The sequence below is a fragment of the Lutra lutra genome, chromosome 13, assembly GCF_902655055.1.
Source record: "Lutra lutra chromosome 13, mLutLut1.2, whole genome shotgun sequence".
In the NCBI taxonomy this organism is placed as follows: Eukaryota; Metazoa; Chordata; class Mammalia; order Carnivora; family Mustelidae; genus Lutra; species Lutra lutra.
In genome coordinates, this window is record NC_062290.1 from 14,488,074 (window position 1) to 14,632,252 (window position 144,179).

The following is a 144,179-nucleotide window of genomic DNA, read 5'->3' on the forward strand; positions in this document are numbered from 1 at the left end:
GCAGAGTATATATAAACAAGAGTTCCAAGTTAAATTAGCAGATGAAATTCTAATCGGGAACTTGTGCTTCATGTGAAAACATAACCTGGTGGTATATGTGTACTTCTAAAGGTCCAAGTGAAATGAGACAAAAAAAAAAAATCATGCATTACCCAGGCAAAGGGGAGGTTCCTCACTCTCTCCAAGTATGTAAAGAAATGGTCAAAATCCTCTACATTGAGTTAGCTCTATTTTGAATTGGCCACAAAAAATTTTAAGAAAAATATTTTCCTCCAATTTCTCCTTGGCTATTACAATATAATGCAGAAAGAATCATGCATTCTAAAAAAAAAAAAAATGGGTAGGCGGAAAAGAGGGGGGAAGCCATGAGGACATTTGAAAATCTGTGTTGTCTGATCCCTGACATTGCCTCTGCCTGAACAGTTAGTTCTAGCTTTGTTTGGTATTCCCGAGCAGAAAGTACTTTCTATCATGTGGACAATGAGGACAGTGATATCACATTAATGATTGCAGAACCGAATTCTTCATGATAAAATTCCTTATTATATTTTCTATAGCATATGGGCTAATAAAATACCCTCTAACTTTTCAAGGTTGGAAGAATTACCGCCAGCATAGCTTTACAAATTGGAGGATAAGAAAGAAAAATAATGTCTAGAGGCTCAGGACAAGCCAATATGAAACAGGTATTTTGTTTAATCCTGTAATCTCTTATTTATACAATGAAGATTTAATTTTCAAATATTTAAAGTTGCTTCTGGCTTTTGTCTTTCACCTCTTTGTTTTACATTGTAGAATGTTCTGGTGGATTGCCATTACAATATTAACTTGTCTACCTATTAATTTATTTATGCATGGTTTTAAACACATCTCTTAAAAAAAGGTAGACACTGTCTGGCTGTGGGAAAACACAGCCCTCCTCTGTATTTGGGTACTTTTTCTTCTCAACGTCCAAAGATTTTTCAGTTCTTCCCAGGTCTTCGATTCCTCCAGTTTTCACAGTGATAATTGTGTCCCACATCTTACAAGATAGTCTGGATTGCCAGTCTTCTAGGCCCACACAGTTCTGAAAAAGTTTTGCAGTTGGAGTTGAAATTATTTCGGGTCTAAGAAGCCAAAGAATTCCATTTGTTCACACATTGTGGAGCTGTACTGTGACAGCTGTTACGTTTCCTAACAATAGTGGTACTGAGGGATCTATTAAAGTAAAATGATAAGCAATTATGTTTATAAAATCTGAATCTGGAAAAAATGTTATCCTAAACATGATTAAGCTTAAATTTGGGTTGCTGAATTAAGAACATTTTGGAATATGTATACACACAAAATATTCACCTATTTTTACGTTCTACGTGGGAGCCCAGACAAAGTTCTTTGTATGAGGGCATAAATATGTAACTTCTTGTGTCCACAGAGGACAACTGTTCCAGTCGCTCCTCCTTGATCCCCAGCACTCTCGTCAGAACACTCAGTGCTAGTTTGATGCTCAGAACAGCATCCTCCAATGTGGATTAACCCTTAGTGTTAATAGGTATTAAATGAGGGTGGGAGAAATGGAAAGTGTATTGTTAAATAAATCTAGAAGAAAAACCATATGAAACAAAACTGAATGAGTTCTAGGACTTTTCAGAATCTAGAATACACCACTGTGCAATCTGAAACTCCAAGAGAGGAAAATATGATAGAGAATTTTTCCAGGTTTTTTTTCCAGAGGAACATGTCCCGAGAGAATGTTACAGAAACTTTTCCCTCTTCATTCACTGCTCATTATTAAGTCTCAGATCCAGTGAAATTTCCTTCATGAGGCTCTTTTCAGTTCCCTCAGTAAAAGGTCATCCCTTCCCCTTTGGTACGTTATTACCATGCTCTTCAGATTCCTTGAATTCTCATTCCCTTTCAATGCCCCATCATTAATTTTTTTTTTTTTTTTTTGTATAGTGTCTTTGTTCTCCACTAAAGCAAAGCATCTTAAGGTAATGGAACACCCATTATTCACTTGTGTGTCTGTGTGTGTTTAATAACACCTAATGTAGCACCCAGAATCTTCTAGAAACTCAGTAAATGTTTGCTTAAAGACTGAAGCCACCCACCTACCTCAGATGTTTGCTGTTGATTTCAAGAATTCCTCTGGAAAGGAAAATACATTTCTTTACCTATTAGAGAATGAGTGGATTTGACTTCTATTCTTTTTTTTTTTTTAAAGATTTTATTTATTTATTTGACAGAGATTACAAGTAGGCAGACAGGCAGGCAGAGAGAGGAGGAAGCAGGCTCCCTGCCGAGCAGAGAGCCCCATGTGGGACTCCCGAAGGCAGAGACTTAACCCACTGAGACACCCAAGTGCCCAGACTTTTATTTTTTTTTTTTAATTTTATTCATTTATTTGACAGAAATGACAAGTAGGCAGAGAAGCAGGCAGAGAGAGAGCAGGGGGAGGCAGGCTTCCTGCTGAGCAGAGAGCCCAATGTGGGACTCGATCCCAGGACCCTGAGATCATGACCTGAGCCGAAGGCAGAAGCTTAACCCACTGAGCCACCCAGGCGCCCCCAGACTTTTATTCTTAAATACATCTTGATGTCTAATTTAACACTGATTTCCAGTGACAGGAAGAGTAAATAACCATAAACAAAACTTCTACTTAAAAAATTCAGGGGCACCTGGGTGGCTTAGTGGTTAAGCCTTTGCCTTCGGCTCAGGTCATGATCTCAGGGTCCTGGGATCGAGTCCCGTGTTGGGCTCTCTGCTCTTCGGGGAGCCTGCTTCCTTCTCTCTCTCTCTCTCTCTGCCTGCCTCTCTGCCCACTTGTGATCTCTCTCTGTCAAATAAATAAAATCTTAAAAAAAAAAAAAATTCAAACCAGGGTGGCCTGGGTGGCTCAGTCAGTTGAGTGTTTGACTCGATTTCAGCTCAGGTCATGATCTCACTGAGGGTTGTGGAATTGAGCCCCCCCCCCACCCGCTGCCAAGTCCAGCTCCATACTCCGTATAGAGTCTGCTTCTCCCTCTCCCTCTGCTCCTCCCAAGTCATGCTCTCCTTTCTCTCTCTCATATAACTAAATAGTCTTAAAAAAATTCAGACTTACAAAAATCATGCAAGGTTGTTTTTATTAAGCTTTATGTTTTAGGTTACAGCGAAGTACTTCAGGCATTACTTCTTTGACAAGCAGACATGACATTCTAGGAGACATCTCAACAAACTCCAGTGACTTCACAACTACTGGGAACAGAACAGATCTATTCTGCAGTTCAAAGGTGTGTTAAGGACTTTATGGGGTCATTAGAGAAAGAAGCCACATGATAACTGGTCCTCTTCTAGAACATGAATATCCTGGACAAGTAGCTACAAAGAGAAGCACATCGCTGTTACAGAGTTTGGAGAGATCTTACATCAGATTCGTCCTTTTTTTTATAGATAGGACTTGGGGTGGAGGGGGTCACATAGCAGAAGATACAAGATTCTTTCAGAATAAGCTACATGTCAAGTTTTCTATGTGTAGTTTTAATGCTAATATGATTAGCTGATGTTTAAGAAAAATCAAGAAAAGAACAGTTTTGTATTTAAAACCCACTATAATATATTAGTGACTGTAGGAGATGCTTAGTCATTGAGGATGCTTCGCTCTGTTCTTGTGCTTTCTTTATGAGTTCTTCTGAGAAATTTTCATTGTGACCGTCTTGACCTCTGTGTATTCGTGGAGACCATATTCTCCCCTGGAGAGAGGGGGAGAAACCCACAGAAGTTAACACAGCAGTGCAAACGGACCATGGTCCACGGTTTAGTACAAATTTGTTCTTGCCTATCTGGCTAGGGACAATAGAACATATTTTCTGAGTACGGAAGCATTTCAAATAGTAGCCAGCCAACCAGAAGATATCTGGTCTTACATAAATCCCCTTGTGGGGAACCTTTTGAAGCTCTTTTTATTATTTTGCATTTTAAATGACTATGTGCGTTCTGTTGATTTTCACATAAATTGTCTAGTTTGACATTGTTCTGTTTGACTATAAACAAGCTCACCACAAAAAACCCCAGACAGTTCAGTCCAACAAGCATTGTAACATTTCTAGTTTAGGTTCAAATAAATAGAAATATAGTACAAGAGGAGAAGTCGTAATATATAATCGCTTGAGTGGTGCAGTAAAACTATAAATTCAAGTGGAGCTTAGCTCAGCATTTTTATTGTGTGTGATTGGCCCAGAAGTGATGACGGGGCATTTTCATGCTAACATGCCCTGATATAGTTTGAAACAAAATATTTTCTAGCTGTATGTAGTTTTAGTAGTATCTCTTGATTTGGGGGAAAACAAAACAAAACAAAAATACTGACCTTTATTGTTAGAGTTTGTTTCTTTTTTGTTTGTTTCAAGAGAGAGAAGAGAGGGTTCATTGGCCCAAATTCAGACCTTTGGGCTTTTTGTGGTTTCAGGGTTTTTCTATTTATTCAGCCCCTGCCATTTGCTTATATAACTCTTAAATCCAACCCAAATGATCAAGAACTAACCTGAGTCAACCAGTTAGCATCCTGGTACCCGTTATTGGGTTTATTGAGAGCTCCTACCAGTTTTGGAAACTAATTTACTCTCTTTTGAAGAAATGACTAAAAGCCTTGGGTTCATTATTCTCTATATTGTTTTGGTGAGAGGATTAAATTGCATGTACGTAGCGGGCACTCTTAAAATTATAACTCGGGCACATGCAGGCTGACAGAGGAAAATGATCTCGATCCCTTCTCACCCCTCCCTTCTGGTGATGGAGACAGGTAGGTAGAAGACAACTTTTTCTCCCACGTAACCTAATCCTCTTAACGCTGATTATTTTCTTGGGCAATTAAGCTTCTGAAAATACCTTCTGAAAGCTTCAATGAACATGTTCTTCAAAGTAATTAAAGGACTTAGCCTCAGTTGTCTGAAACCCATTAAAGGATAATATCTTAGTAAGTATTTTATCTCACAAAGTTAGATAAATTAACGCATGATTTTTGCCAATGGGCTTTCCATTGTATTTCGGGTGACATGGACACTTGAAACTCTCAGGAGAGTACTACGTGTGATTATTGTCCTACTCCAGCTGAACTAAGTCCTGCTCCTAAGTATCCCGACACATAGACATTCCTGTGTCTGCGATACAACACAAACACATTTGTTTGCATTTCTATCTTGCGGCTCTGTGGGCTACTGGTTCTGTGCTTCTAAAATCCTCAAGGTACCAGTCACCGGGGCCTTGTTTGAATGCTGATTCTGTTTCAGTAGGTCTGGAGAGAGGCCCGAGATTTCTCTTTCCAGCAAACCTCTGCGGGACACTCTTGCTTCTCACCCGGGTCCACGCTGTAGTGATAAGATCCCGGCAAGCAATTACAACTTTCTTTCTCTGTACCAGAACATAGCCTGGTGCCACTTCAGTGGGCACGGGGATAATGTTCGCTACACTGACTTGGAGCATATAACTGAACAAATATATTCATGTGCTTTCTCTGTAAGTCCAGTAGTTTATAGCACTTTCATGCTCCCCTTTCCTGCAAGGGACAGGAGGAAAGAAATCTCCTGTGAGGTGCTAAGAACTGATTAAGTTTGCGACAGTATACTAGTAAAGTCTTCAGTGACTTAGTTCACTCAAGTGAGAATGAGCACAATTACACAAAGGAAGGAGTTTCTACCGTTTGACTCATTCCAGTGCCAGCACCATGAATGGAGACCAATCCCAAGTTCAGGGACTTAGTATTACCACCACACTGAGGTCTGTGCACCGTTTGTCTTGGCTCTTTGAGGACTCTGTTCCCAACTGATCAATTACACCCTTCTATCTTTAAGGATAAATTGTAATTGAACTCTTGGGAGTCATATAAGGTTGCTGCTTCAGTAATTCTCTTTAAACATCTTGCTGTAAATGACTTGTTAATTAAGTTAGCCAAATTTGGGTTCAGGTAGACATTAACAGCATCCTCAGCCAGAATTTTTGCAGTAAAAAAATTACAGCATAACGCTTCTTTGTATTTACATAGATGTAGAAGGAAATTATACGCACGTAACAGAATTTTAAGAAATTGTTTGATCCTCATTTTTCCATTTCCCTCTCTTACTTGATTTCCTTATGCCTCAACCTTAAAGTTGGACCAAACTGTATTCAACAAAATTGATATATTTGGTCTGCTTTAGTCATTTTGTCCCTTATGATTGTTTTATCTTCAGCATTCTTAGAGAAATGTGTTAGGTAGCTGGGCCAAAAACGAGTTAACTCTCCTTTAGAATACAGCTTGTATTTGTACAGAATACAAATTACAGCTTTTTGTACAGTAATTAGTTCTGTTAAGGGACTCTCTAATAATGGATATTATAAAGAAAAGGAACCAGGGAAGGAACCATTTGCCGAGTCCCCACCTGGTGACAGAGTGCTGTGGGATGGACACACAGTGTGTCGCTGGACTCTCAAACAGCCATCTTAAGAGGCTTGTTAGCATCTCCATCTTAAATAGGAGGGAACAGAGGCTCAAAAGTGGGACAACTTGAAACAGACTGTATCGCTAGCAAGAGGTGCAGCTGGGATTCACGTGCAGGTCGGCTAGGATCCCATTATGCTTCCTCTACGACGCCATGTTCTTTTTACGAGTTGAGCTTTTGCCATTCTCTCCCCACCAACATTCTACAGATACCCACGGTTTTTCACTGCTTCTTCAACAAAAGGTAAGCCACTTTTTTTGAATGCAAGACTTCATAATCTGTATCCTATTTAACTCTGAAATCATACTCTCCAACCCCATAAATCCCCACCAGCTATCAACGTTCACTAACCACCCCCACCTGTAGTGAGCCACATTTAACCTGCTGTTCAGGAACGCTCCCTTCTCTGCTTCCTGACATCCGACGTTTGTTTCATGGCCTAGATCAAGTCCTGTGTTTTCTGTGAGGTCTTTTCTGACTCTGTCAACTGCCAGTAAGTTCTTATTCACTGAGTTCCCACAAGGGTTAAAACTATGGAATCTGAAGTATGGAAAGGAGCTCACTGAGTCTCTACACTTTGTTCTCCCCATCCTATTCCCACCCACGACTGCTGATCATATCGGACAGACGAAATCATGAGAGGTAAAGCAATGCCACGAATGTTATATTCCGGTGGTGCCCAGATTTTCTGTCCCTCAGTGCTGTGCATTTTATCTGTTTTCCTCCATGACTTATGACCTCCTTGTCTACAACTGTTTACTTCACAGTGTGAGATTATTTTGCACAACTTATCCTTTTACAAATTCTTGCTGCCACCACAATTACATGGAGGATGGGATGTGGTATCGTGTGTCTCTAACTCCTGGGCCCTGATATACAGAGCAAATGCTTAGTGAACATATTGAGAAGGAGGGTGAATCGTTTTATGATTCTTCCTTTCTCCTGGCTCCCTGAAGAAGATTGCTTCATTGTAATTTTGCTGATTTATTTAAACAACAAAGTAGATGCCTATTTAATGCATTCATGACCTTTAGAAACTGAGGCTCATTCTTACTTGCTATTTACAGAATGAACAGCTTTCCTACGCTTGATTCCATGAGGTTTGTATAGGATGTGTCTTTATTCTTCATGACTTTTAAAACATATCGATAAATACAAGAAAATTTTAAGAGATGAAATGGTTAAAACTGTTTGAACAACATAAACCAAATATATTGCTACTACTCTCTGTGTATACATATGTATATGTACGTTTTTAAAGAGTCTATACACCCAGGTTTCAAAAGCAACTTGAAGGCTTGTAAATGAATTTATATATATATTCTCAATCTAGTCGTGACTATAAAACATCTTTTCCTTCGTTAAATTTCCTTTTCAGTTTATATTTTAGTGCAAAAAGAACTAATTTGGGTAATTTAAAATTTTAGATTCCATATCAAAATATTCCCACAAATGAGAAACTTCTTACACTGAGAAGCTTTTTGAGATAAAGACACTAATTTACTTTTTAAAGAGGTATATTCAAATGACTAGAGTGTCATTATATTTTCATATTTCTTAGTCATCAATGTGTAGTTTTGCTTCCTTTTTGGAAATATTTCCCAGATAGATTCCATTCTTATACATAGCAAGAAACTCTAAAAGTAGGCAATATTTCAGTAACCAACGTAAAGTGCTTAGTGTGGTCCCTCATGAATAGTAGGAGCATAATATGTTACAGTTCCCTTCTGCCAACACTTTTTTGCACTTACGGGCTAAATCCAGCATTTAAAAGCTATTTGACAGTACGAATCTCTAGGAAAGAACGGAGGCAGGTTTTAATTCAAGTAGCAAGTACGGATCGATTTGCTGGAGTGACAGTTGTTTGGATCAAGGGAAGCATTTATCTGAATAGAAAGTTATTCTTACAGTTCTCTTCCGTTTCCGGACATCTTGAATCCACCGAAGGGACACTGGGCAGATACCACACTATAGCAATTCACCCTGGGAAAAGAAGAAGTATACTGTAGATCATAACCGACGAAATAACTCCTGAATCTGGAATGTTAACCTTAACAACCCTGCTGATTTCAATACAACATACTCATTGTTATTTTTTTTTAAGCAGTACTATAAATTAGAATGCAGTAACGCGTATGTACTGCCTAGAAAGAAAGAGAATGGTGCAGCTGTGTGTGTGGACAGTCCTTCTGGTGTAGCGAATTATGTCCCTGAGAGATTGTAGTTTGATTTGTAGAAGACAGAACCGCCGACATGCCATAGGAGAAAGGATACGGTTTGCCAGAGAACTGGTGTTTGTTGGGTGGGTGTTTTTCACTGCCTATATTCACAAGCTTTATAAATCCCTTGAGGATTTTGTACGTAAAAGGCTAGAATCAATTATCTTTTGCAATTGTAATATGTATCACATTACTCAGTTCACTTTTTCCATTAATTGTTTTAATAAATTAACAGACCTTAGTAGGAGTTGGATTTCACTGTTGATTTGTTGATCCCTTGCCAGATTTCATAAAATGTTTAAAAGATAGTCTCTGAACAAACATAATTACAAGAACATGAATAATTAGAAGGAAAAATTATGATGAAAGGTCAAGACAAGAAAAAGAATACAGTTTTGCAGGGCATGAGCAATTTGTTTAACTTTCAATCTCCTGATGGCCAAGGTGAACAGCAAAATTTAATTACCTATATGATTCTCATTATACATAAGGAGAAGAAACACAATTTAAAGGAGAAACAAGATTCTTTTAAAATATTTCCTCTCCCTTGATGTTACCATAATAGGAGAACAACGATGTGACCCCTAGATACATTGTATGATGCATGGACGTCTGACTGTGAACGTGATCCGGAGACAATACTCAGACGTCTCCTCAGTTAAAGCATTTACTGTCCAAATTCCCAGAGCTCCATGTATCTCACTGGACCACAGTTTCTTCCAAGTCTCTCCTTCTGGAGCAGCGTTCCTTAAATAAATGTATGCTTTCAAAACAACTTGTTTCAGTTTTAATTGTTCCCTACTCTGAAATGAGGAGTAAAATCAACCCTGGGATTCAATGATTATCATGAAACACCAAGTGGAAACTATGTCTGGGACAATGCCAGAACTAGAATTATGTTCTAGAATAAATAGCAATAAGAATATGCCTCTGTTTTAATAATAGAGGAATTCCTGACTGGGGATTTCCACACCACTGGGCAGAATGATGTCATATGCTCAGTCTAATCGAGCAGGCATATAACATTCCAAAGTTAAAACCTGAAACTTGTCCTTGTTAAAAGGTGCAGAAAATGAGTTTGTTCTTTTGACCCTATACTGGAAATGAAACTATTTTTAGTTTAAGTAATTGGAGAACTAAGAAATACTCAGTTAGAGAAAACTGTTAATTTCAAAATAATCAACTTTGCCAGTTGATTCTCCTTCCACAGCCTTTTCTTGTTATAAAGGAGGGAGGTTCCAAGCCCAAGACCCCTGGCTTTGCCCCCTTAGTACCTGGGTGATACTGAGAAAGGTGTCTGGCTTCTCGGAACATATTATTTTCTCCTCTGTACAATGGAAGTGGTAATGTCTCACCAGGTTATTATTTTTTTAAAATAGAATGTCCTTCTGATAGTGGTTAGTACGTAGTAAGTTTTTAGTAGCTGGAGATAATATACATACATCTAATAGCAATGCTGAATCTTATTAATAATTTTATCATAGGAGAATTACACTTCAATCACTAGCCCTCCTGGTTAAGAATTTGCTTGATTTTAAGTCTCTGACAGAAAATATTACAACAGAAAGAATCAGGCTTTTTAGCATTTTCTGTGTTCTAGTTGCACAAAGAATCACATGGGAGCTTTGAAAAATACTCCTTACATAAAAGTCCACATTCAGTCCCAGAGATTGGTACAACTGATGGATTTGAGGGTCACTGCCTCTGTCCAGTTTATTTAATTTTTAAAACTCCCCAGATGACTCCAAGGCACAGCCAGGGTTGAGAATCACTACTTTCGAGTCAAATAGGTCTGCATCTCAGCTTTGATCAATGACATCAATGACTTAATGTCACTAATTAACAAGTGGGGACCACATCAAACTAAAAAAACAACTTCATGGCAAAGGAAACCATTACCAGAATGAAAAGACAATCCATATTGAATGGGAGAAGATATTTTCAAATCATATCTAATGAGAGACTGACCTCTAGACTACATAAAGAACTCATACAACAAACAATCAAAAAATAGTCCAACAAACAAAATGGGGAGACGGATCTACATAGACATTTTCCCAAAGAAGATATGCAAATGGCCAACAGGCACATGAAAAGATGCTCAACATCAGTCATTATCAGGGAAATGCAAATTGAAACCACTTGAGAGATTACTTCACTCCTGTCAGAATGACTAGTTTCAAAAGGATAAGAAATCACAGTGTTGGAGAGGACACAGAGGAAAGGGAACTCTCTTGTGCAGTTGGTGGATATGGAAATTGTTGCAGCCACTATGGAAAACAGCATGGAAGTAACTCGAAAGATTAAAAATAGAACTGTCCTATGATCCAGCAATTCTACTGCTGAATATTTACCCAAAGGAAATAAAAACACCTCTTTAAAGAGATAAATGCACCCTATGTTAATTGCAACATTATTTGCGATAGCCAAGATATGGAAACAACCAAAGTGTCCATTAAACAGATGAATGGATAAAGAAGATGTGAGATATGTGTACCATGGAATACTACTCAGCCATAAAAAAGAAGGAAATCCTTGCCATTGGTGACAACAAGGATGGACCTTGAAGGTATTATACTAAATAAGTCAGAGGGGCGCCTGGGTGGCTCAGTGGGTTAAGCCGCTGCCTTCGGCTCAGGTCATGATCTCAGGGTCCTGGGATCGAGTCCCACATCGGGCTCTCTGCTCAGCAGGAAGCCTACTTCCCTCCCTCTCTCTCTCTGCCTGCCTCTCCGTCTACTTGTGATCTCTCTCTCAAAAAAATAAAATCTTAAAAAAAAAAAAAGAAGTCAGAGAAAAAGAGATACTGTGGCTTCACTTACATGTGGAATCTAAAACACAAAACGTATAGAGGTACACACTTCCTGGTATAAAATAAGTAAGTCATGGGGACATAATGTACAGCGTGGCAACTGTAGTACATAATTTTGTGTTGCATATTCGATAGTTGCCAAGACAGTAAATCTTAAAATTTCTCATCACAAGAAAAAAAAATTAGTTTTGGAGAAGAACTGATGATAATCAGACTTATTGTAGTGATCACTTTGCAGTGTATACAAATACCAAATTATTGTGTCATACCCCTGAAAATACTACAATGTCAATACCTCAAAAATGGATAGGTAAATAAGGAAAGAACAAAGTTCAAAGTAACATGTTAATGTGACTAACATTGAAGAGATGATTTTATGTGGATTGGACTTACCACACTGTCCCAGCCTGCAGAGCAGAGGAGACTGTGATGGCTTTATCAATATCTTTGGTAAAGATTCCTGCTGATAAGCCATAAAGAGTGTTATTTGCTCTCTTGATTACTTCATCTAAAGATTTGAACTTCATGATCTGCTGCACTGGTCCAAATATCTATACCATAAAAAATGAAAGAAATCAAAGTAACAGGTTAAAACTAAATGTTTTTCAATGGTATTATAGTTTTATTCCCCTACAAGCTATCGTAAATTAAATTTAAAAAAAGCAAACCCTTTGTCCACGAGGTAGATTATTTATAATTCCTAAATGCAAACTAGACTTCCCTAGTTATATAGTTATATATCATATCTCTGGATTACATCTTCTTAACATTAACTACCCTGTGCTCACCAAATATTTAATTTGCAATATATTTGTCTAGGAAAATTAGGAAGTACAAGAGCTGAAAACAGGGCCAAGAGCATATAGAGCGTGAGGAGTCATATGGGGGATGAGTGTGATTTTCAAATATATGGGTGGCTCTTATGTGGAAAAGGGCACAGTGAAGCTGGGTGGGCAACAAACAGAACATACCAGGAGGGATTCATGTGTTGCCAGAGGCAGAACTTTCTAGTGCTTAGCATTGTCCAAACATGGAAAAGCCTAAGAAATAATGAATTACCTAGTGATGATGCTGTTTAAAGAGACACTGGCTGGCCACTGGCCAGGAGCAAACCAATGGACATAGTGAGTTTGGAGAAATGGGCTTGAGAGATCCTTCTAGTTTGAAGATCCTATCTATATCTAACAGTAACCAGCCACCTAAGCTCTACAGATCTCAATTGCCTCATCTATAAATTTGACTTTTGGCCTAAATTATTCATAATCCTCCTCCTAACATTAACACCCTATCACTTTTTAACAGAATGGTTCCCACATGCTCCATGGGATTCTGTGCTGTTAGGTTAGGTGGGATTGGGTGGTAATGAGGTTGGTATGAACAACAGTCGGTCACATAGAAAGAGTGGGGAATGGTGGTCATGAGAAGTAGACTACACTCTCAAGCTGCCTTGAACTAGGCATGTGAGCTACCTCCTTTCTACTTTGGGCCTTGGGTTTTTATCTACTACTTAGGATGATAACAAGAATCATATATCATAGTTGACTATGTGGCTCAAAGGAGAGCTCAAGATACAAAAGGCATAAAGATATAAAAAGGTTCAAAAAAGTTTGACATGTTATATTCACAGGGGTCATAAAAGACAACATGTAGAAATGGAAAACTACTACCATGCCATTATTTAAGAAAATTATTGGATCAGAATTTTCAATTCAAAATGTTTAATTTTATTTAGTTGCCAATGATTAAAACATTATGTAGGAATTATACACCGGATAAATATTCTGAGATTTTTTTATTAGAAAAATAATACCAGTCTTGGGGCACCTGGATGGCTCAGTGGGTTAAAGCCTCTGCCTTCGGCTCAGGTCATGATTCCAGGGTCCTGGGATCGAGCCCTGTGTCGGGCTCTCTGCTCAGCAGGGAGCCTGCTTCCCCGTCTCTCTCTGCCTGCCTCTCCGCCTACTTGTGATCTCTGTCTGTCAAATATATAAAATCTTGTGCTTGCTTCGGCAGCACATATACAAATAAAATCTTTAAAAAAAAAGAAAAGAAAAATAAAAATCAGTCTAAATAGGTAAAAATAATAAAAGAGAGTATTTGTCTCTGGGAAGAAAAGACCACATACAGGCTCTCTTCTTATATTGGAGAGATTCCATGAAAAGAAAACAATATATTGACACTTCTCTCAAGAGGTTGTGAGAATTAAATGAGAATATTTTGTGTTTATATTAAATCTATTTATATAAACATTTATATAAACATATACACTAAACTTTACAAAAATGAATAGGAATGTCAGAAATATAAATCTATATATCACATAAATAAAACATTTGTATTTCTGTTATTTCATAGGCATATACTTATGTTTTACATTGACTATAAGGCACTTAGCACTATACCTGGCACATAGTTAGCAATCACTAAGTGGTTCTCATTATTAATAAAAGCAATCAAACAAAACAAACAAACAAAAGCAATCAGACCAATATCCCTCAAACTATAGACGAATATCAAACAATAGACCAATATCAACTACCGCAAATATTCCTTAAAAGTGTTAGCAAATAGTGTTCAGCAATACCTACAAAGAGCTATACACCATCACCACGTGGGAATCATTCCGGAAATACAAGGCTGGTTCCATACGCAAAAACCAGTCAATACAAGACACCACATTGGTAGAATGGGAAAAAACAAAAAAAAAAACAAAACCCACAGAATCACCTCAGTTGATGCAGAAAAAGCATTTGGCAAAATCCATCCTCCTTTTCCTCTCAACAAATTGGGAATTGGAAGGCACTTCCAAAACCTGATTAAGGGCATTTATGAAAAATCTCACAGCTAATATCGTACTCAGTGGCAAAGAGTGAACGTTTTTCCACTCTGATAGGGAACAAAGCAAAGATACTCACGCTGGCTACTCTTATTCAACATAATGCTAGAATTCTAGCAAACGAAAAAGACAAGCAAAAGAAAAAGCATACAGATGAGAAGGAATATCCTTTTCCCTATTTGTAGATGACACAATTGTCTACATACAAATTCCCAAGAAATCTCTAAAAACCTCCTAGAATTTCTGAGTCCAGCAACATCAAGAAAATATCCAAAATCAGTTACATCTGTTTATACTAGCAATAAGCATATGCGCACCAGAATTAAAGATTCCACTTACAATAGCTCAAAAAAATACTTAGGCATAAATTCAGTAAAACATCTTTAGGACTCATATACCGAAAACTATAAAATCCTTATGAGAGAAATCATGGAAGGTATAAATAAAGACACAGGCCATGTTCAGTGACTGGTAGAGTCTATGCATTCAAGATGTTAATTCTCACCAAACTGATAGACATGTTTAACACAATTCCTCTGAAAATTCCAGTAAGATTTTTTAAAATATATGTGGGCAAGTTTATTCTAAAGTTTATGTGGAAAAGCAAAGGAACGAGGCTAGCTAAAACAATTTTGAAGAAGAATGAAGTGAGAGGATTCAGATTTCCCAATTTCAAGAGAATTGCTCTGCAATAGAAATAAACTCTCCTGAGATGCAACAATTTAGATGAATCTGTAGAAAATTAAGCTGAGTGAAAAAAAAAAAATCAATTCCGAAGGGTTGCACGGACTATGAGTCCACTTATGCAAAATTCTTGAAATGACAAAATTATAGAAATGGAAAACAGATCAGTGGTTAAGGGAAAGCTGGGGGTTAAGGAGGGGGGCGGGTAGAGGAGGGACAGGGGTTTGGCCCTTAAAGAAACATGAAGGATTCAGGTGCAGATGAAACGTTCCGTTTTGTCTGTTTCAATGTCAACATACTTGCTGTGATATTATGCTAGAGTTTGCGAGATGTGACCATTTTTGAAGAAAACTGGGTAAACATGGAGGGGATCTGTGTGCATTATTTCTCATACCCACAGCTGAATCTACAATTATCACAAAGTAAGAGGTTTAATTTTTAAAAAATCTTGCATATCATGTAATCGTTTTCCAGTTACCTTTGAATATATTATTTCTTTGCAGAGGAGAGAAAGCAACAACGAAATGAAGCTTTCTTTTCCATTACTTTAGAGCTGTGGAGAAGCCCCTAGGACATTGTTAAACATCCCGATTGGTCTTCGGCTAGAAATTCTTGCCTGGCCTCATGACTTCCTTACTGTTTTTAGTCTTGATTACAATTAAACATTTATCGGTAAAAGAAAAGTAACATTTACTAAAGAAAGAGGTTAAGAGAACTGAGAATTTTATTTTATAAAGGTTTATTTATTTTAGTGGTAAGAGAGTGTGTGTGAGAGTGTGTGGGAAGGGGGGCGGAAGGGGCAGGAGAGGGACAAGCAGACTCCAGGGTGAGCGTGGAGCCCATTGCAGGGTTCGATCTCGTGACCCTGAGGTCATGACCTGAGCTGAAACCAAGAGTGATGTGCTCAACCAGCTGAGCTGCCCAGGGTCCCCAAGGGCTGAGACTTTCAAAGGGACACTTTGTACACACACGTAGAGAAAATATGGCACAGAAGGGAAGGAGCAGAAGAAACTATTTACCTCCTCTTTGGCAATGCGCATCTCATCTGTAACGTTAGAGAAGACCGTGGGCTGGATGAAGTAGCCTTTGTTCCCCCACGGGCCCCCACCACACTCCAGTTTGGCCCCTTCCTTCTTCCCACTCTCAATGAGGTCAAGTATTTTTTCATACTGTTCCTTATCGATCTGTAGGAAAAACACCACCCAGAAAGGAAAATAAATGAATAGATTAAATAAGCTTTATAAGGATACTATATTGCCCAGCCTGTTAATGAGGGTTTCAAAATGCTGGAATATTGTTATTAAGTGAAATCTTCCATCAAAACAGCGACAGTGGATAGGACTCATTCTGTGCTTATTCTCCTGACTTTTCCAGAAAGAGCACTTACAGATAAATATTTGTGTTCAGCATTTGTTTTGCAGTTACATAAGCAAAGCATATCAGCCCTGCAAACAAATGTAAACTTTTTCACACAACTGTCATCTGTTTACAGCAGAACAAAAATGCCTGTTAATAGTCAAACGTACATACTTGGAAACTATAGTCCTGACTGAAATATTGAGAGGAAAAGGAGAAGAGAACTTTGATACTAGGTTTAATTAAATATGGCAGCTGGAAAGAAAATGCTTTCAGGCTTTGAAGACTCCAAGACCTCTGTTTGCTTCTCCTCATTCCTGACAACCTCATCTGGCCAGACCCACGCTGACCACAGCCCAGGCGTCCTCCCAGCCGGATCCCCGTGGGGCGGTCTCAGTGGGTCTGATCCCAATTTCCAGCGGGTCCTGATTATTAACATCCTGCTTCCTTCCATAGAACACATCTAAATACACGACAAGAATTACGGAGCCTTAATGTTAAATAGTATTTTTTTTTATAAGGAAAACAAACCCAAAACTGTTAAGTCCAGAGTTCTGGCTGGGATGCCCAGAGCACCCATGTTCTCTCCATGCACTGGAATTGGGCCTGTGTACTGTCTCAGTTCCTATTTTGAGAGGGACTGGGTGACTCTTGGACCCTGAATCACTGGAGAAGACTGCCCTGTGTCAGGGGTGGCCAGAATTAAGCTTTAAAGGAAAAAGATCGAAGATCTAGGAGTTAGGGTGAAGGGCCTTTTGACAATTCAACTTGTCTTTTCCTACTACTTAAAAAGTGTTGCTCTTCATCTTCCTATTTGACCCTGAAATCTCCCCGCCATCCAAATCCCAGAAAAAGGTCTCTGACTAACAGCACACAGCCCTGCTCCCATATCCAAGGAGATTAAGCGCTATTTGAAACCAGAAACCGTTTCCTAAAATTTGGCAGAATAGTTGCTCAGTCCTCCTTAGTGTACGATACTTAATTGAATATTTCAAAAAGAAAACATCTCTTCATTTCCAGCAGATTAAGGAAGTCGTAATGTTGGTTTAATAACTGTTGGTTTGATATTTAAATTGCTGTCTAGTATTTACCACAGCCAGACTAAGCGGTGGTGTAAGTTCTGCCTGGTCAAAATGTTCAGGTTTGCCAGCAACTAGCCAAGGGTCCAAGTATCTCCGTGCAAAGCTTCTCTGGCCTATGCCAAAATATTAATCTCACTATGGCATCAAAAATCATGATTTTGGAGGGGAGGGCAGTTTCATCTTAAGATGTATTTCCTAAGTTCTAACTTTTCCCTGCCTGTGGCCAGAGTGGATATTTGGGGACAGTCCTAGTCTTGCTTATTAACTGGAAGGTAAAGGCTGAAAGGATTTGTTGGAAAACTTAGATGGTCAGTAACTTCTAAGAATACAGGAATTCATAGTGTAGTGTCAGGCTACCAACAATAGGGTCCTCTAACCAGCAACCCTCGCATTTCTTGGTGGCAAAATGCATTTCTTAGGCCTCACCCAAGACCTGCTGCATCAGAATTTGCATTTTTAATGAGATTTGCAGGTGATTCAAATGCACAGGAAAGATCGAGAACATTGCACAAGAGTTTAGTCCTAGTGATGGAAGTTTTCAGTTATATCTAGGGACATACTCCGTGTAGTCTGGCTAATTTTGCTTCACTGTAAATACAAATCTTCCTCAGAAGGTTTCAGACTGGCCATATCTGGATTTGGCTTTCCTTTTGGCCCTCAGGAACTTCTCAGTAAGGCTTGGATGTAGAAAGGGCTCTTTACTGTGCGATGGGCCATTAGCTCATGGGCTAGTCTATGAAATGTAATAGGGCATGGTATTGTAATAGTCTCAAAGTATACGCTTTGATGTGTTTGAATGTGCAAATTCTTTAATTCCTTAGGGCTGATGGGTTGAGAAAAAAGACAGTTTGAGAAATGACACTGAGACATCCTTCATATTATTTGGAAACCATAGATCAACAAAACCAATGAGAGCGGATATATGAAGTTATTGATCTGTGATAGTAATTGTCACCGTAGGTATAAAGGGAAGCGTGCAATTTTCATTTACTCAACAGACATTTGGGCACGTACGGTGAACCAGGCACTCAGATGCTTTGTAGAGATTACTACATTTCACAGCTCGATGACCCTGCAAGATTGGTGTTACTATTTCCATTTTACAGAGGAGAAAACAGAGCCTCAGGGAGGTTAGATTTAAAATCCAACCTCTATTTTGAAAGTCCATCTCTCTGCATTAGGACAAGATGCCACTTCTACTGATATTGTTATTACCTTTGATGTGGGTATTATTACTTCTTTTGCAAGTGAAAATACCGATTTTTCCAGGTTTTTAAAAAATTTTAAAAAGAATGCATATTTTGGTCTATGAAATCAAATTGGAAAATCACTTCACCAATGAAGAAATATAAATATAATGTGATTAAAATAAAACAACATATTACTTCATTTACCAGACAAGTTATTTTAGGGTTCTTAGGTTTTAATATTTGGCATTGCCTAAACCCTAAGGTTTTCCTACTTGGCTGTCTTGACATGAGCAGAAAAACCCCAAGACAGCCTTTTTAACTCTTCCAGAATGTAAACTCCATGAGGTCAGGTAGCACATTCTTGTTCCTTTGGGCATTGCCAGGTCCTTATACCAGGGTTTAGCTGATAGTAGCATTCAATAAATTTTGGCTAATAAAATTTATTTTTGGCTTAGTGAGTGTGTTAAGAACAGTATTCATTTCAAATCAATAGCATGGAACAGTGTATAATTTTTAGTGTGAAAGAATAAAGCCTCTACACTTAATGTCTACACTCCAGAAAAGGATTTCTCAACAGTGGCCTTATTGGCATTTTGTGGCAGAGAACTCTTAATTGTGGGGCTCTCCTGTACATTATAAAATGTTTTATAGCATCTCTGGCCTCCACCCTCCTTTAAATGCCAGTAGGACCACTCCCTCTCAATCACCCCAGTTGAGACAACTAAAAATGTTGTCCAATATTTCCTTGGTGAGGGGCAACACTGTTTGCAGTTGAGAACGCTGCTCTAGATCAAGATCCCGGAAGGCTGGAGTAAATTCAGAATGAAAGATCCAGGAGTTCGCATAACAGACAATGAACAGGTCACTGTGCAAGGAAGAGGCAAAGGTAGCCTTTGGACAAGAGAAAGACCCTCTTGTTGATAATGGTTCTAAGAAGACAGAAGAAAATGGGAACCTGAGGGAACAAACTGGCCTTTTCCACCGGAAATGAGAAGTTTGCCCAAAACCAAGACCTGGGACCTTCTAGAACACTCAGGCCACCATTGGAAGGCCCTTCAGAGTGCGTGAAGGCCGGCATGAACTGAGAGGCATGCTAGCGGCCCGCGTCTGTGGGATGGTGGTAGCTGAGACAAAGGGTTGATCCTGAGGGAGAAAGAAATGCCAGGATTCCACACGAACTTCCAAGTGGCCAGAGACGGCACGCAGGAATCAGGAGGTGTGCAGACTGAGGGGACAAGACAGTGACAGCCTTTGCTGTTTGTCCTCACCTCTTCAATTGCCAACAGGCTTCTTAAACTGTTTCAAGACATGAAGCCGGGGCCGCACAACTTTGGGGAGCTTTAACACTGGGAATGAGTGACTGCTTTTTTTTTTTTGAAACACCAAACTGATACAGTGTGATCCCCTAGGAAGATCTGCGGTCAGGAAATGATCTTACTCAATAAAAAGTAAACCTAAAGAGGACACTTTATTCTTGTCCCCTGTGAATGCTATTTCTTCTTTTGTACACTCACCTGAGGGCCTTGGCTGACTCCTGGGGTCAGAGGATTTCCAAGGACGTACTTTTTAGCCCGTTCAACGCTCCGTCGAACAAACTCATCGTAAATCGATTCTTCCACAAAAAGCCTGGATGCGGCTATACAGCATTGCCCTTGGTGGTAGAACAACCCGTGGTGTGCAAATTCAACGGCATTGTCCACTGCAGAGGAGAAGTCACACGGAAGAAGGGATACTTTTTAAAGATGACGCATTTGTATGCATCTCTCTCAGGGGCAGTAGGACACTGTGAGATGCACGGTCAGATACAGATCCAAACGCCCCCCGCCCCGCACCTCGGCCAGGTGACAAATGAACCTTTCTAATCCTTCATTTGATATGGAAATGTTAGCCACAAATATAGAATCTGAAAAAATTAATATAGAGACTACCGAGAATACACAAAGTGTCACAAGATCCTATCCCACTATAAATGATTTCTTTTAGATTTGTTTAGAGAGAGAGAGAGTGAGAGCAGGGGGAGGGGCAAAGGGAGAGAATCTCAAGCAGGTTCTCTGTGGATTGTGGAGCCCGACCTGGGGCTCGATACCAGGACCCCGAGATCACGCCCAGATGTGAAACCAAGAGTGGGTGGTTAACTGATTACACCACCGAGATGACCGACCCTGTACATGCTTTTTATAAACATCTCTGCTTATCATTAGTTAGATGACTGAATAGCTCAGGCCTCAGATTTTAATTAAATGACAAAGAGAACATGAACTATCTATTGCGTTAAATAATTTAAAAATATTTTTAGACACCCTGTTCAATAGAAAAAGTTGTATTTCTGAAAAAGAAAATAATAGCCAAAATCACTCCACCACCTTAACAGTGCTGTTCTAGAAAAAACATTTTCCACCTTTATTTAAAATACACCATGTTATTTCATATATGCCCATAAACTCTTCTTATCTACGTATTTGAGATGGTAGGATGGGCCTTAAAAGGGAGAAGTAAGTTGTTATCACTAAACTCTAAACAACCTGAAGAAAGTTTTCTCCACATTTTAATTTTTTAACTGTTGAAGATTTAATTCAAAGGAAAGCAATTGAGTACTGCTCTATTGGCTTCGTGAATTAAGCACACCCACTTAAGTTGGAGTGGAAACAGTTTCTAGAAAGGTTTGGTAAAAACCAGGACCCTTATCACATTTGTAGAATATACAGCGAGGCAGTGTGTTCTGAAGAGCTTCGGCTAAGATCACACTGGGCCATTTCTGTTCATTGCCTCATCCTGCAGCTGTCAAAGACAGAACGAGATGAATGCCTGACAGTCTGTCACTACTGACTGACTCCCATCTAGGAAATAATTGTGGGAGGTTACTCGATAATATAATCAGAATGAACCAGGGATACTGGAGAGTGGAGTCACATCCTAATTATAGATGGAATATATGTAAATTTGACCACACTTGCTAGGGAAAAAAAAGGAGAGAGAGACATTCCTTAAACGCTAAGTACCACTGTCTTTTGGCCAGTTCATTTCATGTGTGTATGACCCCGAGTGAAGGGAAATGAAAATTGGGACATTTGCCATCTCTCCAGTTGGTCCCAGTCCAGAACAAATGGGTGTACGTCACCATGCCTAACCCAATGCTAATATTTACAGGCATGGAATTAAAAAAAAAAAACAAAAAAACACCATGGCTCCTAAGTACAAGACAGTCACCTAGAGTTCAGCTGCGAAAATGGCCATCTATTCCACACCAGGAAGAAAGAGTGTCTGTGTTAGACTCATCTACTTGTGACATTTTAGGACAGTTTGAGAGATTTTCAAGAGTTATCCTGGGTTCTGGTTAACGCCTTACATTTGGATGTTAGAAGCAAACCCTTTTATAAACTTCAAGGTCATGGTCTGGCATTGCCAGACACCAAGATGAGGGGTGAAAAGTTAAGAATGGCTCCCACTCACGGTCAGCGTCAGCAAACACAATGCAGGGGCTCTTCCCCCCCAGCTCCAGGGTCACCCTCTTCAGATTGCTTTTCCCAGCGGCTTCCTTGATCATCTTGCCAACCTGGAATAGAGCATTACAGAGCAGGAGGCTGAACCCGCTCTCCCGAAGGCGGTTTTATTTCGCCTTTAAATGTATATGCGGTTTGTGCCACCGTTGAGTTCCATTGGGGAGAAGCATTAAGTGGCTTTTCTCAAGATTTGGCACCTTCCGATATCAAAGGTCCCTCCATCCAGACACAAACATGAGGCATCAGAAAAACACTCATGAGAACAGATACGGAGAAGAGGACGGCTGATCTTGATGGACAGAAAGGACAGGAGGTGTTTTTCATTTTAATCAGAACTTCACATTTCTACTGCTGGACTGGACGTGTCATGATCCAACCATCACTCACCTACTTGGCTTTTCATCCTGCTACTGAAATCCAGAGAGTTCTGTCCGAACTGGCATACTTACTGCCCCCTAAGCCTCATCTCTGTTTCTCCTTCTATGTCTACCCTGACCTGGGCCTCCCTCAGTCCCACCCTGCCTTGGGGTCCGGCTGATACCGGAACTCTTCTGCGAAGCCCGCTCTGCTGAGTCTTTGCAGACACGACTTTTTCTTCCTCTTATACCCCCTCCCCCAAGGAACCCTCATGAGGACGGATTCACAGTCTCCCTCGGATTGTATTATTTGCAAACACATCAATTTCCCAAACAGAACTGCCCCGTTGGTGGCAGTGATAAAGTCCTGTCACTGCATACTTCTCAGCACACTCTGTCACAGGGGGGCTGTTTAACTATGGTGCTTGCCAGGTCTCTCTCTCCCCACCCCGCCCCCACCTCTCTCCCTGCCTTCCTCTCTCCTTCCACACCTTTGAACCGTGGAGCTAGAAAAAAGAAATTGGATCTGGGCTCTGTGCTGCTGCTTCAGTTAGCTGGAATCCTACTGTTCTGGTTTCTTCTTTAATGCTAGTTGCCCCTCTTCAGAGAAAGGCATTGTTTTCATTTTTTTTTTTTCTTCCTCTGTGGATCATGTCCCATCAAGATTATTTGCTGTAGTTGTTTTATTTTTCCATCCCTAAGACCTGGCCTGCTTTGTAACTCTTTCCTCTTTACTATTTTTATTGAAGTCCTAACGTCCTAAATGATCTTTGCTTTTCTTTTTGAAAGATGATTCATTTTATCTTGCTTCTGGTTTTTTTTTTCTTTCCCTATTTGACACATCAGATTTTAATAAAAGTTTCTCTCCCAACTGAACAAAAGATAAGCAGGTGCTTGCTGAGCGTATGTTTGAATTTTATGTGGTTATTGAACGGACTGCTACTGTGCCTTACAGAGCACAGCAATAATGAATCTGCCAATGTTTTTATCTTATTTAAAGATGTCATGCACTAAATCAAATCCTTTAATATAGTTAATAAAAAGAACCTAAGATTAGACTTGTGGTTGGGAAATCCTGTCTGAAAATTTCTTTTGTATACCATTTTCCTTCCATGATATACTTCTTATTAAATTTTCATTTAAGATGATGATTTAGAATCTTTTATTTTCTACATAATATTTTCTTTTCTTCCTTTGAAGTCTCCAAATTCTTTCTGCATCTTTTTTTTTTAAGATTTTATTTATTTATTTAACAGAGAGAGATCACAAGTAGGCAGAGAGGCAGGCAGAGAGAGAGGGGGAAGGAGGCTCCCTGCTGAGCAGAGAGCCCGATGTGAGGCTTGATCCCAGGACCCTGAGATCATGACCTGAGCCGAAGGCAGAGGCTTAACCCACTGAGCCACCCAGGTGCCCCTGAATCTTTTTTGTTTTTTTTTTTAACTTAGAAATATTTACTTGAGAAACTTTATTAAAGTATATCATTTTTGTCTCAGGGAAGGGAATCTAACTAATCCTTTCCTAAAAGCTACAGATGTCAAGAGAACTAGAATGAAGAGTGGCCAGAAGTATGAGTAGGGGAGGAAGGTTACACTTTTGCTTAGTACGAGTTGCGAAGGCAAATAAAAGGTTTGAGTTTTCCCAAAGGTCTTGTGAAAGCCGAAACAAGGAGACATCAGTTTCTGTCCCATGATTTTGTTCTCTTACTTGGGAAAAAATGAAGACTCATCATTTTTCTTAAAGCGGTCTGCAACGAAGAAAGATAAGAACCTTCGAGACTACAGTAAGCAATATGTTCCATGATGCTGTCGCATTGCCATGTGGGGCAGAAGTAGCAAGTGCTCATGAAAATGGTCTAATTTACCACATCCTGCACAATGTGCATTGGACTCTGTTGTTTGCTTTGTTTTCTTTTATTCTGTTTTTTTTTTAAGATTTTATTTATTTATTTGACAGACAGAGATCACAAGTAGGTAGAGAGGCAGGCAGAGAGAGAGGAAGGGAAGCAGGCTCCCTGCTGAGCAGAGAGCCCGATGCGGGACTCGATCCCAGGACCCCGAGATCATGACCTGAGCCGAAGGCAGCGGCTCAACCCACTGAGCCACCCAGGCGCCCCTCTTTTATTCTGTTTTAAATGAGTCTAATAGGACATTAAAATTCTTACCTTGCCAGAAACACTTTTAGAAAGAGGGTCATTGCTACCATGACCACAAAAGATATAGGTGGTAGAAGCCATATTAGAAGCAGTAGAAGCAGTGGGTGTGGCCATGAGTGAGCAAAAGGCTGAAGGAGTGAAAAGATACATTTGAATACCCTGTACAGTGCCTGATATTTTACTACTCACTAGCTCCTTCAAATGTATTTTGTACAATAAGATAGATATTATTATTCTCATTTATAAATGAGAACTGCAAATGTAGCAATGATACTTAACGTTTGGAAGACATACTGTTTAAAGGGGTAGAGTCAAAATTTGAACCCAGATGTTTCCTAGTTTTTAATCTCAGAGTTCTACCATTTTTAGCAGGTAAAGTGCCCCAAAGCATGTAGGGGCCCAATGCTGGGTCAAGACAAATAGGCAGTGGTTGTAGAGATGGGATCCGATGAAGTGGAGAATGAGTTGCCATGGGGTCTAGAGCAGGAAATGTGTGTGGAGGTCTAGAAGGCTAGGCTGGGGAATGTCTACCCGTCTGCCTTAACCTCCTCTGCTCTGATTTTGATCTGTGACTTCACTATTTTTTAACTTATTGCCACGTCTTATTCCCAGTTGTTTTGTCCACAGAATCCTAAATGCAGGATTCATTTTCCCCAACTCATTGAGGGGTCTGTTGAATTCTGTGTCTATGAAACATAAAAAGTATTTTTTGTATTTATCTAGTTTTAAAAGGATCAAGGAAAATAAAATTTGATTTTCCACCATTTTCATTCTCTATGTAAATGTTTCTTTAGGGGCACCTGGGTGGCTCAGTGGGTTAAAGCCTCTGCCTTTGGCTCAGGTCATGATCCCAGGGTCCTGGGATCAAGCCCCACATCGGGCTCTCTGCTCGGCGGGGAGCCTGCTTCCTCTTCTCTCTGCCTGCCTCTCTGCCTACTTGTGATCTCTGTCTGTCAAATAAATAAATAAAATCTTTTAAAAAATGTTTCTTTATATTGGAGTGTTCTAATTAGGAATATAAAATAATCAAATTAGCCTCTCCTCGTAATCTAGGATATTCTTCTTGCTTCTCAATCTCTGGGGACTTAAAAAAAGGAACCACTCTTCAAAACTCAGAGCAGGTTCTCACACCTGTGTAGGCATCGTCATTCCTTCCTGTGAATGCCCTTACAGCAAGCACTTTGTACAGCCCTTAGTATCTTACAACATCTTGTCTTGTATCTTGTGTGTAACAGCATCTTTTTAAGAAGGGGCTCTTCTCATTCTTTATCTTTCATACTGTGTACCAGTAAGAGGTTTGCACTGAACATTCCACAGTGTCACATAATCCAACAGGAGGACTCCAGTGGTTTTCTGCTTGATACTGTATGATTTTACCACTTTCTACTTGCAATAGAAAATCATCTCAAAAGGTGGGAATCCATGCTCCTGAACTCCACTTTCCAGGCGGTTCCCTCTTCCTTTCCCTCCTGCCTCTTCTTGAAGTGCCCACAACTGACACTCTGTTCTTTCACCTTCTGGAAAGTCAAGCTGGAGCCAGAGAGGCATACAAGTTAGGCTCAGCCAGCAGTAACACTCAGGGAGCTGAGTCGCTGGCTCCCTTTCAGAATGATCAGCAAAGAGAGAGCCCCAAATAAGGAGCTAAAGGGGATGTTCTGCTGTTTAATTTCCATAATCTACAGGGTACGATTACATTCATTCATACAAATCACTGTGGCCTAATTTAGATTTTCTATCATAAACCATACTAATCATACGACAGGGTCTCATCGGCTCTATTTCTTGTCATGGAAAGTAACGCACACACTAAACACAGTTTCGTGCAGGCCGGGTGTGTGACAGGAGCCCCGCTTCATCTCGCCCACATCTGCTTATGTTCTATAAACACGCACGAAGCCTGGAATAAGGAACAAATCATTAAAAGGAACTTTTGTTTTAGAGAAATGTCGGCCTAAAAACAGTGATACAAAACATGCTTCTGACACCTGGAGATGCAGACCTTCTGCACGACTGGCCTGAGTAGCTAATGTTACCTCCGTGGATCCTGTGAAGGCCACTTTGTCTATATCCATGTGGGAGGAAATGGCCGCCCCAGCAGTAGGCCCGTAGCCAGGGACAATGTTCACCACTCCAGGAGGGAAACCTGCCTGCGGATAAAGAGTAAAACGGTTACGACAGAACTGAGAATTTAAATCCATGATAAAAAGAGGAGAGTCTGGGATCAAAACCACCTCTCGATGCCAAGCTTATGAGTTTCTCTACCAAGAAAGACTCATTTAAGTGCTATTTTTATTATTATTATTTCATTTTGTAGCCTACTTAACCTCCCAAGTTATGTTACTGGGGAAGTGTTTCTCCTTGGTCAGGGGAAGTCCCTGTTTGACTTTTCTGGATCATTGCCCCAGTGATGGCTGCCTCAAATTTCATAAGAGTAACTCAGAAAGAGAGTGTGTATAAAAGGGCTTGGTAAATTATTCTCAGAGAAGGAAAACACTGCAATTATTATCCTATCGGCGAAACTAAGAAGCTAAAATGATCTCACATTTTCAGTTTCTAGCTATTGATTGTTCAGGGCATTCCAGCTGGGCCCCAAATTTGTACTGGCAATACGTAATCAGTAAAACATTAGATAAGAACTGTCCTCACGAGCATGACTAAGCTTCACAGATTGATTTCATTCCCGTTAAAGAACGAACAGGTAGAAAATGGTGTGTACCTGAGATGGGCACCTAAAAATTTCATGTTATTAGCATCAAAATGCCCCATTTTGATCTCTCTTTTGCCCTTTTCTCTTTCTTTTAAATTTGAAGTGAAGAATAGTTTTAAGATTTAGGTTCAGATTTTTAAAAATTTTCTAGTAACAAAAGCCTGGTTTTTAAGTTCTGGAGAGATCTGAAGGACAAAGAGCAATAAATTGCAAGAAGAAAGTAAAACCCAATCTGGATAGTTGATGAAACTACACTTCATGCGTTTTGTTTTGTTTTGTTTTGGCCAGTGTTTGAGCAAGAAGGTAAATAAATGCAGAGAAAACCACAACAGAAAACGGAACATAAATATGTCCTCTCGTGGATAGATATGTTTAAAAATTATGTGGCCCAATATTAAAAGTAAGCATATTGGCGCAGAGTTCTCCAACCTTTGGAGGGACTAGTTTAAAAAAAAAAATTCTGCGGCACCTCCAATCCATTAGTGTCAATTAGAAACCAATGTTCATCTCAATATTTGAAAGAAAGATACATCAATTTCAACGTGACTTTGCATCCATGAATTAAGCTAAGGAAACAAAAATAAAAGTGGTTGTAAGGTGACTGTTTGACAGGAAGCCTTCGAATCTGGCTTCTTGTCCCCATTTGGGCGGAAGTTCATGGCGGCTGACTGCCGGCAATGTCAGCTGGAGGCCATGTTTGATGTGTTCTCATCTGGATTGGAGCCACTGGCAGGTGGTTTACAGCAGCACCAAGTGAGGCCTTCATAGGGTAAAGGAGGGCTCCTGAGTTCTCGTGCGTATTTTGATTTGGGAAACTCACCTCTTGGATTAAAGATGCCACGTGAAGAGCAGTGAGAGGAGTTTGTTCTGCAGGTTTTACAACCACTGTATTTCCACAGCTAAGGGCAGGACCTATCTTCCAAATGAGCATGACCAGCGGGAAATTCCACTAGAAAGCAACAGGGAACAATTGATTCTTTGTATTGCTGAAAGCCACATTTGCCAATCTAACTTCTACATTATTCACTACCTATAGATGTGAAATAATACTTGTAGTTTTGTGTAATCAACTGGTGTTTTCAAATTAGGTTCATTGCTAAAAGCAACTCATAAATGCTGGAAAGCTCCAAATAAACTCGATATGGGACAGGAGTGGAAGGGAGCCATAAAATTTTATTAAGTGCTCTTATTTTGATTTCTTCATCTACTGGAGGAAAAAAAATACTGCACGGTTTAAAAATCAGGCCTGTTAAACATGTCTGCACATCTTTGAAAATTGTAATTATTCCTCCCTCCTTATAGATCATTTGTTGTAACCATGTACCCAATAATAATAGTTAGCAGTGACCTGAAGCTAATATAACAGTGTGCATCAACTGTATTTCAATAATAAAAATTGTGTGTGTGTGTGCTTGTGTGTATGCATAGTAGTGGTAGTAGCAATGTTTATTTCCAGGACAAATATCTTGCTAAAGACAAAAAGACAAAAAGCCTGGGTGGCTCAGTGGGTTAAAGCCTCTGCCTTCGGCTCAGGTCATGATCCCGGGGTCCTGGGATCGAGCCCCGCATTGGGCTCTCTGCTCAGCGGGGAGCCTGTTTCCTCTTCTCTCTCTGCCTGCCTCTCTGCCTACCTGTGATCTCTGTCTAATAAATAAATAAAATCTTTAAAAAAAAAAAAAGGACAAAAAGTATAGGGTCTGGTGGCTAAGAACTTTGTTCAAATCTCAGCTCAATCATTGACCAGCTCAGTGAGCTCAGACAAGTTACATGCTCTCCATGCATGATTTCATCATCTGTAAATGCTGATAAAAACCCTCTCTACTTCAAAAGATCATCCTGAGGATTCTAATTTTTTTTAACATCTTAATTTAATTGTTTTCATGTTCCAAGATTCACTGTTTATGCACCACACCCGGTGCTCAATGCAATACATGCCCTTCTTAATACCCACCACCAGGCTCACCCATCCTCCCACCTCCCTCCCCTCCAAAACCCTCAGTTTGTTTCTCTGAATCCACCGTCTCTCATGCTTCATCTCCCCCTCCGATTTCCCCCAATTCACTCTTCCTTTCCTTCTCCTAATGTCCTTCATGTTATTCCTTATGCTCCACAAGTGAAACCATATTGATAACTGACTCTCTCTGCTTGACTTATTTCACTCAGCATAATCTCCTGCAGTCTCGTCCATGTTGATACAAAAGTGGGCTATTCATCCTTTCTGATGGAGCCATAATATTCCATAGTATATATGGATCACATCTTCTTTATCCATTCATCCGTTGAAGGGCATCTTGGCTCTTTCCAGAGTTTGGCGACTGTGGACATTGCTGCTATGAACATTGGGGTACATATGGCCTTTCGTTTTACTACATTGGTATCTTTGGGGTACATACCCAGTAGTGCTAATCATGTCAAAAAATGGGCAGAAGACATGAACAGACACTTCTCCAAGGAAGACATACAAATGGCTAACAGACACATGAAAAAATGTTCATCATCACTAGCCATCAGGGAAATTTAAATCAAAACCACATTGAGATACCACCTTACACCAGTTAGAATGGTCAAAATTAACAAGACAGTAAACAACTGTTGGTGGGAATGCAAGCTGGTGCAGTCACTTTGGAAAACAGTGTGGCGATTCCTCAAGAAATTAAACATAGAGCTACCTTATGATCCTGAGGATTTGTCAAGAAAGTGGGCCAAAGGCTTAACAGAGTGATGGGTTCATAATAGGCATGCAAAAAATATTAGCTATTACTAGTATTCAGGATGGTGTAATTTTTATTAGTTTTATTGAGTATTGAACTAATGAGCAATTTTATTCAAAATGTGGCTGTGGATGCATTTCCATCGCATTGAAGGAGAAGATAAGTCATTGACATGTCTCCATCTAAAAGCTTCAGAATACTTGACCATCTTTTTATTTGGCTTCTTGGAGTATGTCGGTGAAATCATTTAGATAGTCTCCTTTTTGTTGGGTTTAAAAGAAAGCCTTCATGATTCTGCTTAAAAATACAACTAAAGGTAGGATAAATTCCATACAGTGTTCCAACAGTTTCCTCCACTTTAATTTAAAAAATGCATTTTGGACTCAAACACTGGTTGCTACTCTTCTTCTGGATGAGAAGTCTCAATGAGGAGATAAAAAGTGTTGGAGACTGGTAGGCCATACTACTTCACTAAAATGGCATCCTGCAACAGAGAACGCAGCAATGGCTGCTTTGCCACATGCATGTGAAACATGGGTATTAAAAAGAGTACATAACACAGCTTTTTAAAAATGAACCACAGAATAAAAGGTTAAGATAGGTCAATGCTGTAATATCAAAACACACTCAAGTGATATTCCACACTATAGATATATTTCTGGACTACCTCATTCACCTCCAGAGTTCAGTCACAGAGAGAGGACCTAAGCTCATCAGTTACTATGTTTGCTCCACATTTAGCAAATATCTAAGAATCCCTATGTGCTGGAGAAAACTTCTTTACCAAATGAAATAGAAATAGAATTCTTTTTTTTTTTTTTTTCATTTTTAAGCCTGAAAATGATATAGGAGACCAACTTACAGGAATGATTTGGCCACATACACCAATAGGCTCATGTCTTGTGTAAGTGAAAAAGTTTCCATCTGGAAAATAAAACACACAACCATTTGTGGACAAATACGTTTGACATTCATGGAACGGTCTTTGGGGTTGATGTGAGAGGAAGGTGTAGACAATAGCTGAAAACAAAAACAACAAATAAAGAAATAAAAATAACCCCCCCTATCTCCAACCACTTACAAAAGGAAAAATCCACGTCCTGCAATAGTAATTTGCAATGAGAGGAACCATAAAACTGATGTAAGCCAAGGCAAAAATGCAAAAACGGAATGTATCTGAAAGACATTTAATTCTCTCATCTTGTAGAAGGACTATTTTCTAATTTATCCTCATTCTCAAACTTTATTTTCTTAAAAAAAAGGTACAAGGTGGGTGGCTAAGACAACTGTTAGAGTTCTGTTTCTGACAGTTCTATCAGTAATGGCAGAATTTTTTTAGAGTAAAAATAACAAAATTAGAAGAGAGTAGAATTAAAAAATATCTCCCTACAAGCCTATTGGCTTGTTCTAAAAGGTGCTTTTTTTTTTTTTTGGACCTACCAAACAATAAAAACAAATCTCTTCATAAAAAAAAAAAAAAAAAAAAAAAAAAGGAAGGAAGGAAGAAAATGCCAGAAGTAAAATACATTGTTTTGCAATCTGGATTTGAACTGATTCATATGCCTCAAAGTTTGATGAGGTTACATTGTGCTTTTTGTTCTGTTTGTTCTGTTCTAGTTCCCACAAAAGCTTCTTGGCTATCATAACAAGAAAGCTCCTTATCAAATCTATTTGTACTTAAAATAGTTCCTCCCATTTTGTCAGAGGGTAAAGAAAGAGTTTCTGGAGTAGCCTCATTTCTTTTTACCACCCATGTTCTCACTCTCCCCTTTTAGTTCCTGGCTCTTGCTTTTAACCTGCTTGAATTAGATTGAAAATGGCCATCAGGGCCAGGCCTGGAGGGTGTTGGAGTTCTAGAGCCAGTAAATGTATCTGAATTAAATTCTACCCATAATGTTTTCCCAGTTATTGCTTTTTTATATTCCTCTCCCATGAGCATTCTCTGCTAAAATACTAAAGCACATACATACGCATCTCATCACGCAAGTTCTTCAACTGAGCTGTAAACACCACCTCATCTCACTTTGAAGCCACTCAAAATAAATCAGCATGAACTGGTTTGTGGAATTAATGTACCGTAACTCTACTGAGTGAGACCAGGCGTAGATGACCATAACTGCCTCGCACTGGAACACGCAAAGACACTTAAATAATTACATTATAGGAAGGGTGTACACTTCACTATTGGAATACAAAGTAAATCATCCAAGGCCAACTTTGAAAAGCCTGGGCGGTTAGAGAGACAACTGCCCTAATTCAGTGATTGTGCACATAAGAATGTTCTTACTTGAATATTTTCTAAAATATCTGTAGTGGGATCTTCTGCACGATTATGCTGAAACAATTTGAAAGAACCACTTGATAAATCTTCTCAGAACTTCCAGGCTCAGAGCTGCCTTGTCTCAAAGTCAAGGAGAAAATCAGTCTGCCTTTTCGGCTGACATCTTTTAAAGGGAGAGTTTGGAGTAATTCAGCTCTACAGCGATCGTCTCTCGCCTACCCTCTCCCCTGGTGGTTTCTCGAAGCTACTCACCGATGGGTATTGTGCGGCCTTGGATCTTGTCAGCCCATCCTGCACAGTAGCGCAAGGTTGTGATGCAACCGCCCAAATCCATCAGATAGGAACTGGAGAAGAGTTTTCCACCATTCATTGATTCCATTGTCTGAAAAGGAAATCAAACCTCAAACGTAAACTCCCACAAACATTTTCGATTAAAAAAATCGAGAGTTGGGGCGCCTGGGTGGCTCAGTGGGTTAAGCCGCTGCCTTCGGCTCAGGTCATGATTCCAGGTCCTGGGTTCGAGCCCCACATCGGGCTCTCTGCTCAGCAGGGAGCCTGCTTCCTCCTCTCTCTCTGCCTGCCTCTCTGCTTACTTGTGATTTCTCTCTGTCAAATAAATAAATAAAATCTTTAAAAAAAAATCGAGAGTTAATATTTTGAAGAATCATGTGCTAGAGAATTTGGGAAATAGAAAAAAAATCCTATAAGCTATCTTGTATAACGTTTCCTTTCTACAAAGGAGGTAAAAACAGAACAAAACAAAAAGAGTAAAAATGACTTGCTTAGACTTGCTTAAGGCCACATAACAAGATCCAGATAAAAAAGGCGGTAAGATTGCGGCTTCGATACCCTAGCATTCCTTCTTCATTCTGAATGTCCTCCGGCTGGATAGCTTGCTAGGAATCAGTCCCAATTTGGGAGACACACAGTTGGTGAGAGTGAGTGGCATCTCAGTTCCTAAGTCAGATCAGAGGCCCAGCAAAATTTCACTTATTGTATAAACACAACTGTGGGACAATTTATTTTTTATTTTTTTTTTAAAGATTTTTTATTTATTTATTTGACAGAGAGAAAGATCACAAGTAGGCAGAGAGGCAGGCAGAGAAAGAGGGGGAAGCAGGCTCCCTGCTGAGCAGAGAGCCCGATGGGAGGCTTGATCCCAGGACCCTGGGATCATGACCTGAGTCGAAGGCAGCAGCTTAACCCACTGAGCCACCCAGGCGCCCCATGTGGGACAATTTAGTGACTATGAACGGTGCCTCAGTGATCATTTTTGGTATTTGCATTCCATCCAGATACGACCTCTGTACACAAACTTCAGTGATTCCTGAATCTTCCAACCATGAGTTTTCTTCAGCAGAACTTTGAATGGTGAAACTTCCAGTGTTGCCCCTATTGTCATAATTACTGTTGAAATGGTCAGGCTGGAAGGTGCAACATTTTCTGGTCCAGTTTGCTAACCATCCACTGAGTGACCTGCTTTCTTTTCTTCCTTTCCTTCAGCAGGAACTTTAAGAGCTCTTTGGGGATCTCATGTCCTGCCGGGGCAGGAATATACAGGTGAAAAACTGTTGAAACTGTTCCTCATTTGTTACACAGCCTTTTGTCTCTGTGTTACCCTGACTGCCATCCCCAAACTTCATCGGACCTTTCTGTGTGCCTGATCTTCTTTCCCCCTAAGGATCTTATGCTGACAGAGACAGCGAGCATTCTATAATCCACAGAACAGCCACCCAGGTGCCCCAATCGTGCATAACTTCTAACTCCGTATTTTTGCATGATTTAAGTCATGCTGAACCTTTGAATAATAAATAGTTCCTTGATTAACTATAATCGCTCAAGTTGATTTAAAAGTATGTACATGGGGGGCACCTGGGTGGCTCAGTGGGTTAAAGCCTCTGCCTTCAGCTCAGGTCATGATCCCAGGGTCCTGGGATCGAGCCCCGCATCGGGGCTCTGCTCTGCGGGGAGCCTGCTTCCCCCGCTCTCTCTGCCTGCCTCTCTGCCTACTTGTGACCTCTGTCAAATAAATTTTTAAAAAAATTATGTACATGGGCTTCTTTGTTACTGCCATTTTAAGATTCTAAAGGTAATGAGAATTTGCTGTGAAGCTTGATCTTGGTATTGGTTCATTTGCAATTGGCTTTACTCTAATGTCTAATTGAAAAGAAAACAAGGAAACACCCCACCCATTTTACTTGCTGACTCATCTAACTGCCAAAATGTTTTTTTTTTTAAAGCAGTATACATAAAAAATACAGTTTTTACAAATACACAAAGGATTGACTTTTTTTCTTTATTTGTCAACTTTTTCACCTATAAGAAGACCATCATTTAACCCAGACCATTGTGAAAACATACATTTCAGGAGGGGAAAAGCAGCCATTTAGTAAGTTTCTTGGTGGGCTAGATTAAAGAGAAATACATCTATTTTAGAGAAATATTCTGGGCACCTTTGACAAAATCTATGACATTTTTCCACAAAAAGAGTTCAGTGGTCAGGTAAGTTGGAGAAACCCAACATTCCAGGACATTCACTGCATGTGACTTTGTTAAAGGTCCTAAGGAATTCTAGAATAGAGGAACAAAAATTTGTTTAAGAAGCTATAAGTTGGGGTTTGCTAAGGTTTAGCCTGTAGAATCTAACCTAGGTGTAGAAATGAACATTATCCAGAACTAGCAGCAGCTTCCTCTTTGAGAATAAGCTCAACGGTGTCTACAATTTCTATACAGGAGCTGGTAGAAGTCTTTCCATTTTGTTTGTAGCGAGCACAGAGCGATCACTAAAACCAAAGCCTCTCGCCATTCCAAACAATGGATGCTTTCTAGAGGTCTCTCTACCTGCCCGATTTGGTTAATACTCACTGCCAGGAGAAGACGATCTCTTTCAATTAAGTCAGCCAACTTGTAGATGAGCCGTCCCCTCTCTGAAGCATTCATAGTACGCCATGGAGAGCCGATCTGAAAAGCCTTTCTTGCAGCCTTCACTGCTTTGTTAATATCCTCCTGCAAGTCAAAGGGAATTCACTTCAGTAGCCTAAACATGTTAGCAAATGCAGCGGCAGTAACCCTATAAAACAGACTGACGGTCCCCATAAGCAGATGCTGTGTGTTCATTAGCCCAAAGTCCAGCACACTGTACGAACTCAACTGTCAGCTATGGGAGTTACAGACCTGGTGCCTAATCTTTAGAATGATGAATTCCACACACACAGCTCAGTCTTGATTTCCCTGAATAGCAATATTGTAATATTATAATATTGCTACCATTGGAGTGCTTACCATACATCCATCAAGTCATGTTCAAATTACTTTGCACACATAAACTCACGGAATTCTTTATAATCTTGTGACACAAATATGTTTCCTGTTTTACAGAAGAAGAAACTGAAGCAAAGAGAGAGAGGAAATTGGCCCAAGGCCAATAGCTGAAAGCGGCAGAATGGTTTTACACGGAGCAGCTCTGATCGTAGAGCCTTTGCTCTTCACTGTGATCTATAGCTTTGGTAATGGACCGAGAGTTCCAGGGAAAGCTACTACTAAAGATCTACTAAAATGGTGACTGTCTTCTTGGACGGCTGGTGACTCCATAGCCTGTGCCTGCTTTTTGAGAACCTACTGCAGGATGAATGAAAACTGGGTCTTGCAGTTGAAAGGTAAATAGTAGAAGTGCACGTTCATTTCTCCTGTGCAGAGAGAAAGGGCACTGAGAAGTGGAACTGGTATACAGAGGATCCGTCTGGGTATTACAACCTCTCTTTTCCCAACTGCGTACAAAGAGATCGTTTCAGTTCCTAACTAGGTACAGAAGTCAGTTTCTTATTCCTAAGGTGCTACTTAAAATTACATTAATTCAAATAATCAAGCAGGGTCAAAAAATCCAGTAATTCCAAATTTAGTCTAGCCTCTGGCCTTCACTCCTGCTGCTTTTACTCACACTCTTTTCCTGGAACTAGGATGATGACTCCTGTTCTTTCCTAGTCATCCTTAGTTGCGTACTTTCCCCTGGCCTCTCCATTCCACAGATCCCTGTTGAGATCTCTTGGAGCTCCTATAGCATATACCTACTACAAAACTCACCACATCTTCCATTACTACTTTATACGTTTTTTGTGCCTCAAATCAGTTGTAAGCATTTTTTTTTTTTTTTTTTTGAAAGAGAGAGAGCATGAGCGAGAGTGAGGGGTTGGCAGGGCTGGATGAGGGAAAGGGAGAAAGAAAATCTTAAGCAGGGTCCGTGCCCAGCACAGAGCCCCATGAGAGGCTTGATCTCATAACCCTGACATTGTCAATGAACTGAGGTGACATCAAGAGTCAGACGCTTCATCGACTGAGCCACCCAGGCTCTCCAGTTGCAGACAACTTAAAGGCATAGATTGTTCCAATGTTCTTTGGTGTGTAGGACTGGCCATGACACAGAGCTACATAAATTCCACAAATCATGGCCACATCTTAGGCCAGTTGGTTGGAAATTTTTGCAGAAGAAATAACTTCTTTTGAGAATCGGGGAGAAAATTACATAAAAATTTTTTAAAGTTGCCCACAATTTAGCTGAACCCCATTCAAGAATGACCCCTGCCCCAGTGGGAATCGTGAACCTCAAGTTAATATCCCCCACCTTGGAGTATATTTCATTAAAAAGTCCAAAATTTAGAAGTCTGCAAATTAAAAGACAAATAAACTATTTTTATGGTATTTATCACCACACTAAGATGATTTGGGTCCAGCAAGATATTTTAGAAGTGTAATCTACTTTGATTAAGTGATGACATTCACTGAGCCCAAGCAAACATTCTTTCACTATAATACATCATATATTTGTTTATCTCACCGCCTAACTTCTGAGATATTGATGAGTATATATAATAAAATAATGCATTGTTACTCGCCCCTCCTGAGAAATGTGTATATAGTCATATTGGGGGTATTCAGTTAATCACACTGATTATTTATATTTGGATATGGTTTTATGCCATAAGTTCTAACTTTTCCCAAGGTATACACAGACAGTGCTATTTGGGAAAAAAATCCCACAAGATTCAGAAATTGCCAGATCTATGGATACCACAGCTTATAAAATATATGCTGCTGTGTGTTTAAACAGGTCTGTGTGACACAGCTTTCATCTGGATCCTTCTGCTCAGTGTTCTGCCGTCAGCCTTAGCCAGATACAGTTTATCAGAGCCATCCCGGCCTCTCAAAGGGAAGGGAGAAAAATGGCTTCAAGACTTCCAACTCTGCCGTACGGAAAACACATGGAGATAAGGACTTTCTTACAGTTGTGTCCTTTCCACCATAATCCTCCTTTGCTCATAGTCTATTTTATCTTGCAGGCACAGAAGTAGAGTAAGGATCATTAACACATAGATTTGGAACAAAACAACCCAGGTTTAAATTCTGGTTCCTCATCTATTAACTCTGTGAGTTTGGAGACATCCACCCACCCATCCATCCATCTGTCCATCTGTCCATCCGTTCATCCATCCCCCCAATCCAGCCATCTATTCCTCCATCCAAAAATGTGCTAAATACTCTACTGTAAATCTTGGGATCAGGCTACTAATGATTAAATCGGGAAGACAGGAGATTGTCCTTTTGAAAATTAAATAAGGTAACACTGGAAACACATTTTCTCTGTGACAGACATGACTCAGTGTTCATTAAGGGGTTGCCAGGGCTATCATAGTTGCAGCAAAACAGGCAAAAACACCCTAAAATAATTCTCAGTAGTTCTAGTATATTTTAATCTTTCTTTTCAGTTTTCTCTACCGTGTATTATTTTAGGCTGCTATTATCTAATCGTTGCTTGCCTTCTCAAGCCGTTCTCTTCTGTGTCCCCCAGCTGTCTTGCCGATGGCCATCAGGCTAATCTTCCTCATGCAATTTTATGTCACCACTTTCCCTATCAAATATTTGCAACTCCCCTTTGTCTATGGTCCTCAGGCCAGATTCTTTCTGATTTTCAAGACCCAACATTTTTGGGCCCTACCTCACCTTTCCAAACTTGTGTTCACATTTTTTTCCTACTCCGTCTGGCCCGACTGCTTTTCACCTTTGCTCCTGAAATTCTCCTTGCCAAGAATGTTCCACCAGCACAGCTCTCTATTTTCAAAATGTGACATACTCTTTAAGACCAAATATCACAACCTACTTAAACCCTTGCCAGTCTAATCCAGCCTGATGGTAGCTCCCAGGAAGAACTTACTAAGCTCCAGGCACTCAGTGAAGCCTTCCGTAACTCTGCAGTTACTATGACAGTTCAACACCACGGACTTTGTTTTATGGGACGTGAAATCCAGCATGAAATCTATCAACCAAAATTTGATCCCACATCTGGCTCCCAAATCCGGTTTTATAGCTCTGCAAGACATCCTGATGGTGATCTTTGCGATGAATATTTATTGGTCTCTGTATTAAAAGCTATAATATTCCTTATTATTCTGGGCCTACAATAGGCACTAAATAAATATTTAAAAATTTAATTACCAACCTTTTAAACTCATCATGTTACATTGATTTTATAGAAGAGTGCTCCTGATATAAATAATTTGCTTATATTGACATTCATATCATAAATCATATTTTAACTGATTCTATTACATAAGAAAGCTTTTACACTAACCATAGTAAGCATAAGGGTTTTTTTTATTGTTATTGTTTAAATTCTATGAGTAGTATTTCTTGGAATTTTACTTCAGGACTAACATCTCCAAGGACATAGTTTTTCAATTCACCGGAAAACAATTTGGCGTATTAACTCGGATTTGCCATCCCAATAACACTTTTGCCTTAGAGGGTTTTAAATGTTCCTTTTTTTTAAGTTTGGATGATGAAATATCAAAAGACCTCTTAAACACAGTTGAGGAAGGACAAACTTCTCTATCGCTCCCAGGCTGCCCGTTTCCATATTAGATCCATTCCAATTTGGAGAAAATAGTCATCAGACCAGTTTTACTTTTACACCTGTCATAAGCACTTACTTTAATGGACATTTATTTTTATCCCCACCAATTATTTGTTAGGTCATGCTCAGTATTAAAAGCAGTTTTCAGGATTAGTCAATATAGCCTAAAAGAGGCACTGAAGTGAAAAGAAAACAGTTCCCACCCACATCTGTGCTTTGCTTTGTAACCTCCATTCATTCTCGCTCCTCCTCCTTTCTTTATAACGCCATTGAAAGGCGGTATATAGCCCATTGTTCGTTCCATTCTACTCATAAATTAAATCCCTAAAACCTCTTGGCTCATTATCTCAAGAGTCAGTTCCAGAATATTAGGTTTACGGTGACTGTGTAATTTACTCGATTTGTACCTTTCACTAAGCAATGTTAGGAGTTCACGCGCATTTGTCGGTTAAAAATTGTGAGACGAGCAATCATTATTTAAAAGCAAATGTCAGTAGATTACTCCAGAAGAGAATGGGATGACAAGAATGTTGAATGTGAAGCAAACAGCTGAACAGTTTATACCATAAACAACTGAACTCAAGCAGCTCGGTTAGCGTTGTGACCCGATTTGAAGCTTTGCTGGGTGTTAGTGAGTGTTCCTGATCTACGTTTGCGCAGACAAGACAGCTCTGCTCTGAGCGGGAGTAATTACTGATAAGCCCACAGCAGATAGATGACAGGTATTTCTAAAGCTTCAGGTCTGCTCCTCAGCTCCCCCCTCACTGCACTTCAGGAAGAAGGCAAATCCCATCACCAACGACGCAAGAAAAGTCCTTGGAGATCTTGACAAGGTTGCAGCTGGAACTCCAGGCACAGATTTGTCTTCCTGATGAAACGAAAGCTGCAAGCCAGTGGCAAAGAGAGATGTCCAAAGCACTAGGGCCAAAGCATCAAGAATACTTATTCTTTTGGCCATTGCCAACGCAACCATGTCTGCAGTCTTACTCCTGAGCAGCATTTATATCTCTGGAGAGGAGGAGTGGGCAGCAGTCAGGGGCTCAGACGTAGCTCGCCCTGCCCTTTATTGCTTCCCCTCCCCACCCCAGGTTGCCAGAGCCACTCAGCCAACGAGAAGGACATTTGCTGTAACGTGGGGTTGTAACGTAGTGTTGGGTAGATCTCCGGAAGTCTCTGGCAAAGTCATTTCTCTGCTGCATGGAAGAATACATGTTTCTCTTCTTTCTAGGAATGGCCCAAAGCACATAGGCTTCTGGGTCTCCTAAGACAGGTTGCCAGGGATCATCGGTACTTCTCTGCTCAAGTCTGGTCTTGTAACATTTCACAGGGGTGCACAGAGATTGTTACGGTGCAGGTTCTCACTCCAACTTTCTTACTTATTAAAGTCCATGCCCCTTATGAAATGCAATCATAATTTAATGGTTTAATAACTTCATGCAGTAGTTCTCAAAGTATACTCCCCCATCTCCACCCCAATCAGCAACTGCAGCATCCCCTGAAAATTTGTCAGAAATGCAAATTTTCAGGCCCCACCATAGAATTACTGAAACAAACCCTACGGAGGGGTGGGATGGGGCCCAGAAACCCGTGTTCCAACAAGCCTTCCAGGGAATTTGGTTGCAGGCAAAACTGTGAGAAACACTGCCTTCGTCAGTAGTTAATTTAGTACTAGATTCCTAAGATGAGGGGTGTGAGAGTGTGTGTGTGTGGGGGGGGGGCTGGTGTATGGAAACTCAGAGCTTAATGGAGGAGTTTTACATATTACTTATGTAATTTCATTTATCCATTACCTGTAGGAGGTAAGACACTGAAAGTATAATGGTAAAAGGTAATGTGGACCTTTACAAGAAGCATGGTGTCTCAGACAAACCCACCGATACCCATGCAACACAGGGGTTATCATCCAGGTAAATATGATGTTCTGTACTGGCACAGTTGAGAGTAATTCCACCTGGGAAATTTGGGGGGGGAGGGGCTTTAAAGAAGTATAAAACCCTACCATGACTGGGCTTTGTTATATCCCTGGCACTGTTAAAACACTACATCCTTTTTATTTTTTTTATTTTTATTTCTTCATTTGAGAGAAAGAAAGAGAAAGAGCAGGGGGAGGGACACAGGGAGAGGAAGAAGGAGGCTCCCCACCGAGCAGGAAGCCTGACACAGGGTTGAATCCCAGGACTCTGGGATCATGACCTAAGCCAAAGGCAGATGCCTAACCAACTGAGCCACCCAGGTGCCCCAACATCTTTTCTTACTTAACTTTCCCCAAATTATTCCTATCTTCCTATTACACAACAAGGAACCAAAGCTCAAAAAGAGGGTCAGTAATATGTGAAACATTTGTGCTCTTTCTACAGCTAATGATCTGAACTAAGAACCGAGGTGTACCTTGACCCTGGCAGTCACGGAGGCTGTGAGCGGTGTGTACTATCACTATTTGGACCGTGATTCTGGGCACAGGGAAGGTGAAATTCCTATGTTGATGGGGTGGCCTGAGAAGGCCTCTCTGGCCTTTTCCCTAGAGGCTAGTGAGAAACCCATGAAGAATTTATGCACAGATGAACTCTGGTATGTACAGAAAGTGAAATCTGAAAGCAGTGACCTGTGTTCTCCATTCTATTCTGCATCTCCTTCTCAAGCTGTTGACCTCTCTGGTTAAATTCTGAACTCTGGCTCTTTGAGGCTCAGATCTTATGTCTTCTGATAATATTGCTGCCTGAATCTGGGGGCTACTCTAAACCTAAATGAGCTCCATAGGTCTATGGCTATCTTAGAATAAATCTACAAGGCTCAATGCCTTCAATTAGGGATCTCATCACGTGGGGAGAAGGTAGTGAAAAAATGGGAACTGGGCAGGAACATGGAACTGAACCTCGGGTCACAAATAGTATTATCCTTGGGTCAACATCCGGACTTCATCTTTCAATGGTCTTTTTACGTACCCAAACAACTTATTTTTTAATACCTTATAGGACAGAGATTTCAAGTTTGATAATATTTGGACAACTAAAGACTGAGAAACACATTCACATTTTAAGGTATGTGCTCAGATGAAAAACAGGAAGGCTTTTATCTCCTCACTTCCCAGGCTATTTAGTATTTCACTTTTATAATAATCACAAGGTAAGGCAACCCTGCCGGTCACAGACTCTGGGGTCAGAAGGACAGCATTTGACTACTGACTTCATTATTATTATTGTTTTTTGATTTTTAAAATATCATTATTTATTAGCAATGTTCCCTAAAGTAAATTAGTCAACCTGTCCATTCTGCTATTTCGTTATCATTTGTGAAAACAGTTACAAATAGAAGTTTTCCTACTGGGATGCTTGAGAGTTAAATTAATGTTTAGAATTAAAAAATAATGATGATATAAGTTGGTTTTTGTTGTAGTCGGTATGATGATTAGCTAGAAAACAACAATACCTTCAATTCATGGTTTAATTTCTGTGGTTTTAAGATTCAGTTTTTCAAGGTACCAATTTAATGTTCACTCAATGATATTTTTTGCATTTTATTTTATTTTTATTTTTTAAATTTAATTTTATTTTTTCAGTGTTCCAAGATTCATTGTTTACACACCACACCATTCAATGATTTTTAAGACTATAATGTGGCAATATATTGTTTCAAATGTTCTATCTTGTTTCCTTTCGTTTCATCTTGCAACTTAAAAAAAAAACAATTTTATATAAGGGATTTCTCTGCTTTATAAATCTATGACTAATCGTATGTAGTCTTTTTATACAATAAACCCAAATACTGAAGAACAAGTAAGGAGAAATAGCAAGAAAAAAAATCAGCACCCCGTCTGGAACCATGGGCTCATCGTTACCACATGGCTACTGGGCACCCTTGATGCACAAAGAACAATTTCCCAGACGGCTGCAGAAAGGGTATTTTCATGACCTGTTTACTTCAAGTTGTGGTGGGATCCGAAGCTCAGCATGGTGGGAAACAAAGAAAGCTAGCATAAGGGCTGGGAAACCCACCTTATCTCCTTCTTCTACTTCACAGAGTTTCTCCTCGGTTGCAGGATTAAAGACAGGAAATTTCTTGCCACTCACTGAATTATGCCACTCATTGTTTATGAAAATCTGTAGAGAGGGAGAGAAGGGAGGTAAAAAAACCTTTAAATAGGGAACAAATTTGTGAAATTCTTTTATAAACTTAGAGCATTATAAAATGCCTACATGAGGCCAATTTAAAACCTTCACACACCTCTCCCTGACCCTGCAAGGAATTTTTGGCTGTTTGAGACATTTTACACAGCACACACACGTGCGTGTGTGAGCGCACACACACATATTAAAATAAGGTAATACTTTGAAATTACACTGAGGTACGAGGTTATTTCAACCCTGGAAAATACAAACTGGAGAAAACCATCTAGAAAAAGTGCTTTTATCTGAGTTTGAGGAAAGACCAGAGGCCTTGGTGGCTTTAATCTTCATTAATCTTAATTTTTTCCTTTAGATTCTGAGCGTCCTCCTGTTGGGCTGCTGGTGATTTGGTTTCGTAAGTGACTGTTTCCTGATCCTTTATTTTACTATTTTAAAGGTAGCGTGGAGGACAGTTTTAAAAGAAATTTGCTTAGAAAAAGAAAATTGGCTAATGACATGTTTTTACTGGCTGTTTCCAGGCATAAGGGTTTTATTCTTTTAAAGAGTTATCTAATCATTTATTTGTCCTCAGATTAAATCAGGTACTGGATTTCTTAGTGATATCTAAGAGACATGCATCAAAGAGACAGAGGGATCTAGAAACATGGAATTTCGTTTTGTGTATAAACGAACGGAAATACTTAAACGTGTTAGTGTGTCGTTTAAAAAGTCCCGAATTTCAACTTTTGCTGCCTTTAACTGCTTCTTCACTATGCAGCCTACTAGGGCTTTGAGATGTCATTCACTCAACTTTTACTGCAGCAAAAATATTTTACAAAGTTTAATTAAGAAGTACTGCTTTTGTGGTAAAGAAAATTATGTTTTGTTTCTGGTAAAAGCTAGAATTTCTTCCCCCTCCTGTTATTTAATTATTTTTGGTTTACTCTCCTTTTTCTTACTTATTTTTGAACTATAACTATTATCGTAGGTATGCTATTGAACTTTATGTATTACCATTTTCTGTTGGATTTCTTGTTACACTGTGAATTAGTTGATGTAACTGTGAATCACAGGTAGTTGATAAGTGAAGGGGGGCATCTGCCCTGCATTTTTTTACATTTATTTTAATTCAGACACCTCCCCTTACTTGATACTTAAAGATAAATTATTAATAGGCCACTGAGGGACAAAGTATTGAAATATGGCCCCTCTCCCCGACCAAGGTTTAAATTTGCTGCTAAACTAAACAATAGTTGGCTATTAAAAGTTCCCCGGTGGCAGCTAGCAAGATTATACATTTTTAGTTTAATTACTTTTATTACGCATATTTGAAATAACAAGTCTTTAAATTAACCTGTGAGTTTATACTAACTCAGTTATTCTATTGAATAGTGTCCATAAATATCCAGAGCTAACTATCCAGAGCTAAATATCCAGTCACATTCATGAAATGTGTATTACCCTGTATCCCTAAATGCTTAAGTAGAATTAATTCTATATTCTGTCATTTACAACATTACTTAGACAGACAGCCTGTTCTCCAAATATTTCCCTGCTCTGCTGAACTTCCATCACCAAACTTGTCACTTTTTTAAAAAGTCATTTTTAAAATGTGTGCCCTCTCTCCTAGGCCGTAAGCTTGGTAAGATAAGGTCAAGGACGATGTTTGTTTGGCTTTCTGGTTTATCCTCAGTGTCCAGCACAGTCCCAGCCCTCGAGTGATTTTCAGCTCCATCATGAATTCTTGAATAAATAACTTAAAACCGATTCGAAGAACCTATAATCCAGTAGCTACCCATGGGTAAGATCTATAATGTTCTGCACATGGACACACTATGATATTTGTGATTTGCTGAAAAAAAAAAAAAAAAGAAAACAAAGGGAAGGATAAGCCTTCTTATTTGCCTATTCACACCGATACAGTTACTCTTGCGTCCAAACAGCATCAAGTCAGTATTCAGAGGAGCTCACAAAATTATAGTGCTAGCCAGGAATCGATAGGAAGAAGATGGGAGTGTGAGTAAATAAAGGGGAGGGGGTGCAGAGCCACTGAGATGAGGAGACTAGATGTCCAAGGACACATATGTGGGGGTGTGGGAAAGGATAATGGGATACAGGCGAAAACCGTACAATTCCCATTGTCCTTCAAGAAAAACGTGTTGGCATCTGAGTTCAACTTGAAGAAAGATAAATTCAGATTAAAATACTGACTTGCTCAACGTCTCTTAGGGTGAATCAGCATTCCAGCTCTTGCAAACACGTTTTGCAGAATCCTATAATTAGGCTTGAGGCAAGTGTTTTCCTTTATGCGTCTCTAGCCCTTCCTTTTTTATACTTTCTTCCCAAAGGCTGGCTGTGAAATATCTGAATCAACATGTTCCAAACACAGTTCACGGTCGTCTCAGCTTTATGCTGCTCTTGACTCCAGACTACAGTTCTATAGTTTGCACATTCTCTCCCTCCCATTCTCTCTCTCTCTCACACACACACACACACATATACACACAAACAAAACAAAAAACAAACACAAAAAACTCCCTGTTCTTCTTCTGCTGAATTGAAATTTAACACCCCCCCACTCCCCACTATCATAATCTTCCTAAGCCAACCCAATGCACATTTTGGACGCTCCTCAGAACACTTAGGTGGTTCTCCTAAGCATACGGGGCCCCATCGTGCTTTTCCAAATTTTATTTTATTTCCTCAGTTCAGCTTCTACTTTGGCCTTATTCGACTGTCTCCAACACCATGTCCTTCTGCTCCACACCTTTATTCATGCTGTTCCTCAGACTGGAGTTTCACTGTTTCCTTCTACTCATTCTTGAAGTCTTGCTTCAAATGTCACCTCCTTGTGAAGATTTCACTAGTCGGTCCAATTGGATTTAACCTTTTATTTCCCCCCCTCTTTCCTGACACAGCCTTTTGTATCTTGCTATTAAGTTACTTATTATGTTCTGCCAAATAGTAAATACTTGAGACATCCGGAAGATACTGTGGGGAAGTATGAGAGAGTGAGCCCTTGCCCTCAAGGGGCTCATAATCCAAGGAGAGAGTGTATTCACATCAAGATCGGCCCATAAAGAATTGAAGGTTGTATGTAGGGTAAAAACCAAAGCAGTGCTTTTCATCAGGACACTGCCGAGTGGAACCCACAGAAAGGCAGGCAATGGGCCAGAAGAAAGCATCCTTGAAGGATGGTATTGGATTGATGGAGAGAGAAAACGAGCAAAGGAAGGGAATGCTCTTGGGATACATAAAACACAGGGAAGAGATGAGCCCCACGGAGAGAGTTAATGGAAACAAGTCATAGATCAGTTTCGATGATGAAAGGAAGCCAGTTCGTGGTGAATCTCGATCCTGAGTGAGATGGCTGGACTCTATTTTGGATGTGGTAAGGGCATGACAGGATCAAATGGATGTTTGAGGGATGTTGACGTGAATGTACCCAAAATGGATTTGAAGTGGGGAGACCAGAATCCCGGGAGATTAGCCGGGAGACCATCTTCACATTCCAGGCATGCGTTCGTTCATAAGGCTTGAGAGTGGACGGAGTGAGAGGGCAGTAGAGGCTGCAGTTTACAAAATGTATGCATTCTCCCCTGAACAGAAGCCTTTCAGCATAAGAATAGAACATGGCGTAGTGACATGACCAAGGTAGTTGTGAGGGCCAAGCGTCGCACCTTCCTTTTCTTCCCTTAGCTGTGGAAAAGTGTTTTGGTAAGAACTACCTTAATGATCTTTTTTTGTTTGTTTTAATTTTGTGGGCTTTACATTTGACATTTGCCTTTCAGCTAACTGTGTGACCAAACATTTGTGAATAATCATCCTTCCTGTTATCTAAAATGGTTATGTGGAGAAGTGTAGACTAATGGATGTTTGGTATAATCATTATGAAACCTATTTGAGGCCTGTTGAAATGACCTATCATGGTACCAACCTCATTTTCCATTTTCTGTTTGTCTTTAGCAACTTTAGGGGGAAAGGGATCATCCCATAGAAGTAAAAAAAAAAAAAAAAAATCTTGGGTTCCATTTAACTACTATATGAACTACATTCTACTTATGAATTTCACAGTCAGGATACTTCTGAATAATATATGTCCACTGGACCTCAGCTTAAAGTTCATAATATTGATTGGGAATTATAGAATCCTATGCATGCTCTCAGATGTCACGTGCTTCTTATTGGGGGAAACAGCGTTGAGGAAACTTAAAAATTGATTTTTTACTCTTTAAATTTTAGATATGCCAGCTTTAAGGGACACATCACGACCTTTGATTTAAAAAGAAAAAAAGGCAGTTTCCTGACTGTAATTTAATGTCCAAGAATAAGTCATAATTTTGAGGGGGGGGGACCTTTCCAGAATAAAAATGATTATGTCTTTATGTGATTGGCATAAAGCCACAATTCTAAATAAATAAGCCCTTTCCTCAAAATATTTCTGGCTTGGATCAAGCTGAATTTAACTAATAGGCAAAATAAAACCTATTAGCTTTGCCTGTTGGTGTAAGATTTTGGAACCTGTTGGCTTAAAGGAGAGAGACCCCCTGACTCCCTCCAGTAGATATCCAGGGTGCCCTAAGTTCACATCATCTCTTTGGGGCTGCAACAGGGCCAGTGGCTCTAGCTCATATAAGGGAAACTAGTGCTTTCTTGGTGGCAGAGAGATTTTTTTGACAGATCACATTTTCAGTGCACAGAGGATTTGTTTTAAGATATGCCAAGGGGGAGGAAGGTGACAGAATTCCCCATATTATGTCTCCTGTGTGAATTTTGAGACCTGAGATCCTGGGGCACAGCATGTGGAGTGATGGGATGGACAAGAAGGGTTGTGTGCTGTAAACATGTAAAACTTTTCTCAGCATCAAGCACTTAAGAGTACCAAAGACTTTGGGGGAGGGGCTTAGAGAACAAGATGGGGGATGAATAATGAGAGGCTGAACTAAAGTCAGAGAGAGGTGTTAAACGTTTAAAAGAATCAAAGCTAGATCTCTGGCAACTCCGTTAGTCCCAAACCCTGAGGCAGTAAAGCAAAATGCTAAGACTGAAAGTAAAAAAAAAAAAAAAAATCTAAAAGGAAATTAAGGAGGAAATAACAGATGGGAGGAAAATATTTAACTTGACCCAAAGGAATGAAAACAAAATGAGAGTGACCAAAATGAAAGTAGGAGAAATAAAATTTTCCTTTCATTTCTGTTTTATATTATAGTCTGACTTCAGTAACATGAATGTATACTCTTTTTCTTATTCGGAAAACCCTCAGCTCTTTCAACTAGGGAAAATAAAGATGCTAAGGCATGTCTGTTTTGAGCCACATCTTCACTATATTCCACCGATGACAAAAATACTTGTCAAGGATCTCTTATGTCATGCATACCCTGTATCAAAGAGGTAAGATGTAGATGCCCCAGAAAGTTCTGCATATTTAGTGGCAAATAGCATAATTCAGTTATTTGTTATTTGTATTATTTCAATTTCTTATTAGGTATCAGGAAAACAGTAGAAATAGTCACATAATGGGCCCTGGGTGAGGAGTGGGTAGTTGTTCAGGCAAAGTTTTGCAATCTGTGATATTTGTCCAGATTCCTAGGAAGCAAATTTCTATGAACAATTTCAACATTACAACAAAGTCAGGAGGTACAGATATGATGATGTGTAATATAAACTCAAATATGAAAAACACTACATCCCTTGCAAACAACAGTTGTGGGAGGTTTGGATACACACACGCACTCAAAACATGTGTTCTGGAATCTGGGTTCACACAAATATCCACTTCTCTGATTAGTCGATGAGTAGTGGTTTTAATTACAAAGCAACTCTTGCTCCTGTTTTCTTGAACATGGCTCTATGCTGCTACTTAAATCTAGTAAATGTATAAGGTATTTGACCACAATTATACTAGTGTCATGAAAACCCAAACCACCACCACCACCACTGCCACCCCAAGCCAGGTAATTGCTACTCTGAGACCAGTATATCATCATTTATCAATGTCTGTACTCCCATGAGGTTTCCTCTATGCAGATGTGTACTACATCATTCTACAGATTATACATGCCATTTCAGAAGCATTACCTTAACTTTTGGTTCAGTTCCTCTTCAGAGGAGCTGTTTCCCATAAACCCTAAGAGTTTTCCCACCCAGCCCTCTCATTCTGGCAGGCAGTTAATGATGAATTCAGTAGGTGAAGTCCAGTGTAGAGAAATGATGTGAACGCTTGGAGTAGTGAGACTCCTGACGAAATTGAGGCAATAGGATCTCTAGAGCATGGGTTATTTACTTTAGGATCGCTATTGATTAGGTTCCTTGAGGCAGGCAGGTGCCAGAGAACAAAAGAATTTGCCAAGACACCGGTCCTTGGAGATGAGCTAAAACATTGCATTTGTAGTAAAGGGTTACCTCTCAGGAAAAAATTCAGTGGTTGGTCCCACCATCCATTTGTGGCCACCATCTGGTTCCTCTTGGACTCGGGCACTCTCCAAAGGGGAAGGTAAGTGAATCTGACCTGGCTGGGTGGGAATGGGTTTCTGAGAAAAGGAGGAAGTCTGGCCCCTAAGCAAGTAGATGGTGGTGATTGCCGGTGAAAATGTGAGGTTGGCCCTAAACTATTGGACCTTTGCTGCTGGTCAACAGACCACCCTTGGAGTGGCATCAGCAGAATCTGGAAGTCTGTTAGACATGCAGAATCTGGTACTTCACCTCAGGCCAAGAGAATCAGAATTTGCATTTCAACCAGAACCCTTCCTGATTCGTGTGCATATTCAAATTCGGAAAGTGCTTCTCTAGAGTATATTCTCTCTGTTGGACTATCTGTCTGGGGATCTAGTGCCCAGACCATACCTCTTTTCTCATCATCCAAATTTCGACTCTCTCAATCAGAGTAAGGGATGAATGATACAAAGGAAGCAATAGGTATGAAACCACTTGTTACAGACAATCCGGTAGGATTCGACTACTACCACCGTGTTTAGTGTGCACCTCCTAAGGCTGTGGGACCTGGAGCAAATCACCTAACATCTCTGAACTCAGGTTCCTCAGCTTTAAAATGGGACACTGCTAACATGTTCTAACTCTCTTCCAGTGGCTCATTATGAGCCTCAGATGAGATCAGTAGATGAAAGCAGTTTTAAACTACGGGAAGCATTGCAAGTATTTATTCCAGTACATTGGGAGTGGAATCATTTGAGAACTGTAGGAGTCATCTTGGGCAGTAGAGTGTTAAAAAGAGCCCATACCAAGGGCCTAATAAGCACTGGGCGTTTTCCACAAATTACTTCACTTAATTCGCAGGCCACTTTCCCAGGTAGTTATTATTATTCCCAATTTACAGACAGGGGAACTGAAACTCAAGGAGATTAGAAGCTTGGCCAAGGTCATAGCATTAAATAAGTAGAAGGGCTGGAACTCGAAGCCTGGTTTGTCTTGTTAAGCCACTGTACCTCCCAGCCATCCGGCTCTTTGTTCATCTGCTTCCAAACCAAAAGCAAACAAAATACTGCTTCAGTCAGAAGAGAGTTAAAATTGTTCCCCGAATGAAAGCAGTGCCTCTGCACCACCGGCTTGGTTTTGGGCGTAAGTCCTGCCTTGTTTGAAGCACCCCTTGGTGTGGTTTCCCTCCCACAAAATCCACCAGCAAGTCTGGCCACAGCTTCTGTCTCCAGCCTCCGCGGGTCTGTTCTTCACCTCTCTCACTTTACGACAGCCGGGACAACTTTACGACACTCGTCGTGGCAGTCCTTTGGATAATTCTGTGAACACAGCAGGCTCTTGCCTGCAAACATTTTTGCATGTGCCGTTACCCTGGATATTTGTCTCCCTGCCCCTTCTCAGCTCTCCAGGGTCACTTTGTGCTCTGCATCCTTCAGGCTCCCCTTCAATGTTCCTTTCTTAAAGAACCCTTCCCTAAAAGCTCATGGAAAGAAAGCTCTTCCCCCTCATTTCTCAGCTTTCAGTTGTCCTCTCTTTAGCATTTATCATAATTTATGATTCAAGTATGCACATATTTGCTTGTTTTCTTCACCTTCCGGGGACATAAGCTCCCTAAACCCTATTAGCCTTCTTCTACCATATGACCAAGCACAGCGTGGTTATTCAGTGACTTGTTAACTATATGGAAGGAAAAACAGGAGATGGGAGTGAAGAGAATGGGGTAGTGGGAAATGTACGTGGCCTGAATCTGTTTGCTGTAAGAATCTAAAACGGTGATAATGGGGCCTAGTGCATAGTATGCCATGATTCATCATTTTTCCCTATCAAAAAGATATCTTTAACAGCAATGTATTAAACAACCTTATCAGAAATCTAGGAAAGGAATCTCTTACTCCAACCAAAAGTTACTCTGCAGGAATTGAGAAAACATAGTTCCCATAGAAATGGCACACCTATTTCCAAATCCTCTACACCGCTGCCTCTCCCAGCCCAAACCCCACCTTTTCAGTAAAACCAGAATGTCTGTTTGCTTCCAGCCTTCCTTATTGTTCTCCTCTTTTTCTAAGTTGGCCACCAACTTCTTCCTGGTGGCCTGGGAACAGCTGAGTGGCAGCTGGAAAGCCTCATGGTCATGTCCCCTCCAGGAATCAGGAATGGACAAATGAGAGTCAAAATAAAGAAGGACAGAATAAGATTCCAGAAAGTCCACGTCCCCATGTAACAACACTGATCTTAGACAAGCCACTTGGTGTGAGAGTTCAGACCGCCCCCATTCGAAGTCTAGTTTTGTCACTTTCTAGCTGTATGATTTAAGGCAAGTTACTTAGCCACTCTGGTCCTCAGTCTCCTCATCTATAAAACAGGAGGAGGAAACTCGCCATAGGGTTATCATGAGAAGTAAATAGAGTCATTGCAAATAAGCAGTCACTGCTAAAGAGGAAACACAATAAATTTTAGCTATAATTATTTCCTGAGTGTATGGGCCTGAGTCTGTCAGTTTATGAAATGTCATTAGCATATGAAAATCTTTTCTAGAAGGAACATCTTATTGTTCAATGAGTTAAGTTTAGGAGTTAAGTTAAATATGTTGGGGGTTTTAATCCTGAGAAAGCTTGTCTTCTTGAATTTTCTGTTTTTCTTTTTTTTTATTAAGGTAAAAAACAAAACAAAACAAAACAAAACAAAACAAAACTGTTGTAAAGGGAGAATGGAAAACAAAGTTACCGAATCCTTTAAGATAAAATTTTTGATCCCTGAAATCCTGGATAAACTCTCAGAACTTCACACCAATGAAATCTTTGTCAGGTAGGGCATGACTGTGCAAGAAAGAATGGCAGGAAAACTAGAAGAAAAGAACGAGATGAGAGGAACACTCATGAGGAGATAGGTCTTGGAAAGAGGATTAAAAGAGGATTCTGGAAAATTGGAAAGAATTCAGAAAAATAAATAGGACCAGGGCAGCCAATGTTAATCAATCACTTCCCATGGGCTAGGCACGATTTCAAATGGTTTATATGCATTAAAACTCATTTAATGCTTTCATCCACCTTAAGAAATTAGGACCTTTATTATTCGCATTTTATACATAAGGAAACCAAGGCAGAGAAAGGTAATGTAGTTTGCCCAGTGATCACATAAGTTTTGAAGAAGCTCTTCATTTAAAGGCTCAGTAAAATGGATGAGCTGGCAGATGCAGGATTCATTTAGAGCTGGGAAGGGGGAAAAACAACCCTAGAAATGGGATCCAAGTTTATGTGGATTTATAATGATGTGATTGAGGTTTTAAATCCTAAAAACATTTGTATCATTTTAGAAACTATTTCTTAACCTTATCTCTGTTTTATCCACCCAACAACAATAAAAACATAATCAGACTGTACTAGAGAATAAGTCATAAAAGATATGTAACAATGACTTCTTTTGTTTGGGTGAAAAGCAGGCTCAAATTTGAGAGCATGTAGTTCTACCATAGCTATAGTAATTTTTTGTTATCAACCCTGCTTGGCTCTTCCCTCCTCCTTGCCCCAACGACCAATATATTTCTAGTGGTAATAACGAAGGACATTAGCATAGTAAGAGAAAAATAATACAGAGTTTAGGGGCCGGCCATAGAGGAGAATTCCACAGACACTATAAAATCCTTGCTTACTTGGTTTGCAACCAGGAAACTTAGTGAATAACTGTCATTTTTCCAACCCCTTTTGCAAGTGCAAATCCAATACAATTCTTCAGTGGGGCATAGTAAAAAGCAAATGCCAAGGCACTTGAAAAAGCTCCCCATTTAGATTTAATTACATACATAACTGGTGTCCTCCCAAGTGTGAAAACGCTGTAACCAATAAATCAGACAATAAAATGCTATCTGAGAAGAACAGATTTATAGAGATTCACTCACTTCCATTGGGTGCTTCTACCCTGAAAGTTCCTAAATGCAAAAGCAAATGGTTGCTTTTTGAATGGTGCCTTCTTTTCAACACTTAGGTCCATCATTCTCCTTAGAGGGTGTTCTCGTCTAATGGCTTTGAAGTGAACAGCAGATTCCAATCTTGAAACCATCTCTGTGTTAAAGGATCACTAGGTCTGTGTTCGTATGCTAGATTTTAAGGACCATCTCATTTGTTCATTACTGTTTCTTACACGCTCAATTTATAGCTACCCAATGAAGCATAATTTAGTAGAGAGAATACTTCACTTTAGAGCTTCCTCAAGATACACGTAGAAGACTGCAAACTTCTGCAAAGCCAAATTTTTTAAAATGTGACATTCAGACTACCACAATATCTTTCCAAGTAGTATCACAGTAAAAAAGAAAAGACTCTGTAGTAATAGTAATGAGATAATTTCCAGTCTTTGCCAATGATTTTGACGTTTATGAACTGCATTCTTAAATGTGCCTGCTTTAGATTGAAATTTCTTGTGAATGACCAATTTGGAGTAAGAAAGTTGGGAAGACTGGCGTCTTGACATCTTTTCAGGCAAACCTTTGCCAAGGGCAAATTGTTGGAGGGTATGGACTCATCACATTTTCCATGTTCTCATTTGGAATAAAATTAAATGAATAAAAAATGTTTTCCTTTTTAATAAAACCTCATAAAGATAATACCTTACTATACTTTATTGCTGCTGACCAACCATGTTAAAGGCACAATCAGATCTCTGCAGACACTTTCCTAAGGAAAAGAACCAGTCAGCTGAGCAACTTCCTCATTTGTTGTGCTTATGAAAATGAAAATATAACTGACCTTAGGATTTCAAAGCCATCCATGGTTACAAGTAAGGGAGTAAATAAATACTAGCAGGGCTTTCACTTTATCATGAAATTATATTGCTCCTGATTTTTCATTGGCTAATTCAGAAGGCAAAATGGCTCTTCCTGAGATGGAAGGGTTCCTTTCTTACCTTGCTTTCTGCTGCGTACCATAAAACCGATTTTAAGTGATTTTGTTCAGATTGGTTTGCTTGCTTGTTTTATGTCTTTTCCTGGGAGTTCTAGACTCTGACAGGAAAGCAGGCATATAACCATGTGAAACAAAAGTTCAGGGATACTTTCGAACGGCTCAAATAGGATCCGTTTCCTCGTTCTCCCTAGTGGGTGGATTTTTTAAGTCTGGATCTGGCTCCTGCTCTTGTTTCTCTAAATATTTATCAGTTAACACAATTATGCATCTGCTTCAATGGCAACAAACTTGGCTGAAGAGAGAAGGAAAAATGCTTTCCTTGCCCCAAATAGGCTAAACAATGCAGGTCCATTTGGAGTTTTTGAAACAGGAGCTTTCGTCAAATTATCAGAGGTAAGTCCTTCGATTTTGACACTCACTAAACATATAGAAAAGTCATGTTACTTCAGCATGGGGTTTCTCCTTTTCTTAAAAAAAAAATCATTTCCAATTTGTTTGGCTCTTTCCGGTAAGCTTCTGTAGTAAGTACTTGCCTCTCATCATATATGCTGAGCAATGCTGAAGTTAATAGAACTGCATGGAAAAGTCCACTGAACCCTGGGGCAAGAACCCTTCACACAGAAGAGAATTCCTTTCACTTAGACATATTTTAAGAAATAAACTTATGAAACATTGCCTGATACGATTTAGAAATCATTTTTTGATCAAGACACTAAACCCAAACCTACATTTTGCAAGCCTTTTATTTTTGTATTTGCAAAGGGCTCGTTGCCCGAGTTTACTCACATTGACCTTTTATGCTTTCAGCACATGTCGTTTTCATCAACCAGAGAGGCAAAGCAGCAAATATAAATTGTACTAACCTTCGTATATTTATATGTCAAATTGGTGAGTGGGACAGGTAAGTCTGGCATGCCTGAGGACGACATTTCTGGTTCAGCTCCTGGAACACAGGTGACAGGCTCAGCGATTTGGTTCTGATAGAGCACTTGGCTTTATTTGTTCCTTTTTATCTGCACGGGCTAAGGTCCATTTGCATACCGGACTATGATTGGATGAACCAACTCAGAGCGAAAAGAAAACGACACTACTTATTTGTAACACCTAGGGCAGGAAGCCCTTGACTTTAAACTTAAATCCTTAAGAAACCAGCTCTCCAGCGTTTAAACTGCAGCTGGAGACAGGGCACTATTTGCAGACGAATTAATTTACAAAGCCGAAACCTGCGATAAGGATATGCAGGGCAGCTGCTCTGGCCACTAAGGCCAGTTATGATTTTTTTGGCTTTTCAGGCTTTTTATGCCACTGTGAAACTTTCCTTGCTCTGACAGGCTTGGACTCGGAGAATATGAGGATTGAAAAAGAGTCTCGAAGGGCACTTGTTCTCAGCAGACGCTGGTGAGGAGAGGTCCCTGGCCAGGTGTCTTCAGGACAATGCTGTCGGCGAATCAGCCCAGGTCCCAGAAAAGCAGACTGGGAAGAGAGTCCTTCTGGACAGACCCAAGTCAGCTTTACAAGATCTGACCAGTCGAGTGTATTATCAGTGGGTAAGCAGACCCACTGTGATTTCACAGGCTCAACATGATCATTATGTTACATGGGGGAATAGAAAAGTCAGCAGGATTTTTACAGATCTTGGAGTTCACTTTCACACACAGTCACTACAACAGCAAGATGGCAATATCATCTGTTAAAACCATCTAAAACGAAACCAACCTAAGGTTTGGGAAGCTGGCTATATTTATCAATGACTGATAGAGGCAATGGTGCAAAAAGACTTAAACCAGACCCTAAGGAATTCAATTTCTTAAAAATGAGTGTTTCAAGCTGAGATTGCTAAAAAAAGAATGTTTAACTGTACTCCTCCCATGTTAAACACAAAACTTTATTGTATTGAAGCTGAACCAAAAGTTACAATAGGAACATGATAGAAAACTGTAGAAACTATCAATTCTGATTACTCAGAGTTAAGAACCACAATTATTTTTTCCCCCAGGGAAAATTGCCAGCTCCCCCCAAAATGGGATTTGGATAGGGAAATGAAGTTTCAGTGAATAGTTGTTCCAAATCAGACACAGTTTTTTTGGTCAGTTTTCCATTCTTACTTGGTTCCCCATTCTACAGATAAAGAGACGGCAAGTAGCTTGCTTAAGATCACAGGTCTAACAAGTGCAAAAACAGAATTTCATTTCCCAGGCGGGTTCCCTAAGTGACTAGTTGCCCTCACGGACACTTACAACCGGTTATTAGCCCTTTCATTCATCTAAGGGTAGGGTCGGCGAACTTTGTTAAAGAGAAAATATTTTCTAGGCCAGATGGTTTCTGTTGTAACTTATTCGACTCTACATGAACGAAACGATAGACAATGGATACATTAAAGGGTATAGGTGCTTTCCAATAATATTTAATTTACAAAAACAGGAGGCAGCCCAGATCTGGCTCATGGGCCAAGCCCCCAATTTCTAAGCCAACCATCTCCAAGGACCATGCCTCCCCTGCACCTCCTGCTTGAAGGCCAGGTAGAAACTTCTGTGTTCTTTCAACATTCTGTTCTCTTTCTCCATCCCTCCTTCTTTCTCTTGCTCTCCATTCCTTTCTTTTGGGAAAATCGAATTGTTTTGCCTTTTAGAAATGTGTTTTGAGTTAAATGCACAATTACACAATAGCTGTTATGTAACTTGCACAGCAGAGCTCTGGCTGTGCCCAGACAGCTGGGTTTTGTTGCTGTCTCCCTCTTCCAGCTTCGCAATTGTCCGTGGATCCAAACACTGGTCCATTTCATGTCCCAACAGTGAAAGCGCAAAGCCTCCTGACACTCTCGGTGTGTTGCCTCACTACCTGCATGCTCTCATCCTTGACTCTGTTGCACTGAATAATGAATTACATAAGAATATTTCCCTTTACATCAGACATGACCGAAGGTAGGTATAACAAACGGCTTGGGAAACAGGTTACCATCACTGTCCATTTAATTTCAACAAATATTTACCAAGTAGTTTTTAAGGGTAAAACACAGTGATTAGAATCAGGAATTCTCCCATCTTAATCTTCCTTGAAGGGCAGGTTTTGTTTTGGGTTTTTTTTTGTTTTTGTTTTTGTTTTTCTGCCCAGAAACCACAGGGCCTGAGGTCTCTATTTTTGAAGTCAGTGGTCATCCTGTCCCTAAAGCTTGTCTTGTGGAATAGTGTGTTCCCAGAAACAGTGGCATGGATGGAAGGCTTTACCTGACTACTCTGTCCCTTGCACACCCCACATGATTTTGGTGAAAGCACAGGGCCAAAAGAGATCCACATCAAGACTGAGCCCAGGGGGCGCCTGGGTGGCTCAGTGGGTTAAGCCACTGCCTTCGGCTCAGGTCATGATCTCAGGGTCCTGGGATCGAGTCCCGCATCGGGCTCACTGCTCAGCGGGGAGCCTGCTTCCCTCTCTCTCTGCCTGCCTCTCCGTCTACTTGTGATCTCTCTCTGTCAAATAAATAAATAAAATCTTTAAAAAAAAAAAAAAGACTGAGCCCAGGGCTGGGTATTTTTATTTTATTTTTGTATGTATGGACTTGAATTTGGGAGTGATAGACAAAAGATGTTTGATCTTCCAATCCTTCTTACGGGCAAGCTAAATTACACATACACACACATGGGGGCAGAGCAGTGGGAGAGAAAGAGAAGCATAATTGATCTTCTCTTGCATCTAACTTCTTCCAGCCCTTTCTGGAAAGCTGTCATGATGCCAAGGAACACACAAACCATGACTTCAACCATTGCTGAAACCACTATCTCCTTTTAAAAGGAATCTCTCTCCGGAGTTCCCACGCAAGGCTCAGTTGCTGAAAAGATAATGGAGCCGATCCCATCCATTTCTATTTCTATTGAAATAGAAGCCACTCAGATTTGTTAAAACAAGCGTAATTATATGGTGAAATAAAAAGAGCTTCTTTTTACATTTCCTGATCTCAAAATCCAGGATCACTTTGTTGGAGCTAAATTTCTTTTGCTCAGCGTTGTCCCTTCCCCATCTCTTCAGTGTTGCCCTAAGCATGGCTGGGTGAGTCTGCCGGTTGGTTAAGCCAGAGATGGAAAGATCCCTTTGCCTTTGATCACCGCAATTTCTGCAGACACCGCATTGTTCTTGGGCACAGTTGGGCTTTAACAATTTGGAAAAAGCTGGTCTTGCCTGGGGGACAGCATCTGTCCTTGGTTGGCATGCTGGCGTTAACAATGGAGGTGGGAGGCAGCCTGTGAGCACCTGGTGGTATGTGTTGTGGGCTGACTTCTGCTCATCTGCCATTCTTCTCCAGTTAGCATTATCTCCTCACTCCTGGTTTCTCCTGCTCTTCACGTATCCTATTGTTGTTTCCTCTTCATTTTGTGTTACTAACGGTAGGGCAGATGCCCCTCTTCTCTGATATCAGTTAGTAAAGCCACTAAAACAAACAGTAGACAAAGGCCTCCATAAGATCATGATTTTAATTGAAATAGGTCTTTAATAAACTTTCCGGGGCTGAAGACATTTCTTAGCACTGGGTCAGCTGCCAGAGTTTGGAATAACCTTACACAGCATTCACAGTGTGCTTGTTTCCTCAAACTGGAGAGAGAAATTCAGGACGCTAATGGCACTTTTGAGGCAATCTGAATGTAGGTGACTTTGAGAGTTTTAGGACATTTCCTGTATTGTTTTACAGTTGTCTTGTGCACAGATCATAGAGTAATTTAACCACTGGGAAGGTTGGGTGTTTGCCTAGCACTCAAATTTATGCATAGTTTTCATAGACACAACCCTTCTTTTCCTCCTGATAAATGTGCAATTTACATAACATTTAATCCAATCCTGTAGTTGAAAGACTAGATTCACGTGAGTGATCAGGTTTCGGGAGCAGAGATTCTGTGAACGGTAAGCAGGGGAGGCTGTGTCCTAAACGGAGTGAACACAGGAGTGGTCAGGGTCGTGTTCTTGCTTTTTACTTTTTAAACATTTTTGAAAAATATTTTCAAGTCAAATATGCCATACAGAAAAAAACTACAAAAATTGGAAGCGTACTTCTCAATAAATAATCATAAAAGGAACAAAAGAAAATCACCACCACTCGGGTCAGAAAAGGACAATATTGGCAACCCCCAAAGACCACGTTGTACCTCCTTCCCGCCTTTATCCTTTTTGTCCTCACCCTAAATTGGGATATCACCCATATCCTAACTTCTAATGCCATACATTCTTTTTTAACCCTGATTTTTGAACTTGATGCAAGCAAATCACACAGACACAATAATTTTAAAGGAAATCCAGAAGTGCAAATGAATCTGACCAGTGAGTTAAATTGTGATCGTAGGTGAAAAAGGTTTCTCAGAGAGTACTCTACCCAAATATAGCCCCAATAAACATAATTAAGAATTGTGAAATATACAGCAATAGGTTGGCATTTCTATGAGAAGAAGGGCATTTTTTCATGCTAGTCACAGTACTTGTTAAAAGTCCAGAGAAATGGCCCTTTTCCTACAGTTTTGGTCAGAGCTCAATAGCACTTATGCATTATATCAAAATTTTAAAAAAATGTTTGAACCCATGGGGCACCTGGGTGGCTCAGAGGGTTAAGCCTCTGCCTTCAGCTCAGGTCATGGTCTCAGGGTCCTGGGATCAAGCCCCGAATTGGGCTCTCTGCTCAGCAGGGAGCCTGTTTCCCCCCCTCTCTCTCTGCCTGCTGCTCTGCCTACTTGTGATCTCTCTCTCTCTGTCAAATAAATAAATAAAATCTTTTTTAAAAAAAGTGTTCAAACCCTTGTTTTAGTTGTTCTACTTCTAGAAATTCATTTTAAGGAAACAACCAAAAATATATGTAAGTTATGAACAAGTGTCTTTAATATATTATTTATAAAATAGAAAAATACCAAATGGTTAGGTAGTTTGTGCTTAGCAAAATACACAGATAATAAACAAATAATGGAGGAAGGACCTGGTAAGCTTTTGAAATATACTGTAATTTAATTTTTTTAAAAGAGTAGGTTGCTAAAGCTGCGTACTGTGTAGGGGTGCTAAGAAATTATACTTCACCCTTTGAATTTGGCCAAAATCTGCAATATACCTTTGACCTTGGCCTCAGCATTTGGAAAACTGGATAACTGAATTTCAATTCTAGTGTCATTCATGGCATCCTGAAATTATGCAGGATCACATGATTCCCTTGGTTGTGGTTTTATATAATTTTCCCTTTGAATAGAGGCTCTCAAAGTTATCCTTGGAATCTGTGAATTTGACCTTGTGTGATAAAGGAAAGTTTGCAGATGCGATTAAGGATCCTGAGATGAGAAATTATCCTGGATTATTGGGCCAGGCACTAAATGCCATCACAAATGTCCCTTAAAGTGGAGAACAAGGGAGACTTGACCACACAAGGAGAAGGCAATGTGATCACTGAAGCTGCCAGTTTTGATGATGGAGGAAGGGACCAGAAACCGAGGAACACAAGTAACACACCTCCAGAAGCTGGAAGATGCAAGAAGCCTCTTCGCATAGATATGCCTCTGGGAGGAACAGGCCCTTTGATATTGGCCAGTGAAACGGATTTCAGACCTCTGAACTTTGCAGTTGGGAAAAATAAATAGGTGTTGCTTTTAGACCACCAAGTTTGTGGACACTTGTTAATTTGTTAGAACAACCTCAGCAACCAAAAGACACAGATCAGTGAAAGCAGGACTGCCGAAAAGACAGCTGCTGTCACTGATCACGACTCCACACCTTATCCTGGTTTATTGCTTATATCGAAATATTCACGTTCAAATAAAGGAAAGCCTCCCATTTGTACAATGGAGTAGAGACTTCTCAGGTGCTCAACCTCCTAAAAATCTTTCACTTTCAGTTGCTGTATAAGTGGATATTTATTCAATTGCAAAAGTAAAATGCGACAGATGACGATGTGTGTGAAAACTGTTAATTTTTTTCAGTAATCCTTTCATTGGGGCAAGTGCATTTGCATGCTTGGATCTGTCCCCATATTTTAAAGTTGCGTGTATGTACCCAGATCTAGAACCACAATCCAAACTCATTTTCTAGGCCCTGGTTGTACATATCAGATGCCTGCTGGGTACCTGAGCTACGTGTCACATCGTCATTTAACTGGGTTTCCAAACTCAAGAGCCTGTGTATTTGCTTCACGTGGACTCATACAGTGTACAACAGCAACAATAACAAAAATCTGCCTTTTTTCTTGTATTTTTATTGGTTAACCTAAACTTCTTAACACACTGATAACACTCTTATAAGCATGAGTAACTTAGTCACAAGCTCACACAAAATTTCTCTATTCCTGTTCTACATGCTGTATGTCTGTTATAAATTTTTTTCCACCATCCCAAAGGAATCACAATTATATAGTTATTACCCTATTCAATGAATTTCTATTTAACTTTATCCATTTATTTGAAAAGTTCTTTGAACAAGGCTTCAGGGGTGCCTGGGTGGCACAGTGGGTTAAGTGTCAGACTCTTGGTTTTGGCTCAGGTCATGATCTCAGGGTTGTGAGATCCAGCCCAACATGGGGCTCCACGCTCAGCACGGAGTCTGCTTAAGACTTTCTCTCCATCTCCCTCTGTATCTCCGACCCCTTGCTCTCTCTCTCTCTAAAATAAATAATCAAACAATAAAATAAATCTTTAAAAAACATTAAAAAGTAAAATTATCTCTAGACATTCATTATTCTTTTACCTCGACCCTTTCTTCTGTGATAATTTCCTTTGAGAGTCTGTCAAATGCTCCCATTGTTATCAGGAGACTGTCAATGATATCAGTGTTTCAAAGAACTTTTGGCTCTGTTGATCTGTACTGTTTATTTGTTTGATTAATTTCTGCTCATAACCTCACTGTTTCTTCCATTCTCTTTTTTCAAGGTTCTAACTTCTGGATACTTAAATCATTTGGTTTTCAGCCTTCTTCCATTTAAAGCTCTAAATTTCCCTCTCCGCATGTCTTTAGCAACATCTAGAAGATCGGATATAGCATTTTCATTTTTGGTCAATTAAAGATACTTCCACATTTTCATTGTGATGTCTTCCCTGACTCATGATTTATTTTGAGGTACATTTCTTAGTTTCTCTACTGACTGGCAATAAGCAACCCCCCAATCACGGCAGCTTATGTTAGTACACCTATATTTTTATGTGCTTATAAATGTAGCATGACTTTGTCTTCCTAGGGAATCGAACTTTTTTTTTTTTTTAATCATGATAGGCTCTCCCTGTTCCTCTCTATGCTTTTTTTTTTAAATTTTGTTTATTTATTTGACACAGAGAAAGAGATCACAAGTAGGCAGAGAGGCAGGCAGAGAGAGAGGGGGAAAGCAGGCTCCCTGCTGAGCAGAGAGCCTGATGTGGGGCTCAATCCCAGGACCCTGAGACCATGACCTGAGCTGAAGGCAGAGGCTTAACCCCCTGTGCCACCCAGGTGCCCCCCTCTCTATGCTTTTTGCCTTGGAGTTTCCTTTGATAAATTATCCCTACAAGAGCTTTTCCTTTGGTTGGGGTTTGCATAATACACTTCTCCCATCTTCTGCATCTGTGTTGCATATAGTTCTCTAATTTTTTTTTTGTTTGTTTCTTGTGTCTTTTTCTAATTTTTAATTTTTAAAAATATTTTATTTATTTGAGTGGGAGAGAGCGAACACAAGTGGTGGGGACAGAGGGAGAAGCAGCCTCCCTGCTGAGCAGGGAGCCCTACACGGGCTCAACCCTAGGACCCTGGGACCACGACCTGAGCCAAAGGCAGACACTTAACCGACTGAGCCACCCAGGTACCCCTGTTGCATGTGGCTCTTTAAATGGCCCATAGTTGGGTTTTATGTACTTATGCAATCTTACAAATGTTCTCTTTTAATTGGATCATTTACTTTACTCACATGTAATATAATATATTGATGAATTTATGTTTAAAAATTCTCCCATCTTACCAAAAACAAACAAAAGTTCAACCATCTTACTAAATACTTTGATCTTGTCTACTCTATGTTCTTCTCTCCTGACTTCTTTTTAAAATTGATTTTAAATTATTAACTTAAGACATTAGCATTAAAATTAAACTAAATTTTAACTTTATTTCTTTAAATTTCTTTTTAAAGATTTTTATTTTATTTATTCGAGAGAGAGAGAGAGAGAATGACAGAGAGCACAAGCTGGGAGGAGAGGGAGAAGCAGGCTCCCCACTGAGCAGGGAGCCCCAATGTAGGGCTCAACCCCAGGACTCTGGGATCATGACCTGAGCCAAAGGCAGATGCTCAACCACATAACCAACTGAGCCACCCAGGTGCCCCTAAATTTTAAGTTTACATTTAGTGGACATTCATTTTAATTAATTTAAAAATTAATTCTTTATTTTCCCTCTCAAGTTGGGAATTATATATTGTCTTTACTGTTATTTTAATGGTTACTTGAGAAATAAAAGGTTTTATTTTGTCACTTCTGAAGTATAATTAATTAATTGGTGACTTTAGTCTTTTTCTTGTTGAAGACAAATACTTGGGACACTTTAAACTTGTTTACATCCCTCCCCAAACCCACGCAATTGTCAGTGCGTGTTTATTTAAATGTTTGTGTGCATGTTGATTTACGGGATATTGTTTCCCATCCTAGATCCATTTCATCTCTTTGCCTCAAGACCTCCTGCTTCTGATTTAGTTCAACCAATAGGAAAGGCGGGGGGGGGGGAACAGAAGAATAAAGTACAGGAAGAGAGAAAAGCCCTTCCCGCCTTGCTTCTTGTATGCCTGAATGACACTCTGGCCAGGCTGAGTCTTCCTCCTAGGACTGCAGGCTCTACCGTGTCCCTCCCTGTGGAGCTTCGGCTTCTACAGCTCCCCAGGCTCCGATAACACCGTTTCTCCCTCTTGCAACTTCAGGCTTTCAGGAGTGGTAATGGCTTCTCACGTGTGTCAGCTCTGGGGTCTGCAGTACCCCTTGCGGGTTGCCCATGCTTCCCTAAAGAGTTTCTTTCTTAGAGCATCTTCAAAATTCCAGCCAGGTATGTCTACTGTTTTTTGCTGTGACCCTGAAATGATTCCTTTAGAACTTCAGATGCATCTTTGTGGTGTGTGTGGGGGGGGGGGGGGTATATAAATAGTTATATATAATGACAATAAGCATTAGCAAGCCAATATGTAAAACAAAATACTTGGAAAATAACCTACATGGGTACTTGTGGTCCTTTATCTGACTGCTTTGTCTCCTCTTTCCCACCCAAATGAGAGAATTATGAAACCCGTTTTCATTACTCTCTTGACTTGTCTTGTGTCTCTCTGTACTCCAAGAATGACATGTATGTGGTGTGTATATAAATTTAAGTTATTCCTAACTTTTATAAAAACGAACTTATTTTCTTCTGAAACACTATGTTGGTAGGAGTCATCCACATTACTGCACACCACTGTGGTTCCTTCATTTCGACTCTTTTACACCTTTCTGATCAGAGTTTACTCGTCCAGTCTTTTGATAATGGGTTTTGGGGATCTGCCATTGTGAACAGAGTTTCTATAAACATTCTTGTGTATATTTCTGTCGACTGTATATCTGAAATCAGATCTGCTAGTTCTTTAGGAATATGAATGTTAAACTTTGGGATACAATGCCTAAGTGGGTCTATCAATCAATACTTCCACCTTCAATCGAAAAGGATCCTGTGGCTCCAAATTCTCCAGCACGGGCTAGTGTTTTCTCATTTAGATTGATTTTTACAATGGGTTTCATTTGTTTATATTTAGAAACTCATTATTAGTTTAAAGAATGTTCTTCTGATTCCTACTTGACTCAGAGCTTTTGTTTTATTATGAAGGTGTTGAATGCTATACAATTATTTTCTTTCATATCACCTTAGCTTTTTGTATATATCTTTTTCTTTTTTTTTTTTTAATTTTATTTATTTATTTGACAGAGAGAGAGATCACAAGTAGGCAGAGAGACAGGCAGAGAGAGAGGGGGAAGCAGGCTCCCTGCTGAGCAGAGAGCCCGATGCAGGGCTCCATTCCAGGACCTTGAGATCATGAGCTGGGCCGAAGGCAGAGGCTTAACCCACTGAGCCACCCAGGTGCCCCTATCTTTTTCTTTTTAACTCTGTATGTTGTCAGGTACATTTATGGTTTTTTCTAATATTAAAAAATCCTTGCATGCAGGAGATAAAGCTAAATTGGATTTCCATTTGATGACTTACTTTGGGAATAAAAACAATAGTCTGCCCAGAAATGTATGATAATAACATTACCATGTATTAAAATCTGTGAGGCCCAACAAAAAGAAAAAAAAAAAGAAAAGAAAAAAAGAAAAAAGATACTTCAAAGGAAATTTTTGTTCCTGAAAATTCGGTCAAAGAAAATTTTTCAAATGGAATGAACTGTTCGCTTTAAGTAGCTAAGACATCCACAGCAGTATATGCCTAAAAGAAGTAGAAAGAGGACGTAGTGAGGGCAAAGATAGGCATGAATTTAATGGGAAAAAAAAGAGATAAAATAGAGAAAGTCAACAAAGCTAAAGGTTTGACTTTTTGAACAAAATAAGATGGAATCCTTTGTAAGACTGAGAAAGAAAAGAGAAAAAAAAGACACAAAAATGTTTTGATTAAAAAATGGGACGTGCTTGCAGATAATGAATTTTTTTTTAAAAAAGGAAACACTACCAACAACTACATATGAATTTATCCAAATGTGCCCGTGCCATTTGTTGAAAAAACTATTCCTTTTCTATGGGGTTGCCTATGTAGCTCTGTAGAAAATCAACTGTCTGCCTATGTGTAGGTTTACTCCTGGACTCTCTATTCTGGTCCATTAATCTCTTTGTCTGTCTTTAGACCAGCACCACACTGTTGTACTAACTGTTGCTTTATAATGAGTCTGAAAATCAGACCGTGTTGTCCCTCAAATGTTATTCTTTTCCAAATTTGTCTTGGCTAGATCCTGTTTGTTTCTACATTAATTTTAGAACCAGTTTGTCAATTTCCACAAAATCTTTCTGGGATTTCAGTTCGGTTTGCATTGAATCTTCTCCCTTCTGGGACTCCAGCCATGTTTATAGATCATGTCACTGTATCCTTTAGTAATCTTCACCACTTTTCATTGTTTTGTCTGTCTGGGCTTCATTAAGGAAAATTTCTTCTATCCTAATGACTTTACTGATGCTTCCTTTATTTGTGTCCAATTCTTATTAAATAATTCACCTAGTCGCCTTTTGATAATGGCCATTTTTATTTCAAGATTTATTCCTTTATTATCCTCTTGTTAGTTTCCAGGTCTTGTGAAATTTTCATTTTTGTGTTTTAAATATAGATCTTTTCAAGTCTTGGTCTGATAATCCCCCAATCTCAAATCTCTGCACGAGAAATACATTTTGTCCTTTGTTCTTTGTCTCCTCCTCTTCTGGCTCTGATAGCTATTTGGTGCTAGGAAAGTGTGCTTGCAGAAATGATTAGAGACCTATGATAACATTACCTTCTCCCAAAGAAGGAGAAGCTATCGCTAGATTAAATCTAGATTTAATCTAGATTAGATTAAAAAGTTATCGCTAGATTAAATCTAGATTTAATCTAGATTAGATTAAAGCTATCGCTAGATTCCTAGTATTTCCAGGTTTCCCCGAATGGCTCTGGGCTCTCGTATTCTAGCCTCAAAGTAGAAGGGTTTCGTCAAGGCTATTCTTCCCTTCTCTGCAGGCTCTGAGCTAAGAACCACCAGACTGTCAAATGGGCAGTACCCTCTCTCTAAGATATTCAGGGATCTGCAGTCAGGAAATGCCCCAATGTAAAGGTTGCCCAAACAGTGGGCTTCCTTCTCAGGACTTCCATCCAGCCCTTGAATTTGCCCTTGAGAGCATTTCACCATCTGGTTAGCAATTTTTGTCTATTAGAGATTTGTTTAAATAAATATTTTGTCCAGATATTCTCATTGTTCTTCAATGGAAGGTCCAGCCCAAAATATTTGTTCTGCCATTATCAGAATCAGTTACTAAGAAAACGTTTCCATTTTTTTTCAATGAAATGTTCTTGACTGAAAATTTAGTTAAATAATAATTCTATATCGGCAGCTTTTTTTTTTTCCTGTCATTTATATGAACTCTCCTCTCTGCTTTTCTCATGATATTTTTATTTTTGCTATGATATATCTAAATGTATATTTTATTTTTATCCTCTTGGGGGTTTATTTTGATAGCTAAATCTGAGTTTTATGACCTTTATTAGTTTTGGAAATGTCTCAGCCTTTATTGCTATTAAGTGTATATTGGATCTTTTGATTTTACCTCTGTATTCCTGAATATGTTTCTTGTTGCCCACATCTTAATTTCCCATGCTGCTCATTAAATAATTTCCTCCAATCTATACTCTAGTTTACTCAATCTCTACTCAGTTATTTTTAATCTACTGTTTAGAGCATCCATGAAGCTTTTATTTTTTTAAAAAAAGATTTTATTTTTTTATTTGACAGACAGAGATCACAAGTAGGCAGAGAGGCAGGCAGAGAGAGAGAGAAGGAAGCAGGATCCCCGCTGAGCAGAGAGCCCGATGCGGGGCTCGATCCCAGGACCCTGGGATCATAATCTGAGCCAAAGGCAGAGGCTTAACCCACTGAGCCACCCAGACGCCCCCATACTGAGCTGATTTTGTGAGTGTTTTTAATTCACCACTTTATCAGAACTAAATTGAAGGCATGAAGTTATATCTGCTCCTCTGTACTATAAGGGGGGGGAGGGATATTTTATTGTTATCTTTCTGATATTTCTTTCATTAGCATTTGGGAGACTGCAGCTTCATGTCTAAGTGATAGAACACAGACAAGAGTATAAGCCTGTGTTTATTAAATCACAAAGAAGAATGAATTTTTTTTACATCACAGTCTAAGCTAAGGTGCTCTTGCTTCCCCATCCAGCGATTCAGAGGGCATATTTTTCTATTACTTTCCTTAGTGAGTGTCAGTCATTCCAGGAAATGGAGTCTCAGTTTCTAGCTCCTCTTCAGACAACCTTGACTACCCTCCTTATTTGGCTATCAAGTCCTTTGGCTATCAAGGCAACAAATTCTCAAGGGGGGACAGTTTGTTTACCTCTTGATTTTTAGTTTCCTCTTTCTTTTGGCTTCTGGAGATTTCTCTCGCTTTCTTTTTGGGCCAAGTATGCTTTTGATAGCTACTAATTATATTTTTATGTTGTATTTTTTTAAGGAGAATTTCCAGACTGCTATAATGAGTGACATGGAAATCATTTTTACAAAAGGACATAGTCATTTAAAAAAAGAGGTAAAACTGGTTGTTTCTACAGACTGCTAGGTTTATGTTTTGTTTTGTTGGTTTTTTGTTGTTGTTGTTGTTTTTTTTGGTACATATTTTGGGGAAGCCTTTTCTTTATAAATGGCGATCAATAACAGAGTATCTTCTTATTCTCACAGTTTTTTCTTTTTTTTTGCTTAATTATTACATATATGCATAAGGGTGTATCTGTATAGACACATCTTCCTTAATTTGGGGCTATTCCAAAAATTTCAGCTTTTTTCCTTTTACAGAAACTCCTGGTCAATTTATGCTAAAGTTACAAAATCATACCAGTTTGTTATCACTCCAACACTAAGTTAAATTTGTATTTAGAGCTCTAGATTGAGTCTAAGTCCACCACCATTCAGATATTTTTGGATTTGTCTGAAGAACTGCTCAGATTAATTCATTGGGAGTATTTTTTACATTCTTGAGGAGTATTTTGTTAAGGAGGAGCTAAGGCCTTCTTGGGAATAATTCTCTAAGGGAAGGTAGTTTCAGACAAGTAAACCTGGGTCTGTATAATGCTTTGTTTGTCAGAGATGAGGGTTGAATCTGATCACAACTTGCTATTTGCTCCTGAGATCTGTTCCTGACTCAGCACCTCCTTTCTCAAGCATGGTGTCACATCATGATAAGGACAGAACAGGCTGAAATTAATTAATGAAAGTCATTGTTGAATGCAAAGGCAACCTTCCACATGCATGAACAAATTCCAGGGGTGCTCAACTTATCTCAGTTACCCACATGGTAAAGAGAAATGTAAACGGGAAGAGGCAAATATATTCTTCAGACATTGGCTTACCGGCATTAAGGAACCCAGAAAATACATTATCACTGGCATTTTTGAAGACGACCGCCATTATTTCAACCGCAGCAGCAAAGATGTAGGGCCTAGAGCAATGCCCAGGAGATAGGATAACCAGGGAGATAGGGTAGTATTAGGTAGCAGAGACTTGGAATTGGCAGCTTAGTGACTACCAAGAAAGAGATTGTGCCTTGAGCTCTAGGATTAGCTTTCTTCAGCTGTAAATGAGGTACTCTCAGATGATTTTATGGACAGGAAAAGGCCGAGAAGAGCCCTCACTAAAAAGAATGAATCACAAAAGGGGAAGGAGATGAGAGATAATGCCCATTGGTGGTGGCCAGGGCCTGGGGAGAAACTGATTAATGGGTAAGGAATTTTACTTCAGAGTGATAGAAATATTTGGGGACTAGATAGGGGTTGTGGCCAAACCATATTGTGAATGGATTAAATGTCACTGAACTGTTCACTTTCAAATGGTTAATTTTGTGTTATGAAAATGTCATCTCAATAAATTATTTGAAAAATAGAAAGGGGCAGGAGATGGAAGCTTATTCTTGACCAGAGGAGATGACCCAAGAACCACTCTAAATAATGGATGATTCTATCGTGGGGCTCTGGACCTTACAACAACATGGATATGAAAACCCTGAGAAACAGAGTTTTTATTACTTTCAAACTGATCCAGGAATGGTTGCCCTGGGGAAATATGAGTTTCATGCCATTTAAAATCTTTTGCTCCCATGTCCTATTGTTTCAGTCTCAATTCTTAGATATTGTGACAACATAAATAATGATTAGCTTGTCTTGGATAACACTTCAAGAATATTCTAAAAGGGTAACTTTTATATATTTTTCTTGTTGTTTCTGATCATTTTCTGAAGGATCATGGATGATTTCTCTCACATTTCTCCCTCCCTCAAATAATAAAACAAAGGTAGGTATTAATCCAAAATCTTTTGTAAGTCATGCTGATTAGTTGTGGAAAGTGTTTGTACGTGGTCCTGAGAATCGGGAATTTATTCCTCTCTGAAGTCAGGCTAGTCTAGTTTTAAAGCACGGGGAAGCAATTGAGAATCTGGAGTTGAAACATTTTAAAGACAAATGGTGTGTGAACATAGGAAATGGCTTCCCTCCGGTGATGGTGTCATGATTTGCCTTGGACCCAGATTTCAAAGCCTCCCTCTAAACCCCTGGGAGGTGGTTCTCCCAGGATATAGCTTTACTAGACAAAACAGCAATGGTGCATTTCTCTCCCTTATGTTCCTGTATAAAGAATGACTTTCAGGGTGCCTGGGTGGCTCAGAGAGTTAAGCCTCTGCCTTCGGCTCAGGTCATGATCTCAGGGTCCTGGGATTGAGCCCTGCATCAGGCTCTCTGCTCAGTGGGGAGCCTGCTTCCCCCTCTCTCTCTGCCTGCCTCTCTGCCTACTTGTGATCTCTCTCTATGTCAAATAAAGAAATAAAAAGATCTAAAAAAAGAAATGACTTTCTTAAATATGTGGATCATGAGCTCCATAAACACATATAATCACGTAACATTATTCGTAGGCAATCCAAACTGTTCCTCAAAAAAAAAAAAAAGAACTTTAACAGTATGAATTCCTAAATGTGCATTAACTAGTTGATTTTCCATGAGAGTTTTTCCCCCAAATACCAATTTAGGTTTTCAATTCCATCCCCAAACTGCAGAATTGCAAGAAATACACAGCCAATGCCAAGATATTGTTTCTTTGGATTTTAACGAGCACCTGTGTCCAGACATTCCACTCTGTTCCACAGAATTATGAGTTAGTCATTCCTTACCCAAGTTTACCATTCCAGGCTGTTGAAACTAACCTTACGTAACTAATCTTACTTCATTTGAGTGGGGACTGACCCTATAGAAAGAAATTTTACATGCCTCCCTATCTGGGTTATCACTGATGTTTGCAGCGATAAATTCTTTTACCCCAGCCAACATATAGAAAGAGGCTGGTGGACTTCTTCCTAAAAAGTGTAAAACAGGAAATTCATAGAATTGAATAAATAAAATCATTCTTTGTAAATATAGAACCAAGGACAGAGAAACCATGGTGCTTCGGAGTCCTTTTTAGACATGTGGCTTAGAAAGGCATCTTGCTTAGTAAATCCATACTAAAGCCTATTGCATTCTGGATTCATACCACTGAAGTATCCAGTAGCTGATGATTCCATTCCATTGGCCTGAAATATTACACTCCAAAAGTTGTAGTGACTGGAATCCTCCTCATTATTCAAAATCAAAGTTTCAAAGAATTATGTTAACCAAAACAAAAACAGCAATGATGACAACTGACATTTATGATTATTATGAACCCAATTTTGCTCTCAGTTTTTTAAAATCTAGATGAAAAGTGCAACTATTTTCCCATTGTACAGACGAGAAAACTGCCGTTTGGTGAGGCCAATTATATCCTCAGTTTTTGTCCTCCTAATCCTTCCTAACCTACCATTCCAAATCAATTTAGTGCCTATCTCCTTTGACTTGCCACATCCTACAGAAATGTGTTAAATCTATCTTCCTACATCTCTTAATCTAGCACCTATATAAACCCTTGCTCCTTCTTCCAGAGGCTTATAAATTGAGGGAATGGCCTATCTCACTCAGCTTTGTACCAAATGCACTACAGAGGGAAGTGCCTTCCATATAATAGAACCTTGCATAATTATTTTTAGGTTTTACAAATTACTATTATTTTTTTATTTTATTTATTTATTAGAAAGAGAGAGAGAGAGAGTGAGTGAAAGTGAGCAGGGGAGGAGTAGAGGGGGTGGGAGAAAATCTCAGCACTCCATGCTCAGCACAGAGCCTGATGTGGGGCTTGATCTCACAACCATGAGATCATGATCTGAGCTGAAACCAAGAGTTGGACGCTGAATCGATTGAGCCAACCAGGTGCCCCAGATTTTGTAAATTACTGACATTGATATTAGAGAAGTACCCAGATTTGGGTATAGACCACCCAGTATCTATCTTCTGAATACCTAATGGTTTAGTGTTTCACATTTCCTGACTGATGTTTCAACTTGAGTTGCCATAGATAAAAATACTCATATTATAGTTAAGAACCAGGACCCCCAACCAACAGACCTGGTGCAAAGAATATTTGGAAAGTCATTAGCATCATAGCTTTCCATCCACAAAACTGTGATTAATCTGGTTAATACAATGAGAGACTTAGGATGCCTGGGTGGCCCAGTCAGTTAAGTGTCCAAAACCTGGTTTCGGCTGAGGTCGTGACCTCAGGGTCATGAGATCAAATCCCGCGTTAGGCTCGATGCTCAGTGTGGAGTCTGCTTGGGATTCTCTCTCCCTTTCCCTCTGTCTCTCCCCCCTATGCTCTTGCTCTCTCTCCCTCTTTCTCTCTCTCTCTCAAATAAATAAATAAATAAACCTTTAAAAAACAAAACAAAACAGAAGACTTGGTGTTCCTTTTTGGTTACCATATAAGGGTACTTCCCACAAAACTTTGTTTATTTGCCTTCAGAGGCAAGACCACAACCATGTCACCTGGCCAGTATTCTTTTTTTTTTTTTTTTTAAAGATTTTATTTATTTATTTGACAGAGAGAGATCACAAGTAGACAGAAAGGCAGGCAGAGAGAGAGAGAGAGAGGGAAGCAGGCTCCCTGCTGAGCAGAGAGCCCGATGCGGGACTCGATCCCAGGACCCTGAGATCATGACCTGAGCCGAAGGCAGCGGCTTAACCCACTGAGCCACCCAGGCGCCCCATCCTGGCCAGTATTCTTTGTTGTCTTAGGTTGAGGCTAATTTGTTCTGTAACCACATTGTCATTCTGCCAACTTTGTTCTCATAATCCAAAAATCTAAATATATAGAAGCTTCAGTAACTGGAAAAATATTATATCTCCTCCTCTCCTCCTCTGGTGGAAGGAAGAGAGCTCTGCACATTTCTTTGAATTCAGTCTGTTCAAAAGTAGAAAACCATGGAAAATTTTTATAGACTTTTCTTTCAAGCAAATATCATTCATAAATTACCTTATTATCTTCACATTTAGAATCATATTTTTTACTGTCTGCTTATCATTGTTTGGGCTGGTCTTCTTCTACCAGATAGAAAACTATTACCTCTTGCAAGAGGGAGACTGCTGTTTGCTCACCAAAATCCATTGTCCTCCTCTTCCAAAGCAAGAGAATGAAGGCTGGTACACACCTTTACAGCACAGTTCCATAAGTGGTGTGTCCATTTCTTGGTTTGGGCCTTTAGACATTGAGTATATCTCTTCCATGTTCTCTTTCCCTTTTCCACCAAAAAGAAGCTAGATGACATGAGAATTTAGTTCTGAGGGATGGCATTACAATGACAGAAGGAATCTGGTTTATGAATGACCTCTGCAAATTTAGGGTGAACTCCTAGGGGCATTTATGGGAAGAGACATGGATAGCTTTTATCCTTAGATCACTGGTTTTTTGGAAATCAGTTACAGTAGTTTATTTACTCTTACTCTGGCAAATAATCTGCAAATAGATACCACTGTTGTAGACTATCATCATAACTGCAGGAGTCATAAAGGCCAATAGAATATCCAGAGAATCTACTGGCAAAACTCAACCTCTTACCATTTAATTTTTGATCATTTACATAGGGTCAATTCTATCTATATTGCACATGAGGTAGGACTTGTTCAGTTCCCAAGAAATATTTGGCCTTCAGTTCCAAATTTTCCACTATGCTTATGAGATATCACAAAGTCGGCTATATTTAGTCACAACTTGGTATCAGCTTGGCTGAACACACTCTGGGCTTTATTATCTTCCGGTTTCTCTCCAACTTAGCATACATGAATTCTGTAATTCCTCTCCATGATAATGATCAAAAATCTTTTCATTGTTTCATTAAAATATATATTTTTTAAATTTTCACTGAGCACTCTCTTTTTTTTTAAGTTTGCCTAACATTTTGTCTAGGGGTTAGCAAACTGTCACCATGTGTGAGACAGTAAATATTTTAGCCTTAGCAGGCCATATGATCTCTGTCACAACAACTCATCTTCACTGTTGTAGAGCTAACATGACCACAGAGTCTACATAAACGGATGGATGGGACTGTATTCCAGTAATATTTTATTTACAAAAATAGGAAGTGGCTGGATTTGGTCCACAGTCATAGCTTGCTGGCCCGTGTCTTAGTCTGTGTACTAACATGGACACTATGGATAATTATTTTACCTTCATCTCTACCTGTGTCCTTCAGAACTTTAACACCATCCATCCTGACAGGCTTTTTTTAAACTCTTTTTTTTTATATATATTTTCTTAAGTTTTATTCAAATTCCAGTTAGTTGACATACAATGTAACATATGATAGTTTTTTAAATCTGCTTTCCCCACTTTTGTTGCCAGGTTTCTAAGTGTATCTGGAAAATATTATGCTGATCAGTGCTATTTCACATTTTTATTTTGAATATCTGCTCAATTGTGTGTTCATCACTACTTAGTATTCTTTCCCATTCCTCTCCTAAACCTGCCATTAATCATCCTGGATAATGACAAACTGTTCTTCAAAGTGGTTGAACCAATTTACACTTCAGTAAGCAGTGACTGAGATTCTTATTGTCTCACATCCTTGCTGATATTACAGACTTTTGAATTTCTGCCAGTTTGAGGGTTATGAAACAGGACCAATGCATTCCACAGTTTGAGGGGGGTGACATTCATATCTAAGTGCATAGGAATGATGCTCTCTGGAGTTGAGCAGTGCACCATCCATGCATCTGTATACAGCAATCTTGGTATGAAACATATCTCAGTGTGTTTTTAATTTATAATTGCTTATTAATGAGTTTGAGAATCTTTTCACTTATGTAATGGCTACTTGTATTTCTTCATTTATGAAGTATACATTCATGACTTCTACCCAAATTTCAATTCTTGCTGTATTCTGCATACTAGTCCTTGTCAATTGTGTGTTACAAATATCTGTTCTCAATTTTTTGGCATGCATTTTTACCCCTCTTAGGGTGTCTTGGGATGAATAGAAGTTTCTTATTTTCATGAAGTTAATTGGATGTTAGTTTTCTTCTACGGTAAATGCTTTTACTATATGATTTAAGGAGTTTTTCCTTGCCCTAGAGCCAGAAAAATTTTCAGTTTTACATTTCATATTAAAGTTTTTTTTTTCAATTTACCTGGAATTGATTTTGCCTTTGTGTTATCCAGTACTATTTATTGAGTAGTTGTTCCTCTTTGTCTTTTACTTTCAGTCATAAATTAAGTTTCAATATACATATTATTTGTTTCTGTTTACTTTATTCGAGCCAATTTAGTCTTTAGTCTTTGTCTAAATGCATAATTTTTGTCTACATGGTAGATATATGATTTTGTATAGTGTTTCTCTGTTTCAAAAGTTATCTTTTTTTCCGTATTTCTAACTGCTTTATAACTATAATATTTGTGCCTATTCACATATTTGGAACATTTTTATCTATTCATTCTCTGTTCTTTGTTAGTCAATTTTTTCTAATATTTTTTGGTATTACAGAGAGTGTTACAATAGACATTTTATGCATATGCCTTTTTCTTATGCTGAATAATATCCTAGGGACATAATCAAAAGAATAGGCATTTTGACTAAGAGTAATACTATTACATGGTTTCACTTAAACATTTTAATTTTTTGCCTTTGAGTTGTTATTAATGAAATGATACTCTGTCTTGGTTTTAATAAACACTTATTTGATTGCCCATGAGGTTAAACCGGCTACCTTGAGTCATTATTATGCACATCCCTTCATGAGTGGGCCTCCTCCCTCATTCTCTTTACATTGAAGTTTAGTGCTTTACATGAAAATTTGAATGGGCTCTTTGGAGGTTACAGACTTGTACTACATACTGTATAACTTGATTTCTTTTTTTCTAAGAGCTAACATCTATTTTAAGCCCTCACTTAGTCTGCCTTTTTTTTATTCCATCATATTGGACAAATCATACAAGATTAATCTTGAGCTCTTGAATAGAGGCAAAGGAGTTCTTTTCCAGCTGCATTTTGGCACAGATGTGGCATCATCTCTCTGAAATCACTATCACTTTTACCTCTGGGAACTGGAGATTGAATTACTGCTCTGCTTGGAGTTACCCACAAAGATCAGCTTCAAAGATGAGGGTTTAAGTTTCTATCCCATTCAAAGCAGGGCAAACATAGAAGCAGAACACAGTGAGTCATCCTCATCCTTTTGTGGGCACTCAGCTTAGCGGGCATGTCACATCTGACAGTGCCCAGCTTTTAGATGAAGGAACATCAAGTGCTATGTTAACTAATTACACTGGGCTTGGAACTTGACTCCTGGAGTACCAGGGGCGGGGGGAAATGTACACACGGCCTCTGTTTCTTCGTATTTGCTATTCACCAGGGTTCAATACACCATATGGATTTCCTTGGACTGAGCCCCAAGGAGAACTAAAGCATATCCTGCTTTTTCATTCATTCATTTTAGTTAAGAATGCACCCTTTCACTTGCCTCGATGTTATGGTGGAGAGTGTTTTATAGATAACATCTGTCACTCTTCATCCTCTCTCACATCTAATAACTCACTGAATCTTGTTCATTCAGGAGTCATACATTTGGACGTACCCTCTTTTCTTTAGCTCCATTGTCTCAGTTCAGCCTCTTATCTCCTCTCATCTAGATTACTTTCATTCCACTCAGTACCTCTCTCTGCTGCCACTCTTATCTGACCTTTACTCTGCATTAGTCAGAACATTTTCAACAACAAATATAGGCATCACAAACTATGTTTATGAAATCAACAACAGCAGCAAAAATAATTTATTGAATTAAAGAATTGAAGAATAGAGTTGACTTTAAACTTAGCTGGAGACAGGGGTTTAAATGACGCATTGGAATTCTCTCTCTCCCCCCTTCAACTCTGCCTTCTTCACCACTGACCTCCTAAGGGCGGGTTCTGGCCACAGAGTGACAAGGATGACCAAGGAGCATAGGCTTACATGAGTCTTTCCACTAGAAATTCTAGACAAAATAGCACGATGTCCCATAGCATCAGTGCCATCTACACTCCCTACCCCCAAAGGCCTATATCACACTCTCTTAGGTCAGGGTCTCTACTGGACCACTTGGATTAGCAAGCTTATGTTGTTTGCCAAACCTCATTGAGGAGAGAGGTGAAGACTTCGAGTTTTCCAGCCCTACCAGAATCACAAGGAGCAGGGAAGAAAGGGCAGTATTCAAAGCAAAGGCTGGTGGGTCCAGCTGAAAATTAATAGATGTTAACTAAATATGACCTCCAAAATTATCACTTTAAAATAAATTTATAATGATGTCTCTAGTTTCCTGTTCAAAAAAACCTTCCAAGCCTTCCAGTTTCTTAAGGGATAAGCACAACCCTCTTGCCTGGCACATAGGTACCCAGAGTAAGAACTCATTCTGCCTTCCCTGTCATCTCCCACTTCCTTCCTCACATATTTTAGGATCTTAATCACATGGTCTTATAATTACAGTTATGTGTCTGCTTTCTATCCTTGACTTTGAGAAGCTTGAGGATGGGAACCACTTCTTAATTGTCCTTACTTTCTTCACTACTTACTTTCTTCTTTACTTTCTTCACTACTTACTTCACAGTAAAGAAAATTAAGAACCTATAGAGCCCTATAGGTTCTAGCAAATGACTGACCAGACACATGTAGACTGACTGAATGCATGTATGAAATAAGACCCTGGAATTTTGTGTGAAAAACTTATTGAAAGTATGATGCTTCCAACCAAGTGAATCTAGTCCCTTAAAAAAACTTGGTGCTAAGAGAACTCATCTAATAATGGGGCTCAACAGGGTGGCAGGAGTATGTTGGCACAGTGACTTATTTGCAATGCTGAAGACATTCTATGGTTTTTCAAATAGTGAAGTGAAATATTATATAACAATCCAACAGATTATAGGCCTGAATAATGCAGTACATTACAAGTATTTCCTTCTGGCACTTGTATCTACTGGCTCCCATCCAATTTCTACCTACTGATAGATGAACAGGCTTCAAGACTCACACATTTTAGATAAACTAGGGCATTATATATTCATGAACCAATATACTTGAAATAATGTTCCAAGCCCTTCCACGATGTTTCACTCTCGAGAGTAGCCACAAAATGATTGTTAGATAAAAAAGGCTTAGCAAGACTTGAAGTACTATAACGAGGCATATCCACCCTTTTTTTTTTTTTTGTACTATGTAGCCTTTTCCTCAGAGCAAGGCCCCCCACTAGTCCCCGCAAGTTTCTACCAAAGAGGTAATTATCTCCGCAGATTTGTAGGAACCACTCTTCACATACAAAACAATGCAGTCACAGGGAGCTTACTTGTGTATCCCAGGTTCTAGTATCTCTAAGTCAAGCTTGAATTAGAGTTTTGGCACAAACAGCAATACCTTTCACAAAAATGCTCTTGTGGGTACTACCACAGCAACCAAATACAAACAGGACCTCAGGTGTATGTAGACACAAGGTGTATACACTCTTGTGAAAGAGCATACACAATGGTTTCTGGGGTAGTAATGAGGTCCCAGGTCATGAGAATGCCATGGGAAAAAAGAAGGGTGTAGATTTTATTTTTATGGGTTATATAACAGCTGGTGTGAAAATTAAAGTTCTTTACCAGCATCAAATAATGCTGACTCACTGTGCAAGAAATGAAAGGTCAAGCCCTAACATACAGATGAAGTCTGGGGAAAACTACATCCTCAGGTTAAAGACATGGCCTTCGTCGGCAGAGGCTGTATGAAGTCAAATGCCCATTGGGGGCCTTTACTTAATGTGTTAATTATCCATTGAGATGGTGGTAGCTTTCAAAGGTCTGCCTCTATCAGAAATGTTACAGTTCAGGTGTGTTCTTTAATGACAATTTTTTTTTTTTTTAAGATTTTATTCATTTGACAGACAGAGATCACAAGTAGGCAAAGAAGCAGGCAGAGAGAGAGTAGAGGAAGCAAGCTCCTCACTGAGCAGGGAGCCTGATGGGGGGCTTGATCCCAGAACCCTGGGACCATGACCTGAGCTGAAGGCAGAGGCTTTAACCCACTGAGCCACCCAGGCGCCTGCCCCCCTTTTTATTTAATTAAAAAAAAAATTTTTTTTAAGATGTTATTTATTTATTTGACAGACAGAGATCACAAGTAAGCAGAGAGGCAGGCAGAGAGAGAGGAGGAAGCAGGTTCCCCGCTGAGCAGAGAGCCTGATGCAGGGCTTGATCCCAGGACCCTGAGATCATGACTTGAGCCGAAGGCAGAGGCTTAACCCACTGAGCCACCCAGATGCCCCGACAAATTTTTTCATATATATTTTTCATATAGAAAATTATTTTCATTATTTCATATAGCATATATATTTTTCTAACCAAGTGGTTTATCCTTCCAAATTCTTGAATATATAAGGTCTTAAAGTTGAAAAATGCCTTAGAGATCATTTCACTTTACTATTTTAATTTGCAAGCTTAAGAAGCAATAAAGAAGTATTCATTAGGTATGACAAACCACATATAGAAATAATGAATACCCAAGAATGGTTTGCCATTTAGCCCAGTTCCCCTGCAGTGATAATTACTAGGATTATTGAAGAGTTTCCAGAACTTCCTTGTTTCTCAGTTAGCTCTTTAAACTTTCTGTAGTGGTTTTATAATTTTCAGGACCGTGGGACAAATAATCAGCAATTTAGGGGGGATGAGACAGTCTGCAGGTAATAAATACTATATTTGAGTCTCGATATTTTAAGCGTCCACTTTGAACTGTGGGTTATGGCTTTCTTTTATTTTACTTGTTTTCTTCTTCACTTCACTGGAAAGTTATTTTGCCCATTTTTCTTCTGCTTCATATCCTGAGTTAATCTGAAAGAAGATTCTGATCTACATTTTTGGCTCTTTAACGACCAGATTTCTTGATAGAGTCTCAAGTGTTAGTTCTTTGATCTTCCACCGAAGCCTGCTACTCACAGAGGGAGGTATTGTGTGTGCTGGAGTTTGGGGGAAAGTGTGCTTTGAATAACCCTTACTTCTGTTCTATGTTACTGCTCAGATCTTTATCATATGTCCTTTAGTATTTTGTAAACCTGTTTCAGCTGTTGCCAGCATTACTGGCTGTTGGCTTAAATACATTTAGAGAGATGTATTTATGAATAATGCAAAGTGTCTTTCATTCATCTTTTGGTTCTTGATGACAAACAACTGATTTTCTTAGTAGTTACCCAACATATTTTGAAAAAAAAAAAAAAAACATATAGTAAGATTATGATGTAGGATTAAGGGAATGCCAACTCTCTAAAACAAAATACAGAACCTCAAAAGATTTTTTTTTTTGACTAAAGGCACAATCTCCATATGGAGGTCCATTTGGAACCAAGTGGCTCCAGATTTGTTCTTTCAAGTTTCTCCTTTCCCATGATGCTGAGTTTTTTCTTCCTTCCTACCTTCCTTTTCTCTTCTTCCTCCCTCCATTTTTTTTTTTTTTTTTTTTTTTTTTTAAATACTAGAGGCCCTTGTCACTAAAACAAAGCCTGGCTAGGTTTTCTGAGTTTTACTAAGTACATAGGAAGCACAAAAGGGAAATAAATACTGAAAATAAAAGATTTATTTTCTTTCAGGGAAACATGTGTGAATTTTTTCAGGGTCAGGAATTCACCTTATTCCTCTAAAACCCTGACACTTAGCACAATCTTGACACATATTAATTGTCTGATACACTTGAATGAACAAATACTTGAGTGACTGAAATATCTAAGTAATTTGGACAACAAATACATGGGGCTAACATACCAGTAAGCTGTATGAAGTTTCTCAACTCCAGCTCCAAAAGACTAATTTCATAACCTCCTTGCCATACTTCCTTGTTTCCTTGATCTGATCTTTGCTTATGTGAAAATCACCATCTTAAAACCCTGGCCTTCCAATTGCTTCCTGGACACCCGGGGCTAAGTTATGATAAGGAGAAGCAGATCCCCCTCTGCTGTTTGATGAGGCTCCAGGCTCTTGAGCAGATGGTGGACACCTGGGGTGTCTCCTCTCCTCCAAGCCATGCTCCATGGCACAGCCAGAATTGTCTTTTAAATTACCAAAAGGATGGGGGCACCTGGGTGGCTCAGTGGGTTAAGCCGCTGCCTTCGGCTCAGGTCATGATCTCAGGGTCCTGGGATCGAGCCCCGCATCGGGCTCTCTGCTCAGCAGGGAGCCTGCTTCCTCCTCTCTCTCTACCTGCCTCTCTGCCTGCTTGTGATCTCTCTCTGTCAAATAAATAAATAAAATCTTTAAATTACCAAAAGGAGGGGCGCCTGGGTGGCTCAGTGGGTTAAAGCCTCTGCCTTCAGCTCAGGTCATGATCCCAGGGTCCTGGGATCAAGCCCCACGTCTGGCTCTCTGCTCAGCCAGGAGCCTGCTTCCTCTTCTCTCTCTGTCTGCCTCTCTGCCTACTTGTGATCACTATCAAATGAATAAATAAAATCTAAAAAAAAAAAAAAAAAGAATCAATTACCAAAAGGAAAACAGAGACTAGGATCGTGGTTACCAGGGGCTGGGGGAAATGGGGAAATGTTGGTCAAAGAGAACCAACTTCCAGTTATAAGATGAATAAATTCTGGGGCTCTCACATACAGCGTTGTGACTATAGCTTATAATACTGCACTATATACTTGAAAGTTGCTTAGAGAGTAAATCTTAAATATTCTCCCCACAGAAGAGAAATAGTATTACGTGATGTGATGAAGGTATTTGCTAACACTGTGGTGGGAACTGTTTTGCAATATGCATGTGCCAAAAATCAATACGCTGTACACCTTAAACTTATAAAATATTATATGTCAATTTCAATAAAGATGGAAAAAAGTGGGGAATATTTCTGATCGTGGGTAGTTTGAGGACACTGTTTTTGCAAGGAGAAATATTTAAATAAGACTTAACCATAATTTCCATCTGGCTATTTTTAGTTGAGAAAATTAATTAAAATGTCATCTCTTTCATTATTGTTTATTACCTTTAATTAAAATGTTAATTAGGTACCAAATAAAATACCAAAAGATCGCCCCATTTTTCTGCTTGAAACACTTCAACAGCTTCTTGTGACTTACAAGATAAAACCAAATATCATGAACAAGGCCTATAAATTATTTTTATAGGCCTTTACAAAAGTTAATTTGGCTCAAAACAGTATTTTTAAATGACAAATCAAATAATCCGTCAAATTAATTGTCAAACTTCAAATGTAATGATATGAATTTAGTGGGTCGAGATCAGCATTTAAAAAAGAAGGCAGGTGGCTATCATAGATTCATGTGAACTGTATGTAGTATTATTTCAGTAATTTTTTCAGTTATGCTTATATATGAGATTATACTATATATGATATTAAATATGTCATATGAAAAATAACACCACATAATATATTAGCTCATTAAGTATTTCCTGGAAAAAATAAAATAAAAGCTGCTGAAAGTAATCATCCCTGAGAAGCCGCTGTCAAGGGGATAGGTACCCTGATAGTAAATTCGTCAAGAGAAGTGGTCCTGACTCCAAGAACAAACTTTTGAAGAGAAATGGCAGGGCTCTGTTATCAGCGGGATGCTCTTTTCAGTTGTCTCTCCAAATCTGGGGCCATGGTTGGATGACTCATAACGTCCAATGGTCTGATGGGAAGAGTATTTAATGAAGAAAATTCTCACTAAAATTACAATTTCTTACGAAGAACTAGGTTCAAAGTCACAAGCCCTTGCAATTCTTTACTCCTAGGCATTCCGTAGTGATGTCATAGAGGATCTATGTTTTAGCCTTTCCCCAGGATCCTGAATGATCTTAGAAGATCCACTGGGATGTCTTTTGCTCTGTATTTTAGGAGACTACGCATAAATTATATTGTCTGAGCCTGTTCTGAACCAAGTCATCCTATTAAAAGAAAAAGGCTTTGAGAGAAAAAAAGAAGTTGTTCTTTATTTAGGTACCTTCTCCAGGTTAGGGAATCAAGTGAATAGACAACGTGGGTTAATATATCACAGTAGTTACCAATTAGACAAAGAATCTGTGAAAGCTAGTCAATGATTGTGTTAAGAATCATGCTCAAAGCCTTTCCCCCAAAGGGATAATTTGGAAATATGTAGCCACTAGGGAACACAAAATTATACACATAAAGTTCACATGCATTTGTGAGACTTTAGCTAATTATTGGCATTGGGAAGTTAAAAGCAGGAAAATATCCTCCGTAGAGGTCAATGGCTACAAATGGCTAAACTATAAAGCTGTTCCTTGCAAAGGACTGTTTTTTCCTTCTTCAGTAGTTCACAATCTATTAATTGCTACAATTTATAAAATCCCCATATAACCATTGAGCTGCAGGATGGAGTGAAGAAAATCCTGATTTAAGTTAGGAGTCTAAGGTCCCAGGTCCCTCCCTCTGAAAATTATCAGTCTGAGCCTGGGCACATGGAGGCACTTGGACCTTCAAGTCCTCTGTGTCCCCAGCTGAGAAAAAAATGCTTTGGGCCAGATAAGCCGGACTTTCAGTCTCTATCATGCATGATGTCATGTGAACTTTATACTCCCAAACTGCTCACTAGCTACTTATTTGCCATGGAAGATAATAATCTGACTCAAATGACATATATAACAAGGGCAAATTAAACGTTAACATGAGTTTTTCCTACTTTAAAAAAAAGAAATTATTTTTATGAAAAGGTTAAGGAATAACTGGTAAGTCTTCTGCGTTACATATAATGTGAGTAGACTCATAGATCCCTACCCCTCACCAGCTTGCAGATAGCTGTGAACCAATCAGCCCATCTTGCTGAAATCAACTGGGGTTAAGCAATCTGAAACTTTCCCTGGAACAACCTTGGTTTCAAATCCAAGATTAAGGCAACCTTTGATTTTTAAGTGTTTGATATGTGGGCAGTAAATCTGTAGATAAATATTTCTGCTATTAGGCACCACATTAACGACACTGCATTCTGAACCAGTTGGAATGGAGGACTGATTCCATAAATGTAGTGATATAGGACAACGGGAATAACCGCTTAGGGGTGAAACACTTTCTCCTCCATAACATTGGGAAAGGTCATGTCCAACGTGCTTTGCCATCACGGAATAATGAGTTGAATTAGTTTGATGTCAAAGTTCAGAGTTAAAAGTTATTCTTTAAAAGACGCCCTCCATCACACACACACACTCCCACCTAGACCAAGCACTTACAGAAAGGATATTATCGATCCGATGGAGTATTTTAAGGAAAGCTTTTCCTTAAGGAAGAGATATGTGCAGAAATTGGTTAAAAAAAGGATTTCATTGTTTTTCTATACCCACACTAGACTATCCAGAATCAGAAGAGATTATTTTAAATAATACATCATCAGCTGTTTATGGAGCTTCTATCGTCTTCCAGGCACTGTGGTATGGAGTTATTTATAAGAGCAAGATAGTACTAGAAGAGCTCATGTAGGGCAGTTGCAACATACGACAGAAATGATGGCTAGGAGTATGTTGGTATGGAAGACAGGGGTTAGACTTAATGACCTTAGTGCCAAGTTTCCATATAATTATGAGACAGTTCTCCAAGTTATGTTTCTACGATAATTATTTGGGGAAAAAAGTCCCCATTGCAGTTCAAAATGGTTGAGTGAGCACTGAAAATATTTCCTCATTGGAAAGGAACAAGAAATGCAGACAGACAGGCCGGCCTCAAGATTGGTCCCTCTGATGTAGCTTGCCTGTAGGTTGGTCCTTCTGATCCTTTTTCCATAGGGCCAGACAAATCCTTCTGAAACACAAATCTGGCTGTCACTTTCTGCTAAAACCTGGTGAGTGGCTCCCCATTGTGCTCTGGATGCTAAAATTCAAGCTTTTTAGCATGGAGTGTTAAATTTGCTTCACGGTGAAGGCTTTCTCACTTCTCCAGTCACCGCTCACTTCCCTGCCCATAAATGCTGAGCTCCATCACATAACACTATTTCCCTGAACATAACTCGCTCTCTTGCTTCTGTACATTAGAATATGTTATTATACTATTTTTCTCTATCTGTAAAATTCCCCATTTCTTTTTTCTTTCCTTCTTTTTTTTTTTTTTTTTTCCTTTTTCCCCCACCTTCCTTTTTCTCTTTACTTGGTCAATGACTAGTTCAGATCTTAGCCTTCCTAGGACTTTATTCTCGGAAACCTTCTCAGACCCTGTAAGACTGTTTGGGGTCTTACCACACTAGGGTGTCTCTGAATCTGTTGCATCCATTGGGGTATTACTGGACTGTGTTTTGCTACCATCATATTCTCAGAAACTAGGACAGCATGTAGCTTAATGGGTGAAGTTAATCAGTAATTATTAATTACACAAATACATGTTGATCATGGTACTAGGGGATGATGTGAGAAATCATTCCTTTTAAGTACAAGGCACATAACAGATTTTTTAAAAAATTTGTTGTGAAAATGGAGCACACTAAATTCAGAAGCCTCAAGTTTGTGCCACGAGAGCTTGTAAGCAGCAAACCATGGAATGATTTAGGATCTCCCACTGGAGCGTTGGCTCCAGTGTGAGATTGGCTAACAAGGCTGTGTAGAATAGGTCCCCTTGAGATGCACTATAAAAAGTCACTGCTTCCATTTTTAGCCACTCCCTTCAGTCCAGCGCCAGGTACATGCCACATCGTGCCTGGGATCAATTTACATCCTCTGTATCGCGTTTCATCCCTTTGGTTATTTACATAATCCCCCTGGCTGTGCCTATCAATTTACAAACCAAAGGAATCCCATCACAGGCACTAAGTCATCTACTTGGCTGCTTCGTACAAATGCATTTTACCTGGATTATGTCTGTCAGTGCTAACCCCCAGGGAATGATAATTTCATGTATTTTATCACCAAGTGTTCCTAGAGACAACAGCGGGGAGAGAGGGGAGATACCTGAGGTTGAAGGGAATCAAACCTGTTCTACATAATCACCCTTGATAACTTGTCTTCTTTCCACAATTTGTGACTTTAGAACTGTCTTACCCTACAGGGTATTTAAATCTGTATTGCAGTAAAATGGTTCTAGGGCCAACCCCCTTTGAAGATCTCATACTTCTGTCGACCACCCTACTGTGATCGTTTTTGAAAGGCTAACCTTGAGAGGAGAGATGGCTCATTTTTCCCTCTCAAATGATGGACTTTGTTAGATCCCTAAATACTTTGAAGGGTAAGACAGGCCACCATATTCATGTTTTAAAATACATAAAATGCAAATTCATGGATATAACCAGAAGTAAATTGAAAGAGCTATTTTAGGAGTAGAAAGATACAGAGTAAATCTTGGCTGCAAATAATAAAACAATTATGATGGTGCTCATAGTTCATTGACAAGGTTAAGGCCAATAAAATAACATAGTACTACCGCATGGAAGTATCTGAAAGTGCCAGGAGAACCGAGCGCCATTTCCCTGATGTGCTTTAGATAAATTTTCTGACACCAAGGCGAAGAAAAGTAAGGATGGTATTTAGGACATCAGTGTGGTCCTACAAGACACTTTCTACTTCTCGAACAGAAGCATTGAAGCAGACTTTGCCAAGATTTTGTTGAGCACTTTTAAATATTCATATTTTCCCATTTGTAGAACTGTGTTCCTAGAAACAAATGATTGAGACTAATCAGAGAGCCATTATCTCTGCTATGATCTTCAAAGTTAAGAAATATTCAATAAAAAGTATTCATTATGCATCATACTCTTTTTTCTTGCATTATTAAAATACAAAAATCGATGCTGTCACTTCCAAAATGATCCAAATAAGCCTGAACAGAAGTGCAAGGAGAGCATGAGGGTCACACACACAGAGACTTGGGCAAGTTGTTCTGAGCTGGGAGTCAGGTACACGACTTTTAGACTGGTTTTACCTATGACTATGAGATCTGGGGCAATTCTGCATGGCCTTTCTCTACACCAATGGTTTTCAGGCTCAGAATCACCAGGAGGATTTGTTAAAACACATGCTGGTGCTTCCCATCCCCTAGGGTTTCTAATTTAGTAGGTGGAATATGCCTAAGAATTTACATCTCCTCCCAAGTTCCCAGGTATTTCTAATGCTCTGATATGGGGCGGGTTTTGAGAACCACAGCAACGCACACATCTCTTCACCTGTTCCTCTCCTGAGGGAGGAAGCAAAGGGTTGACGATGGAGGCAGCATGGCCTTGTGTGATGGTCTTTAGATGGCACTGTGGGAGGGGTGTGTATTTATGGGAATGGAGGCAGGAATGAAGGGAAGAAGAAAAAGCACACATTTGGATCTAGCTCCCATTTTGTTTTGTTTTAATTTTATCAAGTAGAAGATGGGCCTAGCCCTTGGAGGCAAAGAACCCAGAGTAGTTTTGGGGAAGAGTGAAAAACTACCAGAGAATTCCAAGTACGTTGTCTAGCTTGCCATCCTTGCCCTGGCTCCTACTGTATCCTGGAGGTCACAAATCCAAAATTATAGAGAAACATAAAGGGACAAAACTGACCTGAAGTTATCCTGCTCGTAGGAATACGATCTTTCTCTGCATAAAAAGTGACCACTCTCATTGCTTCTCGGCCTTCTGGCTAAGATCAAGTGTAAAAAGTGACCGCTCTCAACAGCTTTGTGTTAGAAAACAACAGGAAGGTTGGATGTATTTTAAATAAAGAATATGAAAAGTTACTATGCTTTAACGAGAATATTTTAAAATCTAAACACGAGTAGATGCTATTTGTGAAACATATGGATAAACACATTTATATGGCTAAATACTGCATTATGAGCTGATTTAAACATTTTCCAGGTAGGAACACCAAAATATGAAAAAGATTTATTTAGTGCATAAACTTGCAACAAATAGTGAGATAGAGCTTCCTTCGTATTTTCTGGAGCTCAAATCCCATTGTAACATTGCCATAAAATAAAAATATGTGAAAAGAATGTTTTTCTCCACTGTCACGGATGTGTTACTTCTTACAATGAGCACTACACACAATAAAAGGCCAGTATAAAAATTGTCAGGTGTATTAACAAACTTTCTGCAATAAGATTTGTCTTGCAAAAGCTATTTTCTGTTAAAGTGATGAGGCTGCATGCTTTCCTTATTTGCACACCATTCTCTGTATTGAACACCCCTTTGTCTCTGCAATTCATTGCCTCCTCATGGAGTTACTATGGTCCAGCATATTTATTATAGTAGCATGAATTTCATTGCTGGAATAAATATTACAATGCTTTTGTAACCATAGGGCATCATGAGCAGGAACATTACGAGACATCTGCTTTCTCTGAAGGGAATTACATGAGCTCTCTAATTTTTTTTTTAAATTTTATTTATTTGTTTGACAGAGAGAGAGAGATCACAAGTAGGCAGAGAGGCAGGCAGAGAGAGAGGAGGAAGCAGGCTCCCTGCTGAGCAGAGAGCCTGATGTGGGGCTCGATCTCAGGATCCTGAGATCATGACCTGAGCTGAAGGCAGAGGCTTAACCCACTGAGCCACCCAGGTGCCCCTAGCTCTCTAATTTTCAATGGGAGAAAAAACAATGTGCAAACTTAGAGCCAGTCTGTGTCACTTACCATAAAAGTCATTCACATTCACACCAAGTCAAGTCCAGACACAAAGCTGTCCACATAACTGAATACAGTTTGCAAACTGAAAAGATGCAGTAAAGTAAGACCTGAAACTTTAATGATTAATAGGTTCTCCTCTATTTTGGACACTTGCTCACTGACTCGTCCTGGGTTGCAAAATTCTTTTAAAATATTAAAATATCCAAACAACGAAGGCTTACTATAGTATTATTTATTTTCAGTACATATTTTAAAAACAATAATAATAAATAATAATTTATGTGACTTTCATTAAAGAGATTTGATCTCTTTCATCTTATTCAAGTGTTTAAAAAAGCAGAAGTTATTTCAAGATTTTTTAAAGGAAAACTGAGGTATAGATATTTTCAATGAATAAAATCATGAAAAACAAAAATACTCAATTCCTGAAATATTTACTAGGTGCACATATTTAACATATGTTTTTTTGTATGGCATTCATGTGAATTTTTGAGGTCAATTTAGCAAAAAACATCAGGAATCTGAATTATATTTATCCATTTGCTTAGAGAAGGGAATATTATTATATTGTATTTTGTTTTCTTATAGAGAACATATATTCAAGATTTTCATCCTGTTACTTAATGGTGACTAAGGTAGTATAAAATAATAGAATGGAAGAAATTCTCTAGAGTTTTTCCCCATCAAAATAATAAATATTATTTCTAAAATGTGATCATTTTTCAGAACGTATGGGATAGATATTAAAGCAGAGAAAAGTAGTGTGCTAAAATATGCAGCCATCAGAAAGAATGAATACCCAACTTTTGTACACAGCTGGAGGAGATTATGCTGAGTGAAATAAGTCAAGCAGAGAAAGTCAATTATCATAAGGCTTCACTAACTTGGGGAGCATAACAATAACATGGAGGACATTAGAAGAAGGAAAGGAAAAGTGAGTTGGGGGAAATCAGAGGGGGAGATGAAGCATGAGAGACTGTGGACTCTGAGAAACAAACTGAGGGTTCTGGAGGGGAGGGAGGTGGGGGGTTGGGTGAGCCTGGTGGTGGGTATTATGGAGGGCACATATTGCATGGAGCACTGGGTGTGGTACATAAACAATGCATCTTAGGGGGTGCCTGGGTGGCTTAACGGATTAAAGCCTCTGCCTTCTGCTCAGGTCATGATCCCAGGACCTGGGATCAAGCCCCACATCAGGTTCTCCGCTTAGCAGGGAGCCTGCTCCCCACGCCCTACTTGTGATCTCTCTGCCTACTTGTGATCTCTGTCAAATAAATAAATAGAATCTTTAAAAAACAAACAAAGAAACAAACAAAAAACGATGAATCTTGGAACACTGAAAAAATAAAATAAAAATTTAAAAAAATTAAAATTAAAAAATAAAAAATAAAATAGAGTTTGCAGTAAAGATGGATTAAAAAAAAAAAATGCTTGGTAAATCTTCACAGTTCTTACATGGTTCCAGAGACTAGGAAAGAGAATAGCTGAGTGTGACTATTCAGAATTTTATTCAAAGTTTCATTTTCCAAGTTGCAACTTAGAAAAAAAATAGTGTTAAGAATCAAACCTGTCTTCTCCAAATCCTTCCTCTACATGGAACGGCCACTCTCATTAATGAAAAAAAAAAAATGAACTGAAATAGCTCCTTTCTTCTTTGAAAGTCAGGAAGTCCCAAGTTAGAAGATGTGTAGAAAAATACAACCTTTTTTTTTTTTATGTAGTCAACATTTCAGTTATTCATTTTTTCAATAAAAAATTGCGAGCATCGTTCTTACAGATAGAAATCATTTGGTGGAAAAATGATGGCTGCAGGTAAATTGATAAGCAAGTATAGGAAACTACCATTTCAATAAAATAGACATCTATTTCTCTACAAATCTTTTAAATAAACCTATGTATATTTAATTAAATTATTACTTTTTTCGATTTGATTGGTGACTTAGGTCTTTATTTGAATATTAAATGTTAAAAGTTTGTTATGCATTCAGATGCCATACCTTTAAAGTATCCAGAAGTGTATCTGTTGATTAAGAAACACTTACTTGAAAATTTTTACTGTAGCTACGTAATTCAGCCATACTGTCCACATGTGGACACAGACCACATGTGGGTGCTGAGCCTGGAAATACGGCTAGTCTGACCAAAGAACCAGTCTCTTCATTGTACTCTTAAAAAACGTCAAATATCCTTGGGACAACTTGGTCAACTGTAAATTTTATGCAGTCAAATGCTCTACCACTGAGCTATACCACCACAACTGTAAATTTTATGAAATCTGAATACAGATGAAGTAGTTTCTGATGAAAATTTAGTCTTTTGAACTGTGATTTGCTGTAAGTGTAAAAATACACAGGGTTTCAGAAGCACCATGAGGAAAAGGGAAAAAATTTTAAAAATAGTACTGTATATTGTTTACAGGTTGGATTAATAATATTTAGGATATAGTATGTTAAAGAAAATACATGACTGAACTTCTTTTAATTTACCAGTTTTAATATTTTTATGTAGCTGATAGAAAAATTATAAATTACAAACATGGCTCAAATTTTATTTTCAATGGAACAGTGCTGATCTACATTATAAATAGCAATTACAACTTAACAGTCTTTGTAGTTTATAAAATCTGTGGCCAATTATTACTACACATATTTTTGAGCATATCCAATAAATCTTTCACTAAGTTTTACACACATATTTTTTAGTATATCCCTTTTCATAGAGCCACAGCTAATCTAACCACATGGGGCCTAAGTTTCTATATGTGAGGCCATTTCAGTTGTTAGTAAGTGTTCAGACTCTAAGGTTTTTGTCTGTTTGTTTTTTAGTAGGCTCAATGCCCAACATGGGGCTCGAACTCACTACCCTAGATCAAGAGTTGCATGCTTTACCGACTGAGACAGCCAGGCACCCCTAAGGTTAGTTCTTTCTTACTGAAAACATGAGTTTTGAAATTAAAGCACGTTTGCTGCATCACACGTACAGTTATAAAGGTTGTTCACAACACAAGGTCTCCTAAGTAAAAGATCCAGCCCACACTTACCCACCAAGCGATGACCCTGGGAAGGGCCTGCATTTATCTGGAAAATCGGGCTTTTTTTTTTTTTTTTTTTTCTAAATGGCACAAAGACAGCATATGGGTGAGCTAACTCTGTGGATTTGCTTCAGATGCAATATTACAACATGTGATATTATAAAATACATGCTCAGAAAATTGTTTGCTGCTCAAATCATCCACGTAGGGTGTGTTGATCTTTCCAGGTGAGATAATTCTGGTATCATCTTACATTTGCCAAAGGTTCTATTATTTTCCCAACTTTCACATATATTTTTATCAGTATTTTCAAAGGAGATGTGGAAAGATAGGAGTGCACTGTTCTCATTTCACAACCAAGGTAATGGAATTGAATTTCCTTATTTTCCACTTGCAAATAAAATTATAGTTCCTACAGCTCATGAGGCAGCCACATAAAAAGAAACACTGCAACTAAAAATGAACGTCACATTTATAGGCTAAGAACAGATTGTAATAAAATAAAAGGAAATTGTACTAAAAGGAAAAAATTTAACCACAATTTTGTTTTCTAAATTCAATCAGAATTTTTATTTCTAATAAAAATATTTCATCATCTTTTGTTACTTAATTTCTATGTTTTAAAAGAGCTAAAAATAAATGGCCATGTGGTATCCCCCCAATCTAATTTATTTATAATTTTAGTTTTGTACAATTTATCTCCATTAGCCATTGTTTCCCTTCAAGGGAGACGAATGTTCTCCCTTGAAAATATTCTGACAATAATAGCTACCTTTGAGAAACAAGTTGACATTAGAGTCAATTAAATCTATTTTTAGCTAATAATAAACACTGTTTTCATGCTATGTATTTTATTTAAGGATAAGAAAAAAAACGTGGCTAATACTTTTATGAATCTACAGGACTCTGAGGAGAATATCTTTAAGATAATTCCTTAATATCCCTTTTGAAAGAGTATTAGTAGTTTCTTATTCAATGTAGATTTCTTAAGTAGCTGACATTTATTTTGTTTCCCTACCACCTGATCTTCGTACCTTAAAACCTGTTTTTCATTTGTTTTACATTTATTCATGTTCTAATGGTTCCTAGTGATTTTCAACTAGAATTTTCTTAAGGAGTGGGTTTTAGATCTTTCTACATGTACAAGAAATATTGTTGGAACCTACGTATTTTAAAAATCTTAATGTGTTGAACATTAATGACCCATTCAGAGTGATAATATTCTTAACAGTTACTAATATTTAACTATTGAATTGAAGGCTGAGAGTTCACTTGAATACAATAAATGCTGTGTATACACAATTATACCAAATATTATGCCTCTCTTTTGATGTTTTTATAAATAGCTCATTTGTTCCTTGCATTTCAGACCAGGACTAATTCCAGACACATCAAATTTGAAGAAGGCAATGTATAACATTTACTGCAAAAGTTGGCATTGCAACCTATACTAAAATGTGAAATTTCCTTTTGGAGTATCAAACCACACCATAACTCCCAGCTTATCAACTGGAGGCAATGGGCCCACAACATTGCATATTTATTTAATTCTCATGTTTACCAAGCCATTGTGGTCATCAAAAGAGATTATTCAGGCAACAGACTTTTTTCAGGCTGATTTGAGGGGTGTTTTGATAAAACGTGACAAAGAGAGAAATTATTTTTAAAAGTAAAAGCATGAATTTACCCAAAGCCATCGACATCTATCATTCTGTGGATCCTGTAATGAACGTTGTCACTTTGGCATGTAGAACATGTCTCTTCTTCCATCACCTTCGAATTAATTGGATTGTAAGAGGGAGGGCCAGGCAAGGAGGGATGGGGGGTAGAAGGCACAGTGGTTCTGTTGCTATTTGTATCCCCGGAACATTTTGAAGTCAGGTAGATATTAACCTAATAAGGGAAGCCCCACTGGCTTTCTGTCTCCTCCAGACAAGAAAACAACGTAATTGTGTCTGTGCCTCTTTTTCCAATTGTTCTACTGTAACATGGGTTGAGAACTAACTACAGATTCTAATTAACTCAAATTAGACTGATGAGAGGGATGATAAGCACTACAACGTGAAGATTAGGAAATTAATCCTAATTTTAAACCTCAAAGACATTGGGTACAAAGGAAATAAATGTTAAAGAAGCAAATTGGGCCACTAACTACTTCAAAGATGTTGGAAATTAGTGCTAACCAAGCAATGGGTTTAACCCATTTGAAGGAAAGTTCTTGACTTTCTGCAAGGAAGGGTTTCAGCACCTAAAGGCAAATAGCCCGTGTTTCAAAATGGCGTCAAGCCTTCTCTTGCACTTGTGTTTGATTAAGTATTTATCATTAGCTCACGAGTGGGAAAGGTGGAAGTGATGGGGATAGAAAACTATGTTACTGATTTAAAAATAATTTGTTGAAAGCACAGAAAATTTAGAAACACTGGGTGTTATATATTATAGACATCTGTAAAAGACATATAATGAGCACTTTTATTCTGATATTGTTTGAGGAAACCACTTATTAACTATAAATACGCATTAAATGAAATTCCTTATTGAAAATGTGCACACTTTCTGCTTTCCCACAGTGTACAGCTTATTAAAAATGTTACTTTCCTATTGTTGCTTCTAATGTTCACTAATTTTTCTGAACTCTCAATTGTTTACTATGAAAATAGGCTCAGAAGACCTACAAATGACCAAGAGACACTTGAAAAGATGTTCATCATCACTTGCCATCAGGGAAATCCAAATCAAAACTATAATGAAATATCACCTCACACCTATCGGAATGGCTAAAATAAAAAACACAAGAAACATCAAGTGTCGGCAGGATGGTGAAAAAAGGAACACTCCTGTACTGTTGGTAGGAATGCAAACTGGTACAGCCATTGTGGAAAACAGTATGGAGATTCCTCAAAAATGTAAAAACAGAACTACCCTACAATATAGCAATGGCATTGGTGGATATTTACCCAAAGAATACAAAAACACTAATTCAAAGGCATTCATGCACCCAGCATTATTTACAATAGTCAATTTACAGAAGCAGCCCAAGTGTCCAAAAAGAGATGAATGGATAAAGAAGATGCAGTATAGATAGTTTATGGTATATTATTCAGCCACGAAAAAGAATGGAATCTTGCCATTTACAATGACATGGATGGAAGAAAGTACAAAGATAAGGGAAATAAGTCAGAGAAAGACAAATACCAGCTGATTTCACTAATATGTGGAATGTAGGAAACAAAACAAACAAAGGGGAAAAAAGAGAGACAAATTAAGAAACAGACTCTTAACTATAGAGAACAAACTGGTGGTTACCAGAGGGGAGGCGGACGGGGGGGGGGGGGGGTGATACAGGTGATGGGGATTAAGAGTACACTTGTGATGAACACTGGGTGCTGTATGGAGGTACTAAATCACTATATTGTCCACCTGAAACTAATATAACATTGTATCTTAATTAACTGGAATTTTAAAAAAAGAGAAAATAGGTTTCTAGAGAAAGTTCATCTCTTTCATGTTGCAAGGTTCTCCTACACCAGTCATGTTGTTTGAAATCTGTATTATACGACAGAAGAAGAGTTAAAATGGTGGAGGAGAAGGAGGGCCCTGAGTTTGTCTCATCCTTCCAACACAGCTAGATAGTTAGATTATGTATAAACTCATGTTTAAGTATATGTTTATAATTCTAATCCATGTAATGTGAAGAATTTAAGATAAGAAATAAAGTAGGGGCTCCTGGGTGACACGGTTGGTTAAGCATCCAACTTTGGTTTCAGCTTGGGTCCTGATCATCTCAGGATTGTGAGACGGAGCCCAAAGTCAGGCTCCATACTAAGCACAGAGTCTACTGAAGACGTCTGTTCCGCCTTTTCCCTCTGCCCCACCCCCCTTACTATCACCTTCCTAAAATAAATAAATAAATCTTTAAAAGATTTTTTAAAAATAAAAAAATGAAACCCCACAGCAATAATAAAATAAGAGCAATTTGATTAAAATTTATAAATCAGAACCACATCAAGGAAGAAACCTAACATGAAACCCAGAGGACATATAATCAAATATCGAACTAAAAAGTTTTCAGTACACTAAAGAAAAAACTCTCTTTTTAGGCTACATGACTCTCATTATTAAAAAAAATAAATAAAAAGATGGAATCATACTAGTATCTCAGAAGAAACAGTATTTTCAAGAAGTATATTCTTGGAAGTTTTTCAAGTAAGAATTCACATTGTGGCATACAAAGTAATAATCTCTTCCATAAGACTACTGTTTATAGTAGATGTTTGGTACATTTATAAGAAAAATATCAGTTGATATTCCAAATAATATAAAAAAGAGAGCTTTGGTAAAGTGACTTAAGCTGATTTGTCCATTCTCAATTATTAGGCTCTTTTTGGTTTGTTTCTAGTCCCTTCTCTAGAGGTAGGGAATGAGGTTAGTAATGAGTAATGTGTTCCTTCTCCAGCAATCCAAGTGGGATGTTACAACAGAAGCAAGTCTCAGATACAAGTCTGCACATACAGATTTATTACCAACAAGGTATGAAAACATTCCAACAACTTACTCTCTAAAGTAGGCAAAATTCCAACTCTATCCCACAGTCATTCACCAGTACAAGGCATGAACGGTTCTCAGGCCCATCTGACAAGTCTTGAAAATCAGCCAGTCATCTAGTTGACTAGATGAGTTGCATTTTCTATCCTGCCCGTGAGCCATGGGAAAAATAGGAGTCCTAACACTAGGGCACTGCTATGAAGAACATCAGGAGGCTGGCTCACCAGGTTCTCATATTATCTTTACAACTGGAAAAGTATTTGAGACATTCTCCCACTCTGTTGTGGATGGAGATGGTGATATTAGAAGCCATTGTTATTGAAAGCTATACGACACTGATTAGCAACTTTGAAATGTTATCTATCTATCCTAATTAGAATGTTTCAAATGCCAATAATCCATTCTAGTATGTAGGTTATACTGAATGTATCCTATCCATATATCATATTATGTTGAAGTATTTAAAATACACTATAGGCAATGTAACAGGAATTGTTCTAACCCACCCATGAGAAGACCCAGGGTTTTCCAAAGACATCTATCAACTCTTTCTCCTAGATATCTGCTAAAACAGACATTCTCCTTTACTAATATACACAAGATATTCAATTTGTAATATTAAATAAAAGCATTCTTCTTTTTAGTACCTTATGCATAGTATTTTATGGTTCAAATTATTTCCTATATGTTAATTAATTTGTCTACCAAAACCTTGTAAACTGGAACACCATTGTGACCACTTCCTCTGTTATAAAAAAAAAAAGCAGAAGGGCTTACCATGATGAAATGATGTGTCCAGGACCACACAGCAAAGTTTGGCAGAGCTGTCATTTCTAGTTGTATGGTTTTCCATTCAGTAATTTTTCTTAGTGACCTTTTGTGACATAGTCTCTGATGTTTTTCCAGGAAAGTCTACAAGAGGAATGCATTTATATTCTATTACTGGGTTTACTTCCTCTCATTATTGAATAAAATGATTTTAAAACATCCTTTTTGGTTAGGTAAGCATATGCTTTTATGGTCTCTGATGATTCCCAAAAGAAAAAAAAAGAAGAAGATGATAGGAAAGAGTTTTTCAACATGGAATTCAACTGTAAGTTCAACTCTCTCCTTCTTTAGTGAAATTTGAGTAGAACCTATACTTCATTAAAAAAACACATAATAGGGCACCTGGGTGGCTCAGCGGGTTAAAGCCTCTGCCTTCGGCTCAGGTCATGATCCCAGGGTCCTGGGATCGAGCCCCACATCGGGCTCTCTGCTCAGCAGGGAGCCTGCTTCCTCTCTCTCTCTCTCTCTCTCTCTCTCTCTGCCTGCCTCTCTGCCTACTTGTAATCTCTGTCAAATAAATAAATAAAATCTTTAAAAAAAAAACAACACATAATAATTACCACATACTATACCTAATTGAAAATACAGATAGACATTTTAGTCCATTTATTTTGTATGGCAGAGTTAGAATATTGGAGTATTTCAGAAAAAATTCTCAAACTTAATGGTGTTCTCTGGCTTATAATTATATTAAATTATCTCAATTGTAAATAATTCACTTCTTTTCTAATACCAATACTTTCTTCAAAACAGAAGTGGCTCCTCCTAGGAAATAATATTGTTTCATGAAAAGAAGCATCAACTATGAGTCAGACAGAGGAGTTTGCTCTGTCCCGTTTACCATGTATTTGCTGATTGACGTTGCCTCATTCCTTGTTGTATTAAACCTGGGTCTAAACTCCCGCAGAGGCAATGACAGTAATGAGAACCTCATAAGGCTTTAGGGGAATATCGAATAGGGGCGAAATATGTTGGGGTGTTTTGTTTTCCCGGCCAACTCTTACTTCCTGCCTCACATAAACATCATCTTGAGCGCCCAGCCCTTGTGGGCAGCCTCTTACTCACCTAACTAGATACACTCCCCTCTGCTCTTTTTTGCTGATCTCTTATTTACTCTCTGTTTTATCGGCCTGAATCTGCGGCTCTCTCATAAGACAGGTAGCCCATGGAGAGGAAGAACAGAAGAGAGTATTTTATTACTCTCCCTAGCTCTGCTCCGAGAACAGCGCCAACACAGAGTAGATTCTTTACAAGAAGTTTGTTGAATGACTAAATGGTTGAATAAATGAATGGAATGCCATGGGATGGAAGAAATATTTACACATCTGTCTCTCAAGGTTGTTGTGAAGATCAAAAATCAGGCATGTGTGTTGGACTGTTAAAAATCTCAAGCCTTATGTGTTGGCTAATTCAATAAAATATATATATATATATGTAAATGGTATATATGTATATAAATATAAAAATATATATTTAATATATGTATTTATATATAATACTGCATATATAAATATATATTATATAATTTTATACATATATATATATATATATATATATATATATATATATAAAACTCAAGTGCCCCACGGTTTCCCTCAGCTTGCATAGCCTTAATAAATGTTAGGGGAGTTGAATTAAGCTGAATCAAAACTGAGGAAAAATTTACACAATTGCACACCTTCCCAATGTGTGCGTACCCTTTGCAGGTTCCGTCCAAGAGCCCTCGCACGAATCGCGTGGCCTACGGCTGGCCCTCCCTGGCAGGACCCTCGCAGAGGCTGAGAACTGCGGGAGTCTCAGACCGCCAAAACCTAAGGAGATATGACAGGTAACCAAACGGGAAACCGCTGGCTTCCCTGGGCTCCCTGAGATTTGCCCCTAACAAGGCAGACTTGTCAGCCGGCCCTTTGCAGGGGAAATGAAGCGATGAGCAAGAACGGGGCATAGGAGGCGCCAGCTCCTGACAGGCTAAGGTGTGACCCACGGAATCCTAACCACCGCAGACATCTGGAGGGGGACGAGGGAGCCGGGGGATGGCCAGGGGCAGGCGAGGCTGTGGGGGAAACGAGGTGTATGCAGAGCCCACAGAGAGTAGAGGAAGAAAGGGCAAGTGAGATTACTGGTCATCTGGTGTCTTAGAGCCCACGCAAAGCAAACTTCAAGCACAACAGCAAACACAACCTTTGGGTATTAGTGTCTCCAAAAGGTATTTACCAAGTGCAGTCTGGCTTGATCTCCCAGACTTGGTTAAACATGCATTTTGTTAACGCTGGGTTTCTGACTTTCTTTTCTTTCCCTTTTTTGTTATTGTTGTTATTATGCCTACTTTTGAAAAATTTTTGTTTAACACCTCGCACGCTTTATCACTAGAATCCTGATGCTGAAGAAATCAAGAAATAAAGGAAAAATGAGGAAAGGAGAGAAAACCCCATAGAGCATTTTTGAAATGGCTTTGCTAATCGAACAACGTGTAATTCAACATTCATAATTCCTAAATATATTATGAAATAGATCTGGATTTTAATAATTTTATTAAATCTAATAGATACACAATTCTATGTGCATTATTTTCCATTTTAAAACACTGATATTTAGGAATTAGCAGGCAATTCATTTAACTTCCACCGTTTTTATAAACTGCATTTTCTTAAAAGGACAAACAGGATCAATGGCAACATTAAAATATGTTCTATTTGGTGGCTAAGGGCACATCAGCATATCAAAGCATTTTAATAGATCATCGTACTTTATTATATGAGGAAGAAGTGAAAAAATGAGGTGAACATTTTGATATGATTTTATTATGGTCACTTTATCACGTTTTACCAAAGTGCTTTGTTTATATGAGCAGTGCTCCAACTGAATCCAAGATCTAGGGAAAGGGGAAGGATATTTTGTTCATCCTTGAATTTTGAATGGCTATCAAAATGTTTGGGGCAAAATAAGTTTTTAATGTAAAATATTTAATGAATAAAAAAATGAATAGAAAAAAAGACCTTCTACATACCACCATATTTGTTGTAACAATAGTTTCAGAATGGTGGTAATTAATTTTTCTAACATCTAACACAGCTCTCCTTATTCAGTCATTGAAACTAATTATGGATGTATAAAATATATGAAAAGATAAATTTTTCCAATGGTTTCATCAGTGGCAACGAATATTTAATTGATAACATTATATTTTCAGCTCTATGAGAATTAACAAGTAACACAGAAGGGTACTTAACACAAACATTCCACAATAAATCGGAGAATAAAAAGCATTCTATCTGGGGCACTTGGGTGGCTCAGTTGGTTAAGCAATTGCCTTTGGCTCAGGTCATGATCCTGGAGTCCGAGCAGGGAGCCCGAGCTTGTCCCTCTGACTCCTCCCCTCTCATGCTCTCTCTTTCCCATTCTCACTCTCTCTCTCTCAAATAAATAAATAAATAAAATCTTTTTTAAAAAAAGCACTCTATCATATAATGAACTTTTATCTTTAAATGGTATCGAATCTATGGAGCATTAAGAGGACACATTTTTCTCTTCTGAGACACACAATCTGCTAGGAGACCTTCAATAAAAGTGGTTTAATTTGACTGATAATAATTTTGGAATGTAATTTATATAACAAAATAGAAATTTTAACTCCTTTTGATACCTACATTTTATTTGTACATTGAAAAATCTTATTACTAGGTAGGGAAAGATCAACTAATATAACACATACCCAGAAAATCCAACTCCTTACTTCTCAAGGACAGACACAGGACTCACCACGAAGATAAGGAAATCACAGCAACAAAAGTTTCTCTTGTATCCAGACAACACCAGCTAAGCCCCAACAAACCTAGCTGCACACAACTCTGAAAAAAAAAAAAAAAGCCATCTCTCCTCCCTTCCCCAGATCTTGGGGAACCACTGCAAGACTAGTGCATCCATCATGAGCATCAGTCACCAAAGCAACAACAGATCTTTGGAGAGAACCCATTTCTCAGCCTAAGAGGGTATGGCAGCAGCAACAGTAAAGGCATTTAAAACAATCATGGTTAAATGTGACAGAGAATTATGGGATGCTTAAGCCTTCTAGACTTGAAGGATTTTTTTTTTTTTTTTTTTTTTTGTGAGATGCTGTTTAAGAGTCAGAAGACCTATGTTTGAGTTGTTGGCCAGCCACTAACTAGCAGAGTGACCTTGGTTATCCTTTTTTTTTTTTTTTTAAAGATTTTATTTATTTATTTGACAGAGATCACAAGTAGGTAGAGAGGCAGGCAGAGAAAGAGGAGGAAGCAGGCTCCCCGCCAAGCAGAGAGCTGGATACCGGGGCTCGATCCCAGGACCCTGGGATCATGACCCGAGCCAAAGGCAGAGACTTTAACCCACTGAGCCACCCAGGTGCCCCAGATTTTTTTTTTTTAAGATTTTTAAATTTATTTATTTGACAGAGATCACAAGCAGGCAGAGAGGCAGGCAGAGAGAGAGGAGGAAGCAGGCTCCCTGCTGAGCAGAGAGCCCAATGTGGGGCTTGATCCCAGTACCCTGAGATCATGACTGAGCCGAAGGCAGCGGCTTAACCCACTGAGCCACCCAGGCGCCCCCCCCCCCCAGATTTTTTTTATATGAATTTCTTAGCTTTAGTTCCAGAAATTCTGATCCATTATGTTTGGTATGGACTTCATCCTAGGTGATCTTAACAGATCTCCATTCAGTTAGAAGACATCTAACCTAATCCAGGCCCTTTACAAATCAAAAACCCCAGGTCCAGCAGAAGGAAGGAGTAGAGAATACAAGAAAACATTGATGTTAGAACAAGGACCACATACTGGTTCTCATTTTCAGATGAGACAGTTTCATTGCAGGGGGTGGAGTGTTAAGATTTTTGAAACCATTGTCCATGATGTGAGTTACACACAGCCCTTCCTCATGTGGGATTTATACTATTTATCAGCTGGACATTTTTACTTCCAGTCTAGCAAAGGTAATCTCCAATCCCAGCCATTCTCCAAAATATTATAATTTCTGACCTACAAATTAACGAAGGTATTTCAAGTTAAAAATAATAATAATAAAATATTGGTTATATTATCTATTTTCCCCACTGAAAAGCTTCTCAATTTTTCTGATTATATAAATAATACATAACCTTTGTCAAACTTTAAATAATACAGCAAATCGTGGGGGAGGATGAAAACATCCTCTGAAACTCTGCTACTTTCATCTGTCCTTTTGTAGCACTTGGCTGAATTCACCACGCATCTTTTTTCAATCTTTTATATTTATATATAAGACAGCACAAATGGGATTAATATCATTCATGCTGGGTCACTTGTTCTTGTGAACTGACATTTGTCTCCTTCTACCCTATATCTCCCCCATCCCCTACTTACTAGCTACATAGCCAAAAACTACCTATCTGGTATGTCTTTTTATACCCTTTTCCATGCATATAAAATCATATACACATACATACAAATACACAGGGCCCATATAAACCACATTTTGTTACTTTGTTTTACATAAATGAAATGTCCATATTTCTCTGCATCTTGCTTTTATCTTAGCTATATATCGTGAATATATTTCCAGGGGCATATACAGAGATCTCATTTTTTTCCTTTTGATGGCTAAGAAATATTATATGAAACTATCACAATTAAACTCCCCAAATAATAGACCTTCACCTTGTTTCCAAAGGTGCCAAATACATCTTTGTCATTATATCCTTATGCACTGACACTTTCATTTCTATGGGGTAGAATAGAAAGGGTGAGACTACTGCATGAAAGGACATGCAGATTATTAATTTTAATATATAGTGCCAGAATATTCTCCTAAAAGGCTGTGGCTATTTATGCTTCCATGAGTAATGCATGAGGCTTCTCTTCCTCACTTGTTAGACTCCAGGTTGGGCCAGTCAGAGGGGGAGAGGTGATGACCTATTTTTCAGTTCATTTACATTATGAATGAACTTCACTCTTAGTGAAGCTGGACATCTGTTCTATATTAGCTATTCATACTTCCTCTTCTGTGACTTGCCCTCCCGCTTTATGTTTTAGTGCAGGATCACTAATACTTTGCAAGAACTCAGAGATCAATATAACAATACCATGGAAAATTAAAGTGCTCTCTGTGTGATAGCCTTTGGGGGAAAATACACACACCCATACACAGAAAATGGTCTGGTTTACTCCCCAAATTCAGAAAACTATCTCTGTATGTATTTCAGGCTGATTAACAAAGATAAAATAACCGTTTTCCTGGAGTAAAAACTAATGAAGCCATTCATCTCTACCTTTCATTATTTGGTTTTAATTACAATTTTTAGAACAATTCCTTAAGGTAAAATTTACATGCTATAAAACCCATCCTTTTAAAGTATATGATTCAGTGGTTTGGGGATATATTTGCTGATATTTTGGGATACTGTACCATGATCACTACCATCTGATATTGGAAGATTTACAACATTCCAGAAAGAAACCCTATACTCATTAGCAGTTACTTCCCATTCCCTGCCCCACCAAGCCCCTGGCAACCAGCAATCTATTTTCTGTCTCTGCAGATGTGTCTGTTGTGGGCATTTCATTTAAAGGGAATCATGCACTATGTTGCCTTTTTTGTCTGGCTTCCCTCACATAATGAGCTCAAGGTTCACCCATGTTGTAGCACAAATGAACACTTCATTCGTTTTTGTTGGCAACTAATATTCTATCGTATGGATATATCACATTTTGTTTTATCCAGCTAATGGATGTTTGGGTCTATCTGATGTTGGCTTAAATCCAGATTTGACAATTATTTATCTTGTGACCATGGCTAAGTTAAGACAAATGAAGCAGCAGTGGGTGTCAAAGAAGGACACTGAAGGACAAATGAAGGCTTCCAAACATCCACTCCTGTACAACCCTTAAAAGCAGATCTGCTTGATGATTAATTTCTTGCCCAAACTTCTGACTTGGTGGACCATTTAATACCCGGTTTATGAGGGGCAGTTCAGGCCATGTGGCCATTCTGATGTCCCACGCTTAGTAGTTCAAGACTCCACAAAGAATCAGGGTGCCTGGGTGGCTCAGTGGGTTAAGCCTCTACCTTCGGCTCAGGTCATGATCTCAGGGTCCTGGGATCGTGCCCTGCATTGGGCTCTCTGCTCAGCAGGGAGCCTGCTTCCCCCACCCCCTCTCTGCCTGCCTCTCTGCCTACTTGTGATCTCTCTCTGTCAAATAAATAAATAAAATCTTAAAAAAAAAAAAAAAAGACTCCACAAGAATCAAAAGCCCTCCAGGAACTTTCTCCAAAGAAGAAAAGAATATGTTGAGGAGAATGCAGATTTGCTCCCACAGCCCAGAGGTCTGCACCGTGCTCCTCCTACTGGGGCTTGCTGGAGACTCCATGGGGCAGCCCTGTCCACCACAGATACTTAGAATTCTAGAATCTGCTGCTAGGAGTCTGCAGGGGGAGAAGCAAAGGGCCCTGCAGCCTGGACTTGCTGCAGGGCCTTCTCTTCGGTCCCTACTCGAACATGGCAGGTTTAGAGGTGACTTGGTAAGTGGCGGTAGTAACTGGGAGAGTATACTGCCCACTTTACCCCGGCACCATGGAGTAGGGGTGGGGTGCTCTGGGAGTGCTTTGCAGAGTGAATGAAATAAATTGCCGCTGCTGCAGATGTAAGAGGCCCTGGCTGGGATGACACCCATGGAAACCAGCAAATAGAAAGTATGCCCCTTCCTCCCGTTCTTGCCTTTCAGTCGTACGATGCTAATGGGCGAATCTAATAGGAAACCTGCTGGAAAAGGGAAAGATTATCTGCAGACTCCAAGTTCAGCATCACAAACCAGAGCAGAGAAGAGTGTATTTGGAGAGGACATCCACGAGCTTACTAGTCTGCATGGTAAGAACAGTATGAAATGGATCATCAACGTCATCCCCTGCATGACGTGTATCAAAGAAGGATGTATTTATGGAGAAAAACTGAGAAAAACGAGACTCACCTGTAATCATACTATTTAAAAAATGGGACACCTCTAATCTCCTTATTACATACATACACACACAGTTTAATATTAGCAAAAAATAGGGTCATATTCTACATGCAATTTTAGAAACCAAATTTTAAACTTAATAATCTAATATACTGTTGACATCTTTGTCATTAAATAATCCACATCAACGTTATCATCCACAAGGATATTGAGTATATCTCTCTACTGCAGGTATTTCTATAAATCATTTGCTCATCTTTGAATGTGTTAAGTACTCTGTATTATTAATAAGCTATACTTTGACAAGTTTCTTTTAAACTCTCTAAAAACATTTGTCGATATGTTAAATTTTGGAGAAATGTTCATTCATTCTTATGACATTTTGTTGGAATCTTAACAATATTTACTCCGTACAGTCTCTTTGGAAGTAGTGTTTGTCACATACAGTAAAGCAATTTCTTGAATGACAATTCAGATGCGAGCTCCCTCCCTTCCTTCTTTCTTCCCTCCTTCCTTCCCCATCTCTCTCTCTCTTTACCAGTCATGATATGATGTTAGACTGAGGCATTGCTTCAATTACTGTACATCCCTCTCTAGAGAAGAAATTAAGTACACAAATGCGTATAGAGAGACATTCTTTGAGTGTGGGTAGTGGTAGGAACAGCTGGGTGGAGACTGAGGGAAATGGCAAGGACATTTTACATGGATATAAATGGAATTGCTTAGCACAAAAACTTAGAATTTCTTGTGCTAGGAGAATAAATTAGAATTGAACATTTTTTTTCCTTGCAAATATTAAATACTAAAACTTAAAACCATCTGTGCTCTTTCTGAAAGTTTAAAATGTGAATTTAGGGAAGTCAAAATGAAAAAATCTAGGTGGGGGCTGGTGGGTTGCCAAGCAACACTGCTAATCTAAGATCTTGCAATCAAGTGCCATAAAAAACTTGGCCACAGTAAGTGTGTCCCTGAAGCAAGTGAATCAGCTTCAGCTCTTTCTGGAGGAGTTTGTAGGGAACCCAAAAAAGTCCCCAATGGGAATGAAATTGTCTTCAGGCGGTTTTTCTTTCTTCGGCAATGCAAACCCTTATGCCTTAACTCACTGGTCCCCAAATCAGATACAGACAAGGATCTAGCACATACTCTCTCGCATCCTAGGAAGGTCCTCACAGCAAAGTGAGAGGACCACCTCCATATGCAGAGGCTAGGAATCCCTACCTGTATTCAAAGGACAGAAGCCCACGGCTAGAGCTGACTAACTGGGAAGTGGGAGTTCCATCTGGATCTCCGCATCAGACTGAAGAACGAGAAGAAGACGGAAAAGCTCGCCTGTGTTCTTGTTCCTGGAAATGTTCCACTTAAATTCAGATTATCTCTTCTCCTGCCTGCCCAAACACTGCTTCCACCTGTAGTGTTTTGTTTTTGTTTTTGTTTTTGTCTGTTTGTCTCCCCCACTCCCTCAAACTGCCTTGAAATGGAGTTTGTTGAAGATAAGGATTTGTTGTTTTCTATATAATGAGTCTGGTCAAGTGAACTTTCTGAGAATTTTAAGGAAATGATTCAAAGTTGTTAGTGGGGGTTCTCCCTCACCTATGAAGACCTGTGTTTATTTAAAAATCAAAGACAAGTAAGCCCTGATTTCCTCTGAGTTTAAGAACGAGCATTGATGGAGATAAATGACCCAGGAGAAAGTCCTCTTGTCTGATATAAACTCTGGCAAGAATGAGAAGCCTAGCATGGGTAATGATATTTACATATATGCACTGATTTCTAATATTTTTTTTCTGGAATGCATGTACATTTTCTAGTCGTTTTTGAGTGAAGATGACAGAACATGTAATTGCCGGCCTGGAAATTTGTAATTGGATATAGACCCAGTTAGGGAAGTTCTGTTACCTACCAACAAAATTAGCTAAAGTTTAGTTAAAGGGGAAAATACTATTGGATTTTAGTCTTTGAGAAGGTAGGTCCCTCTGATTTTAATGATTTTTCTTGTTAGAATATCTATAATTGTTTATGTGAATAAGTTATGTTATTTGGCTTAATTAAGATATATAAGGGTGTGTACATTGCTTACATAGATTAGGTGAATTTTTTATAAACTCCTACTATTAGTTGTTACTGGTAGCTCAAATTAGATGATACCATAGTCTGGTGATTATTCAGTGTGTTATTGGAGATATAAATTGATATGTATTTTTTTATTTTATAGAGATGTTACAATGGAGGCACTATAAATTTATTATTTACGTTGCTGAGGTGTTGACTGATGACTGCTATTTATGGCTAAACTAACTTCTAACCTTGAAATTATAAAAGTTATGGTTTTCAAGTCATACAGGAGTTATAGTTCCTATTTCCAATTGCTAATCATTTCAAATAAATAATTATTCTCAGTTTTTGTAGCAGAAGTTTGTAACACTTTAAAGATTTAAAAGCATTATCAGTTGATTCTAGAAAATATGGAAAATATGGAAACAGAATGTTTGAGGGGAAAAAGTCTGTCTGCATTCTTATCGTTAATTTCCTTTCAGTTTTTAACTCTTTCTCTTTTTTATCGTGCTACAATGTCCTTTTTTTTCCTGTAGTAACAGTTTTTGATATCCCCTTTCTTTTATATTCTGTGGTTACTGTATATTTCTATGCTAGGAATGTATATAAGATACTATATAACTTTATTTCTTTGGATAAGAAATTAGTTGTTTTTTTTAAATTTAAAGGAATAGTGATTCATGTCCTCATGTTATCTCAATGCCTCATTAGTAGGTCTGCTTGATGATTCAGTAAGTCTTAAACAATGAAGCATGTATTCTGTTGGCTATTATCTATCTTGTCTCATTGTGAATGGACTCATCTAAAAAAAGGATCTAAGGATAGTTCTTAGTGTTCCACACACACACTCAATTCAACAGTGGTTTATAATTGTGGTTATCGTTAACACTTGTTTATCTTCTTTTGGAAGATATTACTTTTGTTTCATGATAAGATGCAGTCAAGAACTTGAGAATAATTCCAAGTTTTATCTTGAAATTTGCATTTAATCATCGCTTGTTTTCTTCTCTTTTGAAATATGAAATTAATACTCTAGAAAATAAATTATATTTGCTTAAATAAGATTGTGTCTGAAGAGGAATCATCACCTAGTCATTCCTAGTTTAGAAAATTTATTTTGGCAACTATACTTTAAATATCTGAATATTTATTTTATTTTATTTTTTTTTAAAGATTTTATTTATTTATTTGACAGAGAGAGATCACAAGCAGGCAGAGAGGCAGGCAGAGAGAGAGGAGGAAGCAGGTTCTCTGCTGAGCAGAGAGCCCGATGCGGGGCTCGATCCCAGGACCCTGAGATCATGACCCGAGCCGAAGGCAGCGGCTTAACCCGCTGAGCCACCCAGGCGCCCCATGAATATTTATTTTAAATATCTTAATATTTAAATAGCTAAATGCCTGTATAATTTTATGAGCTGTGTTTTACTAATATGCAGTATACATTGTATCTAGAGGATAACATTTAAAGAATGTTATTGAATAAGTGCAAAATTTATGGCTGTGATTCTCAAAAATCATTGATAATTTGACATTAGTTAATGACCAGTATTTTCCCGGGAGAAGGGAGTGGTGTATTTCTGCAAATGCAATTCTTAGTTCACCCAGTATGATTCACTAACACCTAGCCTGTGTTCTTATTTGGTTTATATAAGAGTATAAATCTGGAACTTGGTTCGATAAATTGTGTCTCAAATTATATTATGCTATAATGAAATATATGTTTCGGTAGATTCTTTAATCACTCACAAACCTTTAGTGATTGCTATAGAACAATGCTTATAAGCACTGAGTGTAGACCAGATTGGCTGTGTTCAAACTCTGGCTTTGCCATTTGCAAACCCAGTGGCTTTAGGTAAGTTATTAAATTTCTTTGTGCTTTAATTTTTCGTGCATAAAGTGAAAATAACAATATCAGCTACTATCCTAAGAATTAAATTAAGTAATATATTTAGTGCAGTAAGAAGAGTGCTTGGCACATAGTAAGTGCTATTTACATACATAAGTGTATGCAAATACAGGCTACTATTTTTATCACTATTAATTCAGCATTCTTCTATGAGCTGTGGGGACTTTTAAAATGCCTGCTTTCATAAAAACTTAAAATGCAATAAAGGGATGAAAATATAAGGCACAATAGTGAAAAAATAAAATACTCTTAGGATGATCTTTCTACTTTTAGGATAACATTATTTTGCACATATTTCCCATCTTAAATATAGTCTTTATAAATTCTAACTTAACTTTCAGTAAGTCTTTACTAACTCTGTGACTTTTGGGAAAGTTACTTAACTGCTCTATAACCCAGTTTTCTCATCTGTAAAGTGGGAGAATATCAGTGATATCTATCATAGGATGATTGCGAGGAATGAGTCAAATGTGTGAAAACAGTTTCCCAGGAAAAACTGGAAGACAAGAAAATTTCCAGGGAAATGATGAGTAAACGGGCATTTAAACAGGAGAAGTAATGAGTTTAGGTAATTCTTGCAAAAAAAAAAATGTTTTTGTTAGGAAGACAAGGTATCTTTACTTCTCATTTCCTAAAGAGAGAATAACTAATTAAAATATAGCTCTTAAAAAACATGACTCTTGGAAGGCTTTTTTTTTTAAATAGGAGAGACTAGATCAGGTTGCGTGCTGAAATAAAAGAGCTTATAGATGGAGAGGCACGGAAGCATGTGCGTGCACGTACCCACACACCTGTGTGTTTGTGTGTGTGTTGAGAAAGAATTTAGGAAAAAGTTCCCCTGAGGAGGTGGAAGATGGAGAATCGTAGTGCAGTAGAAGCATTAACCGTGGATAGAGGGGTGTCTGAGTGGCTTAGTCTGTTGGGCATCTCCCTTCAGCTCAGGTCATGATCTCAGGGTCCTGGGATGGAGCCCCACAACAGGCTCGCTGCTTGCCGGAGAACCTGCATCTCCCTCTCCCTCTGTCTGCTGCTCTAACTGTGCTCTCTCTAATCTCTCTGTCAAATAAATAAGTAAAATCTTTGAAAAAAAATCATGGATAGAAGGGAGTCCTCACCAAGTAAGGGCAATCGTTTCTAGCTGCGACCTGTTTTTTGTACTTGACTTGCATTATCGTCTCTGATGATTCTATTTTTTTCTGTGAAATTCAGCATCAGCATATTTGCTAAGAAAGAAAATACTAGAACTAAAGAAAAGTGGTGAACAAATAGCACTTACTATGGGCCAAGCACTCTTCTTCCTCACTAAATATATTACTTAATTTAATTCTTAGGATAGTAGCTGATATTGTTATTTTCACTTTATACATGAAAAATTAAAGCATAAAGAAATTTAATAACTTTCCTAAAAAAAGGGGGGGGTGGGAGAAGGACCTTGTTAGGGACAGATAAAAGAATTCTAAGTCATGTGAAAGCTAGTGATCCCGTATACTCCTGAGGTCTCATTTGAAATCCTTTTATTTCTAAATATTTTTCTCTCAGCACCCTTACTTCCAATGTCCTATCTTTCAGATAATCACACATATGCTAATATTTACACATCTGCCGGTTATTTTATGCAATTAAATTAAAAATGATATTAATATGCATTCCTTACATTGTGTGGTACTTGAAATCTACGAAGTTTTTTTTTTTTTTCCAAATTTAATACCACATCTTCCAGCCAAGAAATGAAGTCTAACCAAAGGCCTCGCATTTGCTTCTGTTCAGTATTGTCCTGGTGACCAGTCACTGACTTTGTAGAGCCTCAGACAGGATCAAATCTCTTCTACAAATACATACTGGACAGAAACTTCCAGAAACCTTCATAACTTGGGCTTTACTGATTCCCAGATGGATTTGGGTGAATAAGGTGGTTTTCTCAACTATTTCTCAGTGCAACTTTATGTAACTCTTGTATCAATTGGCCATTTAATCGTAATAATGAAACCTCGAATTCTGCATACAGGATATAGATCCTTCCTTACTACGGTCCTCAAGCGGCACCAGACACTTGACTTCTACTCATAAATCCTTTTGATATGCCTCACCTGTGGGCAATGGCCACAGCTATGAATTGATGCTAGCAGGTTGGCTCTTGTCCAGAATTCAGTTGTTTGCCTTCTCACTTGAGAATGCACAGATGATCTTGGCAACATGACTCGAGATTTTTTTTTTTTTTAATTATGTACTAGGGGAGATTATTGAAGGCTATTGTGTTTATCTTATCTGTGATTATAATAATGAGCAAAGGCCAAAGAATGCCATGTGCTTTTCAATAAAGAATTTTATTTATCTAACTTCATAACTTAATGTGACTTCTTAGCTAGGACAAAATGAAAAATGATAAACAAAAGTATCCACTCTCAAAATTGTATTACATGTCGGCCAAGGTTAGCTTGCCTGGATATAGACTATCGGACCAGAACTAAGCACAGAGAACCTTTGTGTGTTTGGGCACCCGTCCGTGTGCACCTGTTCTTCCCCAGGAGGGCTCACGCTGAGAAAAGGGAAGCAGCTCTGCAGCCCAGAGGTGCCTGCCCTGGCACTTGGGGCTCGGTGTCGCTGGGATCTGGCCTGTTCCTCACGGTCAGGCCACAGCATTCTATTGAACATAAACAAGTTCAGAGAACGATGAAACACAGCAAGACCATTCTGTAAATGTGCCGGATCAAAGCAAAAACAAGAACATTTCATAACCATGTCTTCAAAGATAAAACCAGAAACATTGGCCAAATGATTAAAAAGACCCAAATTACCCTAATCTGGCTATTACTGGGACTACTGCCTTCCAACCAAATACAGCTTCAGCTGTGCTCCCTTCTTCCCTTCTCTTTCCTCCTAGAAAAGAATTAAGACGCCGGATCAAAGAACTGTCCTCACTTCCTGAGGGCAGCCACCAATCCAGAGCAAAAGCAAAAGCCCTGCTTCCTTGAACTCTCCCTACAACTACCAACATATTCCCTAATCTTTAAATCCTTTTTCATCTCCCTTCTACTGAGATGCTCCTATGGTTTTCACAATGCATGTTCTCTCTCATTGCAATGAATGAGTAAAAGCAACTATGTTCTACTAAAAACATGTTCCAGAAGGTTTTTGGATGGAGAGATTTGACAAATCTGTATGATGAGTGTCCAGGAGCCAAAGGAAAGGTAGAAGGGTCCTCACCAGAAAAGACAGACATGTACAAAGGACACAGAGATTGAAAGTAGCAATTGAAATTCCTCTAAGTGTGCAGAAAAAGGGAGATTAGCCCAGAAAGAGGGAGAGAAGAAACACTGCTAGAGATGATATAGGAAGAGAGGACTTGAGAAGGCAGGTGTCAGTCACAATGGGGCACTGGAGGCTGCTGGTGGTGGCGTGATGATAACTCACGCATGCACCATTCGTGTATTCAGTCAACGAGACTTTACCAGGTGCCACCTAGGGCCAGGCACTGGGTCCAGGGTATGCATCGTTAAACAAAGGAAAGACTATTTCTGCTTCCTGGATCTCACAGTTGGTGGGAGGAAGCACAGGGAACGCACATTACTCAGTTAATTGCAGAGGTAACAATTGTTCTTGTGAGCTGTGCTCTGGAGGAAAGTCTCTGAGGCTAGCAGAAACCGTACAAGGGTGGGGAGACCCTGAATGACATCCTTGAGTAAGCAGCTTTGGACTAAGATCTGGAGAACAGGTAAGATCGAACCAGGTGAAGGATAATTTAGAACAGAAGAATCCAGGCAGAGGGATGGACATGAAGGCCTTCTGGTGGCAGAGAAGTATAAAAACATGAAGTCAGTGATGTTGACGTGGCAGTGGGGGTGGGACACCCTGCATAAGAGAACAGAGAGGTACACAGGGTTGTGATATGCAGAATTTTATAGCACAGGCATTGGCCAAAAACAGCCTGTGAGCCTAAGCCAGCCTATCGCGTGTGTTTCTCTGTACACTCTGGCTGGATCACAGCCACCTCTTCTTACAGTGTCCGTGCTCATTCGTTCATTACCATAACTCATTATCACAGAGAAAGCACAGCCCAGGAAATGTAAAGAATTTATTATGTAGCCCCTTGGGAGGGAAGGTTTGCTGACCCCAGTTGTTTTTTATGCCAGGAGTTTTGTTTTCATTTATTTATTTATTTGTAATATGACTGAGTTTTTTTGCTTTGTTTGTTTTTAGAGCAGGAACGTGTGAGTGGGAGGGAGAGAAGGGGTAGAGGAAGAGGGAGAAAGAGTCTTAAGCAGATCCGCACTGAGTGGGGAGCCTGACCCAGGGCTCGATCGCACAACCCCAAGAATATGACCTGAGCCGAAATCAAGAGTCGGAAGTTTAACAGACTAAGCCCCCAGGTGCCCCAGGAGTTTTGTCTTTGTTACAAGAGAAATAAAATGCCATCCGTGGCATTGAAAAGATGCCTCTGGCCGTAACATGGTGAGCTCATTGAACAGAGGCCAAAGAACATGTGGGCAGCCCCGTCAGAAGGCAATGGTTATAATTTAGGTGAGAGATGAGATGTTTTAGAATAGGGTAGACGTGGTGGGGATGGAGGGAAGTGTGATGAATTGGATCTTAAAAATGGGAGATAAGAGAGGTTAGGGAAGACTTCTGGTGCCTGGCCTGCACAATGAGAAGGAAGGTAATGTCATTTGTTGTGGTAGAAGATGCTCAAAAGGGAACCAGGATTTTGCAGATTTATTTTTACCCAAGGAAGAAGATTATGAATTAAGTTTGAGTGTGTCAGTTTTGAGGTGACTTTGTGATGCCTGAGAGAAGATACACATTACACTCCTAGAGATTAAAGAAAGATACTATGTATCTATATACATAGTATACGCACAGTTCCGACGATGGTTATAAACAATTCAGAGCTAATCCAAGGAGATGAATGAAGATCCGAGTCCAGAATCAGAATTACCCTGATAATACTGGATTTGAGTACACTACAGAGCTTCCTGTCGCTAGGATTTGACCTCCCCAGTCTAAGGTGGAGAAAGTAGAGAATGGCAGACATCCCTTATAGGAAGGAGCAGATGGACGCTGAAAAGGAACAGAAGGAAAACGTTCTGTTTGAGAACAGAACAACCCAGGAGAAAAAGAACAATAAACAAGGTGCAGGGCTATTCACAGACAAGAACTTGAGCGTGAATCGTCTCAACCCATGGGGAAACCTGGCATTAATGAAGGTCACATTCCCACAGAACTCACCAAACAGATAAAGTTCTTCCTTCATCCGAAAGTGAAATGGCCATGTAGATAAAAGGGATTAGAAGTGTTTGATACAGTTCTAAGTTGGCCCGTGGAGACTGAATACTGTTTTCCTTATGGCAACATGAGGGGAACAGATAAATTATCCTGTTGATAAAAGGCCCCAAAATCATATAAAAGACAAGACATATATAAAGGGTTCAAATTTCTTATGTTCTAATTTTAGGAAAGGAGAAACTATGGAGCCAATTTAGATCAAAGAAACTCATTAATATAATTACATTTTAATAAACCAAGCTAATAGGGGATTAGTGGACATAAGAAGATACTAGTAAGAAGTCTAGGAAGGCTTGGCCATTCTTAAGAACCAAGCACTGGAGGGTGATGCACTCCTGAGCCTGAACTTTGAGCAGTAAAAAAGCCTCGATGTCTTTATCTCTCCAAGATATTCGCTGTGGTGGACAGTCAATTTCATGTAGCTGATGTACTAGGACAGAACTCATGAGAATGTTTTAATCATTCCTGCAAAACAAGCCCATTCTTTGTTACTCATAATTCAATACAGAGCCACCATTAGAACTGGATCTTGAGCTCACTGGTTAGTCACCAACTGACTATATTTGCAGTGGTAAAATAATGGATGTCTTTGTCTTTTAAGCAAGTTCAAGGGCCTTTCATAAAAGTAACATTTTCTTCCCATAATGTCCATGTGGTACTTCCTTTTATGATTTTAATTTTTGCCTCTTAAATGTTCATAAATTCAGAAGTGATACATGTTTGTTGCCCAAACTGAAATATTCTGGAAGTAAACACAGTGTAAATTGAAAGCCTCCTAGGAAAGCATGTCACCTGTTCCCTTGTCTCTTTCTCTCCCTACAATATCTTAGCTATTTTGACTGTATGTACCTACTGAAAGTTATGCCTACATTGACACACAGAATTTTCTTTATATAAATAGAAGTCATGCTTATGGAGTACGACTCTTATTTCTATTGTTTTTATTATTATTATTTACCTTGCTTCTAACAGATAGATCTCCTTGGATAACTGCTAAGTAACACCTAGTACCGGGTGTGGATGTCAGATGTTTTGTGGTATTCAGAACCCAAAGCCACATTTTTAAATGATTCTTAGAATAATACTGTGAGACTTGTGAAAAAACTATTTTAGATCTGCGTCAAAACTATTGCCCAGATCTTACCTTACGATCATAGGAAAGACAACACAGTTTCATGGAAAGGGCAGGGAAGTAGCTCAGCTCATTCTTTGACCCCTCTGTGCTCACTTTATAAACTGAAATATTTGAGTTCAGCTTATTTGGAACATTCCTGCTAGCCCTAGAATTGTATATGTGCTCAGTATTGGAACCCCCAGTTTTAGTGAAGAACTTCTCCTATTTGGCAAGTATCCAATACCTATCCGCATTCAATACTTCAGGCAAACTGAGCGACAAAAATATGTTACATTGATTGAAAGATAATTTCTTGTTTCCCCTTGAATTGTTATTCCCAACCATAAGTATTCTCTGAAAGTACTGGTGCTTTGTTAGATACCCTGATCTTTAAAAATAGAGAAATAAGAATCTGGTAAAAAAAAAAAAAAAAAAAAAAAAAAAAAAAAAAAAATTAACCAATCAGTGGCCAGAGGAATAGAATCAAGCAAACTAAAGTACAATTTTCTTTTTAGGGCGAAGAAGGAATTTCTCTTTAGTTGTGGGAAAGACATGCAGGAGATAAAACACTAGAATAGAAAAATTCCTGGGAGCCAAGTATGGAAAACAAACTTATCCATGGTCATTCAGGCTCCTAGAAATGACTGCTGCGCCCCCTTGTGGTAAGTGTAGGAAGCTACCGTCCTGACAGAGCAAAGCCTTTCATCCTAGACACAAACCGCTATACTACCTACTTGGATTACAGTGACAGACTGCTTTCAAGGGAAAAATGCAAGGCGTACTCAAGTGGATGCCTCAAGTATGATTTTATTTCAGGTATAGGCTCAACATCACCAAGAGAAAAGTGCAGCTTAATCTGGAACCTATAAGTGACAAATTCCCATTAATTGTATAGGAAGCTAAATGTTAAAAGAATTAGTTTTTTTTAAAAAAGTTGCCCCTCTCTATCATATCATTAACTATTCTCTTACTCTGCTTTTCTTTGTACAATTTACTACTATCTGACCTCGTATGATGATGTATGTGTTTACCTGTTTGCTGTACCCTACCCCTCACCCCCACATATTGGATAGGGTAGGGACTCTTGCTTTCGCTTGTTGCTGTATCCTTAACCCCTAAGTGAGTGGTGGGTAGTTGATAAGTATTTGTTGGTATTATGAATAAGTCTGTATTGGAAGTCACAGACTTGAGTCAAGGAGAGCAATGAAGTGTTTATCAAGATGATAAACTTGACCTTGAAGAGAGGAAAGAGAATGGGGACAGTCACTGTTTTGAAGAATGAAGGGCGCTTGGTAACTCAGAGTGTGGCTGTAGGGAGAGAAGGAGGAGGCTGCTGGTGGTGTTACAGAAAGCTGGGCAGTCAGTTGAAAAGTATGTTTTGGCCAGATAATAGGCTAAGCTCTTGAAGGTCTGTGGCTGAGGGAGAGTTAGAGATCTCTAATTACAGTCCAGGCTTGCCAACTTAGCTTTATGGTAGACATGGTAGCTGAGCTGCAGGATTAGATAAGGTTTCTGTGGGACAAACTCTAGATGCAGTGAGGAAGCAAACAGAGGACCAAACCTTAGAGTTATGCAAGCTCTCCTTGAAACAGACCTTAAGCACTGCGGTCATTCATAATTTACACATCCATTTTCACATGGCTGTCGAGTCCCAGCTATGAGGATTCTGGGGGACTCACAATCTAGTAGGGAAAACTAGCAAAAAGGAAAAAGTTACACACATGAGCCGTCAAGAAGAATCAGCCACTCCAGCTCGAGCCAACTCTGAATCTAATGTTGCCAGATCTTATGATCTTTTAAGACAAGCTGAGTTTTTATGTGGGAATTTCTAACACGTAAATATAGGACATTGATTAAAATGTGTGGAGCAAACAAGGGTTTTTGCTAGCCAGATATAATTTACATCCAGCTCTACTGTAATCCCAAGCAAAAAGAGATTCTTCTATTTCCCTCACCCTTTAAATTGTGCCGTCTCAGGCAAGGATGCTTTTGGCCCTGTGAAGACAGGATTCAATAATTTGGTAGGGATGGATGGTTTAGGAAGGACCACTGTAGAGTGGAAGATAGGATCACTCTTGTTAATAGGTCTGCATTCCTGTTTGTTAGGAATACATGCTTATTTATTTATTTAACAAATGCTTCAAGAGCTCATACTCTGTGGTAGGAACTCAGCATATAAGGGTGAGCAAATTAGATAATCTACATTTTGTTTAGACAGATTTCATCAGGTAGGAAAGGAATTAGGATCATTACCAATGGAAGGAAGAGGAACCCTAACAGCGAGAATAAGAATCTGGCTGAAACTGCTTTAATGTTCATGAAAAAGCTAGGGATGGAAGTGGAAGGTAATTTTCCTAGGTGGAGTTTATCTACGTATATTGCTGGGGGAGGGTGGGTAGAGACTGTGAAGAAGGCCCTTGAAATACCTATAATGTGCAGGAGAAAAAGCAAAGTCATGAAAAATATAATATATCACCTATGTTACCTGTAGGAAATGACAGCAAAGAATAAATTTGAATTGAATACCGAGTAAATAAGTGGATTCCAAGATTTCTTTGTGTAACAATAAATAAACTATTTTCCCTTTCCACACGGTACATGAAAGAGACACACACTTAGATATGTCTGTGCACATATGTGCACAGACACACACATACACCAAACAAAAGTTTCAGATATTGGGGCACCTGGGTGGCTCAGTGGGTTAAGCCTCCGCTTTCGGCTCAGGTCATGATCCCAGGGTCCTAGGATCGAGCCCCACACTGGGCTCTCTGCTCAGCGGAGAGCTCCCTCCTCTCTCTCTGCCTGCCTCTTTGCCTCCTTGTGATCTCTCTCTCTGTCAAGTAAATAAATAAATAAAATCTTTTTTTTAAATTAAAAAAAAAAGTTTCAGATATTAATATTTACATTTTCTACAGGACACCTTGAAAATTTTTCCATCTTTTTTCACTTCATTTTTAAAAAGCACTGATCATGACATACTAAGGAGCTAATTTCATATCTTTGAAAACACTGGATTAAATAAAATAGTGACAAGTCATTGTGTACTAGCCCTTACTTCACAAGGGCCCATAGATTTTCCCAGGGCTTTGGTTCTGAAAGTTTACAGTGATTGCTGAGATATGGAACAATTCTGAGACTATTAAGTGATAAACAATCATTTTATTATTTATTTATTCTTTTAGATACAACACCAATTTATTGAGAACGTATGCTCATTTTCAAGGACTTTGTACTTTCAGTAGTCAAAATCAAGTCAGTCATGATTCTGAGAGTATACAAAACTGAAATTTTAAAATAAAAGGTATCCAGGATTAATTTAAATTTCTATTTGTGGAACTTAGGCTTGCATTTAAAGATACTCATGACTAGAACATCAATGATAATTTACAGTATTAATTGCTTATTGTTTAAGTTTCAATTTGCATTATAATAGTGACATTAAAAATTAGCCCAAGATGTATAGAGTTTTGGAAATACAAAGGCTTCTTTGTTCATATTGACTCATGCTGCTATTTTTAAATTTACTTTGTTAAGTTGTTGGCTTTTGAAGTAATTAAAAGAGCGGGATATTACAGACAAATCACCTGCTTTTGCAAAACTTCTAGGAGTTGAATTTCTGGAGAGCAGTGACATTTGATTATAATGTTTGTATTATGTTCTTAAGAAAATCACTAGTTTACCTTGAAATGCTACAGAATCAAACATATTGTATAACAAATGTTTAGGACAAGAAAACAAGACAGGAGCCAAATAAGCAAGTAAAGTAAGAAATTTTAGCTTGATTATTGGTTTTTTGAGTGTTGAATTTGGTAAATTCTTTTTTTTTTTTAAGTTTTTTTTTTTTTTTTTAAATTTGACAGCCAGAGAGCACTAATCAGCAGAGAGGCAGGCAGGCGGGGTGGGGAAGCAGGCTCCCCGCCGAAGCAGAGAGCCCAATGTGGGACTAGATCCCAGGACCCTGGGATCACGACCTGAGCCAAAGGCAGAGGCTCAGCCCACTGAGCCACCCAGGCGCCCCGAATTTGGTAAATTCTTTATAGATTTTGGATATTAACCTTTTATCAGATATGCCCATTGACTGGTGAATGGATAAAGAAGATGTGAGATATATTTATATATGTAATAGAATATTACCCAGCCATCAAAGGAATGAAATCTTGCCATTTGCAAGGATGTGAATGGAGCTAGAGAATATTTTGCTAAGTGAAATAAGTCAGTCAGAGAAAGATAAATACCATATGACTTCACTCATACGTAGAATTTAAGAAACAAAACAGATGCACATAGGGGAAGGAAGAAAAAAAAAAAAAGAGAGACCAAGCCAAACCGTAAGAGATTCTTTTTTTTTTTTTAAAGATTTTATTTATTTATTTGTCATAGAGAGAGAAGCGAGAGTGAGCACAGGCAGACAGAGTGGCATGCAGAGGCAGAGGGAGAAGCAGGCTCCCTGCCAAGCAAGGAGCCTGATGTGGGACTCGATCCCAGGACGCTGGGATCATGACCTGAGCCGAAGGCAGCTGCTTAACCAACTGAGCCACCCAGGCGTCCCACCGTAAGAGATTCTTACCATAGAGAATAAACTGAGGGTTTCTGGAGGGGAGGAGTGTGGCGGATGGGCTAAATGAGTGATGGGTATTAGGAGGGTACTTGTTATGATGAGCACTGGGTATTGTATGTAAGTGATTAATCACTAAATTCTACTCCTGAAACCACTATTCACCATGTGTTAACTAACTAGAATTTAAATAGAAACTTGATACCAAAAAAAAAACCCAACAAAGCAAAATAGAATCTTAGCAATTGATAGTCTAAGATATACGGGATAGACTTTGATGGAGTTTTCTATTAATCTCCCACATAATGGATAATAAATATGTACGTCCTATAATAGGTCTATATTATGATACTCTCTGATTTCCTTGCTCTGGATTCTGTCACGTGGTAGGGGCTCCAGTAAATCTCCAGTGACATTTATAGGAATCATTAACATTTGTTAAAGATGCTGTATGAGAAATTCCATAATTATCCATCATGTTAGGAATGGCGGTTGCCATTCAAATGGTGACCCCAACTTTAACTGTATAACTTTGATAAAGTTATGAACTACCATTGGACCTTTCAGGCAAAAATGCATAGCCTGAACAAAAATCACAAGGAGACATCAGGCAAACTCATGTTTAACACGATCCCAAGAGAATATTGTACCCTCCTGAAGTGTTAAAGTGACAAAAGACAAAGGAAAACTGTGGAACAAATCTAGATTGAAGGAATTTATAGAACCAGGACACCTAAATTCATTGTGTTTTTCTTCTGCTAGAAAGAACAGTTTCAGGCAACTTGAGTAAGATGATATTATTGTATCAATGTTAATTTCCTGATTTTAATTTTACTGTAGTATGCCTTCATTTTTATGAAATAAACTCTAAACTATGTAGAAGTAAATGGATGCTGTGCCCTTTACTTACCAGAGCTGAGAAAGAGAATGAAAAACCAAGAAGATAAATGTTATCATTTCGGGAGACCGAAGGATAATATGAGAGTTCTTTGATTCATTCTTGCAAAAGACACCATGAATTACAGTTATATGTTCTCAAAAGGGGGCACAATTATACCAAACTCAAAAAGCTCTTATTAGGGATAGGGATTAAATGAGGTAATTTGCATACAGCTGGGAAGAATCCTCCAGAAAATGGTGTTTGTTCTTTAGCTATACCACAATATATCTGTTCTACAAAAACCTGGATTTCTGCAAAAAGGTATACCGACAGGGACATTCACAAGCCAGGGTTAGAAGCAGACTGCTCAAAATGTGTTCTTATTTGTAACCAGAGCACAGATGAAAATAATTAAAATCCTAGTAAGATCTCAACACGGTTACATATCCACTGGCAATTCCTCTCGCCTCAGAATTTCTCCCCAGGGAGGTAGACTGAAGAGGGTCTTTATTTTTAAAAGAGACGAGTTTAATCAAAACATGTTTTAAAAAATTGATTTACAGGAGGAGGGAGGAGTAAGAGGGCAGAGGAGTAGGAGACTGAGATGTCATCAGGTGCCAGGAGTTGAGCTAGATAGTTAGCAAACCATTCTGAACGCCTGCAAACTCCACAAGAGCTAGAAGAGCAGCAATTCTAGCAACAGAAAATCGACCACTTTCTGAGAGAAAGTGGAGAAGTGAATCCGAAGCAACATTCGGGAAGGTAGACTGCGGGGGGAGGGGTGGCTCCCGGCAAGTGATAGAGCAGCGGAGCACAAAATCAGAACTTTTAGAAGTCTGCTCCGCTGAGGGACGTCCCTCCAGAGGCTAAGCAGGGGGTGGAGCCCTAGCGGGGGACAGTGTGATCTCAGGACCCGTGGGGTCACAGAAAGACCGGGGGTGTCTGAGTGTGGCAGAGCTCCCAGGTATTGGGACTGGGGAAGCCGGCTGCAGAGATGGAGCTGGGGGGCTCTCAGCTCCGGTTACCTTAAACCGTGACCCAAGGCACAGTCGGGCAACTGCTCTTCGGGCAGAACCCCGCAAGTTACTGATCCGGAGAGACTCACCTCTGGGGGGAGTGCCCTGTGAGCACACGGCAGGAATCTGCTGGGTTTGGAGACTCCAAATGGGTCCATGTGCCGGAGAGAGAAACATTTGGTCACAGGCTGGTGAGCTCCGAACGTGGCCAGAGACCAGGGAGACGGGAGGGATTCACTGTTTTTCCCTGAGGGCGCACTGAGGAGTGGGGCCCTGAGCTCTGGGCTCCTCTGGGCCGGGGCCTTGGGAGGCCGCCATTTTCATTCTGCGCCTCCAAAGCGCTACGGAAAGTGTCGAGGGAACAAAAGCTCTGAGAGCAAATGCAGCAGATTACTTAGCCCGGCCCCTGGCAAGGGCAGCGCAATTCCGCCTCAGGTGAAGACATTTGAGAATTCTGGCAACAGGCCCTCCCCCAGCCAGAAGATCAGCAAGAACATCCAGCCAAGGCCAAGTTCACTGGATCAACAAGAACTGCGGAACTGCTGAGGTAGGGGAAAGCAGCACATAGAATTCATGGCTTTTTCCCCATGATCCTTTAGTATTGCAAAATTGATTTTTTTAATTTTATCTTTTTCTTAGTCTATTTTTAAAAAATTTTTCCTCTTTCCTCTTTTAACATTTTTAAATTATCAATATCTGTTTAAAAAATCTTTTAAAATTTTCATTGTTACAGTCATATTTTATCCCTTCATTGTATTTAACCTTATTTTTTGTATACATATGGTTTTTTTTTTTTTTCTTTAAAATTTTGGGATAAAATTTCTTCCAATAGGGGCGCCTGCGTGGCTCAGTGGTTTAAGCCTCTGCCTTCAGCTTGGGTCATGATCTCAGGGTCCTGGGATCGAGACCCACATCTGGCTCTCTGCTCAGTCGGGAGCCTGCTTCCCCCTCTGTCTGCCTGCTTCCTCCTCTCTCTGCCAGCTTCTCTGCCTACTTGTGATCTCTCTCTCTGTGAAATAAATAAAATATTTTAAAAAAATTTCTTCTAATAGATCAAAATATACCCTAAATCTAGTGCATGGCTTTGTTTTAGTTTCCAGCCTGATCACATTCTTTCCTTTTTTTTTCTTTTCTTTTTTTCAACCAACTTCTTATCTTATCAATTCCTTTTTTAGAATCTTTTTGAATTTTCATCTTACAGTCATATTCCATTCCTTCATTGTGTTTACCCTTATTTGTATATATATATAAGGTTTTTTTTCTTTAAAATTTTGGGAGGTAGTTTCTTCTAATCAAGTGGGGGGCTCTGTTCTACTCACCAGTCATTCATATCTATCTATCTATCTATCTATCTTTTTTTTTTCTATTTTCCCCCTTTCTTCTCCCCCCATTTTTGGGTCTCTTCTGATTAGTGTATATCTTTCTGGGGTTGCTGCTACCCTTTTAGTATTTTGTTCTCTCATTCATCTATTCTTATCTAGATAAAATGACAAGGTGGAAAAACTCACCACAATAAAAGAACAAGAGGAAGTACCAAAGGCTAGGGACCTAATCAATACGGACATTGGTAATATGTCAGATCTAGAGTTCAGAATGATGACAATCAAGGTCCTAGCTGGGCTCAAAAAAAGCATGGAAGATATCAGAGAATCCCTTTCTGGAGAAATAAAATCCCTTTCTGGAGAAATAAAAGACCTAAAATCTAACCAAGTTGAAATTTAAAAAGCTATTAATGAGGTGCAATAAAAAATGGAGGCTCTTACTGCTAGGATACATGAGGCAGAAGAGAGAATTAGTGTTAAAGAAGACTAAATGATGGAGAATAAAGAAGCTGAGCAAAAGAGAGACAAACACTACTGGACCACAAGGGGAGAATTTGAGAGATAAGTGATACCATAAGACAAAACAATATTAGAATAATTGGGATCCCAGAAGAAGAAGACAGAGAGAGAGGGGCAGAAGGTATATTGGAGAAAATTATAGCACAGAATTTCCCTAATTTGGTGAAGGGAACAAGCATCAAAATCCAAGAGGCACAGAGAACCCCCCCCCCAAATCAATAAAAATGGGTCCTCACCCCATCATCTAATAGTAAAACTTACAAGTCTCACTGACAAAGAGAAAATCCTGAAAGCAGCTCAGGATAAGAGGTCTATAATATACAATAGTACAAATATTAGATTGGCAGCAGATCTATTCACAGAGACCCGGCAGGCCAGAAAGGACGGGCATGATATATTCAGAGCACTAAACAAAAAAAAATAGGCATCCAAGAATATTATATCCAGCTAGGCTGTCAATGAAAAATAAAAGAGATAAAAAACTTCCAGGACAAACCAAAACTAAAAGAATATGCAAATACCCAAAACAGCCCTATAGGAAATATTGAAAGGGGTCCTCTAAGCAAAGAGAGAGCCTAAAAGTAACAAACTAGAAAGGAACATAGACAATATACAGTAACAGTCACCATATGATATACTCAACAGATGCTGAAAAAGCATCTGACAAAGTACAGCATCCTTTCTTGGTCAAAACTCTTCAAAGTGTAGATACAGAGGGTATATACCTCAATATCATCAAAGCCATCTATGAAAAACCTACAGTGAATATCATTCTCAATGGAGAAAAACTGAGAGCTGTTCCCCTAAGGTCAGGAACACAGCAGGGATGTCCACTATCACCACTGCTATTCAAGATAGTAATAAAGTCCTAGTCTCAGCAATCAGACAACAAAAAGAAATAAAAGGCATCTGAATCAGCAAAGAAGAACTCAAACTCTCACTCTTTGCAGATGATATGGTACTTTATGTGGAAAACCCAAAAGACTCCACTCCAAAACCACTAGAATTCATACAGGAATTCAGTAAAGTGTCAGGATATAAAATCAATGCACAGAAATCAGTTCCATGTCTATACACCAAAGAAAGAAAAAAAATTAAGAAGACAGAAGAAAGAAAAATTAACAAGTTGTTCCCACTTACAATTGCACCCAAACCATAAGATACCTAGGAATAAACCTAACCAAAGAGACAAAGAATCTGTACTCAGAAAACTATAAAGTGCTCATGAAAGAAATTGAGGAAGACACAAAGAAATGGAAAAATGTTCCATGCTCATGGATTGGAAGAACAAATATTGTGAAAATGTCTATGCTACCTAAAGCAATCTACATATTTAACGCAATACCTACCAAAATACCATCAATTATTTTCAAAGAAATGGAACAAATAATCCTAAAATTTATATGCAACCAGAAAAGACCCTGAATATCCAGAGAAATGTTCAAAAGGAAAGCCAAAATTGGCTACATCACAATTCCAGACTTCAAACTCTATTACAAAGATGTAATCATCAAGACAGTGTGGTACTGGCACAAAAACAGACACATAGATCAATGGAACAGGATGGAGAGCCCAGAAATGGACCCTCAACTCTATGGTCAACTAATCTTCGACAAAGAAGGAAAGAATGTCCAATGGAAAAAAGACAGTCTCTTCAACAAATGGTGTTGGGAAAATTGGACAGCCACATGCAGAAGAATGAAATTGGACCATTTCCTTACACCACACACAAAAATAGACTCAATGTGAGACAGGAATCCATCAAAATACTTGAGGAGAACACAGGAAGCAACCTCTTTGACCTCAGCCACAGCAACTTCTTCCTAGAAATAGTGCCAAAAGCAAGGGAAGCAAGAGCAAAAATGAACTATTGGGACTTTATCAAGATCAAAAGCTTTTACACAGCAAAGGAAACAATCAACAAAACCAAAAGACAACTGACAGAATGGGAGAAGATATTTGCAAATGACATGTAAGATAAAGGATTATTACCCAAAATCTATAAAGAACATATCAAACTCAACACCCAATCCAATCAAGAAATGGGCAGAAGACATGAACAGACATTTCTGCAAAGAAGACATCCAAATGGCCAACAGACATATGAAAAGTGCTCCACATCACTGGGCATCAGGGAAATACAAATCAAAATCACAGTGAGATATCACCTCACACCAGTAAGAATGGCTAAAATTAACAAGTCAGGAAACAAGAGATGCTGGTGAGGATGTGGAGAACGGGGAACCCTCCTACACTGTTGGTGGGAATGCAAGCTGGTGCAGCCACTACGAAAACAGTATGGAGGTTCCTCAAAAAGTTGAAAATAGAGCTACCCTATGACCTGGCAATTGCAATACTGGGTATTTACTCTAAAGATACAAATGTAGTGATCCAAAGGGCATGTACACCCGAATTTTTATAGCAGCAATGTCCACAATAGCCAAACTATGGAAAGAACCTCGATGTCCATCAATACATGAACAGATAAAGATGGATAAAGAAGATGTGGTGTGTGTATATATATGTGTGTATATATATATGTATATATGTATGTATATATATGTGTGTATATGTATGTATATATGTGTATATATGTATGTGTATATATGTGTATATATATACACACACACACACACAAACATACATGTGTATGCACACACACACATACACAATGGAGTACTATGTAGCCATTAAAAAACATGAAATCTTGCCATTTGCAAGAACATGGATAGAACTAGAGGGTATTATGCTAAGCAAAATAAGTCAATCAGAGAAACACAATTATCATATGATCTCTCTGATATGAGGAATTTGAGAGGCAGGGTGGGGGATTGTGAGGGGTAGGGAGGGAAAAAATGAAACAAGATGGGATCGGGAGGGAGACAAATCATAGAAAACTCCTAATCTCACTAAACAAACTGAGGGCTGCTGGGGTGGGAGGGGAGGGATAGGGTGGTTGGGTTATGGACATTGGGGAGGGTATGTGTTATGGTGAGTGCTTCGAACTGTGTAAGACTGATAAGCCACAGACCTGTACCCCTGGGACAAATAACACAGTATATGTTAATAAAAAAATTGATTTAGATCATAGGCTTCTTAAGCAACCCATTTTTTAGTTTTTAAACCACAAGAGTAAATATATTTTTAGAGATTCTTTCTCTCTGTTTCGCCAAATAGATTAATGTGTAGAAAGCATGGCCACTAAACCAATCACCAGGAAAGACTCTTGTAAGATTTATGTTTTTCCCTCCTGAGGGATAATTTCTCTCCTTGAGGGATAATTTCTCTCCTTGAGAGAGAATTTCTCTTTGAGAGAAATTTTGTCCAGCTTACATAACTGGGGAGAACAACAAATTGAATAAATTGACTTCCTCTTTAAACTAGCAAGACTCCCCTGACAGATAGGAGCACATTTCTCTTACAGAAACACGCATTATAGAAACAGACTGTATTATTTCCTAAGTAGGAAGAAAAAAAAAAAGAATACATTTTATTAAGAGCTATTGTTAAAGATGGACAGTTTGAACCAGGAATAGTATCATTAAGACATAGAATAGATTCTTTTGAATGAGACTCTTAGAAAATTGAATAAAATAATAAAGATCAATCTCCCTGGAATGGGTGAGTCCTTCTTAGAAAAGTGAACTAGATAGGTTCTAGAATTTGTTTTCAGTCCTTTAAATGGATTCCCTGTCTCAAGTAAATCCAGCCAAATCAGGTTCTCCGAGCAAATCCAGACCTATTAAAACAGTCAAAGTAATTACTCTTGGGGGTCAAGCATGCAGCTTTCAGATTTATTTTTAAAAATTTCAAGTGTTCAACCACCGCAATTTTAAAATAAAGGGTAAGAAAGTGCTCCCGCTTACTCAGTTCTGAAATGTTTAGCAATGATACAAAAAAAAAAGAAAAAAGAAAAAAAAAGTATTAAACTATTTTTTTTCCCTTAATCAACAAAGGAAGATACTTGGAAGAAAATTTTGACCACATTTTAACTGAAGTACAGTTGACAAATATATTAGTTTCAGATATCCAATATAATGATTTGATGATTATATACATTAGGAAATGCTCCATGGTGAGTGCAGTTACCATCTGTCACCACATAGTTGTTGCAGTCTTATCGACTATGATTCCTATGCTGTATTTTTCATCCTTGTGTCTAATTTATTTTCTAACTGGAACTTTGTATCTCTTAGCCCCGTTCACCTATCCCCTCTGGTAACCTGTTTTGTTCTCTGTGTTTATGAGTCTGTTTCTGGTTTTGTTTATTTTTCACAAGTTTGTTTTTGTTTTGGTTTTAGTCATATCATGGTACCACTGAGTGAGAAACACATAATAAATCAGTGGAAACTGTATTCTGATACTATGAACTAAAAACGAAGTTCATTGTGTTGAGAATTATAGCTTTTCTCACTTGAGAATTTCAGTCATTTTTTTAATTGCAGTAGAACATAGAACATAAAGTTTACCATTTTGACCATTTCTAAGTGTACAGGTTAGTGGTATTAAGTCCATTTCACATTGTTGAGCAAACACTACAGCCTCCCTTCTCCAGAAGTTTTTCGTTTTGAACAAATGAACTAGATATCTGTACTGAAATAAATAAATAGTAAATAGTAACTCTCCATTTCCTCCTGTCCCCAGCCCCCAGAAACCACCATTTTACTTTTCATCTCTATGAATTTGACTACTCCAGGAATTTCACATAAGTGAAATTATATAATATTTGTCCTTTTGTGACTGGCTTATTTCACTTAGTATAATGTCTTGAGGGTTCATTCATGTTCTGGCATACGTTAGAATTTTCTCCCTTTTTAAGGCTGAATAATATTCCATTATACATATATCATATTTTGTTTATCCATTCACCCACCAATGGGCACTTGCATTGCTTTCACCTTTTGGTTATAGTGAATAACACTGCTGTGAACATGGGAGCACAAATATCTGTACAAATACCCACTTTTGATTATTTGAGTATGTAGCCAGAAGTGAATTTTGGGATCACGTTAAGGATAAAATTGTTCAGACATTTGTTAAGCCAGTAAGAAAGACTTTATTCAGGATTACTGCAGCAGGTGTCAAGACTATCCCAGTAGGGGAGAGGTATTGGGTTCGACTCTGATTACAGCAAGAACAGATAGAGATTTCTAGGCAATGAGCAGATGGAGGGGGGTTAGTGGATGAAAAAGTACTAAGAAGAGACATCAAGGATAGGGGGATTTGTGCTAAACTGACTTAGGATTCTTACTGAAGGCTGACCAGGGCGATCAGTTATCAAAGCAGGAGGAGGAAGAACTTGAACTGATGTCAAGGGTGAGAGATTCCGAGTTAGCAGGATTATTGCTACAACTGCACAAGGCTAAATGGAGATGAGGCTGAGCACAAAGCCTTGTCAAAAAGAAGGCTCAGGGAGGATGTGGAGTAAAAGCAACCCTCTTGCACTGTTAAGTGAGAATGCCAACTGTGGAATGCAGCCATTGTGGAAACCATATGGACACTCTTCAAAAAATTAAAAATAAAACTGTTAGATGATAGAGTAATTCCACTATGGGGTATTTACCCAAAGAATATGAAAACACTAATTCAGAATGAGAGGTGAACCTCTATGTTTACTTCAGCATTATTTACAATAGCCAAATTACAGAAGGAACCCAAGTGTCCATGGATAGAAAACTGGATATAGAAGATGTGGTGCATATTTATACAGAAAGGAATATTATTCAGCCATAAAAAAGAATGAAATCTTGCCATTTGCAGCAACATAGGTGGATGTAGAGGGTATAATACTAAGTGAGGTAAGTCAGAGAAAAAAAATACCATATGATTTCACTCATACGTGGAATTTTGTAAGAAACAAAACAAGGGAACAAAGAACAATGGAGACCAAAAAAAAAAAAAAAACCCAGAATCTTTTTAAAAAAGATTTATTTACTTCTTATTTTTTAAAAGATCTTATTTATTTATTGGAGAGAGAGCATAGGAGGAGAGGGAGAAGCACACTCCCTGCTAAGCAGGGAGTACAACATGGGGCTCGATCCCAGGACCCTGAGATCATGACCTGAGCCAAAGGCAGACACTTAACCCACTGAGCCACCCAGGTGCTCCCAAAACCAGAATCTTAATATAGAGAACAAACTGATAGTTACCAGAGGAGAAGTGGGTAGGGCGGACAGGTGAACTAGGTGATAGAGGGGGTGAAAAGTACAGGTTCCATGATAAGCACTGAGTAATGTGTAGACTTGTTGAATCACTGTATTGTACACCTGAAACTAATATAACACTGTATGTTAACTACCCTAGAATTAATTTTTAAAAAATTTAATAAAAAAAGAAAGAAGGTTCAGAAAAGGCTAATTATTGTTTGGTTTGGAAGAATCTTTATCAAGCATATGTTTAATTTCTTTAGGAACTGCCCTCCACAGCTACTGGCATGGTTCTCTAGTCCCACCAGTGAGGCACAGACGTTCCAATATCCCCACGACCTTGACCACACCTGGTATTCCCTGGGGTTTTTTGTTTTTTGTTTTTGTTTTTTTTTAAAGATTTTATTTATTTGACAGAGAGAAATCACAAGTAAGCAGAGAGGCAGGCAGAGAGAGAGGAGGAAACAGGCTCCCTGCTGAGCAGAAAGCCCAATGCGGGGCTCAAACCCAGGACCTGGGATCATGACTTGAGCCGAAGGCAGCGGCTCAACCCACTGAGCCACCCAGGTGCCCCATTCCCTGGGGTTTTTGTTTTGTTTTTGTAATGGCCGCTCTAATGGTGGGAAGTCATATCTTACTGTGGTTTTACTTTTCATTTCTCTGATGATTAGTGATGTTGAGCAAATTTCATGTGCGCTTTGGTCATTTGTGTATCTTCTTTGGAGAAAGGCTCACCCTAGTCCTTTGCCCATCTTTTTCTCTTGGGTTGTTGTGGTTGAGTTGTAGAAGTTTTTTTGTTTATTTATTTGTTTGTTTTTTATATTCTGGATATTAATCCCTTTTCAGGCACGTGATTTGTAAATATTTTCTCCCATTAGTTAATCCCACACAGTTCATTAGTTTCTCTTATACAGTCAATCAAAGTACTAAGTTAACCAGAAATTCACATTTCTAAATGACTTGAGAGATCATCATATATTAAAAATCAGTACTCTGGAATTCTGAATATTGGATTCTAAAGTTTATCTTATGTGAATGGCTTCTTACTGAATACCGCTGTGATGATAAATCTTACTACCTGATTCATTTTATTTCTTTGCCACGGTACCGTGTACTAGATATAGGAAATATTAGGCTAATAAACTGCATCACAGACCAATATATGTGACTGTGATTTATTTGTCAAGACTGAACACACACACATGAAAAATTAAAGGGAAACTCATTAATGCTGCCCTTGCTTTCAACGCGAGCAGTTTTTATTAGTAATATCTCACACTGGTGATATGAAATTTATCAGAATGAAAAATATTCTGCAGTATTTGAAGGAAACTGCTTTTGTGCTTTGTGGAAATTGAGACTGAAGAAAAAGTTTAGCACGGTGCAGAACACGCAATGGACTAAGTCTTGCCTATCTGAGGCAAATTAATTGTCTGGTTCCTACCACAGAAAATTGGATTTTCTAGGAATGAAGTAGGTGCTGTTAAATTAAAATTTCCATTTTATCACATCCAAGTGAGATATAGAAGAAAAAGTTCTCCCTTTTAGGCTGAATCATTCTGAGTAAGGAAGTGTAGAAATTTGGTAATACTTAATAGTTTTAAGAAAAGAAAGAAATGTCTTGCATAGTGCAAGACATAGTTCTTCCCCTCCACAAACTACCTGTTTTGAATGGCCACATGATAAAATTCAGCAGGTGATTTTTCAATGTTACATTTCTTCATAGCAACACTTCTCAGTAGCACATAGTAGCCACAACATTAACAATAATAACATGTAAAAGTATCATCCATTAAAAGCCTACTATCAACCAGGCATTGACACACACTTTTTTTTTTAAGATTTTATTTATTTATTTAAGAGAGAGCACGAGCAGGGGAAGGGACAGAGGGAGAGGGAGAAGCAGGCTTCCTGCAGCAGGGAGCCGAGGCAGGGCTCGATCCCAGGACCCCTAGATCATGACCTCAGTAGCAGGCAAACACTTAATGGACTAAGCCACCCAGATGCCCCAACACAGATTTTTCTAGTCACCACAGCAAACTTCAATGTACCTTCAGAAAAGACAGAAAAGGAATGAACCTTCAGAAAGGACAGGTGGGTTACTCAGCTAGCACCATGCTCAGTTTCCTCTTCTACATTCTTTGATGTTAAAAATTTTGTATTTCTTTTTGATGCCAGCTTGTCTACCACCTGACCATGACTGGAAAGGCTCCTCAATCACATCTGCATGTTCCCCCCTAGTCTGTATGCCTTGGAGGATGGGGGATACACTCTCTGCCTGCTACCAGGACTGGTCAGGTCAGAGCCCAGGCTATGTGTGTCAGTCCCATTTCCCGAAAGGTTTGCAACCCACCAACATGGTCTCTTCAAGTATCGTGAAGTGTTGTGTCATTAATAATCAGAACAACACAAATAATAGTAAGAACAAGTAATAAGTATAGCAAGTATAGATATGAACATGCAGATAAAAAAGCATGACTTCTAAAAGCATGATTTAAAAATCAAAAGTAGATTTTTAGACATTTTTAACTGAATGAAATGACACATGCTCATTGCCAACAAGTTTAATCAGTATAGCAAAGTCTGAAGAAGTAAATGGTTTCTGCAATTCTCATGATCACATAGGATTATGTTTCCAGATACCGTATCTTTATGACTATGTGTGTGTGTGCTTGGTTTTGCATGCACAATTTTAGAGATGATTTCTTCCTATGCATGTGGTATCTTATTTTGTACTAAGCAATACAGCATATACATCTTCATGGTTATAAATAGTGAATTCTTACTATACTTTCTAGGGATGCAAAATACTCCTCAAAAAAATGTTATACTGAACAAAGCTTAGGTGACTTCAAAATTTTCCCTGTCCTAATCTTTGTGCACACATTTTATGTCCTTGGTTGATTATTTCTTTATGACAAATCCAAAGACGTTATCTGTCTGGGTCCAAGGACAGAAGTGTAATGTTGCAGTCAATAACCATAAGCCACTCCTAGAAGGATAGAAATGTGTTATTAGCTACTTTAAATGCTTTGCCAAACTTTATACACAATACTTATAATATGTGATATATAAGCCGATTTCTGTTTTTCATAATTTATTATTGAATAGTTATTGGGTTTTAATGAACAAACTGAGGCTCTCCTAAGGCTACGTGGTCCTTTTTGATGAAGACATTTGGTTGTCTAACAGAGGCATCAATTACAAAGGCTTTTGCGAGCCACAACCATCAGCTGGCCTCAGAGGTCCCCAATAGGGGTACAGTAATCTACTGATATACTGGAAATACTTGCTTAATGAGGGCATCTCAGATCCTAACACAGATTATAGGCTAATAGAATGATCTGTGGACCCCTTAGTTCCTGATCTCAGACTCCACCAGATTGAAATACCCTTCAGAAGGTGTCTGCACTGCTAATATTCAAGAAGACATCATTCCAAGGAGTCTAGACTGAGCACCAAAATAAAAGCACAAAGCTCATATTTTACTGCTTCCTTTCCCCATATCTGGTAGCCCCCAAGTGGTTATCATGGAGTTAACCTTTCATCATTCCCTGTGCTGGTTCTTCCTAGTAAGAAAATGGTTGGATCTTGGGAGGAGAAAAGATACACAGACAACGTCTACTACACTTTATCCACAGTTGGTTACCTTTAGCTCTTGCACCAAACTCCATTTATCAAAATGGGTAGCAAATCAGTTTTATTCTATATGATATGCCTACCTGGCAAAGAGATTAAAGCTACTTTTCTGAGAAGGGGCCCGTGTAGGTGGCCTGTATTTGAGACCTCTTGTATAACCCCTACTCACTGTCAAGGACACGCTAGATGTTTATGTGGGAGGTATTGATGTGTGTGGTGGCGGTGGGGTGGGTTCAGGCTCACAAGGGCGTAATCAGATAGAGGGGTGATGTTAAAAGGTAATGTAAGTCTTCTGTATGGATACAGACTTTCATGTTTGTAGATTGTGGCTTTTATGATTGTAATTTTGATAAGACAAAAAGAGAAGCATCAAACAAAAGCTCTAGTTTTTTAAGAAGGAAGCGGCAAGCCTTTAGCACTTTCTCTAGAAAATGTCTTCTGATTTTAAACTTTGAATGCAAGATGCAAAATCCTCCTGGTTTGGTAGGAGTCCAGACCCCTGCCACAAAGCCCGAGGCCAGACAACAATCAGTTTATAAAAATGCTAAATATCCCTCCAAGGCTGGGACTGGCCAAAAGATTACATGCAGTTGGTCACAAATCCCAACATAGTCGTCTTCAACTGGGTCCCCAGGAAACAGATTCTGAATGGAAAACTCGACCTAGAAGTCTTGTTGAGGAGGACTTCCAGAAGATACACTTGCAAGGAAGTGAGGAAAGCAGATTTGGGCAGCAAGGGAACAAGGTGGGTACAGCTGTGACCAACAGCTCAGTGGGTCCTCTCAGGGAGTGATGGGGGCAGGAATGAGCCTTTGCAGATCTCCTGAAGGGAGTGAGGGCAAGGGGGGCTCTGCTTCTCTTCATCAGCCAACCACCAGCTATAGGAAGGTGAGAGCTAGGGATTTTCCTGAAATCAAGGGCCTCATCTGGAAAAATAATCTTTGGAAATATAATTAGGTTAAGGATCTCAGGTTGAGACCTGAGCATTAAACCCAATGACACATGTCCTTTAAGAGCCACACAGAGGCGAAACCGAGGAAAGAGAAGGCCATATAAAAACTGAGACAGAGGCTGGAGTGATGCAGGGAGCTAAGCTAAGGAGGACTGGAAGCCCCCAGAAGCTGGGAAAGGCAGAGTTCCCTCTTACAGCCTTTCCAGGGAGCTGGGTCCTGCTGACACCTTGATTTCAGACTCCTGGCTTCCAGGCTCTGAGTTAGTGACTTCCTGTTGTTGGAAGCCGTCAAGTTCATGGTAACTGCTGACCGCATCCCCAGGAAACTAATACACAATCCCCCGGCGACATAGGGCGACGGTGGAACTCATACCCCGCCAGCTAATTTGGAGGAGTCGCCCATGTGATCCTAAGTGAGCATCTCTCATATTAGAAGTCACCTCAATGAGGACGGCTGTCGTTAGCGGTAGAAGCTGCGGGTTTCAGCTGAAGATTTCTCCAGTATGAAGTGGGACCCAGACACTAGAGCTATACTAACTGGGTTCAAATCTCTTCTACCCCCTACGCCACACTGTGGCTACAAATTTTGTAGCTTCCCTGTACCTCGGAATTCATCAGTCAAAATAGAAAAAAAGAGCAGTTCTGTCCCATCTTGGCTATGAGAAGTAACTGGAATAATATATAAAGCATTTTAAAATGCCTGTTCTTGTAAGCTCACAACATGAACTGCCACAATTATTTTACAATTTTCCTCTTCACCAATGGGAATACAAGGAAATTCTCATTATCCTCTCCTAACAAACCTTTTAATTAACAGATTTGCAGGCAATTATTTTCAATTGTCTGTAATATGAGTACTTGCACAAGGAACTAGATATTGGTACATAATGTCTATACATGAATCCAGCATGGGCTTAATTATATTAGAGAAGGTGACACTTCATGGAGAAACACTAGGAGTAAAAATATTTAGCTTTGTTTTTCAGTAGCGAAGTATGACACGATTAAATGCTAATTAACACAACTTCTACCAGTGGGTCAGAAAATCCCTATGGTTTGTAAGTCTTTGATTTTTTTGGCCGTATGACTTTTAGACTTTGGATATTGAGAAATCTATTATATATATATATTTTTAAAATATGAGTATGTAGCTCAGAGTCTGAAGGTCACTCTTGAGGGAATATGTCAGGTTTCCCATTCCATTTGGAGGTTTGCTTTCTTCCCTATGTGAGAAAGTAGGGGCTCCCATGATCATTCTTGGATGTTCTTATTAAAAGCCAACCTCAAAATAAAAAAAAAAGTGACCTCAAAACCTCTAGTATTTACTCAGCCCCAAATTGCAAAGCTCTAAGAAAAAAAAAATCTCTCTTATGATTTACGTTGCAGACATCTTGACAGAAAGATGTCCCTAAACCACAGATTGCTTACCTTGTCACAAGTAGAAAAAGGAGCCTTCAGGTAGAAAAACTGGTGTTTATCCAGATTGGAGAAAAGTGCCTAGACACAGGAATATTTTCTCGAGCCAAAGTTACAAATATCATATTCATAAGGTAACTGTTCTAGTTGTGGAAATACAGATCTGTCTGGTTGGTAAAGACTCCCAACGGCCAACCCGCCTGAGAAGGAGAACCTAAATGTCCTGGATTTTGTATTTTGTCCATCTTCCCAACACTGTGCCTGCGTATTTTCCTGGTTTCCGGAAACTCATAGCAAAACGATGCCTCTGTCCCCTGTCTTCTTTCCTCCCTGCCCCTTGCCTCTCTGCTACAGGTCTTTCAATCGACCCTGCTTGTCACCAGCAATTTAGAAATGATTAGTCTTTCTGTCTCCCCTGTTCTGTCTTGCTTTTTCCCCAGGTTAATTTCTATCCTACCCTCTTCATCAGAGCCCATGGTTCCAGATGTGATGTCTCTTCCGTCACTCATGCTGAATTCTCCCAGCTGCCCAGGCCCAAGTCTGACTGCAGAGACCTCCCAACCCTCCGTCCAGCTCTTAAATGCCTTAATGCATCTCTGGACCCCTCTCTGCACAGATCGAAGGTCCGTCCCTCACTCTCTCTTCCTGGAATGTTCTCCCCAGCCTTTCCCCAGGCCTGTTGTTGCCGCTATGACCAGAATGATCCTGTTTCCTAGGATACCCAGGGCTTTCCCCCAAACCTTCTCTGTCTTTTGATTCCTCTGCCAGATTCCTCACACTGATGGGCAAGATTTCTGGGCACAGGTGAGCCTTCCAAACTTCATTGTAATTTGGCTGAATGGATTTGTTGATCTCCTTAGCAGGTTGTTTTTCCCTACAAAAGGTCCTCAACCTAGAATGCCCTTTTGTCATATTGAGGAGCTTTTTAAAATGTGTCCTCCCAGATGGGTGGGATGTGGACATTGCTATGGCTTAACACTAGTGTGCATGTCTAGGTTTGAGAATCAGTCCAGAAGCTTCAACCTACACATGCTCATCTCCCCTGGCCCTTCTCCAAGGAGGTTAGAGTTCACCTTGAACTTTTGAGGGTGTAGCAGCCCACCTGTAGGAGGCTTCACCCCCCTGTCCTCTGCCCTAGTTCACCCCAAAACAACAGGAACAGAATGTGCCTTCAGAGCTTTCCAAGAAAGTTGCAGGGAAATCTGGCAACCCATCTGGGCCTGGTAAACTAGCAAAGAAGATTTAATAAAAGAAAGGAGAAGGGCCCCGGCTGAAAAGGAATTCAGGGTGATCACACAACAGTGACTTACATTTTTCGATGAACTGTAAACTTCCCTGGAAACTGTGGCAAAACAATGGTGCTGGGTGTTAACCCTGTGTGTCACCCCTGAGTTTCTGCCCCTTCTTCCCTCCTAGGTTTGATTGCTGATGGCTGGAGCTGGACTCTGAAGTCTTCTAGTCTGAAGGGACCATTTCACAGATGAGAAAAGTGAGGCCAGGAGAGATGATCATGATTGGACATAAGGTTCACAGCTACACAGGGGAAGAGGGAGGCAGGAAACAGTCATCTGTCTGCGAGTCCACTGTCCTTCCAGCCACACCCACTTCTCCATATTTAGTCTCCTTTGGAAATGGGGCTGCTAACCGGCAACATAAAAATTGGTGGTTTGGTAAATGCCTAAGAGAAATTGAATTTTGTAAACAAGCAAGTGCTAGCGGTAATTGGTGATTCATTATTAAACTTGAAAAAACTGTGGGAAATAAATGGGAAAAATGACTCTATCTCTCCAAACCTCTCCACAGCAAGAAGATGCATTACCTCACAGAGGTATGAACTGGAAAAGAGGGAGCAGATTTAGTGCTTAGTTTGGGACCTGTCACATGGGAAGAGGACAATATATGGTTGTAGTAACAGGAGGGGTTTTGCAAAATCAGCCTATTGCAAAGCAGAAACACAATGATCTCGCTGTTTTCCTTCTGAACAGAGAGAAAAAGGAAGTTTTGCAAACTGTAGCTGTTGCATTGATTGGGGACTCAGTTTTTTCTTTTCAGTTTAAAAGCACACTTGGGTGCTTTACCCCAACTCTACACCTTGTAAAAATGAAGCTGATCTCATGCTTTTAATTTAATCCAGTTCATTCCTTAGGAAACAGTGCGAACCCAGCTGGAGTAGTTGGTCACATTTGTGACCTTGCAATGATGAAATAAATATATAAGAGAGGTGACAAAGAATCTGCATATTTAGAGTGGAAGCTTTAAAGCATCTTTGATGCTTGGTGCATCTTTTTTTTTAATAGAACACAAATGTACTGGTTTTTACCACCTTATCACTCTCTTCTAAACTGGAAGACAAATTCCTTGCTATTTGCAAGAATGTTTTTCGGCTTATTAAGGCCCCCCCCCTTTTTTTTTCCACATGTCTTATAGGAAACGATTATACATTTTTAGCTATTTTATTTTTGAATTGTTATAAACACATAATATTAAATAACGATCTTAAACATGTAAAGTGTACAGCTCAGTAGTGGTAAGTATATTCACATTACTGTGCAATAGATCGCTCGAATTTTTTTCTTTTTCAAAACCGAAACTGAGTTTTGACAATTAAACATCAATTTTTCTACCCTACTCCCAGCCCTTGGCAACCACTTTTTTGTTTCCTGTTTCTTTAACTTTGACCCCTTTACATAATTCATGTGTGTCCAAACATCAAGGATTTGTCATTTTGTGACTGGCTTATTTCACATAGCAGTGTCCTCAAGGTTCCTCTGTGTCACAGCCAATGACAGGATTCCTGTCATTTGTAGGCTACATAACATTCCACGGTATGTATAGACCACGTGTTGTTTGTCCATTCACCTGTCAATAGACATTTGAGTTGTTTCTACCACTCGGATTGTGAATAATGTTGCAATGAACTTGGGTGGGCAAGTATCTCCTCCAGGGGCGCCTTCGGCTCAGGTCATGATCCCTGGGCTCCTTGCTCAGCAGGGAGTCTGCTTCTCTCTCTTCCCCTCCCTCTGCCTCTCCCCTGCTTATGCACTCTCTCTCAAATAAATAAACTCTGTAAAAAAAAAAAAACCCCAAATCTCCAGACCCCACTTTTGGTTCGTTTGGATGCATATCGGCAGTGGGGTTGCTGGATCCACATGCTAATTCTTTTTTTAATTGTTTGAGGAATCTACGTCCTATTTTCCACAGACACCAAACCATTTTACCGTCCCACCAGGACTGCAGAAAGGTTTCAGTTTCTCCACATCCTGGCCATCCCTTGTTTTCTGCCCTCTTGATGGTGGCAATCCCAATGGGTGAGAGGTTATGCCTATATTTTGAAAGAAACTCTAATGTATAATAATTACTTTATTGTGATCGGATTAATGTGTGGTTATACTAGTCTCATTTCCCCCTAATTCTAAGTGTTCAAATATAAAATAAATTGAAGATAGCGATTTTGCCAATGGACACTTTGTCTCATTTCTTTTTCGGGGTTTGAAACAGTATCAACCTGTCTATTTTGGAGTTTTCTTTTTTGATATACTATTCAGAAATTCAGGCCAAAATTCAAGAAGAAATAAATAAAATGCTTTCAGTTTACAAATATAATTTGATGTAATTATTTTTCTTATTAAGTTAAAATAATACTTTTCTTTCAGGTGAAAGGGGGAGTCGGATTTGAAGGCAGGAGAATTTTACCCTGCAGAGAAGTTTCCATAAATGAATTATTCAGACATCTCTCTTTTCTCCCTTTGACTATTTCACATTGGTCAGCATATGAGTCTCCTCTGAAATGGCAACTGATGGTGGGGTAGGAGCATGAGTCATCAAATGCATTAGAATAGGTTAAGAGCTGGGCACTTGGGTGGCTCGGTCGGTTAAGCATCTGCCTTCAGCTCAGGTCCTGATCCCAGAGTCCTGGGATTGAGTCCCACATCTGGCTCCCTGCTCAGTGAGGGGTCTGCTTCTCCTTCTCCCTCTGTTGTTCCCTCCGCTACTTGCCTTGCTTGTGCTCCCTTGCTCTCTCTGTCAAATAAATAATTAAAATCTTTTTAAAAAAAAGAATAAGTGCTTTAAAATCCCTATTATATTGATTATTTTAATCTAATTTCACTTTGTTTTGAAACCCTCTGCTGAAATATTTACATAGAACGAAGGCACATTTTGTGACTATTTTTCATAACTGAACTATGACACCATTACTTTTCATCTTATATGGACTAAGTGAGGGAAGAGAAAGAGAAACTCCAAACAATAGCTGATCCGGCAATAATATGTAACTGCCTATGAGGTGTCCTACAGACTCGCTTAACTTCTTCTTATGAACAGCTATAGTCACTTGTTGATGGGGTTTTATATTCAGCAGCTCACAGTTTTGCTGGGTGACAGACTAACAAAGCCAGTGTGGCCACAAATAGAAGAAACAGAGTATCCATTTGCAGATACCTTAAAGTTGACTAAAACTTATGCCAGGCTCCCAGCCTGCAAATGTGTGACCGTATAGAGGAGGCAGATCGGCTTTATGGAATCGTAATGCAAAGAAACAAGGTTCCCGTAGTTTGACTCTCTTTCCATTGCACACAATTAACGTTAAAAAATGAAATTCTCGGGGTCTTTTCTCTTTGCGTCTTTAAACAGTGAAGGAGTAGGAATATCTTTCACTCCAGGAAGCTGCTGTGATCATAGGCTAATTGGCACACCAGGTGCCTAGTGCCCTCAGCCCAGGTGTCCTCTGACCACAAGCTGAGCACAGTCAAGGTCAGACTGAGCCACACAGCCCCTTCTTTGGCATCTATAGCTGCTCTCCATACTCACTCTGTCTGCAGTGATCCCTTTGTTTCAGATCGTCTTTCTGGCTGAAACAAATTTCATCTTTAACCAGGAATATCTACGTAGAGAGAGAAACCCTGTAATTAATGCATTTCTATACTGAATCATTGTTTAGAATAAACAGTCACTTTTATATTTCAATATTGGTGAAATCAAATTTTATATGCTATACATGTAAAGAGACATGGCATGCTATATATGCCATAAAATAGGAGCGTGTGGGTTTTATTATTATTTTTTAATGTAGAATAGAATTTGAGCAGTTCAAATATTAGCATTTTAATAATCAGAGCTAGTTTGCACAACTTATCTCAGAGCTAGAGCAAGTCGGCTAGCTCATACTTCTCACCTGAATTAGTCACACTTGCCCACTCGGTCTCTCCTGGAAATACAAAACCTGCTCCTAAAACCACAGCCCATTCTTGGTTATAGATGAAATGTACCTTCTCTATAGCAAGAGCTGAGAAGTGGCTAAGCCAGATGGGTCCAGAGCCTTTCCTCAAACACATCGAACGAAAATGTCACTGCTTCTCTTCTGAGAAGTGTGAGGACCATCCAGGAAGTCAGGGAGCACCAGATGGAAACAAACAGATCTAATCTAATTCACATATGATTGCAGAGGCATAAGGGGAAAAATGTACAGTCTGCATAAAGAAGTCTGAGTATGGGACTAAAATATAGACTATTTGTTCTAGAGGCAACTTAGAGATCACCCAACAAAACTAACATCTATTTCACAGGTAGGAAATGAAATAATAGAGTAGGTATAACATTTTCCCAGGTTTTTTTTTTTTTTTTTGGTTGTTTGTTTACTGTTGATTAACCTGGGAAAGATTTACATTCTTCCTAACCAAACATCATTCCTTCTGTTTCTCTTAAAAGAAATCGGAGAGAAATTCAGTTTTCTCCCCTCACTGATAACGGGAAAGATGAAGTCTTAGTATAAATTCATTCAGGGCCACCCAATTTCATAAGCAGGCTCCCGGGAGATGTGCAAACCTAAGATGTGGGCTCAGCCTGCGCATGGGTATGGCTCACTGATATTGGAAAATGTAGCCTGAAACCCCCACTGGATCATACGTCATTATGCAGGGTTTGTTTTTCCCCTCTCTGTTTTTGTTTGCTTTTTTGTCTATTTTTCAGTACCTAGATCAATATCTGGCACAGAGTAGGCACTCAATACATATTTGTGAATAAAATGTCACCAGAGGCTCACCGCTATCAGCTATTAACAGTCAGGCCAAGCTGAAGGTGTGTCACACAGCCTAAGTGAGGGTGATGACGGGGTGCCGGTGGGGATCTCGAGCTCTGCAGCTAAGATTCATGGAGCCCTACTGTGTGCTGAGCCCCAAACCCTGAACTGCCACCTCTGACTCCCAATAATCACCCCACACTGTGGGACTATCATCACCCCAGTTTTGCAGAAGAAATTTTTCAACCAAGCTAAACAAATTGCTGAAGATCACCTGTTTAGCAGGTGGCAGAAGCAGGACTCACATCTAGGTGCTTAAATCTTGTTTAATGGAAAGCAGATGCCCCATGGGGTCCAGGCTCAGTGTTTCTAGCAAACTAGTAAAGACGACATCCATACGCACCCAGCGGGCTCTACATACAGCTCCCTGTACAGCTTCTCTGTCTTCGTCCTCATGCAAGACCTCGTCTGGGTGATATCTCCCGCTCCAGACTGGGGATTGTATCCTGTGCACCTAACTGCATCTTCATCATCTCTGTAACCAGCACAACAACGGAACACAGCGCATGGACAGTCCCACTGGAAAACTTAACCGTCAGCGAGAGTGATGCTTCCATTCACTAGACCTGGTGATTGTACTGAATGAAACTAAGTATTTTGAAACCCAGTATGAGAAGAAATACAGTTGGTATAAATTTAATGGCATTTATTCTCAGTGAGGACAGCTTAAGTATCCCAAGGGGTCTACGATGCCAGGCACCTGGATGTATTGAATATTAAGTCATGTTCAGACAGAGTTTTAACAAGGGTGTTGATAAAGAAATGCCATTTGCAGGAAGGCACTCGTTGAAGCTAAGTAAGTATGTGATTCAAGACCTGATATTAATGGAGAAAACATTTCAATTAAACATATTAATGTTTAATCGAAAACAGAGGTCACAAACTCAAGCACCCCCTGAGCAGTGGAAAATACCAAAAATAAGAGAATTGCATTCGCTGAAACACGGGGAAGAGGTCATCTGTTCTTTCTAATCTAGCCCAGTAAACTACCATTGTCCCTGTGTTGTCCACTCTTTCTGTTATGAAACAGAACTTGGAAATGCAGCTTTTCATGTGGAATCTTCTGATTTTTAAATGTTAGCAACAATGAATTACATTTAAAAGGTTATGAGAGGAAAATGAAATTTATTAGAAGACCGACTATGACTTGTAGGTCTCCAGGTGGCATCAGGTACAAAAAGAAACATTTTTTTTTTCTCCTAGACAGAGGGATGACATCTATAATGCAAAAAAGCCCATTACTTTGTAAAGTCAAGTGGGTCCCCAGTTATGGCCTACGATGTACTAGGAAACATGCTGGCATTTGTCATCATAGATAAGCCAAATATGGTGCCTGTTAACAAAAGGTGGAGGGAGAAGAGAGAACCAGATGCACAAATTGGGAGCTGTGGGGAACCCTGTCAACCAGGGCCACTTTCTGGAAACATGGTTTCTCTCTGTGATGATGCATGAGTGCCATTTCTTTCTTTTTTTTTTTTTTTTAAAGATTTTATTTATTTGACAGAGAGTGACACAGTGAGGGAGGGAACACAAGCAGAGGGAGTGGGAGAGGGGGAAGTAGGTCTTCCCCTGAGCAGGGAGCCCGATGCGGGGCTTGATTCCAGGACCCTGGGATCATGACCTGAGCCAAAGGCAGACACTTAACGACTGAGCCACCCAGGCGCCCCAGGAAGGCCATTTC

At 39.1% G+C, this 144,179-nt stretch overlaps 1 protein-coding gene across 1 annotated transcript; it reads right to left on the reverse strand.

Moving 5' to 3' along the window:
* Window positions 1–3,087: 3,087 nt before the first annotated feature.
* On the reverse strand, window positions 3,088–55,673 carry ALDH1A1 (aldehyde dehydrogenase 1 family member A1). The gene is made up of 13 exons (XM_047699745.1): window positions 55,521–55,673; window positions 43,217–43,321; window positions 35,186–35,326; window positions 32,573–32,702; window positions 30,902–30,963; window positions 28,149–28,277; window positions 26,655–26,768; window positions 22,064–22,166; window positions 20,128–20,312; window positions 16,005–16,169; window positions 11,859–12,016; window positions 8,343–8,417; window positions 3,088–3,710 (listed from the first exon to the last, which is right to left on the reverse strand). The coding sequence occupies exons 1-13, from the start codon at window positions 55,584–55,586 to the stop codon at window positions 3,638–3,640; spliced, it is 1,506 nt and encodes a 501-aa protein (XP_047555701.1). The 5' UTR covers window positions 55,587–55,673; the 3' UTR covers window positions 3,088–3,637.
* Window positions 55,674–144,179: the final 88,506 nt, after the last annotated feature.

Excerpts from the sequence above, each read along its gene's own strand:
- ALDH1A1 (XM_047699745.1), bottom strand. The coding sequence starts at position 55,586 with ATGTCGTCCTCAGGCATGCCAGACTTACCTGTCCCACTCACCAATTTG. Across the intron at positions 30,964-32,572 it reads AGGCCGCACAATACCCATCG|ATGGAAACTTTTTCACTTAC; the intron begins GTGAGTAGCTTC and ends TTTATTTTCCAG. Across the intron at positions 22,167-26,654 it reads CCTTCACAGGATCCACGGAG|GTTGGCAAGATGATCAAGGA; the intron begins GTAACATTAGCT and ends GCTCTATTCCAG.